At 38.4% G+C, this 144179-nt stretch overlaps 2 protein-coding genes across 6 annotated transcripts in view; both read left to right on the forward strand.

Annotated features, from left to right (window-relative positions):
* Window positions 1-21180: 21180 nt before the first annotated feature.
* Window positions 21181-98546, forward strand: SCIN (scinderin). The gene is made up of 16 exons (XM_036085205.2): window positions 21181-21482; window positions 27843-27997; window positions 33804-33965; window positions 47396-47545; window positions 67868-67960; window positions 71950-72082; window positions 72496-72584; window positions 73402-73617; window positions 75647-75768; window positions 81473-81563; window positions 84522-84692; window positions 90636-90813; window positions 91091-91212; window positions 94122-94199; window positions 96375-96435; window positions 97697-98546. Exons 1-16 carry the CDS (start codon window positions 21284-21286, stop codon window positions 97822-97824), a joined length of 2148 nt encoding a protein of 715 aa, XP_035941098.2. The 5' UTR covers window positions 21181-21283; the 3' UTR covers window positions 97825-98546.
* Window positions 98547-143837: 45291 nt separating this feature from the next.
* ARL4A (ARF like GTPase 4A) overlaps window positions 143838-144179 on the forward strand; it is a 2573-nt gene continuing 2231 nt past the window's right edge. For 4 of the 5 annotated variants that reach the window (XM_078059317.1, XM_078059318.1, XM_036085202.2 and 1 more), the window contains exon 1: window positions 143839-144179. This exon is cut by the window's right edge. The gene's annotated coding sequence lies outside the window, so the exon portion shown is untranslated. The other variant, XM_036085203.2, reaches the window with a different exon arrangement.

Consider the following 144179-nt stretch of genomic DNA (forward strand, 5'->3'; position numbering starts at 1 on the left):
TCAGACAACAAAAAGAAATAAAAGGCATCCAAATCGGCAAAGAAGAAATCAAACTCTCACTCTTTGCAGATGATATACTTTATGTGGAACACCCAAAAGACTCCACCCCAAAACTGCTAGAACTCATACAGGAATTCAGTAAAGTGGCAGGATATAAAATCAATGCACAGAAATCAGTGGCATTCCTATACACCAACAACAAGACAGAAGAAAGAGAAATGAAGGAGTCGATCCCATTTACAATTGCACCCAAAACCATAAGATACCGAGGAATAAATCTAACCAAAGAAGCAAAGGATCTGTACTCAGAAAACTATAAAATACTCATGAAAGAAATTGAGGAAGACACAAAGAAAAGGAAAAACGTTCCATGCTCATGGATTGGAAGAACAAATATTGTGAAGATGTCAATGCTACCTAGAGCAATCTACACATTCAATGCAATCCCCATCAAAATACCATCCACTTTTTTCAAAGAAATGGAACAAAGATTCCTAAAATTTGTATGGAACCAGAAAAGATGCCGAATAGCCAGACGAATGTTGAAAAAGAAAAGCAAAGCTGGCGGCATCACAATTCCAGACTTCAAGCTCTATAACAAAGCTGTCATCATCAAGACAGTATGGTAGTGGCACAAAAACAGACACATAGATCAATGGAACAGAATAGAGAGCCCAGAAATGGACCCTCAACTCTATGGTCAACTAATCTTTGACAAAGCAGGAAAGAATGTCCAATGGAAAAAAGACAGTCTCTTCAACAAATGGTGTTGGGAAAACTGGACAGCCACATGCAGAAGAATGAAACTGGACCATTTCCTTACACCACACACAACAATAGACTCCAAATGGTTGAAAGACCTAAATGTGAGACAGGAGTCCATCAAAATTCTAAAGGAGAACACAGGCAGCAACCTCTTCGACCTCAGCCACAGCAACTTCTTCCTAGAAACATTGCCAAAGGCAAGGGAAGCAAGGGCAAAAATGAAGTATTGGGACTTCATCAAGATAAAAAGATTTTGCACAGCAAAAGAAACAGTCAATAAAACCAAAAGACAACCGACAGAATGGGAGAAGATATTTGCAAATGACATATCAGATAAAGGGCTAGTATCCAAAATCTATAAAGAACTCATCAAACTCAACACCAAAAGAACAAAGAATCCAATCAAGAAATGGGCAGAAGACATGAACAGACATTTTTCCAAAGAAGACATCCAAATGGCCAACAGACACATGAAAAAGTGTTCAATATCGCTTGGCATTGGGGAAATCCAAATCAAAACCTCAATGAGATACCACCTCACACCAGTCAGAATGGCTAAAATTAACAAGTCAGGAAATGACAGATGTTGGTGAGGATGTGGAGAAAGGGGAACCCTCCTCCACTGTTGGTGGGAATGCAAGCTGGTGTAACCACTCTGGAAAACAGTATGGAGGTTCCTCAGAAAGTTGAAAATAGAGCTACCCTACGACCCAGCAATTGCACTACTGGGTATTTACCCCAAAGATACAAATGTAGGGATCCGAAGGGGTACATGCACCCCGAAGTTTATAGCAGCAATGTCCACAATAGCTAAACTGTGGAAAGAGCCAAGATGTCCATAGACAGATGAATGGATAAAGAAGATGTGGCGTGTATATACAATGGAATATTATGCAGCCATCAAAAGGAATGAGATCTTGCCATTTGCAACGACGTGGATAGAACTGGAGGGTGTTATGCTGAGTGAAATAAGTCAATCAGGGAAAGACATGTATCATATGACCTCACTGATATGAGGAATTCTTAATCTCAGGAAACAAACTGAGGGTTGCTGGAGTGGGGGGTGGGGTGGGAGGGATGGGGTGGCTGGGTGATAGACATTGGGGTGGGTATGTGCTATGGTGAGTGCTGTGAATTGTGCAAGACTGTTGAATCACAGATCTGTACCTCTGAAACAAATAATGCAATATATGTTAAGAAAAAAAAAAAGAAGAAGAAGATAGCAGGAGGCAAAGAATGAAGGGGGGGAAATCGGAGGTGGAGACGAACCATGAGAGACGATGGACTCTGAGAAACAAACTGAGGGTTCTAGAGGGGAGGGGGGTGGGAAGATGGGTTAGCCTGGTGATGGGTATTAAAGAGGGCACATTCTGCATGGAGCACTGGGTGTTACGCACAAACAATGAATCATGGAACACTACATCAAAAACTAATGATGTATGGTGATTAACATAACAATAAATTTAAAAAAAAATCTTGTAATAAGATTCCCAGGTTATTTACAAAACTGCTTGCTGTCCTTCAGGGCAATAAAGTCATAACCAGAGAGAAATCATTTGCACTCCTACTGCAACTAAATCTACCAGTTACCATGTACCTTTACAGAGTCCAGGCCTTAGTTAATTATAAATAGTGAATCACACAAAGCTATATTCTCTAGATCAGCACCATCCAATAGAAATAAAATGCCAGCCACATAAGTAATTCAAAAATTTCCAGTAAACACATTGAAAAAAAAGAAAAAAGTAAAAGATATTTTTAATAATAAACTTTATGTAACCTATTATATGAAAACTATTATCAGTTTTACACATAATATAACAAATTATTAATGGGATATTTTACATTCTTTTTTTCTCACTACGTCTTCAAATCTGGTGTCCATTTTATACCTCTAGTACATCTCAGTGCTGACTAGCCATATTGCAAGTTCTCAGTGGCTGCTTATGGCAGGTGGTCACCATATTAGACAGTGTAGTTTTAGATGATTAAATAATCATTGGATGGACTTGTTAAACAGTGCCTCAGGATGATGTTGAAATGTTGTGCTGTACTTCTTTTGCCTTATTTCCAAGTTTTGAGTCGCTATACATAACATTTCCAACCAGGAATTGTAGTCTTTGGCTCCTAGGACATTAAATGATAGCAAATAGAATTTTTCTACAGCATTACCTTATTTAGGATACTAAATGTGTTTTTAAAAGTTATTTGAAAGGCATTTTTATTTATCATATATATCATGATGTTTAAGCTTTTAGCTAAAGATTCTTTACTTTAAATTATAATTGAATTATTCTAACAAAATCTATCACAGCACAGGTAACTAAGATGCATAGAGGGTTACTGGGAGCCAGCTACCCTAAATCTCTTTATATTAGTTACCTAGTTTAATTCTTACAAAAATTCTTTAAGGTATTATTACCATTTTAGAGATGTGGAGGCTAAGAGCATTTACGTAACTTGCTAAAGGCCACACAGCTTCTAAGGAGGAAATGGAAATAAAATCCAGGCTTCTTAACTGCAAAGCCTGAACTATTAACCACTATGTTATACACAGGGATGACTTCAAAATTAATTCATTCTACCCATATCAATTAAATGGCTAAACATTTGTTAAGCAAATTAAAATTAAGGATACGTCATTCTTTCTTTAGACAAGAAAAATGTTTTTCCTGTTTTCCAGGATGAGTAGGAAAAAATCTATACCAAAAAAAAAAAAAGTTTTTGTAATTATAGGAAAATACTATTTCTTTAACCTTTACAAAATCAATTATGTTGTACCCCTGAAATTAATAACACTGTGTTAATTATATGTCAATAAAAATAAATTAAAAATTAAGGGAAAAAAGTTCATATTAAACTTTCTGTAGTGGAATAAAATTCAATGCTTTTGTTCGCTTTCATTCCTACTTCATAGGTTTGGTTTGTAAATTGCTCTTATTTCATAGGAAGAAAGCATAGGGGATTAATTCTGATTGTCATTATCACAGAATACAGTTTGGAAGACATTTTAAATTGAAATGGAAATAGAAAATTGAAATGGAAATAGAAAATTGAAATGGAAATAGAAAATTGAAATAGAAATGGAATTAGGAAAAATGTCCTTGCTTAATGGTTTTTCAAGGCAAAAATCTTCTTGAGGAAATGCAGCCAATGGAAATAAAATGTGGCCTCATAACAGTAGCTTGGCATTTTTTTCTCTTTTCTTATTTTTTCATTCAACTTGTATAAACTAGAAATTAGCACTGTTCTTTGAATACGTGGTAAGAATTACCTGTAAATTCTTACTTGTCGTGTGCTTTCTAAGACAGAAAGCTCCCAACTAGTAATAAAATATATTTAGTGGCCATTGGTTTATTCAAGTCGCTTTTCCATCTTTTACTAATTTTGTCACTTTACATTTTTATTTTATTTGTCCATTTAATTTGGTTTTCTAATGCACTGTTAAATTGTTACTTATAGCATAAGTTGATAAGTTTCAATATGTCTTTTGTACCTTTAGTTATTTCACCTACTTCATTTGTGTTTGGTTTGTTCCCATTTCCCAGATCAATTTTTGTAAACGTATTTCTGGCTAACTGATATTTAGAAAAAAAGGAAAAACAGCTTTGAGTTTGGTAAATCATGTCTTTGTCTCCCAATTCATTTAATGGCATTCTCTTTATTATTCCTTTGTTCCATATTTAATTATTTGTTCATTCTGTTAATCTTTTTCTATGTTCTTTATTTTAAGGCTTATATAATTTATATGTATATATATATATATTTTTTCTAAATAGTGTTTCAAAACCATATATTTATCTCTATTCATTGCTGTATTAGCTCTGAATTATCTCCAAGGATAAGAAGTACACATTCTATAACAGTTCATTATGTTTTCTTAGCTCCTCTTCCTGCATTGGTCTGGTATTTACTTTTTTCAAATACTTGTCCCCTTAAATTTTATATATAGGTAATTCATTTCATTCCAGATTCCTCCTACTGAAGCAAAATACTGTGCTTCTTTTCTAGAGCTGTGACCTACTTTGACTATTTGGTTATTATACTTACTTAGATTTCTCAAAGAGTGAGAAACAAAATATAAAAGTTAAGAACTGAGAAAAGTCTTAAAAATTAAAATCATGTGAAAGGGATACATTCTCCCAGTGGGCAATTGAAGATTATAAATTGACCTACCACCAGTCTCCCCAGATTTTAATGTTAAATCTCATAATTTTCAACTACTTTTTCAAATAATAAAAGGAAATTTTAAAAAGAAAAATCATGTTCAATATGATACTAATTCTGTTAAAAAATCACATATGTATCCATATAAAGATTAAAAAATATAAAAATATTTGAAGTGATGATGTCAGAATGGAATTTTTCTTTATATTTTTATGTAGTTTCTAAATTCCCTTCAATTTATATGCATTATTTTAGCAAGTAGAAAAGAAACAATAAAGGCCAATTAGGTAATGCTAATTAAAACCAATTTAAAAACCATTCCTCTCAAAACAAGCTTGTATCACAGATTATCCCTTGAAGATTATGGTCAAGTGTGTGTGTGTATATATATATATATATATATATATATATATATATATATATGAATTTTAGGAATCAAATTGTGTGTTTTTCTACCTGAGCCTGGCCTGCAAAACTGAGCATCTTTGTGTCTGATAGACATTTATAGATGGAATATTAAACTTTCTCATTTTCAGAAGAAGGGTTGAGCCAGACCAAAAGCTGAAGAAATTCTCTCAGAGCTTTGGAAAAAAAAAAAAAAAATATATATATATATATATATATATATATATATATATATATATATATATATTTTAAAAGAAAAGGGGTGCAAAAATCCTATCTGCCTGAAATAATGCTGTAAAACCTATGATTTCAGGGAAGGGCAAAAATATCTAGAAGAGGAAGCTTAACATGGAAATAGTACCAGCCAAATTGCTTAATACAGATCCATGTGGCAGGAAGTGTCATGGCAAGAAATGGTCTAGCCAGCTGATGCAATTTCTGACCAACCATCAAGCTTTAACAGTCACATCAAATTGCCCTAAGCTGGGATCAGCTATTTGGTTTTCTTTTGGGGGCACTTAGTCATCCGAATAGCAAGATGGGACTGTGGACCAAATAATGTTTAAAGTCTTATCCATCTCTCAGTTTCTAGCTCTGACTTCATTCGAATTTCACTATGAGGAAATTGGCTACCCAATTTACATAAAGCTGCATTTTTGCAACCACCTTATGCCAAAATATTTTATATGTAGATTAAATATCTGAAGAGTAAAAGCAAAGCTATAAAATGGTTAGAAGACAATATGAGAGAATATTCTAAGTTTGGAAAGGCCCACTTAAAAAAAATCTAGACATTTTATCCCCACCAATAGCTGAGGACAACATATTTGTAACACATAAAAGAGAAAATGAATTAATACTCCTAATATATACAATGATTAAAGAAATATAAGAAAAAGAAACCACACAAAAGATACGTAAATAATACGAAAATAAAAGTTCTGGAATACCTATAGGCAGCCAAAAAATATTTTTAAAATGTGCTGAACTTCACTGTTAGCCGGGAAATGCAAATTAAAACCAAATGCAATACAATTTCATACTCATTGGATTTGCAATAATTAAACTGATAGCACTAAGTGCTGACTAGGGCCTGTGAAAATGAATAGTCTTATACGGTTTTTAGAAGAATAAAATGGGCATGATATACTTGGAAAATACTTTAGATCTATCAGATTTTAAAATAGAAATATAATTTGATCCATTAGTTTCACTTTTACAAATCCATTCTTCAGAAAGAGTGGTATTCATATGTATAAAATCCTGTAGGTTTAAAAATTATTTGTAAAGCAAAAAGCCCAGAAAGGTACACCAACATAAGATCAGTACATCAATATAATGTGCCAGAAGACAGCGCTTTTTAAATGAGATAAATCTTTATGTACTTCCCTAAAAAAAGTAGTGCATGGTAAGTAAAAATTGCAAGGTAAAACCAAAAGGCATACCATTTTGGTTCATATATGCATATTTATATGTATGTGTATAGATGTATATTTATTTGTGTGCTTCTGATAATGATGATGATTCTGTTGATATTGTTGATGATATAGCTAATACATACTGGCTGTTACCTTGTGCTAAGCCCTATCCTAAGCACTCTACATGGATTGACTCAACTAATCCTCAAAACTACCCTACCAGCTAGGGATTAGTTTTCTCCCTTTTTGAAAGACCACAAACAATTATACCTGAGACACAGAGTAGGTGACAGAACTAGAATTGATTTCAACAGTTTGTCTCCAGAATCTGCTTCTCTTAAACCTTTCACTGAAATGCTGTGAACAGGTCCAGCCTGAAACAGGACAGTGGACCACACAGCCTGGTTAGTGTTGTCAAGCTCTCAGAGTCCCACAGATGCTAGATTCTCCACTGAGCCAGCCAGGAACATTTGGAGAGCTCTTGTGGTTTTTTAAAGGCCTGGGCTCCTTTTCTTCTCCAACAATAAGCAGTTGGATTCTATCTTTGATGTTTCAGTTAATATCTCTAGGGAATAAAATGATGGAAAGTTAATGAATATAATATACTAAGGTCCTATTAGATAAAGAATAGTTTTGGGGGAAAATATTGGCACCTGTTGGGTGAGAAGCTTTTAATTGGAGCCACACTAATATCGATTTGAGAATATTAATAATTAAGAACTGAAAGCAGTGAGGAGAAATGGTCTATATTTGTGTACCGTTATGCAACAATGGTGAGCCGGAGATGAGCCTGTTCACATTCTTACAGTCAGACAATTACATTAACAATCAATAAAGGCCCGGGTGCATAACTGGCTGCTTATATTTCTCTTTGTGAAAGTTTTGAGCAATCAAGAGACTATCAAAAAAAAAAAAACAAAACACATTAAATGGCATTTTTGTCAGGATCATGTGGAGATTATCAAGCACTTTTTTTTAGGAAAAAAGGGCAGTGATTTCCAAGGCTAACTCAAACCAGATGCAGTCTGAAAGTCAAAGTATTTTCCAGTGAGAAAACTGTCTTTTTTAGGGAATTTCAGGGCAATTCAGAATCATTCAACTGTGCAGATACATGCTGCATTTTTGTCTCATTCTGTACAACAAATGTGTTTTTTAAACTTCTTTTCAAAGCAGTTATTTTGACAGTCATACATATCTATTGCTATGTGTTTTAAATTAAATGTAAATGCTATCCCAGAGCCAATAATAATTAATATTTACTGGGCACATTCTATAAATGTGCTAGTTACTTGTTATGTACCTTTTATGTACAATTTAATTTAACCTGTACAACAGTGTGCACATGTTTTTATATGTATGTGCCCAGTATATATTCATCATCACTATTTTACAGATGGAGATGTTGAGGAGGTTACTAATTTGCCAAAGGCCACACTGCTTATAAATGGAACATCTGGAAATAAAATCTAAGTAGCTCTGTTTCTCCAGATTCCTAACTATTATACTCAGTGCCTCTAAGAGCTATAACCATGCAGGGGGCAGGAAACAGACTTCAAGTATCTTTTCATCTCTAATTTTATCACTGGAAAACCGACTGCTAAACTGTATCTCCTAAACTACAAAGTATTTGACATATTTGTTTGTCTATAAAATTTGACACACACACAAAAACGGCTTTTTATTTTTCTCTGAAGTTTGAGGAATGTCTTTTCCACATTGTCTAGGATGGGAGATACAACATCAAGCCAAGATAACTGTCATTATTTTTTAATGACTGTTGAGGAACATTCCATTTTTTCATTGGTTGAAATACAAGGCAAAAATACTCAAACGTCAAACTATTTTCCTTTTAGCAAAGTAGAACTTTAAACTTTTGAATTCCAATTTCATCATAAAACTTTTCAACTTCTCTTAGCAGATGGACAGAGCACGTTCTGCAGAAAAGATTCACTTTTACAGTCTCATAATCCCAAGAGGGAAAGTTGAAAGCTAGAAAAATTGAAAACCTGTCCTGGTCATCCAAATGACACAAGAAAGTCAACCGCCTGATGACCTTTTGAAAGATGTGACCCTTTTCTAAAGAATGAGTTTGGTTTACTTGACATGACAAGTGGAGGAAGCCAGCTGGTTCCATTATCCTATTGGAAAGCCTACTCTGCACAGACCTCCAGAGCGGTCCTCATCATCTTCCCCCAGATTTTAGTACTCATAGCTTGAAATGTTTAAATCGTCACAAACCTTAAAAATACATGCTACTAATTTCCAACTAGTATTTTATTTTATTATTCTATATCCTAATGGTCTTAATTGCTATCCTCTTCCATAAATGGCCTTTATTATGTGACTGCAATATTTATTTAAACAATGGCAAAAATGCAATGTATTATTCCTTAAAGACAAAGGTAAAAACGGTAAAAACATCCCATTCTCATTTAGAGATAAAGTAAAATATTTATGAATAAAAATGACACAATGTCACTTTATTTATTTTTTTAAGATCTTATTTATTTATTTGAGAGACACAGAGAGAGAGAGAGAATGTAAGCGGAGAGAGGGAGAAGCAGACTTGCCACTGGGCAGGGAGCTGGACGCTGGGCTCAATCCCAGGACCCTGAGATCAGGGCCCGAGCCCAAGGCAGAAGCTCAACTGACTGAGCCATGCGGGCACCCCAACACAATGTCACTTTAAATTCCTCCAGGAAAGAAGTTGGGGAGAGAGAGATAAAAATGAAATTGGTAAAGTGATAATAGTTGTTGATATTGTGTGATGGGCATATAGGGGTTCACTATTCTCTTAGGCCAACTTTTGTGTAAGATTACAATTCTCCATTATAAAACATTTTTGTTAAAAAGATAATAAACTTGGGCCTTGTGTGGTTTTCAAAATGATTTTGCTATAAATGCCTTCTGAAATATTTATGAGATGAATAAATCTCCTAGAGCTGCATGGCGGGATACATTTGGAAGAGTTTACGATGCCACCAAAAGACCAGCCACATTTAGGATGAGTATGGCCTGACATGTCTCTCATTTCCAAAACACCTGGCAGGGGTGGGCTGCCTTTTCTTATGTGTGGTAATCCTTGGTGAGTTTTCTTCCTCTCTGAGTGTGTGGGGGCAGTTCCTGTCTACAGACCTTGCTTTCCCTCTCATTGAGCAATTTCCAAATTAAACCGGGAAGTAATGAATATTTATTATAATCAAGTAACCTTGTAAAGGAAGAGAAAGGATTTTTTTTGTTTGTTTGGTTTGGTTTGGTTTGGGTTTGTTTGTTTATTTGTTTGCAATTTGCCAAACACGCTGCAGAAAGCAATTGCCCAAAAAGAGATTGGTGAGGGAAATTGTTAAATGTTATTGGTGCAGTTTAAACAAAGTCATTTGTTTTAAGGAGGATTTTCTATGTTAAAATACTAGTTGGGGCGCCTGGGTGTGGCTGTCATTAGGCATCTGCCTTCGGCTCAGGTCATGCTCCCAAGGTCCTGGGATTGAGCCCCACATGGGGCTCCCTGCTCAGCGGGAAGCCTGCTTCTCCCTCTCCCACTCCCCCTGCTTGTGTTCCCTCTCTCGCTGTCTCTCTCTGTCAAATAAATAAATAAATCCTAAAAAAAAAAAAAAGACCATTAGAATATAGCTGAAAGAGAAGAAATATTTTCCTCCTTTTTTTTTTTTTTTTTTTGCCTTTTCTTACTCTAAGTACTCACTAAGCTTCTTCCTCTTTGCTGTTTCCTTGATTCAATAAATAAATACATTTTGGGGTCATTGTAAGTTTTGGAACTAGACCACAAGAAAGGCCAATATATGCAACATAAGGCATTTTTTTCCTTAGCCATCATTGAATGTAATGATAGTTTGTAAGGCTGCAAGATTTCCGGTCACAGAAACAAGTATTTTTCTATGCATTCTTAAGCCAGATAGCAATAAAATAGTAAATTAGTAACCCAGGTTTTACAATCCATGTGAAACACTTCCTGAGTTAAAGGTTTTCCTTTTTGTCACACAGCTAAAAGAATATACAGGGATAAAAGGGATTAGAACCACTATATTCATCTCCAATAATTCTCTCTGTGCTATTCTATAGGTCTCCTTAATTTCTTTAAATCCCTACATAATTTTTTATTATCATAGGTCTAAGTTCTATGTAACTTTATGTACTGATATGCCAACATTAAAAAAATATATATATCAGATAGATAGATTTTAAAATTTTGTTGCTATTTCTATTTTATTTATTTATTTTATTTGCCTTGGGATTTTTGGATCTCAGGTGCACAGAATTGAACTCCTTGGGTCATGGCAAATTTTTATTGTCAACCAGTGTTTTATTTCGTGATTCTTCCCATTCATTCCTCCATCATCAATCCCCTTCCCACACCCACCTGACACCTACTCACATGCAGTTAATTTGCACTCTTCCATGCAACAATCCACATAGTTTGTGGTCATTTGTAAGTATGTGCATCCTTGAAATTTCTTTCTTTCTTTCTTTCTTTCTTTCTTTCTTTCTTTCTTTCTTTCTTTCTTTCTTTCTTTCTTTCTTTTTCTTTCTTCTTTCTTTCTTTCTCTCTTTCTTCTTTTTATTTCAGAGAGAGAGAGGGCACAAGCTGGAGGGGCAAAGGGAGAGAGAGAATCTCAAGCAGATTCTGCACTGAGTACACAGCCCCACGAGGGGCTCGATCTCATGACAATGAGATCATGACCTGAGACGAAACAAGAGTCAGTCACTCAATCAAATGCACCACACAAGCGCTCCTGAAATTTATTTCTAACATAGGTATGCTTTTAATGGCATAAATGGTGTCACATTCTGTTTCTTACTATTTTATTCGATTGTATAGTTTTGAAATGTGGTTACACAGCTATTTCTTCCATGTTGCTCATTGGCTCTGACACTGTAAGTATTCCTCTTATGCATATCCATATACCACACTTTACGTATACAGATGCCTATTTTAGAACTCCTGGGTTGCCTTTCTACCACAATATGCCTTGGGGGGCATCGTTTTACATGTCCTCTGGTGCACCTGTGAAGAGCGTCTCTGGGGGGCAGACCCAAGAGTGAGAGTTTGGGGCACAGAGTATGTGCCTACGATTTTCACTATTGCCAGATTGTTTTATAAATGGCTACATTGTGTTGGAGCTGTGCCTCTCAATACTATATGAGATTTCTCATTTCCCCACACCTCCAGCAGCCTTTGATGTTATATCCCAAATTTTTAGCAAGCTGATGACTCTACATTGTGTAACAGCCTCAGCAAGAGTCACGGTGGTTGTAGAGATGAGGTGCGTGAACTCAGAGCCATCCTGGTTGGATTCAGATTCTAGCTCTTACCATTGAATACTTGTATAATGTATACTTGTGTAACGTTCTGTTCCTGATTCCTGATCTGTAAAATGAGATCATAATAATATCTAGTTCATAGAGTTGTAAGAATCGGGGCACTTATATTTTAAAAGCACTTAAAATAGTGCCTGGCCAGAGTAAGCACTCAAATATGGGCTGTTTCCGCAGTTCCTCCAGTGAAGGTAAGGCCCAATTCAATGAGCGCTCTTCATATATTTAGTGGCCATTCAAATTACTCCACAGCTTTAAATTACCTTTCTCTAAGGTTCTTTGACATGATTCTTGCTGAGTCTTTTTTCCTTGTATACATTCTAAATCCTTAGTTTTTTATGGAAATTGAAAGATTTTTCACACAGTCTACTGCTGATGATTTAACTTTGTATTTGTCATCCTATTTTGAGGGCACATCTTTAGTTCAATGTAGTAAAGCTATCAATTTTCCCCTTTATATTTCATGCAATTTTTAGTATTGTTTAAAAAGTCTCTATTCTGAAATCACAGACACATCCAATTCTATTATTTATAAAATTTATAAAAATACTTATAAAAATTAATTAGAATAATTACATTATTTTATTTCTTTTGAATTTATATTTCATTTTATATCAATCACATTCTTTTTTTAAAATAGATTTTATTTATTTATTTGACAGAGAGCAAGAGAGCACAAGCAGGGGGAGCAGCAGAGGGAGAGGGAGAAGCAGGTTCTCCACTGAGCAGGGAGCCCAATGTGGGGTTCTATTAGTTTGTCAGTAGATTCTTTTAGACTCTTGATTTTCAGATTATCATCAGCAAGTAATAAGTTTTAATTCTTCCTAGCAATTCCTAATACCTTTTATATCTTTTTTTGGTCTTCTCATATTGTCTAAGACTTTCTGTGTCTTGTTGAAGAGTAGTGAAATATTTGGTTTCTTATTTTTTTAATCTTAAATGAAATCCTTCTAAAATTTTTCCATTTGATATGTTATTGCTATACTTCATTATTTTGTCATTAAAGTAAGAAAATCCCTTTTCTACCTAGTTTTTTCTTTTTAAGATTTTATTTATTTGACAGTGAGAGACACAGTGAGAGAGTGAACATAAGCAGGGGGAGTGGGAGAGGGAGAAGCAGGCTTCCCACTGAGCAGGGAGCCCAATGAGGGGCTCAATCCCAGGACCCCGGGATCATGACCTGAGCTGAAGGCAGATGCATAACGACTGAGCCACCCAGATGCCCCTCTACCTAGTTTTTTAAGAATGTTGTACATGTGGGGGTTTTATTTCTTTTTAATCTATTGAAATTATTATTATTTTAAAGAAAACACATTTTTTATTTGGTTGGATAAAATTTTATTTATAATATTAATGTTGATGTTCATAAATGAAACTGAACCATTAATTTTATTTTCTTGAACTGTCTTTATTGGTATTTGTATGCTATAATAGCCTCATTAAAATAATATTATTTATTGAGATCAAGCTCCAGGATGGGTTCCATGATTGGCATGGTCTGCTTGAGATTCTCTCCCTTTCCCTCCGCCACTGTTTCCCCCCACCCCGTGCACTCTCTTTCTTGCTCTCTCTCTCTTAAATAAATAAATAAATAAATAAATAAATAAATATCAACAAATAACATAAAAGCAAGCCACATATGAATGTGCTCTCCATTTAGGTTGAAATGTGTGTAATTATGCACGTATGTATTTGTATGTGAATAATAAAATGCGTTTAGTGAGAATTTTACTCTCTGGTAAGAATTCTTTCAAGCACTTTATCTGTATGAACTCATTTAATTGACACAACAGTTCTATCCTATCAAATGTCTCCCCCGAGAGACAAGAAAACTGAGCAGCCAAGGAACCTGCCACAGGCCACACAGCTAGAACTGGCAGAGCAGGACACTGAACCCAGGACAGCTGGCTCCAAAGCCTGTGCTCTTAAGCACCAACACAGAGACAGGTGGGTGGATGGATGACCAGAGATAGATAGATGGAAAGACAGAAAGGTGATGCATGAATATGTCTGTAGCAACTCAAACATTTGAAAAGGATATGCACTGAATTGTTACAATGTTGCAACCTCTAAGAGGTAGAATTTCATGGGCCAAAGATAGGCATTCACTTCTTTTTTTTTTTTTTTTTTTTTTTTTAATGAGAGAGAGAGAGCACATGAGAGGGAGGAGGGTCAGAAGGAGAAGCAGACTCCCTGCTGAGCAGGGAGCCCGATGTAGGACTCGATCCCGGGACTCCAGGATCATGACCTGAGCCGAAGGCAGTCGCTTAACCAACTGAGCCACCCAGGCGCCCAGGCATTCACTTCTTAATTAATAAAATGTTTGTCAAAATGGGGAGCAAGAAAGATACCGTTATGTGTAAGTGTAATTCCCTTATCTTTTTTCAAATAAAAATAAAAGTTAAAATTATGGCATACTTTCCAAGACTCTAAAACGACCTGGGATTTGTTCATGCCTAACAAATCAGGGTTTCCCAGAGGGGAGGATGAGATTTTTGGAAATTCTACATGTTTTCAGCCCCCACCCCACCCCCCGCAAGTGAAAAGACCTATGTACTATAGGGGATAAAACAAATTACAAATCAAAAGGTAAAGTTTCATGTCATGATCTTAATTTGGTTTAAAAATGTTATCAGAACTTACCTGTGGGTTGTGTGATTAGAGCTAATTTGAACCTTATTCATAGTTGGTACTTTAAAAATCATCTTCAGTAAACATAACCATTGTGATCAGAAAAATTCACAATAAATATTAAAATAAAAAATTAGTGGGAAAAAATAAAAAAGATTCTTGCCTTTCAAAAGTCTCCCAAGTATCTTAGTGTCCCACAATTTCTTTGGTGAAACAAACTGCCTTCCATTTTCTCCTCAGTGGGCCTCAGTTGGAAAAATGAGCACCAAGTGTCTCGGGAATCATTATTGAATGGCTTACTTTTAATTTTTGTCACTTCAGGAGACGGACTGAGTAGATCTGGAAGTGATGAGGCTCCCTTTGCCAGGTTCAGAGCAGTGTTCTCTGAAACACATAAAAGACAAAACAAAACAGAACTCTTCAAAAATCCTTTCAATCAATTTGGATAGTCTGTAAAGCCTGTGATTTTAGGGAAACCTCAAAATATTGAGGTAAGAGGAAGCTAAGAGTAAAAGGAATAACCAACTGCTTAATTTAAACTCATATTGAGACACTGAGTCAAGAAGAGAATTTGCTAAAGGAAGTGATTTTTGGTAAGTGAGAAGCAGGTCTTCATGCCTTAACTCTTTTAAACAACCTGCCATTTTGTTTAGGTGAAGTAATTAACCTTATTTTTGTAAGTCCGTGCACACAAAATGATGATCTGATCATGTTTCATTTCCATCATTCTCTATGGTCATACAGTTCTGACATTCAAATATTCTAAGTAGTTGTGGACAGAGTCCATGAAAATCTGAAGTTATTTCTCACAGGCTGGTAAAGTCAGGGCTACACACAAAACTGAATGAAATGTTAATTGTGATAATTAGTAAATAGATATATTTAGAAAAATCAGGCAAAGAAAAGCTGCTATAGTCTCAAGCATGTTAGCCTCAATTTTATCATATTTTAAAACCAGAATTATCTTTAGATCTCTATCTGCATAAACACAAACTTAAAGCAAAAATTATCATAAATCAGAAATCTCCATGGGACTTCAGATCCTCAACCTTTCCTTTTGTCATAAGCATTCCCTAATATGTGAACTCCTAAAATAATGATGGTGTTTTCTCCCAATAGTCTTGCAGGGGTTAGCTATTTCCTACATAATAAAAATAATAAATGACTTTTCATATATAATGAAAATAGTAAAAAAAAAAGTTGCTGAATCAACCTGCTGTAAGTAGGTTTACAAGAAATGAATTATTTATCAAAACAGCAGACATTCACGACCAATAAAATCGTGACCATAGTACTGAGTCATGACAATGTTTTCATAGTGTTATGTATAATTTATTTAAAATTATAATTAATTAATGAAAAGGAAAATCATAGATTCTGACTGAAGCTGGAAAAAAAAGGTGAATTTTTTTTTTTTAAAGTTCTAGTTTGTCTAGTATGGCCAGGAACAATTTAATTACGACTTCCCTAGAGTGTATTTTCCCTTCTAATAATCACACAACTTTGATATGTACTGGGGCTAAGGGCCCTTGCTAATTATTAACTGTGTTTATTGACTGTGTTCTCACAGCTTTGGCATACATTATCACTTTTAATCCTCACAACACTCAACTCTTCTGACTCTAGGTTCCATACTTAAACTCTCAAATCATTTGGTAAATCAAACAAAAGTGATTGCTATTTAACAAGACTACCAATAAAACAAATGTATTTTTAATTACATTATTTCATTATTCATAGACAAAAGAAAATAAATAAATGTCAACCTTGAAGTATTTCCCTCTCCTGGAAAAAAAAATATACACTTCCTGTCTTCTGTATGTATTTAATTTCAACAATTCTGTGGTCACAATTCAGTAATGGAAATAAAATAAAATTGTCTGAGCTCTAAGATTCTGCAACTTGAGGAATGAAGATCACTTGGAAACGAATTTATTTTTGTTTGTATGTTTTTATTTTTGTTTTATCAACTCATCCCAATTAATAGCACAATGAATCAATTATATTCTTTAATTTTGTTATTTATTTCAAGGATTAAACTGTGCAACATTTCCCCTTGAGCATTAGCCTTCTAGAAGAACACCAGTCTTGAATTTAAACACAGTCCTCACACCTCAAACCTCTTGATTCTTAGTAAAAGACTTAATTACCTTGCCTGTTTAGACCTGGACTAAGAGAGTATTGGTAAATTGATTAAAAAAAAAAAAAAGGTAATGTAATCCAAAATCAACTATTCAACCACACCGATTCAGTGTGTATTACCATAAGGCCAGAGAAGAAAATGATGAGACACAAGTCACTGAGCGAGCCTACAATCTTATGAGAGAAAACACACTTTCCAGTGTGGTAACTGCATACCAACAGCACTGGGAGCATGCAGGATGCTGAAATTCAGTAGAGCCAGGGTAATAATGATGTTGAGTCTGTGTATCTTTACTTAAACCTTAAAGAATTGGTAAGATAGATATGGAAGAAGGACTATAACACAAAGGAGAGAAAAGAATCCACTTTTAAGAATCTAGGATATAAGAGAGAGAAAATATAGGCACGGACAGGAATTTGTTATCTGGTTTTAGGAAACTTTTTTGTGTGGAAAATGGGCAGTCCTTATTTCAGTTAGACTTAGAGACATTATTCTTATAGGAGTGCATTTAGAGAGGTGGATTAGCCACTAGCCACTATTCTAGGTTTGTATTTATTTATCCATTAATATTCATGACAATCCTATGAGGTATTTTTTTTTTTTATTGGTATTCCCATTCCACAGGTGAGAAAAATGAGACACAGTAATGGTAGGTAACTTGTCCAAGCTCAATCAGTTGAAAAGTACAGGAGCCATTACTCAGCTCCGTCAAGGCCCTACTATACACTAGGGCACTCACTTCGAGGCATGCCTCTCCTGAAGGTGGGACTCAGAGTCATAGCAAGAAAGTGGGCAGCTGGGATGGACTGAGAAACATTTCGGTTACCCTAGTTGATTAAATGTGGAGATAAAATGAGAATGCTGAGTCAAAATTACATCATGTTAATGAAATTAAGAAGAGGAGAAGCATGTTTGGAGGGAATGATGAGATTGTTTTGAACATGCTGAACTTGAACTTGGCAGGATCAGTTTAGGGAGGTCTGTCTAGCAGGAAGCTGCAAATTTAAGTCTGAAGGCTGCTTAGCCAGGACAGAATGGTATGATAGAAGTGAGTTACTTGCCTCAGGCACAAAATTTAAGGGGAATGGAAAAAAAGTAATCAAGATCAATAATACTTCAATGTGATACTTGTAAAAATATCAAAATCAATGCAAAAAAAATGACAACCCAAATATCAAAATTTTAAGAAAAATCAGTATTTTTCCTTTCCCTTAGTCTCCAATATGGCCCCAGATAGCATTATTAACAATTCTACCTTTATTTGAAAATTTTTAATTTTTATCATGATTTTTGCATCAATTTTGATTTGTTAAAATACTGCCTTAAAAGAGAATTGGTCTTGGGGCGCCTGGGTGTCTTAGTCAGTTAAGCATCTGACTGTTGATTTCAGCTCAGGTCATGATCTCGGGGTTGTGATATTGAGCCCTATAGTCAGGCTCCATGCTGGGCAGGGAGTCTGCTTAAGATTCTCTCTCTCTCCCTCTCCCTCTCCTCTCTCTCTCTCTCTCTCTCCAGAAAGAGACTGGTAAAGTCAGGGCTAAAAAGAGAGAGAGAGGGAGAGAATTGATCTTGATTACCGAGCTTTTTTGTTGCATGCCGAAATTTTGCATCCCAGGCAGATGCTTCATTTGTCTTACCTTAGTCCTGGCCGAAGAAAGAGGAAATTCCACTTATGTGTACCAAAGTTCTTTTTTATTTCTTCACTAAAAAGAAATTATTTCCTTTTATTTTTTATTTCTTCATTAAAAGGAATTCCTTCACTAGCAGGAAAGAAATTATTACTAAAACTGAAACTGAATTTAAGTGATGACTCTGGTTTTTAAGTTACCTTGTGTCCATATCACCAGTTCTCATAATTTTTCACAAGAAGAAGGAAGAGAACAAACAATTTCTCCTTTACAGATAAGGAAACCAAGACATATAGTGACTCAGTGACAAAGTTAAAACTAAACTTCTTGGTGTTGCATGGGACATGCTAGATCAGAAGCTTCCCTGGGGATAAATTGGAAGAAAAAAGAATATGAAGTATATTTATGTGAGCAAATCTTAGCTAAATAATTGGATTGAAAGAATGAATTTTGGTAAATAGCCTTGAATTCCCCCTCAGCCATTTACAGCTGGGCAACCTTTGACAAGTTCCAAAGCCTTACTTAGTTTTCTCATCTATAAAATGAGCCTCATTATACCTACCTTTTATTGTTTTGGTTGGGTGGGGGGAGGAGACTATAGCTAATGATATTTATCAATCAGCATCTCAACCTATAAGCACATGATACTCACAAAATAGGAAAATCTCAGAAGTTTTTTGTTTTTTGTTTTTTGTTTTGTTTTGTTTTAGTAGGCTATATATAGAAGTAGAAGGACAGAAAAACCAAGAAGGATAATGCACCTGGTTGCTGGAAACCAAAGAGAGAGAAAAAGCGACATAGAGTTACAGTGACTTGGTAGAAGGGACCACGTAAATAAATATTCTGACCTCACCCTTCTTTCTTCCTTTGATTTCCAACCAAACCCTAAGCTAGAGGTTATCAGAGACCAGTTGCTTTATTCCATGCAAGTCAGCCCTAAGGGAAGACTGTAGGATGCAGAAGGGTGGAGAAAGCACCTAGAGGAGCAAAAGAAAGCTGACTTCCACAACAATAATAGCTCATGATTAGCGAGCATTTTCTATGTAACAGACACAGATGCTTTACTGTGTCATTTCATTTCATCCAAATAATGTTCTTTATGGTGAATACTACTATTTTCCCATTTTATAGATGAGGAGCCTGAGATTTACTACAATTTGCTAACTTGCCGAAAGCCTCAGAACTAAGAGGTGTAGGCAGGAATTGATGTGCCATAGCCCATCACTGCAGAACAATAAATTGTAGTGTTTCATAATTATCATCACCACCCTCAAAACCATTTAATTCCAACCCCTCCAGCAATTATATTTCTAGGAATTTAACTCAGTTATAATAATGCATGTGCATAAAGAAGTATGTTCAGAAATGTTGTTTACAACACTGTATTAGCAAAAGATAAAAAATGTAAATGTCTATGAACTTGGACAGATTAAAGAAGCTACCGTACATTTATAAGATGATATTTCTATTTACCACATAGTAAAAAAGGCAGCTCTAGGAGCACTGTGTATTAATATATATTGATAATATTGTTTAAGAACAGTGTGTATAATACCGTTTCTATTAGAAAATAGAAATATTATCTATATTCTAGTAGCTAAAAGAGTGTTTTTGGAAAAATACATAAGAAACTGGTAACTTAGTTGCCTCTGGGGAAAGCAATTGGGTGGCAGGTGAAATGAAGTTAATTTTTTTATTTCACAACTTTGTACTTTTGAAATTTTTCCCATAGTCATGTAATACCTACATAAAAAACATAAATTAATTAAGGGAAAATTGAATTGTACATGATTAGGGACCTTCTGAGGACTCTTGTAATTTGGGAAACAGTGAAAGAAAATGCACATGAATAAAAATCAGTTTTCTTAATCTTCAGATCCTGAGCAATTTGCTTTTCCAATAACAAAATCCTTTGCCATACCAGCTGTGGTTAAAAGAATGCAAAATAAAGAGTAAACTTCCACATGTATGACACAGGGCTGCAAAAGCAAGAACTGTAGGGTAAACGATGAGAAATCGGGCCCTTGAAGCCAGGTACCAGGTACGTCACAAGGCAAACTGCGCATAATACCGCAAACACAACGCAGCGTGAGAACACCCCAGGAGGACGGCTATTTTTTTCAGCAACTTTCCTGGCCAAATGAAGCCGGTGGCAAAAACACAGCTCCTGAACCCCAGGGGATTTACAAGAGCTCGGTCCTCTGCATAGGACTGGCATCAGCCTTCCAGGTTTTCATCCCCTCCAAGAAAGCTGACATTTTTGTTTGTCACAGCATTTTCAAATTGGAAAGATCAAGACAGAAATTTCGGCTATCAGGAATGGAGAGACTGGCCAGTGAAATGAAGGAGTTGGTGACGAAGATGACTGTTGCCTGGACAGCCATTTTTTTTTTTTTTTTTTTAAAGAAGGATGCGCCCACCAGAGTTTAAATTGTTGATCTCCTCCATGTGTTACCAGAAAGAAATGTCCTTCCTTAGACTAGGAGGCAGTTTCAGGAATTTCTGTAAATTCCCTCCGGATCTCAGGATTTCTGAGATTCTGATCCTCCTGCTAACTCGGAGTAGGGCGTAGAAGTTTGGTGCTAGGCGCAGCTATGAGAATGGAAAGGGATGCCCTACTCCCGGAGCGACTGGGGCTCGGGCACTTGGCCCCTCCCGCTTCCGAGCCCCGCCCCCCGCAGGGCGAGTCCTATAAAGTCGCGGCGAGCCGGGTCCCTCCGGCCGGTCTCGGATTAGTCCCACTTCGGGATCGACTTGATCGCGCGTCCCTTTCCGGAGCAGTGCCTGTCGGAGCCATGTCCCAGGGCCTGTACCACGAGGAGTTCGCCCGAGCGGGCAAGCAGGCGGGGCTGCAGGTCTGGCGGGTCGAGAAGCTCGAGCTCGTGCCGGTGCCCCAGAGCGCTTACGGCGACTTTTACGTCGGGGATGCCTACCTGGTGCTGCACACCGCCAAGGCGAGCCGGGGCTTCACCTACCGCCTGCACTTCTGGCTGGGTAAGGGGGTGCAGGCAGCGGGACCCCGACGCGCCCAGGTCGCGGAGGGGCGAGGCCGCGGGAGGCTGAGATTGGCAGGCTGGAGGTGGGGGTGGGGTGGGGGGAGAGGGGAACCGCACACGGGAAGGGCCTGGGACCCGTCGCGCCTGTCGCGTCCCCTCCGGGCGGCCCCCTTTGGGCTGGCCGCCTTCTCCACGCCAGAGTCCGCTCTTGAGAACGCGGCTGCAAACGCGGGGCACAGAGTGGTCGGAAGCAGTCTTACCCCACGGGCTTTGACCTCTGTCAGGCCGGTCTCCCGGGCTTGGAGGCTGGTTCCTCTCGCTTCTCCCCCTTGCATCTTCCAGTTTGGAAACCGCGCTCCCGCGCAGGGCCGCTGCTTAGCGCACCCTGGCTCTGACCAAGCCCCGCTCACCTTCCGACAAGTTCAGTCCTGGTTTCCCTGTCAGGGAGGAGATGAAGTCAAACAAGTTTGTAGGAATCCGCCGCAGCTGTGGAGAGGTACCCCCCCACACACACCCCCGCCTCCCTTTTCTCTAGTTAATTTAATTTTTTGCCCTTGGGCCCCAGCTTATATTTCTCCACACATTTTGGCAGTTAATGCTCTGGGCGACTTTAAATCAGAATCCACTTGCTCCACACTGCTCACACGGTCGGCTAACAGAAATTCCTGCTGATCAGGATGTTGGCGACCCTGGGTGGAAAAGAGAAAAAAATACAGATCTTGTCAATATAAATAAATAGCTTTATATGGCACATGTATTATTTAAATGAGTTGCTTTATTATAATAGTTATTTGTATTATTGTTATTTATCTATTTGAACAAGGACACAATGTGAAACAAAACAGCTCCTTCAGCAATAGTAATTATTTTGGGCGGCACTTGCGCCAGGTTGTCAGAATACTGGGCCTTGTGTGTTCTACTTTTTCCACCTTCTACTTTTACTCGTAAACATCCTGAACGTCCAACCTCTCCCTGTAGGATCCTGTGCCAGTGGACACACCCCGTCTAACAACGTGCCGATTATCTGAGACTTAGGGCCTTCTTTTAAAATTAGCTTGCCTCCCCTGGACTTCTCGTTCTTTATTTTTAGCTTTATTCCTGAGCCTGTGGGGAGACCACACAAAACCACACACACACGCATTTTGAAGTCCTTGAAAAGCCATCATTTTTATTTCTAACATCTGAAGAACTTAAGAAATAACATGGCAGAAACGATTAAGAAGTGATGTTCTCAATGGTAGTGAACCCCTGAAACAGACACTCCAAGTGAGAAATACAAAGAGGGAGAAGGATTGTTTTTATTATAGCGTTTGATGTTAAAATTTTGTGCTTGCTTGACGAAGCTCAAGCTGAGTTCCAAACACTTTTTGGTTTCCCAGTGCAGTGTCACTATTCCTACGATAAATAGACAATGATCTACTTATATTTTATACCAGAAATCACTGAAACGTTAATATAAAACCATGTTCATGAATGAATGATGCCAGATAGAATAGTAATGTCCTCATCTTGGTCTTTCTATTCAGAACTTGGATCTAGAATGAATAAAAGCGTCTGAAATGCCACATTTGTAATTTTGGTGAATTAAGATATGAAGGGACCTCATATCTTGCTGTAGACAACAGTTTGTCAGAAGACTGCAAGAGGCTTTGAACACAGTTTGTGGGGGTTTTTGGGGGGTAGTGGTGGTTATTCTATGGGTTCTTTCTTATCCAAAGAAGCTCGCTCATTAAACAAATTGTTTTTTAGGGTTTACAGATTCACATTAACTCAATCATTCATTTAGTGCTCACCAATTTTGAAAACTGTAATAGAAAATGCTTTGGGCAAAAACACTTCATGATTGTCAAGATCTACTAAAACTGAAGTTAATAGTGTGTTAATTAATAAGTTAATTCATTCAATAATTATTCAATGTGCCCAGCATTGTGTAAGGCATTTCTGCATGTGACTGATTTACGAACCTTCTCCGAAAGTTTATAATCTCAAAGATACAATAAGACAAAAAGTGATATAACACAGGCAGAACGGCTAAACGCTGTGAAAGAGACAGTGTCTATAGTTATGGGGAAGCAGGGAAGGAGAGAAGCTGTGACAGAAAAAAGGAAAATGAGGGTGATTGGAAGGGATCTTGTCCAAGAGAGAATCCTGGGGAACGTGGAAAAGTTTAGAGTAAAATGGTCCACTGGGCCTTTCGATGGAATTGTTCGGCAGCTCTTCCTACTTTAGTTCCCGGAAGCAAGCTGGATTTCATCCAAAATCTTCTACCCTAAGACCTAAATTTGGGTGAATTCATGAGGATTAATCAGAGAGACAGATTGAGGAAACGTTCCAAGAGGGAGAGCTGAAAGTTCAGGGGGAAAGGAAGTTTAACTAAAGGAAATCACTAAACTAGAACTAAACTCAGAAACTAAAGAGTCCTCTTTCCTGCCTTGTCTCTCAGAGGCTTTCCATGATACCCTCACGTATCTCAGATTATTTCCTTTTATTATTTTCTCTTTTACTTACTTTACTAAGTAAGAATTTGTTGCATATAACTTAAAAGTTGTTGCACTGGTCCTTCCATAAAAACCATTTCAGCTTTGTACCTAGCCGTTTAAATGCATCTACCTTCTGCTTCTCGTTACTTAGAGCATCATGTCTATGAGCACAGCTGGATGATAAAGCTACTCAGTCACATCCTGGACCTACGCTACAAACACCCACCCTCATCATTTCTCTTTTCCAGTTTTAAACTTTACATAAATGTATTTGAGAGCAGTAAACATTTGTAGTATATCTGGTCTGTGCTAGCTTCTATGCAAGGCACAGGGAATCCAAAGAATTAGATTACAATATACAGTGTATAATTCAAGGAACTTATAATATATAAGGGCTGGTGAGGGTGCTGAGAAACCAGATTTTTATACATTGCTTGGGGGGGGAATATAAAATGGTACAGCCATTATGAAGAAGAGTTTGACAGTTTCTTACAAAACTAAACTTGCAACTACCATATGACCCAGCAATTGCATTCATGGGCGTTTATTCCAGAGAAATGAAAATTTATATTCATGTAAAAACCTACACATGTCCATAGCAGCCTTATTTGAATAGACAAAAACTTGATTCAGTCCAGATATCCTTCCACGAGTGACTGATTAATCAAATTGTGGCATATCTATAACAGAGAATATTACTCAGCAAGAAAAAGGAACAAACTATTGATACATACAATTCAGATGAATCCCCAGTAAATTATTCTGAGTGAAAAAAACCAATGCCAAAAGGTTCCATACTGTGTGATTCCATTTATATAACATATTTGAAATAACAAGTTTAGATTTGTTGTTATCAGAGGTTAGGGATGGGGTGGGGAGGGGGTGATACAGGTGGGAGATGGGGTAGTTATAAAAGGGCAACTTAAGGGATTTTTTGGTGATATAACTATATAGTATCTTGACTGGGATGATGAATACATGAATTTACAGGTGATTTAGAGAACTAAACACACATAGAAGAGTACAGGTAAAACTGGGGAAATATGAGAAAGATAAGTGGATTGTATCAGCCTCAATATCCTGATTTTTGCATTCTGTACTATACTGTGCTTATATGCTTGTGGTTTAGTATATTGTGGTATACGAGACTATACTCTAGTTTGAAAAATGTTACCAATGGGGGGAGTTTGGTCTGTCGATCTATGTCTCTCCTCCTACCAATACCACACTGTCTTAATTATTGTACCTGTATAGTAAACCTTAATATCAGATAGAGTTATTCCTCTTATTTTTCTTTGTCAAGATATTTTAACTCTTTCAGGGCCTGTGCCTTTTCATATAAATTTTACAGTAAACTTATATAATCCAAATGAACCTTCCTATGATTTTTATAGGAATCGTGTTAAACTTGTAGATCAACTTGGGGAAAATTAACATCTTTATTATATTGGGTCTTACAGTCCATGAACACTATGTCTTTTTTTTTTTTTTTGAACACTATGTCTTTATATTTATTAAGGTCTTTGATTTTTTTCATTAACATTGTATAATTTTTAGCATATAGATCATGTACCTGTCATCACATCCCCAAAACAATTTTAGGAAGTTTGCCGCATATGTACAAATATAATGTAAGGCAACAGAATATAAAATAACATAACACAAAAGAACATATCATAACTTGAAAGACATTGGTAAAAGACATCAGAAAAGGGAAAATAAATGAGGTCATAAGCAAAATTCATAGAGCAAGTTCATATGTTCCTGAACATTGCTAAAACTGCATCATGATATCACTGAATTGGATTCTAGTTTTCACATTCGAAGGCTGGTATTGGCTTCTTTAGGATCTTTCAACTTCTTTAGAGCAAGGATTCTAGTTTATTCATACTGATATGCCTTGGCCCAGCACAGTACACAAGCATCAAAAAAATGATAGCATAATTTAATTAACTTACTTTCAGTTCATTCATTAATTGCATGCCTGTCCATTTATATCCGTGTAAAGAAATTTGCGTTTCAACTTGTGCTCAAGTAAGAATGTTTATGTCAAACACATTATCCTTAACACTTTCGATATTAATCTTGATTTAAACTTCCCTCTTAAAACATCTCTGTGCAAATCTACATCTATGTCTTTATTAGTATTCTCATTTATGGATGGGAAAGTGGGCAGAATGGCACTAATGTTCTTTCTGACTGCAAAGTCGCATATGTGTTTTTTTTCCTGTGACCACAAGTTTATAAAATTGTTACCATGTCAAATACTCTTACAGCTAGTGGATTCTTTTCCTGAGAAGATAAGTTGCTACACAGGTTCCCTTTGAGAGTAAGGGAGGAATGTAAAGAAATACAGTTCTTCCATTAATATAGCTGTTTCCCTTTCAGCTCTGGTGAATACTCTCAATTGGGGTTTCCTGTGAACCGTAGTATTGTTACGGCTTCTAAACTTTTCTACATCAGTTATCTGCGGAGGAAAATAGCATAACCCAGTCACCACAAAATGTTACTGCTAATGAAATTCTGAGTGTAAAAAACTATCAATTGCTATTGTAGTTTCTAAGAGCCTGTGCTTCAGAATCACAGAAACCTGCCTCTGTGTCATGTTCTACCAGAGGTCAACTTTATGATGTTACTTGGCCTCTCGAAGCCTTTACTGGGTCTGTTGTACGTAGTGGAAAATATTTTTGCTGCATGTGTTAGCTTGAAGATTAAATGAGATCATCCATGTAAACCACTAGCACAGTATCTGGCCCATATCAAGGATAGTATAAATGTATAAATGTTGGCTATTATTATTTCTAGAATCATTGATGATTTTTACACAGCTCCTATGTAGTAAGGGTTTTGAATTTGAGTTTCCCTCAGGACTGGCTCGGATCCTTGGGCACATAGAAGATGCCGGTGCTGAAGAATTGGTGTTTTGACCTCAGCGAGGTTGCCTGGATGGGATTTATACTAGAACTGTGAAAATTAAATGTGTGTTGTGTGTTAAATTCTTGGGTTAATAACACCTGTGACCACATTCACATTCAATAGATGTGAATCTTATTAAGATTAATAAGATGTGAATCTTATTAATCTCTTATTCTCCCTTTCCACGTAGAGAATATGATCTTACACCAATAAAATAATGAAGTGGGGGCACTAGGACTTAAAAATAGGGATAAGGTCAAGTGATATTCATTTTCCCATTCTAAAAACCACTTGCTTTTCTAAAGCTATTTATCTATGGCCTATGATGTTCATATTCCTTACAAATATTAACATATTGGCATATTGATGCTAATAAAAGCTAAAACAATTGGAAAACATTCTCATAGTCTGATCTGATTAGCAAATGAATCTGAATCCTACTAGAGTATAGTGCTATATCTTCTTGAGCATATACAGATAGCAGTGTTATGTGTTGTTTTTTTTAAGATTAACTTATTTATTTTAGAGAGAGAGAGAGGGAGGGAGAGAGAGCATGAACGGGAGGGGCAGAGGGTGAGGGAGAGAGAGGGTCCCAAGCAGACTCTGCAAGGAGCACGGAGCCCAACATGGGGCTCCATTCCACGACCCTGAGATCATGACCTGAGCCAAAACCAAGAGTAGGACAGTTAACCGACTGTCCCACCCAGGTGCCCCCAGCAGTGCTTCTTTTAAACAGTTTTTAAAAAGAATTGAAAAGCAAGAACAAAACAATTCTTGTAGCTATTAACAAAATAATATTTTTATATTACAACATTTCTGTCAAAAGATTGTTCTGCTGAAGACGGTTTATTGTATTGATGTATATATAATTCAAAGAAAATTTCTGAGCCTTTCATATCAAAAATTCTGCCTTAGTCATTTTCCTGGCTTGAGAAATGCAGTGCTGTCCTTTGCTGTTTCAGGAAAGGAGTGTACTCAGGATGAAAGCACAGCGGCTGCCATCTTTACTGTTCAGATGGATGACTATTTGGGAGGCAAGCCAGTGCAGAGTAGAGAACTTCAAGGCTATGAATCTACTGATTTTGTTGGCTACTTCAAAGGAGGTCTGAAATACAAGGTAAGCCGCTTCCTTGAACTCTTTCCATTATGACCCCCTTTCTCTTCCTATGCATCCACACCTCATGTCTTCAGAGAGTGGAAGTTCATTGAGGGCAGGGTTTTTTTGTTTTGTTTTTGTTTCAATCTGTTTTGTTTACTGATATATACTAGTACCTGCTGGATACATAGTAGGTACTCAATAAATGTTTGTGGAACATGAGTGTAATATGTGAAATGTTCTGGATTGATTTCATTTAATAGGTTAATTTTTAATAAAGTTAAGAGCTTTCAGTAATGTTGTCACAAGAAAGCCCTTTAAAATTTTGTGGAGTTACTTCGATAATTAAATATTAGCAACTTGGGTATTCACAATTTCTGTTAATGCCATTCTAGAGAACCTCTGAAGTTGCTGCAAATGACCCAAGACTTGGGAATCTCAGTTGTTCTGGAATGTCTTAATGCAATATTTATAACAATTATAATTCCAGCTACTTCTATAGAAAGAACTATACACACATTTCTCAAATAGTGTGGTTTGATCTTGGAAATGATACAAATGAAACAAACCATTGAGTTAAATATATGTGTGGTTCAGCCTCACAAAGTCAAATATACCCACACTGCTACACACACATGCACACAATTTATGTGTTTTGGCCTGAAACACTGATCATCAACCAGCTTTTCTTCTGGGGGAAAAAGAAAAAAAACAAGTTAAGTAGTTGTATTCTTTTAAGGCAACCTTCAGTGAAAGACAGCCTTTTTTTTTTTTGGGAATTCCCTCCATGACCCTTGTGGACTGGCCACTCTTCACAATGTCCCCTACCCCCAAGAGTGTTCAGTTACAGTGTGAGAAATACCTCCCTAGACAAACATTTCAGAAGCAATCCTTTTCAAAATCAGACATGCTCCAGCAGGTCTTCTGCAGACCCCACCGCCTCACCCTTTAAGCCTGTTAGCTTACTAAAGACTTAAAACCTCAGAGCTAAACTAGAATTCTGAATATGTATTGAATTTATCTACTACAATGCCAGGGTTTATTTCTACTTTTGCCTGATCAGAGCCTCAGTGAATATTTTGTGATGCTATTGAGGTGAGGATAAACACATATAAATTCTCTTCTCTCTTGAAATGATGTTTTTCACTCTAGGTTATGAACAACCCTAGATATGAAACAATGTATGTATGACTTCTCATTTCATTTAATTCACATGAGTTCCTACAGTTTATGTCAAATGATCCTGAAACTTCCTTTATGTCAATGAAACCAACATTTTGAATAAGCTGGGTCATGTAGTTACTAAAAGCATGTAATGTGACAACATCTTGGTTATGACCCATTTCTGCTACATATGACTTGTTTACTTCAGGGCAAGTAAGCTTTCTGTGCTGTTTCCTCAAATATATAATGGGTATAACAACAGCTTCCTCATACAGGTGTTGTAAGGATTAGGGATCAAATTAAATAATAACGTGCATATACAGTCAGTAGGAAATTGTGATATTATTAATCCTTCTGGCTGTTAGCAGGACCTCTGAAATCAAACTCCTGGATATATATTTAAAGGTGGACATGAAAAAGCAATTTTACAGTTATAAGGTAATTATCTTCTACATTAAAATCACTTACAAATCAGCATTTTTTAGAAAGATGGTATTTGCTAATGGAGGTCAAATTTATCAGCAAATAGATCAGTTCACTATCTTATCATTAGTGACATTGAGCAGATGACAATGTGTGCAGTTGCAAAGTACTTGATAAGAAATTTGGAAGCAAGGATAATTTGCCACCCAGAATAGCAAAGACTGTTTTTTTAAAGATCTTATTTATTTTGAGAGAGAAGGAGAGAGAGAGGATACAAGCAGGGGAAGGGGCAGAGGCAGAAGGAGAGAGGGAGAGAATCTCAACCAAACTCCATGCTGAGCTCAGAGCCTAACACGGGGCTCAATCTCATGACCCTGAGATCATGATCTGAGCTGAAATCAAGAGTCAGATGCTTAACCAACTAAGCCACCCAGGTATCCCAGAATAGCAAAGACCACTATGTTGTACTTAATTTCATACTTACAAGAATGTGCTAAGCACTTCATGTCTATTATCTCATTTCATCCAAATAACACCCCCTAGGTGCAGTTTCTATCATTGTCACCCTATTAAGATAAGTAAACAAAAGCTTTGAGAAACTATGTAACTTAACAAGGTCTAACAGTGGATATGTGACTGGGTGACCATCTGACTTCAGTGCCTAAGCTAGTAATCACTATACTATGATGCTCTCAATATAAATAAATGGCTCAAATATCAGGATGAATTTTTTTATTTAAGATTACTCTGTGAAACAGGGTATTGTGTCTGTTTGGAATGGACACAGTTTGGCCAAGCCTACCATTACCAAGCCAGCAGCTGCCATATTTAGTTGCCGTGTATAAGGGAAAGATTCAGCGAGGCAACATTAAGACCATCTTATCAGGTCATTTAATTCACCTGAGGTTTCTTTTTATGAGGCTTTTTAGGCTGGGGGAGTTCTAGAGGAGTAATATTTACCACTACTTCCTTTTTTTTTTTTCCTTTTTTAAAGATCGTATTTATTTATTTGTCAGAGAGAGAGAGCACGAGCACACAAGCAGTGGAAGCGGCAGGCAGAGGGAGAAGCAGACTCCCCGCTGAGCAGGGAGCCCGACCTGGGAGACTCGATCCCAGGACCCTGGGACCGTGACCTGAGCCAAAGGCAGACCCTTAACCGACTGAGGCACCCAGGCCTCCCTTACCACTGCTTCTTTATATGAAATCTCTTTCCCAAGCTCAACAAGACCCGGCTCTTAGCCATGATTGTAAATAGTGACCATCAAACATCCATCAGCCAGCAAAACTGTGTTTATGGTGTCACTGATTTAGACGATCATCCACCTTGCTTTCATTCTGCTGTGTGAAGGTAGAAAGAGACTGGGAGCTTCTAGGGTTAATTCAAACACTATTCCAGAAATACTTACTATCAAATACCAACATATATGAAACTTACAGTTTTTCTTTTGTGCCTTTTTCACATCAAATTTTATTAAGACAAAATTAATTTTTAAAGTACTGTTAAATGTTCACAGACTATATATCACTCTGATGGTTCACTATATGACAGTAGCTTAAATGTTATGTAGGTATCCTCAGTCTGTTTTATATTTTATAACTTTTTTCAGATCACAGCGTTCTTACACTGTTTATCAGATCACAGTGTACTTATTTTTTTGAAAAGTGAAGTGGCCAAGAACAGTAGTATATAGATGAAAACTTGTGTTTATTTTTATTGTATAATAGTTTGTTCATTTATGGCAATCTTGATAACATTATGGACTGAGAAATTATTATATAGTTCATAAAATTTGTGGTTATAATTGTCCTGAAGTCAACTTTTAGCCTATTGTAATAAAACCTTTCTATTCATGAGGGTCTTTTCTCTTTTCCTGGAAAATGGTGGTAATTTAAAGTCAGTGGAAATTTCGTGGCACCTGGGTGGCTCAGTTGGTTAAATGTCTGCCATTAGCTCAGGTCATGATGCCAGGGTCCTGGGATGATTCCCACCTCAGGCTCCTTGCTCAGCGGGAAGCCTGCTTCTCCGTCTGCAGCTCCCCCTGCTTGTGCTCTCTCTCTCTCTTTGACAAATAAATAAATATGTAATCTTAAAAAAAAAAATAAAGTCAGTGGAAATTTCAGGAATGTGCTAATGATTACATAGGCAGCTTAACTTCTTTCTCTGGATTTACTATATATGTTTATGAATAAATTTTTAAAAAATATTTTGTTTATTTATTTGAGAGAGAGAGAGCACACACAGGGAGAGGAGCAGAGGGAGAGGGACAAGCAGACCCCGCACTGAACATGGAGCCCGATGTGGGGCTCGATTTCATGACCCTGAGACCATGACCTGAGCTAAAAAATCAAGAGTCCGATGCTTAACCAGCTGAGCCACTCAGGCATCCCTATGAATAAATTTTGAAAATTGGATCATTTTATAGGTTTCCTATACTGCTAATTTTCTTACCATATTATTGCAGGAGGCCTTTGAGCAATAAAAGTGATTTGCTTACACCGCATCTTTATTATGCACATTACCTCATAATTAATTGTGGGAATAAATAAAGATTATCATTTCTAACATTTAATTAAAGGGAAAAGTAAAAAGGTAAAAGCTGATTTCAAATAAGACAAGAAGATGTAGTTGATATAGTTCATTGTTTTCCTTAGCATTTTATTTATTTATTTATTTATTTATTTATTTATTTTTAAAGATTTTATTTATTTATTTGACAGAGAGAGACACAGCGAGAGAGGGAACACAAGCAGGGGGAGTGGGAGAGGGAGAAGCAGGCTTCCCGCCGAGCAGGGAGCCCGATGTGGGGCTCGATCCCAGGACACCGGGATCATGACCTGAGCCGAAGGCAGAGGCTTAACGACTGAGCCACCCAGGCGCCCCTCCTTAGCATTTTTTAATTGAATATAGTTTTCTTTTGGGATGTACAACCAAATTTAGGGTAGTGGAAAGAATGTAAACTAAGAATAGAAAACCGCAGGGCACCCTGGCATTTAAAGAAAAAAAGAGAGAGAGAGAAAGAGAAAGAAGAAAGAAAGAAAGAAAAAGAAAGAAAGAAAGAAAGAAAGAGAAAGAGAGAAATAAAGAAAGAAAAAGAGAGAGGGAGAGAAAGAAATAAAGTAAAAAGGGAGAGAAAGAAAGAATGAATGAATGAAAAAAGAAAGAAGGAAGGAAAAACAGTTTTTATGGGTGGCTGGGTGATAGACATTGGGGAGGGTATGTGCTATGGTGAGCGCTGTGAATTGTGTAAGACTGTTGAATCACAGACCTGTACCTCTGAAACAAATAATACGTTATATGTTAAAAAAAAAAAAGAAGAAGAAGAAGATAGCAGGAAGGGAAAAATGAAGGGGGGGAAATCGGAGGGGGAGACGAACCATGAGAGACTATGGACTCTGAGAAACAAACTGAGGGTTCTAGAGGGGAGGGGGGTCGGGGGATGGGTTAGCCTGGTGATGGATATTAAAGAGGGTACGTACTGCATGGAGCACTGGGTGTTATATGCAAACAATGAATCATGGAACACTACATCAAAAACTAACGATGTAGGGGCACCTGGGTGGTTCAGTCGTTAAGCGTCTGCCTTCAGCTCAGGTCATGATACCAGGGTCCTGGGATCGAGCCCCACATCGGGCTCCCTGCTCAACGGGAAGCCTGCTTCTCCCTCTCCCACTCCCCCTGCTTGTGTCCCCTCTCTATATATTTAAAAATTTTTTTTAAATATATAATGTTAAAACAAAGATCATAAATAGGATCCACCCACATCTGGCCAGGACTCAACTCCCCTTCTGTGTCCTAACACTGTGTGGGGCATGGGAATTTTGGGGTGGCTAGTTCTCTCCTCACTTGCTGTTGTTACCTCTGACTCTCCTCTATCCTCCTGTCTTCTTCCCTGAAATCTTGTCTGCCTCTCACTTAATGGTTTTAGAATCATTCGTTCCCAAAGGACACGAGCTACTGCTTCTTTTCATTTATGTCACAGGTTTTATCCACTGAAGGTTCTTAGTAAATACCTGCAATGTTAAGTTGAATGATTAAAACAGGAAGGACAAAAGGCCTTAAAAGAAAAAAAAAAATGGGTTGATTTGCCAAGGCATTCTCTTCTGCATACTTACTGCTTCACGTGCTCTGAGGTGGCTATTTTGTCTTTGGCACGTACACCTGTGGTTTTATGTGTTTTTGTGTCTAGTTAGAAGCCTCATCTCTTTTTGTTTTGTTTTCTCTCTTCCTCCCACTGATCAGGCCGGAGGTGTGGCATCTGGACTAAATCATGTTCTCACAAATGACTTGACCGCTAAGAGGCTCCTGCATGTGAAGGGTCGGAGAGTGGTCAGGGCCACGGAAGTTCCCCTTAGCTGGGACAGTTTCAACAAGGGCGACTGCTTCATCATTGACCTTGGCACTGTAAGTATTACACACACATGCAGACGTCTAACGGAGAGTGAATTGTGTTCAGATCAAATCAGATGTACGTGCCGTGGAGGATAATCACATTTTCGACACACAGGGAACAGGTCATGTTTATGTGAGAGGCAATCATATCATAGGATGAATTGGCAAGTATTTAAATCACACAAAGTGAGACTTCAAAGTTTTTATTTTCTTTGATAGGTTTAGCATGGAGTAATGATTTAGTTCTTCCTACCATAGAACACACATAGAATAATTTTTAATATATTTACCCTCTGTCTGAATGGAGCTTCCGCTAATTATTTTTGTCCTTAATTGGGTGTGGGAAAACATTATTTGAGGGGCAAATGGAATTTCCTCCAGAAAGCAAAGTTTCTAGGATTTCAAATGGACATAGGATGAGTCTAAACAGCTTGCCTGAGGAGATTTTAGGGGATATTTTGGGATATATATCACACATTTACTACACCATACTATTTCATACTTTTTAATTATTTTAGGGTATTAAGAGAAAAGGCACAAGTATAGATATTAAGTATCATCTTAATGGGATGGGCAATATCTGACTTATGTTTTTTTCCAAGAAAAGAGGCCCCTCTGAGTTCACGTATACTTACTAATAATTATTTTTTTAAAGATTTTATTTATTTATTTTGAGAGAGAGAGGGAGAGAGCACAAACGAGGGGGAGGGGCAAAGGGAGAGGGAGAAGCAGGCTCCCCGCTGAGCAGGGAGCCAGATGCGGGGCTCGATCCCAGGACCCTGGGATCATGACCTGAGCTGAAGGCAGAAGCTTAACCGACTGAGCCACCCAGGCGCCGCAAATCATTATTATCGGTATTATTGCAAAGTCTTGTGCTAGACTCTAGATGGTGGGATTTAAGTTGGGTCTTTTAACCTTTGTAAGGTAGAAATAAAATAAAGTTAGAATAAAAGGCATTCTCTACCATTGAAAACCCATGGGCGAAGCAGAGAAGGCAGGAGAGCACAGAGCCTTTATGATGCCCTTTTCCTTCTCCTCATGGTCATCCTTCTCATTACACCACGTATATCAGCATCCTGCTCGTCGTCAGGAACATTTCTGTGCTCAGCATTGTACAGAGACTTGCTCTGACTAGTGCTGCTTCAGTTAGCCTGAGGCTTGCACCGGCTGTGGAATTTCCTCCCAGGGCACAGCCAGTGAATGGTGAAGCCAGGATTCCACCCTGGGGATGTCTGATTCCCACCTGAGCATTTTATTTTATTGCCTCTCCATGGGCAGTATTTTGGGGAAAAGCATCAGACAAAAGCCAAAAGAGTTTATTTTCCACGTGCACAGAGAAGGGACACTAAGGGTTTTGAAAACGGAGCCCCGCAGTCAAGGTTCTGTTAAGGCAATATTAACTTAGCAACAGCACAGAGATTAAGTGTGCTAAGGTTATAAATCATTTGGAAAATGGCTCCAAGCTATAAACTTCGTGGGTTTCTCTCAGTTAGGATACACCTATAGTTTTATTACTGCTAATGTAATTCGGCTATCTTGGATCACACCAGCTTGTGTGCACAGTTGCGATCATCATATTAATAACGCCCAAAGTACAGTTCTCAGTGTCACACTTAGACATCTGCACCCAAAATGGCAGTACCACTGCCCTGAACCTCACGGTGAGTTTCTTGGAAAAGCCCTTTTCAACTTCAAATGCTAACCCGTTCTCCTAACCGGCTTCTCCTAACATTTTTATAGCCCTTTATCCCTTGATAATTTATGAAGTGTTTTAACATAGAAGATAGTGTTTTTCATAGAAAAAAGAGACCTCAGTTTTCCTCCAAGCTGACTTTAATCTTAGATTCTCATCTATAAAAGTCGATTAGATGATCTCTGGGGCCCCTACACAGAAGAGACACTTTCCGTTGATAATGTAATTCATCACTGCCGTTATGTGAACACACTTCTTTCTTAAAATAGCTTTTCATGTGTAATGGAATTGCTCCACACATGCAATAATCTCTTTAATTACCATGAATGGCTTCCAGTTCAGCTTTCTACCTGCTCTTTAATCTTGAGCAAGTTATTAACCTCTCCAGAGCCTTAACTTCCTCATTTATTGTTTTCATCTTGACTCCGATTTCTGATGGTGCTTCCAACCTTAGCTGACTATGATTCACTCTCCCCTGACACAGAGTCACATCTGGAAATGACAGTTGTCATCGTGGTTTCACAAGAGAAAAAAAGCCGTAGAGGGTGGGAGCAAGTCACTTGCATTAATACAGGTTGAGGGGAACCTGTGGTTTTCTATTCTTAGTTTACATTCTTTCCACTACCCTAAGCTAACTTGGTGGGATATAAGATGGCATGGCTCTATAACAGAGTATGTTGCGATAGTTTCTGAATCTGCTCAATTCAGAATTATGTCTAATCTAGCTTAAAATCTTCTAAAAGTAGTATTGTTAATGAAATCATTATTTTGTTGAGCAAGTATTGTGCTTCCACAGTGGATTAGATGGTTGGGTGCTGTGGTAGGCAGATGGTGGTTCCAGTGCCATATTCTGTCTTCCCGTGGGTAATGTCTGCCATGGGAGTATGACCAATAAGTACAGCCTCCTATAATACGGACAGAGCCTCTATTGTGAGATTCAAGGACATTTATCTGTTTAAGAGTAAATTATCTTTATTTTATAGAGTTAATTACCTTTAATGACTTTCAAGTTGTTTCCTGCTCTCATGCCTGGTTAGAGAGACATATGGAATGATTTTGTTGCAGAGATAGCTGATTATCTCTTATGTTGTAGAAGTATACTATACCCCAGAGGGATACCCTGGTAGGAATCAAGCAGTACTTCATACACTCTAGTCGTTTATTCACATGATCTCTTTTTATGTAATAACCTTTAACCAGTTGGTATGTTGCCAACAATCTCTGAATGGTGATAAGATCTTGCAATTACCTTGGAGACTTTATTTTTGGGGTGTGTCACAGTAAACAAAGAAGGACATGGGACCAAAATTTTCTCTACTATAAAATCTTAATGAGTTCACGATTTCAAAATTACCTTCTGCATTAGAGAGTACAAAAAGAAGCCAGTGCAATTTCTTCAAGTTTGTTTTATTATCCGGGTATGAAAAAAGTAGGTTGGACCTCCAAAGTTCTCATCCAACTAGAGCCAGCTGGCCAAAACTAAGGTTATGGACATAACCTAAATCCTATATTTTGATTTTGTTTGGGGAAGTCAACTTTTTTGATGAACAATCACTAGTATTAATATGATATGCCATATACCTTTGAAACATATGCTGTTACAGGATTTGAGACTACAGAAAATATTTCCTGATATGACCATGTAACCACCTCGATCAAAAGCATGAGATTATAAAATTACCTGTTTAATCCCTTTGAACTTTAAGAAATCATCAACATTTTAGAGGATGATTTGGATAAGCTATCTTGTATTTAGTGTATTCTCAGAAAATAATATGGAACATGGCTAGATCTTAGCAATTTGGAATTTATTGAATCTTTGGAGAAGTGCTTTTGAACTGTGTATTTTAACGTTGGTGAATTTATCAATCATCAGTTTTAAAGCTATGAGGTAGTTGAGGTAGTTGTAGAAATGACTCACAAAATCACATCTAAATATATTGCAACAAAGCCATCAGTAACTACAGAATGTGAATGATAATGGAAAGAGTCTATAATTTCAAAGTTTGGGATCTGGAGCTAACGTTTTTGGAAATATGTGTCAGAGCCAGCCAGTAGTGGAGAGTCAGATTTCACAGGCGGAGGAATTTCTGTGGTGAGTTACTAATTGTGCTGTTGGGCATGTTCCGTTTCCTTGTTAACTTGTTTGGTCAGTTTGCCCCACTCGCCTTGCTATTTATAACCTATTGCCCCTCTCTCATTGTTCCCTCCTGCTGCTTTGAAACAGCAGTCTACACTTCCTCATTTACCAGTTGGTCCGCAACCCACGTTTCCTGACTTTTGCTCCCACCATTTCTTTGAATCTGTTCATCCTACGGCAGCAATGGCTTCTGCTAAATCCAGTGGACACTTTGTTCATTATCCACTCCATCCCTGTGCTGCAACTGACACTGTTGATTACTCCCTTTTATCTCAGCCTCACTCCTGCTCTGGCTTCCTGCTTTTCCTCCCTTTCAAGCCATTCTTTCTCATTCTTCTTTGCATGGTCTGCCCACCCCGTCAAGTTTTTTTTGTTTTGTTTTGTTTTTTTTAAGGATTCCACTTTTGATCATTGTCTTTTTATACATTCTTCCTGAGCAAACTTACCCTCACCCAAAGCTTCAACTACTCACCCACTGGTAAATCTCAGTTTTATAGTCTCGCTCAGAACTCTTACGGGAGATCTATGTCAGCATTTCAGACTGCCTCCCAGATATTTCTTGTATCATAAGAACCTCAAACTCAACAAGTCTAAAAATGGAACTCATCAACTTCACCCTCTCATTCCAAAATGATTTCTCCTCTTATTGTTCTTATAATGTTGAATGGAGCTACCCGTCATTCAGACCTCAAACTCCAAATCTAGAAATCATCCAGATGGCTTCTCCCAGAGGCTTTATGTTCAACTGGTCACCGGGCCTACTCTCTTCTACCTCCTGAGTGTCTCCTGAATCCTTCCCATGCTCTTTATCACCATGATACTGTCTCATTGTCCTGCACATGACACTTTCCCTCGAGTCACCATGCTTTTGCTTTGTATACATTGTTTCCTTTGCCTACAATCCACTCTTGCTCTCTATCACTTTTCTTTGGAAAGCATCCAATATCATCTCATCTTTAAATATTCAACTCCAATGTTGCTTTTTTTATGATGTGTTCCTTGGTCTCTTCCTCCGTCCTTCCCCAGTCCCACCTCGCACCCCTGTAGAATTAGGCAAGCCTTTATCTCATATTTCCTATCACCTTGCAGACTTGCCTTGAGCATTTCCCACATTGCCTGTCCATTCATTTATCAACCTCACTCACTCACTTTGTCCTTATTAGAAGACCCAGAATTTACAGTCACTCAACAAATGTACACCTGTCCAACACAAAGCATACAGTCTCATGCAGTCATGTGGATAGAGATATAATTTTCTTTTTTTCACCTGTAGCTCAACCTGTGTTCATAGCCAAGCTTCTATTTCCACAGAAGGGTTAAAAATAAAATAATCTTGGGCGCCTTGGTGGCTCAGTTGGTTAAGCGACTGCCTTCGGCTCAGGTCATGATCCTGGAGTCCCAGGATCGAGTCCCACATCGGGCTCCCTGCTCAGCAGGGAGTCTGCTTCTCCCTCTGACCCTCCTCCCTCTCATGCTCTCTGTCTCTCATTGTCTCTCTCGCAAATAAATAAAATCTTAAAAAAAAAAAATTAAAAAAAAAAAAAAATAAAATAATCTTGCCCTATTAAGGTGAACCTTGTTTATCATGAAAGCAAATCAAACTTATCACACCCATCCCCTTTTCCATCCCTCAGGTATAGGGGATGTGTGTATGTGATATTATGGCCTGAGGATGGGGGACCGGGTTGAGAATGGAAGTGAGTCTGGTTTGCATAGTTTAGCCCTCACTCCTCTCTAACATTCACTGAGGCCTTGCCGTTTCATTAATTCTTGAGCTTTGAGCTTTGAACTTTGGCCTCTGTCCCAAGACTTTTGCTGGAAAATATTCATGGCCTTACTTTGGTCTTTTGATATGCCCACCCTTTCTGGTTCTGTCAGCCATTATAGTAGCCTCTCTGGAATTCTGCCTTATTTTTCCCGTACCACATGCTGTTGTGGGGACACTGTACCCACATTGTACCAGTGCCCATCGGTCCGACTGCATGGACACTGCCCACTGTTGTTTCTAACTAATGTTCAGGGTCATGGATGAATATATGACAAATGTGTTGGAGGGGAATGTACTGAGCTCTTCTCAGAGATTCATTGCATCTGATCGAGTTTCCTAGTTCTCTTGTAATCCCCATACTTTTCTCTTCCTGGACCTGACCAACCAGTCTTATACCATTTCACAGTGTTGCCTACTGTGTGGTTCCTGCAATACACTTTAGTCCCTAAAGCCGAGACTCTTGATTCTTGATATGTAAAACCAATTTTCTGTAAATTGCTGCATTCTCACTCCTTCCCTCAGAAAACTTTACTCTCACAAAATCAAGGTTCTTTTAAATTAAACCTATGTTGGCTTTTGGAATTTTGTCTCTGCTATGACTTAAACTGTTTATTTTAGAACAAAAAACTAGGGGCACCTGGGTGGCTCAGTCGTTGGGCATCTGCCTTCAGCTCGGGTCATGGTCCTAGGGTCCTGGGATTGAGCCCCAGATCGGGCTCCCTGCTCGGCCAGGAGTCTGCTTCTCCTTCTCCCACTCCCCCTGCTTGTGTTCCCTCTCTCGCTGTGTCTCTCTCTGTCAAATAAATGAAATCTTTAAAAAAAAAAAAAAAGAACAAAAAACTGAGCAAAGTCTTCTTTGTTCTGGCTAAATTTGTCCTTATCTGAAAGTAATCCATTCCACTAGTTTTATAAGGAGAAAGCCTTGAGGCAACAAGAAAAGATAATGGGAAAAATAAACCTAATGTTAAATCTCTAAAATTTACCCTTCAACAAAAGTAGGGATGAATGGTATTTATTGTGCACTTGGTGTGTGCTGGGTGCTGGAGTATAAAGATGGAAACCAAATAGTCTTTGACCTCCAGGTGCTGTCAGATGGTGAGAGGCACAGACAGCTACACAGCTGGGAGTATGACGAGGTAGAAGGTAGGAAGGGCTGGAATGGAGACACAGACACATTACAATTAGAGAATAGATGAGGGACTAGGAAAGACAACTCCCAAGGTATTAGGATTTATGTTTTCATTCTCACAGTTTCACATTAGAATCATTAGGAAGAAGTTTTTAAAATATTGATGCATGTGTGATATGACCCCTGAAGATTCTGATTTTAAAGTTTTGGGATGGGACTTCGGGGTAAGTACTTTTTAGGCCCTACCCCAGGTCATTTTATTATACAGTTAACACTGAGAACCATTTCAATATGGGAAATGTCTAAAGGTGCAGGAAAATTCAGGGTTACATATCTGAAAAGAATAGTAGATCAGTTAAAAATAGTTGAGTCACCAACTTATGTGGCTGACAGAAATTATTTTTGATGAAATGTGACTATAAAACTTCTTTGATTTGCCAAATACTCTGAAGAGTATAGAGAACATAATTTTACCAACTCTCATTATTGCTATGTGATATATAGCAATCCAAAAGCTGTCACCTGGTCCCAGTAAGTGACATCACTACCAGCAGCCAAGCTAAAGGGGTCCAAGTCATTTCCACTTCTCCTTGTCCTCCAGTTTACATCCAAAGGACATTGTTGACCAATCCTGGAGGCTTTAACCTTCTAGCTATCCCTTGATTCCTCTCTTTTCCATAGCCACTGCTCTGCCCTAGTTCACATGCAATCCCTTCCTTTCTGGTCACCGAGCCTTCAGTGGCCATGCATACCCATTCCATTCATCTCCCATTCCTCAATCAGAGGTGTTTTTAAAAATACATGTATGTGTCATTGAATGGTATTGAGTTGGCTTGGCTTTGGACAACAACAAGATAGGATGTAAATAAACACCCATTCATCCAAAAACTAAAAAAAAAAGTCATGGTTTAAAGTTTAAAAATAGAAAAAGTTAGATTCCTGGAGGTATCTCACAAGTCAGTATGGTGTTTAAGTTATGCTTAGACTAGAGCCTCAGGCAGAGAGGATATCTGAATGAACTTTTATATTTTGTTAACTAGATCTAAGGGAAAAGTAAGCGCAGTAAAAATAAAGCCAGTAGAGACAAGGGAGAGCAAGGGGTCTGGCCACCCTTCTCCTTTTATAAAATTGTAGATGTATTTAGAATAAATAACTTAGCAAAGGACAAAAGAGTAACAAGGCTATGCTGAATTCTTTGCACATGTTATGAGTCAACATCACATGGGCTGGTCTGGGCGCTCCTTTAAACTCAGCTTCTGAAATCTTGCTTCCCTTCAAGGGCATCGTTGAGCATTGTTTTATTTCTCCTCTTATTTCCTGCCCCCAAATGAGGTTTGGCTGCACTTTGATGTTTTTACTTGTTAACTCTGACCACATGGTTTAAAGGAAATTTTAGAAACCTCTAGTCTATCCCCAGTACGGTTGTTTCCATGAATATCACTCACTCACTATTATTTCTTGTTATTGGTGGTCCAAACAAATTGCCCATAACAGATTTGTCTTTACTCCCTTATTTACTTTTCCAGCTATCCAGAGTAATTTTGTTTTCCTTTAATAGTTTGTATATTGAGAGTTAATTATAATTTGACACACTCCAGCACAGGGTGTTCATGGGCAATATGTATATCAACAGATTTTGGCCAAAATTTAAGTGCATTTCAGTCTGAATTGAATGGATCCTTTCATATTGACAGGGGGCTTTATGTCCCTTCCCCCAAAGAAGTATAACACTTAGTGTTGAATTGTTAAATTCTTTAGAATCTTAGACGGTAAATAGTTGCCTCGGAAACCATGTTTGCTTTATCATTTTCAGTGTCTCATCTGCTTAAATCACCTTTACAAAAGAATTTTTATCTAAATCCCATCAAAGTATTATAAATAAAACAATTTAAATTATGAAAACTTTTTGTTGTAATAATAGTATGAACCTGTTACATCAATTTGGGCATTTTTTTAGCTCTGTGTAGCATTCTTGGGTTTTTTTAGCTCACTCTCTCCAAAAAACAGGGTAAGTTGAATTATAGGAACGTTTTTCAAGCACGGGGCCAATTGAGCACAGAGTTTCCTTGTGCACAGAGCAGAGAAGTGGTCTTGCCCAACTACCTCTGAATAGAGTAAGTGTTGGTAGTGCAGCTTATTAATAGTACTATACACATTTATTTAGCACAGTAGAGCTTTGTTAAAATGAGATGTCCTAACCACATCATCCATCCATGATAGAATTTAAATTGCTCAAATTTAATGAATTGCTAAAATTCTGTTTAAAATCTAAACAAATTTTCTGTTTAAAATCTAAAGCATGTTTTAACTGTGTTGCTGCCGTGATTGAATGAAATATATTTGCAGAAAAACTTAAGTCGCATTGAAAGAAAAGGGTTTTTTAAATAGAACTCCTTAAACAATTCTGGCTTTTGGCAATTTATAATTAAAGTCCATATTTTATTGTATTTCTTGTCTGAATTCACCACTAAAAATTAAGTCTAGGAAATAAGATGATATGTCACTTTTATAGAAATAGTAGCACAAAATTAAGTGAAAATAATAAAAGAGTAAGCATAACACAAAGCATTCATTTTCATGCCCAATAAGAAATTTTCTGTAACACTTTCTTTAGTGATTGGGTCATCTTTGAGTTAAAAAGGAAAATTTTACTTTTAACAGTTTTATTGTTTTCATGAGCATTTCCTGGATATGTTTTTTGCTATTTTAAAATTTTTTTATTGAAGTGTTGCTGACATACCATGTTATATTAGTCTCAGGTGTACAACATAGTGATTTGACAACTCTGTACACTACACAGCGTTCACCACGATAAGTGTAGGTACCCTCTGTCACCATACAATGTTACTGCAATATTATTGACTATATTCCCTATGCTGTGCTTTTCATTCCTGTGATTTATTTATAACTGGAAGTTTGTACCTCTGAATTCCCTTCACCTATTTCACCCATCCCTCTGCCCTCTGGCAACCACTAATTTGTTCTCTGTATTTATGGTAATATTTCTGGGTTTTGTGTGTTTTATTTTTTAGATTCCACATTTAAGTGAAATCTTATGATATTTGCCTTTTCATTTTGTTGATAGTTTCCTTTGCTGTGCAGAAGCTTTTTAGTTTGATGTAGTCCCAATTGTTCATTTTTGCTTTTTTTTCCCCTTGCCTGAAGAGACATATCCAGAAAAATGTTGCTAAGGCTGATGTCCAAGAGATTACCGCCTGTGATTTCCTTTAGGAATATAATGGTTTCAGGTCTTACATATAGGTCTTTGATCTATTTTGAGTGCAGTTTTGTGTATGGCGTAAGAAAGTAGTCCAGTTTTACTCTTTCGCATGCAGCTGTCCAGTTTTCCCAACACGTTGAAGAGACTGTCTTTTCCCCAATGCATATTCTTGCCCTTTTGTCATAGACTAATAGACTGTGTAAGCATGGGTTTATTTCTGGGCTCTCTGTTCTGTTCTATGTGTCTATTTTTGCACCTGCACCATGCTATTTTGATTACTGTAGCTTTGTAGTAAATCTTGAAATCATGGATTATGATACCTCCAGCTTTGTTCTTTTTGCTATTTTAAAAGTATAAACTGAGGTCTGTCAGTAATGGTGAAGAATATTTTCTACAACTGAATTTACCTGTGAGCTGATACTGCACATAAAAACTCCCAACCCAAGGTAATGTCATAGAAAATATTTGGGGATCCATGGAATACTGTAAAATTCTACATTAAATAATAATTATGTTAGTCAAATTATTATCTACATTTCTCTTCTAAACACATTTTACCAAGCTTCCATAATGCTCTACAGAAGCTAATAAAATTTAGTGTGATTTTATATAATCTCTTTGAAGTCGATGAGAGGTCACTTATATGGAGAACATAAACATCTGTTGGACAATTATATAAATGCTGAGGAAGTCAGTAGTGAAAGTTGCTAACAAGTAAGAAATCTAGAGATCTAATCTTCTGATCTGCTTCCTATATTTCGCTGTAATGTAAATATTAGAAGTTTGCTTTCTCAGACCCACTGAGAAAAGAATCAGTGGCAAAATCTCATGGAATAAGATAGGGAAGAAATCAGAGCCGAGAGCCCACGTGTATTTAGCAGAGTAGCGTGTTTTGCTGCACTGGGTAATTAGATGTTGCAGATTCTCTGCAAATGCCTGCCAGTTGCACTGTGCTCAAGACCACCAGCAGGGATTCTCAGTTGAATGCTAGAATCATCTGGGGAGTGTTCAAAAAACAGGGCTGCCCAGAACATACCTGAGAGTCCCTAAGGGTAGTGCTCAGTTTTCTGTATTTTTAAAAATCACCTTCCTACGCCACCACCTGATCTTAATGCATGGTGATAGGCATTGACTAATCGTTGGGGACCATTCGTTTTCACTCTTTGTAATTGCTGACCTGGGCATAGTATTCAAATTGATTCCAAATGTGAGTCTCATATTCAGATGCCCAGATGTCGAAAAGAAATGAGAAACAACAGCGGTGCACCATTCTTTTAAAAACAGAAAAGAAATGCCCCTTGATAGATTCTAGAGTGAAAGGAGTTGCAAGGCATAGTCTTTTTTTATTTTACTTCTTATAAAGACTCGAATTGCAAAAATGTGTATTTTATTCTCGAAGAGGAATATGGAATAAGTGCATCAGGAACCTGGGGGTGGGGTGAGGGGTCAGAGAATCTCCCCCAGGTCTGTGTGATTCAAATTTGGGCCCCCAGGTCCTGGAAGAGAGCCCATTTTAGGCAATCGGTAAGCTATTTGTGAATAAAGAAATGACTCTGGGCTGGAAATGTTTTATCATCAGAGAAAAGAGCCATTCTGTCTGTGGATGCCTGGGTGCTCTTTTATTTTGCTGTTGTTAATTGATGTGCTCTTTTAAACATTGCAGACACAAGGTCCTATAGCTGGTAAGTTGCAGCCTGGGTCTGTCTCCTTCACACTTAACCACTGCGCTAACCACCTCTCCAAGACGGACTGCACACAGTTTGTGTGGAACTTGTTTTGAAAGCAAGTGTAGTGCAAATACATTATTAGCATTGGTTGTCTACATGTCAATCTCTCCTTGCTAGCTTTCTCTTATTCTTCTCTCTATCCCCAACGTCTAGCTCATCATAGGCACCTAATATATGTGACATTAAAAAAAAAAAAAGAAAAAAGCTATTAGATAAAAATTGAAGGCTCTCTTTCTACATATACATGCCTCTCTCCATCTGTTAAAACTGTATATCTTTAAAAATCTTTCTTTGCAAACACAGAAACAGCGCTTATGTTTCTGCTTCCACTTAAATGGAACTATACTATTCGTGGCTTTATTTTATTCTTGATGGTATACCTTGAATGATTTTCTGTGTTGGCATTTAAACACTTTTCTCAGGTTTTAGGCATTAAAGAACAGTCTGCAGTCTCCATATAACAACATTTACACAGCCATCGCCCTACTGATGGACATTTGTGGGGTTTTTGTTTTGTTTCTTTGTTTTTGTAAACCACGTTTGAATACCTCTGTAGCATAGAGTCCTAGAAATTGAATTTCCTGATCCTAAAAGCACATGTAATTTTTTGATACGATACCAAACTTCCCTCAGAAAAGGACTGTGTATCAGTTTATACAACCCAAATAGAATGTGATAATGCCCATTCCTACTCCCCCACCAAGACTAGGCACCATTAAATTTTTCTTTCTTTCATTAAAACCACATTTAATGGAGAAAATGATATTTTATTATTTAAATTTTATCTATATCTTCTGAACACTGTACCCAAGTCTAAAATATACAATATTTTAATCTAAATGGCAGCTAATATAATCTACTGATTTTAGAATATATCGAACTGTCATTCTATTTTTATTTTTATAAATCTCTATGTTAAAATACAACTTTGCTATTAAGTATCTGTTTTTTCTCGGTATTATAAATATATATAACTATTATCCTATTATAGAACATTTAATGTCTTCCCAATGCCTCACTAATATAATTATATAGCAATAAAAACCCTTGTACATATGGTTTCTTCCTAATCTTTATGAATAATTTATTAAAATGAATTCCAGGGACGCTTGGGTGGCTCAGTCGGTTAAGCGCCTGCCTTCGGCTCAGGTCATGATCCCGGGTTCCTGGGATCGAGCCCCACGTCCGGCTCCCTGCTCAGCGGAGAGCCTGCTTCTCCCTCTCCCTCTGCCTACTTGTGCTCTCTCTCTGTCAAATAAATAAATAAAATCTTTAAAAAAAAAAAATGAATTCCAGATAGTATTATTACTGGGTCATATGTCTTAATTCTTTTTATGGCTTTTGATAAGATTCATTAAATTGCTTTACAAAAGCATTAGATCAATTTTTATAATCATCAAGAGCACATTACTGTAACAGATTCTTTATTACCTTTCCGAAATATGGTAAAATTATTATTTTAAATTTAGGTAACATACAAGTTTACTTTCGTAAATTGTAATTAGTGGATATACCCAAAGAATGGTGAGATACATACTTATATTTTCCATGTTTAAAAAATGTTTACTTTATGATGCTAACTGAAAACAACAGGATACAGAATGAGGTATAAGTATGTAAAATTATATATACCTCAACAATAGATAACTTTCATTTTTTTTTTAAATATCTTTTTGTTTTTTCCTAATACTAACAGTGAGTATTACAACAGGGCTAAATGCCCTCCATGTATTTCAGGGTCAAAAGATCTGTCCTTTTCTTTTAGGAAATTTACCAATGGTGTGGTTCCTCGTGCAACAAATACGAGCGTCTGAAGGCAAGCCAGGTTGCCATTGGCATTCGGGACAACGAAAGAAAAGGAAGATCTCAACTAATTGTGGTGGAAGAAGGAAGTGAGCCATCAGAGCTCAGAAGGGTATTGTGACTTGTGTTGTTTTTTAAAGGTTTATCACTGTAAGTGGGGTGTGTGTGTGTGTGTGTGTGTGTGTGTGTCTGTTAGTTTTAACAAATTCTCTAATACTGGGCCTAGGCTAAGATTCGGTAAGAGGAAACATCAAGGTTATCTATGTCATGATATAGAGAAAATAGAAGGTCATGACTCTTTTCTTTCACCACTGGTATGACTCTGACTTCATCTTCTGTCGTATAGGCGGACAGATGGGTAACACTTCGACATTGAATATAAGAATATATTTTGGAAGGCAAATAATAGTTTATTCATGTGGGATTCTGAATATATATTTTTTTAATGCCATGATATTCTTCAATTTTAGCATTCATTACTTTATTAAAAGGATGAAATAAAATCTTATTCCATGAGAACAAATATACCAATATTTTAAATATTTCAATCATTTTAAACTAAGAATTCTTGGTAAGACCCTTACGATTTTAGTATAGTTGTTAAATTAATTTGAAAATTATCTCCATGTCTCTTTATACCTTTGTTATTTACTTAACAATGATACCAGCCTTGGACATTTAGTTGTGACCAGTTTTTCCCCTTTAAGAAAACTGCAGCGAGTGCCTCAGTGTATATATTTTATATTTTCCCTTAAGATTATGAGTCAAGGGTGTAATCATATTCAGGTGTCTTGATACATGTGGGTACATTGACTCCCGTATGTTCATTCCACAAAATTTATTGAACTCCTATGGTATATCAGGCCCTAAATGTTTGTACCAATGTTTATTCCCTCATGACTTCGCAGAACCCTGTCAAAATTTACTGCTGTAATAATACCATTCTGAATCTTCCTGCATTTAATAGTAGCAGGTGGTGTCTCTGTGAGTTTTCATTTCTTGGGATAGTACACATTTTCCTCAATGACTTTCGCTATCTGCACTCAAGTTTTTCTAACGACTGTCTCTTATAAACGTGTTTTTAATAATTTTGATTTAGAGTGATTTCATGCATTAGAGTTACTTGATGTAGTGATAGCCTCAATAGCCCAGTGATCAAAAATTATATGGGATAATTTTATTGTCATAATGTCTTTAAACTTTATTTTTTTTGATAACCACCAAACACAGACTTTCATGTTAGTGATGTTTTAGAAATGACTTTTATTCAGTGGGAAAATGTTCATGGTCAAATGCTAAGAGAAAAGGCAGGATATAAAATTTTATATACAATAATATCTTAATATATAAGTTTATATGTAGGAATATAGGTATATATTTGTATATACATATATATCTGGGAGGAAATAGGCTGAAATATTACAATATTACCAATATTGTCTTTGACTCTTGGGATATGGCTCCTTGTTATTTTTTTCTTTATTTGTCCTTGCATTTTCAAAATTTATTATAATAGATGTATATTCTTTTTATTATTATTTTTTATTTTTTCATGTGTTTTCCTTTTATAATCAGGAAAAAAAGGCCAACTAAAAAAAACGAAGTAAAATTAGGGATTAACTCAGTTTCCAATAGTCATAATAACATCACTAATAAATTACACTTTGAAAACTATTCAAAACAATTTCTTGAACTTTTAATATTCTTTCAAGGCCTCTGTTCTAGAGATATAATCACTGTTTAAGTCTTGCAGATTTCATATTTGGAAGTAAAAATCTGTAAATAAGATGTATTTCTAATTGATTGTATGTCTTGTTTCAATAACTATGCTTTGCTAAGAGTGGACCCAGGACTCGTCCTGGTGGAGTAGTGAAGGGGGTGCTCTGTTAACTATCAGACTAGCTTCTCCTCTGTCATCTTGGGTCCCAAATAAGTCCCTTAACCTCTGTTGTCTCTGGTTCCTCATTTGTAAAGTGCAGGGTTAGACAGAGTGGCTTCTATGGTCCCTTTAGTTTCCAATGATCTGTGATCCCACCTTGTCTCTTAAGCAGTTTCTGTGTTTAATTACCAAATCGTCTGAACTCTGTACCAGGAAGTGAAGCCACAGGCTGAGGGCCTAAACTGTGTGTGTATACGTTTGCTTGCTTATTGGATTTCATTTAGAGTTTTGAGGGGAAAAAAGGTTAAGCAGTAAATTAATACATTAATTAATACATTACACTGTGAAAGTTAAAAAGAAAATGCAAACCTGAGTAAAAATATAACTTCAATTTTAAAATATTAGTGATAGGGATAAGGGACATAATCCTTAATGTAAAATGTGATGTTTATGTGTTAGGGGATTTTCATTTTTTGTTTTTTAAAACATTCTAGAAAACACCTACCGTGCTTTCTTTTCAGTGCATTCAATGTATACTGTATTATATTTGACAGCTCTCATTTACACAATGAATTTTCATTTTTCTTTCTTTTAAAAAGCATTTGTTGGGCTCTTTGTTTTCACAAATGTTGTTTTGTAGCCTGATTAAATAATTGTTTAAATAGTTGTTTGATGAATTAATTATGCACCTATAATAAACTAGTTTGACTTTCTAGGCTTAGTATTGTACCCATAGTGATAAAATTCAAAGAGGTCATGAACTTGTTTGGGAAAAAATTACTTTATTTTCACTAACCTCTTAATTAAAATTTTCTCCAGTTGTGAATATATTTGACAAACCAGTAGCATGAGCAGCATCTGTGACTTTTCAGATCACATTATAGTTATTGTAGATAACTTTAAAATATTATTTGTGTTCATCACTTCTTGGTAATTATGATAGCTATTAGACCTGCTGTTCAATAATATTTTATAATGAGTAAATGAAGAAGCTCATATATTACTTTATCACATTTAGAAAATACATTTTGATAGCTATATTCCAATATAATAGGTTTCCATTATAATACTTTGTATCTTATTTTATGCATTTAGAAAGTATTTTTCTTAGAAGGGGCCCATAGGCTTCCGAAGTTATCCCAAGTGGTTAATATTACACGCACACAAAAGGTTTCTTTGTTGAAGACAATGGAATGTCATTTCTTTTTCTGAGACTCTAATGGAACTATTGATATTGCTAGAGAAGGATTCCAAAAATCTAAAACTCTCTCAAAATATCTTTTAAAACTGTCCTTTTAAGTGATTCATTTTTAATAAGACTCTTTTAAAGTTATTTATCTTCAAAAACTTTGAAAGTTTCTATATGAAGGTAAGTAATAACTTAAAATCAAGGACTTGCTGTAACTAAATTGATGTAACTAACTAATAGCTTAAAATATTAACTAATAACTTAGTTGATGTAACTAATAGCTTAAAATCAAGGACTTCATGTAACTAAACCAGGTACATGATGCTATTATCATTACTCCATATTTGCTGCGGAATATTCAGAGTGTGTCTTTCTAACACATCAAAGTGCTCAACACTATAAATAGTGAAAAGTACTTTTTCTGAGACTTTTTTTTTTTAAGAATTCATCTTTATTTCTAGGTATTTCAGCTATCTGTTCATGCTATTATAGTCATACCATTTTAACATGGCTTATCTCTAGGATGATCATAAATTTATCCTTCAAACCAAAGCACTTTGGAGAGTAATAGGGGGGCACTAACCAGACAGGATTAGGAGACAACATGTATTAACAAGACTATCTGGGGAAATAGGGTGTATGTTCAGCCTCTTACCTGTATCGTGAGCACTTTTAAAAACTCATATGCCTAAATATGAAAATTATCCTGTACATGGAACTAACTAAGGCCTGTAACCAAAGTCACATTTTACCCTGTGCGTGTTTTTTCTTCACTGTAAACGTATTTACCAGGAAAAGCTGCACATAAATTATGTAAAGCTTTTTTCTTACTCTTTCTTCTTTTCTTATTTAAAATAAATAATCTGTGAATGTGAAGGAACCTTAAATATGTCACTAACCCTAAGGTTCCAGACTTTCTTCATTGGTCCTATTCATCCTCTAAACATTAGGAGGGAAGCTAAAAAAGTGCCCTGAGGAAAAATTGCTAAAGTCAATAATTTATCTGTTTTATAGACTTCCAGTTTTTTAAAAAGAACATCTGGAGGATATCAACAAGAGAATGCAGAAGGGGCAAGTTTTTTGAAATGATACCAAAAATCAAGTAATTTTTCTAATCCAGAAAGACTCTTTTCAATATAATTTAATGAACTTATGAAGTCTAAAATAATTGTAAATGCTAGTGGCGGAATACTGGCAGTAAAAATATAGGGAGATTGTAAGCAACTGCTATATTGCTGAATTGTTAGCCTTTCTCACTTTTATAAAAATACGAAGGCCCCCTGGAAAGTCATGCACAATCATTGTTTTGGATTCTGGACAAAAAGAAAGGAAATTGGAAGGAAAGTTGGAATATCATGTTACATCTCAGTTAATAAGTGTTTATTGAGCACTGGGTTCGTTCCCAACGAAGCTCAGAAACTGCTTATTTTATCATCTGATTGAGATAAGCAGACACTAGATCAAGACAGAGTCAGAAAGTGGGAGCAGATGGTGAGGATCCGCAAACACCAGAAAGCATAGCTGGGTACCACCATTATTGAAAGGTTTCTCACGATAAAATTCATGTATTTTAGACTGTATGATAATAGCATATAGGCTAGATAAGCCCCCAAAGGATCTCTCAATATAGGATTTGTATTCATCTTATTATAAGTCATAATTGACAGCTTGAAAATAAAATAATCCTTTCAGTCATTCTCTTGGCAAGTTGATTGGATATGTACGACGTGCCCATCTGGATATCTTGTAAGTAAAATCTAGAGTTGAATAGTGCAGATATTTTTTAAATTATTCTTTGAGATGTCTATTTAGGCTACGAGTAAAATTTTAGTCATATTTTCCCAAAGTATTTTGCCAAATAAAATTTATATGTTGGAGCACCTGGGTGGCTCAGTGGGTTAAACGTCTGCCTTCAGCTCAGGTCGTGATCCCAGGGTTCTGGGATGGAGCCCATATCAGGCTCCCTGCTAAGCGGGGGAGCCTGCTTCTCCTTCTCCCTCTGCCCCTCGCCCTGCTTGTGCTCTCTTTTTCTCTCTCTCCCTCAAATAAATAATAAATAAAAATCCTTAATAAAAAAATAAATAAAATAAAATTTATATGTTATCATTGCCGTGCTAAGTTCCTTGAGGGAAGGAAGTAGAAGTACACTGCCTTTATGTCTATGTCACCTTTACAGCTCTCATTGCTCATTCATATTTGGATAATTGATGCAATTAACTGTGAACTATAGGGTACCAGAAACCCATTATATTTGTTTTTCTGTTTTCTAGAGGATAGTAGGACCTCGTAAAAAATCTTTACTATTTTTTAGATAATAGTGTTGGTGAAGATTTAAAAAAAAGCCACACTATTGATGGTTTTAAAATCAACTGTATTTATATAAGAGCAGTTGGTATTTAGATAAGGACAATTCATATATTTTGCTAGTCTTCTGTCTGCAGGCAGATAGTTACAACTAACCTTTTGGAAAGTCGTAACTGAATCTTGGGCTTGTTTATATTTACTGCAATGCTTTCCCACGGATTAGGCTGCATGTACTTCAGGTGAAAGCATGCAGCACAGTAAGAAATAAGTAACTGGGTCTAAAACTTTTCATTCTGTGATAAAATGCATGTTCCTCGGAGCTGTAGTTGGATAGTCTTATCTGTAGAATCCTTCCTCCCAGGTCAGGTAACCTCCCCATTTCGTGTCCAGCAACCACAAAAACCCACTTCTCTCACTGCTTAGCACACAACACTGCTGTCCACTGACCTTGACCATTTTGCTTGGCTGTTCCCCACAGCCCTGGTGCTGCCCCTTCTCATCACTAGATTAAAAGTGAACATGCCCTGTGAACTCCAGGGAACTACACAAGTATAGAGCTTTATTTTTGAAATCACCTAATATATTTGTCTTACTCTTCCCCCAACATCAAAAGGCTGTGCACATTACTAATGCTTCCCAAATTCTAATACAATTTAAATTTACAGAAAAGTCAAACCAGAAGTGATTTTGAACATTAAATAACCTAAGCATTGGAATATTCATACCTCAACATGTAAAGTAAGATTAAGAAAGAAAAAAATTGGAATTTGGAAATTTAGAATTCTGTCAACATTCCTTAAAGTTTCTTTCTGGAAATGTTTGTTTAATAGCATAATCTTGGGTATTTGGATTTACATGAGATTGCATTTTAATCTTTTAACTTAAATATTATTGTATACCTAAATCAAGCATGATCATTTTGAACATGATTCTATAGAGAGTGGGAGAAACTATTTTCTGGGGATGATCTTTGATTAGATAAATCAATCCCCATTTATCTTTGTAGAATATCAAATGAATCTTGGAAGTTCCAAAAATAGAAATGGGGAGCTGTTTTGAAAATCCCCCTCATGACCATTTTGGAACAATGAGTATACAGTATTTTTTTAAAGGGTCTAAAAATTTATGGAAAAGTAATACAAGAATAAAAATCACATTGCCTTTTAGCATCTGGGAACAAACATGGGTATTTTGAGCTCCTTATACATAAGACCTAAGGTTGTTTTGTAGGTTTGTAATAGCCACACACACACACACATACAAATCACTCAGTAAACTATTTTCTGTTGCCTTCTTATTGATTTCATTGTTAGTCACAACTCTGTACTTTGTAAGGGCAGAAATTTGAGTAGCTTGAGATATTAATTTGGTCAATAGACACAGTAAACACTTTGACACTAAGAGACAAAGATTTTGTTGGAGAAAACACTTCTCCTGTGTGCTGTCCAAGCAGCTTTAGCTTCCTTGTTTATCCCTCCTTTATGTTCCAGGGTCTTTTTGTAAATTCTTGGGAAATTGAACAATGTCTTAAATATTTTGTAATTTCCCATTCTTGGAGCATGGTGTCTGGTACATAGGTGCTCATTAGTATTTGTTGTCTGAAATAACATTATTATGAGAGCCATGTAGAAAGAGGAGGTCCATTTATGGGCTTACCCATTCAAAGATTTTTAAGTTAAAAGGTTTCAAAATATTTGCCACTCTCTCTACTTTAGTCCTGCCTAGAGAGAAAGTATCAGAGGACCAGAAAATAGAAATCTTTCCTTTTCTTCTATTGCATTATAATTAAATCATTTTCTCCATTTTGCTTTACAGCCATGATACTTAGCACATACTGAAAATCCAAAAAATTATAGTGACAAGTAGCACATGCTGCAGGGTTATAATGCTTTCAAGAACACTGTGGTTGCTATAGCTCTCTCGCTCTCTCTCTCTTTTTTTTTTTAGTATAGCTAATTTTATCTACCATTTACTGATAGTTCACTATGTCCCAGGCACTATTCAAGGCACCATTCATTGTTGTCATTTATTTTAATGAATCTTTTATTTGGATTTCTAGTATTTAATTCAGGTACTCATTTTGTTCCTTGCCAGTTCATCCAGCAGGGAAAGTTGAAATATTCTCTTTTTTTAAGATTTATTTATTTATTTGAGCGAGAGAGAGAGAGAGAGAGAGAGCCCTCACGCATGCGTGCATGAGTTGGGGAGGGGCAGAGGGAGAATCTCAAGCTAACTCCTCACTGAGCGTGGAGCCTGATACCAGGACCCTGAGATCGGGACCCGAGCCAAAACCCAATAATTGGATGCTCAACTGTCTGAGCCACCCAGGCGCCCCAGGAAGTTGAAATATTCTGAACAAAGATAAGAAAGATAGTAACAGTATAGTTAACCATATGCTGCAATATAATATTTCAAATAATTTACCACTTTATCACACCAAAGTTCAATTTGAAGACTTGCGACCTTACTGATCAGGTGTCACTTTTATTTAATGAACCCAAATTGATACCACTTGGCAGTCATTTCTAAATGAGGCAATTTTTCCTTTAGTTTGTGGCTCAAGTGAGGGAATAGTGTGATAAGACCTGTAAATAAGATAGTACAATTCTAGGACAGATGGACTATATAGAAGAATAGATCTTTGTCCCCACAAGGTCCATATTGGAATTAACTAAATCAATTATTAAGCTAGAATACTAGATATTAACTATTTAATATTTATAAATTTAATTTAAATATTAAACTAGAATGGCAGGTTTCATTTTAATTTTATATTATTCCTCATGTTTGTTATAATATTAGTGATACTATGTAATAAAAAAATTAACAGTAAGAGTATATTTTCTTTCAGCAATTTTAGGACAATTTCATCTTATCCCAATATATGTATGTGCATATGTATACACATATATGTAATCTGTCTAAATATGCATATACATATTTATCCATAAAAAGGGATTTTAAAGTGACTTTGTCAGGAAAGCATGGTTTGTTCAGGTAAATACAGTATATTTTCAGGGGAAAGCAAGAGGCAATCCTCAGTTCTGGGTATAACACTCTACTAATCAGGAAAAAAGTACTAACATACTGTTAAAAAATATTAAAATATTTTAAGTACCTGCACGCAAACAAACAAGAGCCATGCAAATATACAGGGAAATGAAGTCCTCTGCCATGCCTAGTGGATAAATTAAATATCAATGCTCAATTTCAATGAATGCTGGCACCTAAAAAGCAAACCCAAACTGAATATAGATTTTAATGAAGTCTGACAGAGTGCATGTGGACAAGACTAATAGGTTAATCAAAAACCATCTCAAAGCAAGCAGCAGATGCACTATAGTTAAGTGTCAGTTGCTGTGGTATTTATTCCCTGTCGTGGAGCTCCGTTGCTATGTGATGACTTAATTTCTCTCATCTTGCTGTTCTGCAGGGGTAAAGGCAAGTGGCTCGCTGGCAGGCTGAATTTTCTGTGTGTTCCTTAATCTCTCTAGTTGCGCTTTCCTTATATCATACAAGTACTTCTTATCATTAACCCAGAAATTCCATCATCTAAGAAAAAATCTGTGATAGTTTTTTTTTTTTTTTTTTTTTTGCTGTAGAGGAGATAACAACAGCCACCATCATGGCAAACATCCAGTGCCTGCCGTGTGACTGGCATTCTTCTATGGGCTTTACAAGAATGAGCTCATTTTGTTCTTACCACAACCCCAGGAAGTGGATACGTCTGTTATCCCCTGTCTTGGTTTGTGTTCCTCCAAAAGCCAACTCTATGCAAAGACTTGGGGGCAGGCGGTTATTTGGAAGATGGTCCTGGAAGCAGCAAGTAGGAGTAAAGTGAGGCAATACTTTATAAATAAGTAGTTTACAGCTATGGGGCACTGGGGTTTAGTCCCAGAGGAACCCTATGAAAACTGTATGGAACACCCTTCAGAGTCAGCCCACAAGTGGTTGAGGTTGCTACAGGATTTAGCCAATAATTTCCCATCCTTCATTAGTTGAAGGTTGCTCCTTGGGTGTTAACTCCCCAGAATTCCAGCCTTCCTTGTGTGTGGATACAGTACAGCTCGGTGGCCAGATAATGCCATCAGACAAAGAGCAAGAGGCTTTGACCTTTAAGAAATTATCTATAGATGACCTCTCAGGTAGACCAGGGTGGGATGGGCAGAGCACCAAATGGGATCTCTATACCCTTACTTTATGGTTAAAGAAGTAAGACATGGAGAGCCTGCCTAACTTGCCCAAGGGAGAGTGGGAATGGGAGAGTGGCAACTCACCAGGCAGTCTTCATTACAGAGCAACCATCTTGAACATACAGAGAGATGGGAATCCCATCTGCTGGGAAGTTATTTTAGAACTTCCAAAATCATGCCACATGCTTCTGACAATCATACCTATTTTATGTATTCCATATCGTAATACCTTTAGTAGTATATGTTTGTACTCAGTAGCTTGGCTTGTCCCTTTGTTTCATATCTCTTAGTGTCAGCATAAAATCTTTCGTCCTTACTATGGAAGGTAATACAGGGTAATTGGGGCAGACATTTTCTTGGAAGGAAAATACATTTTTTAATGTGAGTATAAAAAGTATGGAAATATTTTTCAAGCACCTCAGAGTATATGAAAGCCTTTTTGAGTTTGCTTGGTTAAATTTTGGTATGGGGAAATTTTCTGAATTATGTCGATGGAGAGGAAGTTTTCACAACTCTCTTACCATAAACCTTGGCTTAATCCAGTTAAAGGGAATATATAAATCAGGTTTATTTACCTCTCTCTAAAGGGATAGAAGGAGATAAAATGAAATAAATTTGTGTAAATATGTGCATATGTGTATGTGGTGATAAGGGACAATGAGAAAATACTCCTAGAGGTTTGTTTAGCTCATGTTCTCACAGTAGGGGTGCTCTGTGTAGGTCTTTGTCTTCTTGTTGCCTCAGAAGAAGAATCTGTAGAAGAAAGCCAGTTTCTTCTTCTCCATTCCTCCCCTCACCCAACCAATAGTAGTTTTCCCTCTGGTAATCTCCAAAGTTGGTGAAAATAGGCAGTAAGTGATGAGGGGAGAAGCCTAAAGGCATTATGATAGAGAGCCAACCTTGAGAGAAGGGTGATCCTCTCTGGATAAGATACACTCTTTATACATCTCTGAATTTGAGAATCCCTGCAGGCTATTTTCATGTATTTAGGATTGAAAACAAATGGAATGTGTCCTTCCACTTCTATCGCTTGTCCATGAGTGTAATAGCTGGTGGATCATGTCAGACTTCCTCACTAAATTTGGAAGCAACCTCAGAATCTTTCCCTGTAGGCTGCTCTAGCAACCTCCAGCATTTAGCAAGGATAGGCAAAACCTATTTAGCATCCCTGCACTGAAAGTCAGCTCACTGAGGACAGGGGCCACGGCTAACTTATTAATCATTATAGCCCCAGGTCTTTCCTATGGTGCTGATATAGCACAGGCACTCCATATGTCAACCTTACTGATAAATAAACTGTAACTGATGTGTGCTGACTCACCAAGATAAGGTCATGTGTACAGGACTAAATGGGGAGATATGATTGAAACACATGGGAAGACCAGAGAATCTGCTTTATAACCAAGGACTAATGTCATCCTACATACCTCAATTGTGGAGAAACTTCAAAGAAGAGAAGAGAGTACTTCCTTTTCAGCATTATTATGCCCTTGCTGATACACAGGAGACTATTCTTCAGGTTTTGCTTGAAGAGGGATATTTAGATCTGTCTTCAACTTGTAGTTTTAAATCTAAAATATAAGACCTTAAGGGTACATGGTCAAGACATAGAGACTACTTAGTGGCATCATTAGATCGAGATGTAAACAAGTAATAAGTGAATAAGTAAATATAAGTCCACAGGGAGGTGTGTGGCAAGAAGTTCAGTGGTAAAATCATCATGCAAAGAATCAGAGTGGTGACTGGCAAGGTCATACCAAAGAGAGAGAATGACCCTTTGAGCAAGGCATGTTTCATTCAGTGTATATAAGGGTGGAAAAAGGATGAGACCTGACTTTTGTGGAGTTCTCACGATGTGCCAGGGATAGTGACAGTCACTTCACATACATTATTTCACTTAATCATCCTGATGATTGTGAATGGCATTAATTATTAGACCATTTTAAGTGTGGAAACAAAGTCACAGAGTCACCCAGTAGTGGGTCCATCCAGCTCAGAGTGCCAGATTCTACCAAATGAGGATTGTCAAGAAGAAAGGTGTGATGGTCATTGTGAAACATACTAATTAGAAACTCCAGAGGCAAACAATGGGAGTGACTATTCAAGCACTAATCAGGTAGAAATGTCCAAACGAGTTTGCGGTCTTACCAAAAAAAAAAAAAAAAAAAAAATGATTTCCAGAAAGAGCAGATGGGCTAAAGTCTTTACCTGAGATTTGCTGTGGGGTAGCCTCCAGACTGCCAGGCCATGACCATTTGTCCAGGGAAGGGTTCCCTGAGAAGCTATTTGAACATCAGAAATGCTTGGCAGACCTGTCTTGATGGTTGAGATGGATGAACCAGGTTAACAAAGTTGATGCCACTAAAAACTTGAATATATCACAGAACCAGGCCCAGAGGGCTTTGAAAATACACCGTACCAGGGCTTCAATCAGAATTTTGGGCTCACATTCAGACTTTAGTAGTCATTATCATAACTCCCCAGATGGTTCTAATATGTAGCCAGTTAAGATAACTGCTCTGATTTAGTAAGTTGGCATTCTGGCTTATGTATTTTAATAATTTGTGAGTTAGCTTTTTCCATGTTATAGTATCTTGTAAGTTAGCTTTCCATTGTATAGTAACTTGTCAATTTGCTCTCCATATTATAATCACTTAGGAGTTGACTTTCTTGTGAGTTGGACCCTCTAAATCTAATCTCTAATATGGTGATGTTACTGTCACACTGAGGATCAGACCTGCATCATGGTGAGTTTTCCAAGGTCACGGCATTCCCTGAGTCCTCTAGAGCTACACTGTCAAATACAGCATTGTCAGACACAGATGGGTATTTAAATTAATTAAAATTAAAAATCCAGTTACCTGGTTACACTAGCCACGTTTCAGGTGCTCAGTACTTGGAGGTAGCTAATGACTACCATGTTGGACAGGACAGGTATGAAATATTTTATTTACAGAAGATTCTATTGGACAGTCCTAGCCCAGATTATTAAATAACCAAACCTCTCTTGCAGGCTCGTCATTCACTTTATCCTTTTATCCAAACATGTACTTCACATGCTTTCTCTCAGTCTAGAATGACTTTACCCGCTATTTGATATATTAAATTACCCTTTTTATTTGATCCATCAGTAACAGGATAGAGGCATTTCAGAGGCAGGAGAGCACACACTGAGATCAGGAGAGCAAATGTTGGAAGATTAGGTGGAGCTAGCTAAACGGGGTCACAGCTTTTCTCAGAATTGCCTGTAATTTTATATCTCTGTATGTCTTTCCTGTTATCAAATATTTGTCTGACCTAAGCCATAAAATTCCTGGAAGCAAGAAAATATACCATAACAAGGCTATATTTTGCCTTTATAATTTTTATCTATTCACCATATGTTAACGATGGACTGATTTTTTTTTTTTCCAGTTAGGGAAAGGAAATAAGACAGGTGAATTTCTAGGTAATTAAAGTGTTAGCTCTGAGGACCCGAGAGCTTCCTTTGCTTTTTTAGTGAGACCAGAGACAGCCATGCATACTAACGTGATGACGTAAGAAGACTGTGAGGTCTCCCTTGCTGTGGGGAGCACTGCAGTAGGAGCTGGGAAGCCTGGGGTTTGCGTCCTTGCGCTTACTCTTTAAAGGACTTGGACCTCTGGCACAACTCCTAACTTCTCTCATCATCAATTTCCTGATCTGTCAAGGTGAAATCACAGTTGAGAAACATATAAGACCCTCTATGTTAAATCCTCTGGGGACTTGTCACCAGCTTGGAACATTTTCATCCAGAGTGATCTGGAGTCTTGAGTTACGTATTGTCCTTCCTCCAGAGCACATATTATCCTTTCTTTTCCTACTCTTCACTCCAAATTCTTACTGCAAATTGTCCAAACATCCTAACTTTTCTGTAGAAAGTTAAAATAGAGAAAGTGTGTCTTGAGGGAGCAAATCATAAATGTTGGAATTTCATATTCCAAATAGGTGGGGCTGGCTAAAAGATTCAACATAAATAAATAAAGGCTGGTGCAAATGTAAAAATTAAGTAAAGATTGTGAAGAGAGAGTAACTTTTTTCTTAACTTCCTGGTCCTTCTTTCTAAAACAAATTTACACATAGGCCCATTTATGTTTTAAAAGAAAAAGTCACAATGGGTCATTGAGAGAAAACACAGGACGCTAAGGATAGTCTTGACCCATGTCATGAGGACCCAGAAAATCTGAAGCTGGGGGACTGTGAATCTAAAGCAAGTTGGTGTATTTGCTGTAATGATTTAATATAAATATCTTCTGAATTATTTTGAATTGAACGCCCGTTGAAGGCAAAGAGTGAACAGCACAACAGAAGGTCTACTTTGGCATAGAACAAAATTTTATTTCCACAAATTTCCAGCCTCTCTAATGTACTTAGAATAGTGTCTTAAGTTGTTAAACATTTCCATTATGTTACTGACAGAGAGAAGATAGAGATACTCCCATTTTTCTACTCAGATCACATCTATAACAAAATAGTACCTGTGACCTTTGGAATCACTTAATTTCTAGCTGAAATATTAAGGCCCCTTTGTCACTGGTAGCCAGTTCTAGGTCTTTACATTAACAAAAGTTTCTCTGATCAAAATGCCTAGAGCATTTAGGAATCCATCAAGAATAGTTACTATGCTTTGATGAACTGAATGAGGAAGGCTGAGGGAGAAGCTTAAGGTAGATTATAAATTAAAAGGGAATTATAATTATTCCATTTGAGGTAATGAAATGGCAACTGTTTTTTCCACTGGGGAGAGAAAATAAATACAAAAACAAGAGGTCAGTATTTTTTTTTTGTTTGTTTAATAAAAGCTTTTACAATTTTATTTATTAAAGGACAAATACCTGTTTGTTTGTTTTAAAGATTTTATGTATTTGACAGAGAGAGAGACAGAGAGGGAACACAAGCAGGGGGAGCGGGAGAGGGAGAAGCAGGCTCCCCACTGAGCAAGGAGCCTGATGTGGGGCTCGACCCTGGGATCATGACCCGAGCCGAAGACAGATGCCTAACGACTGAGCCACCCAGGTGCCCCCAAATACCTGCTTGTTATTGAAATTTTAAAAAATATATATAGTCACAATAGAGAAAAAATATATCTCCAAGTCCCACCTTTGAGGAAAAAAATAACTAAATCCTTCCTAATCTTTGTTTTCATGTACGTATCTCTGTGCTTTCACAAGAAAGAGTTCATACTGTAGATAATGTCTTGCAAACTAAATTTATACTTGAGATATTACGAACATATTCCTGACCATCGCATAATTTTTATAATACTTTAATGTCTGTATAGTTTTCTATTCTATCGATACAGCCTAATTTATTCAATGAATCCCTTTCATGTTGGGCATTTACGTGGTTTGTGTCTTTTAATATTGTAAAATGCTGTGATGTATTTATTAGGTTGATCCTTTGCTCGTATTTTAATTACTTCCTTGGAATGAACCGTTAGAATAGAATTATTGGGTTAAATAATTGGACCGTTTCTTGCATTTCTGTTACCTATTTCTCACCAGAGAGTGCTTAGTAGAATACAGAATCTTTCCCAACATCGGGTGTTGTCAGTTGTCTCCTAACTTGTAACAATTTTATGGGTAAAGAAGTATTATTGCTTTATTTTACATTCCTTGGTAGTGCACTCAGGTTGGTTGGACACTCTCGTATCTTGTCTGAAGCGCTGTTTGTTCGCACGACACCCTGATGTGATGGAAGACCTTCCCTCTGTCAGCCTTTGAGGCCCCCAGCATAGGCAGAGCCGCCAGGAAGGGGAGCGGAGAGAGGGTTTGGGGAGCGATGAGGACAGCTGTGGAGGGAGGAGGGCGGAACACCGTCACAGTATCGACCAGCGTGCGTGCTGCGCGGTAGACGTGCCAGAATTGCTCTCTTCAGAAAGAGAGAACTAAGAGTGTCCCCTCTACAGTCTCTGCTGCGAAACACTTTCTGCTTTATCTCCAGAGGCAAGGCCTGAGCAATTAAGTGTGAAGACCTTTCTGAAGCTCCCACAGAGGCAGCGCGCCGTGCGAGTTACGGCCCCCCACTCTGGAGCCAGAGTTCAAATCCTGACTGTCATTTGTTGTAAGATGCATGACAGTGGGCAAGTCACTTAGTCTGTTTCTTGAGGCATAAAATGGGTTAATAAGAGTGCCCAGTTGATGTGACGATGAAATGACTTAATAAATCTAACGTTCTTAGACTGGTGTCTAGTAAGTAGGGCTATGTAAGCATCTTTTATTTTTTTATTTATTTTAATTTTTATTTTTTGAGAGAGAGAGAGAGAAAGCACGCAAGAGTGGGGAGGGGGGAGAGGGAGAGAGAGAATCCAAAGCAGGCTCCACACTCAGGGTGGAGGCTGATGTGGGGCTCGATCTCACGACCCTGAGATCATGACCCGAGCTGAAAGCAAGAGTCAGATGCTTACCGACTGAGCCACCCAGGCGCCCCTGGAAGCATCTTTTAAAATTTATGAAGTCTCAGGCATGGCACACAGTAGCGCTTGAGAAGTGTTAGCTGAAGACATGTAATACACAATAAAAGGCAATAAATATGTAAACAGATTTCAATACATGTGGTTCAGACGAGGGGTACTAGGTGTTAAAAGGTAGTTGCAAACAAATAAAATCATGAGTCTCATACAAATATAAAATAACCCATATCAAAAATTTTTATTTAAGTAATTAAGCCTAGGTGGCTCAGGTCATGATCCCAGGGTCCTGGAATCAAGCCCCGCATCGGGCTCCCTGCTCAGCGGGGAGCCTGCTTCTCCCTCTCCTTCTGCTCCTCTTCCCTGCTCGTGCTCTCTTTCTCTCTCTCTCAAATAAATAAGTAAAATCTTTAAAAAAAAAAAATAAGAGAACTAGTAAGATATTGTAATTAGTTCAAAGAAGAATCTAAAGAACAGACAAGTGAATGGGTGGTCAGTGTTAAGATGAATTTGCTGACAAATGCAAAGCTGGCCTCTTCCACAGGGGAGAAATTAGTCTCATCTCCACCAGAAAAAATTCCTGTGCATCTCTGTGGACGAAATCATTTGCTGCTATCAATCTTCTACTGAATTAGAAAATAAAGAAAAGGAAAGAAAATAAACTTTATGGTATCAGATCACCAGAAGGAGCCCCTAGACACCATCCTTGGAAAGAATCTTTTTGTCTGTTTCCAAGACTTTCCTAGTTTCCCTTGATTTAGGGAAATATGCAACTAATTATTCTGAAAATGACTGAAGGGCGCCTGGGTGGCTCAGTCGGTTAGGTGTCCAACTCTTGATTTCAGCTCAGATCATGATCTCGAGGGCATGAGAATGAGTCCAGGGTTAGGCTCTATGCTGGGTGTGGAGCCTGCTTAAGATTCTCTTTCTCCCTTTACCCCTTCCCCCCAACCCCGTTCTCTCTCTCTCTAAAAAAATAAAAAATTAAAATTAAAAATAGAAAAATTTAAAAAATCATTAAAGTTACGGCATTGAAGGAATCTGTGATGGAATTTAAGCCTCAATACTTAGCAGTTCTGTGGAACATTCACTTCTCTTTGAGCATCGGTGAGCTTTTCTGTAAAATGAGGATAACAGTATCTAGCTCATGGGATCTCTTATAAAGATGAAACAATATGCGTCCAAAGCTCCTGACAGTGCGTGACTCATAGTAGACACTCAATAAGCAGTAACTATTCCTGGGCCAATTATAATTAGCTGAACCAACCAAAGAATAATTGCTCAGTTTTGCTTCTACCACACCCAGTCAACCTGGGTAGAAGTTACATACAGCATTCCAGAGAGCCTTGGGGAAGGAAAGTGTGTGGCTCCCACAAGGGACACTGAAAACATCAGCTTGATGAGAGAAGGGAGGTGGTAGAGAATGCTGAGAAATAATGCAGTGTCGGTAACATCCAGCCTCTGAAGGGGCTTTGGAATCCAGACAGAAGTTTTGGCTCTGTCAGTAAGCAGCCAATTCAGCATCATCTGGAATGCAGTTCCCTGGGCCTCACCCCAGACCTGACGACTTAATAGCTGGCTGTTGAGATTGTTTATTTTATCAGGTTACCCAGATGTTGCTTGAGCACATTGAACTTTTTAAGAGTCACTGGTGCAGATAGAGGATATAAGCCTTTTTTTCTGGAGTCATATTCTTGAAACTTAGGAGTAAAGTGAAATGAGGGGCCTTCCAGCCAGTGTACAGGATAACTTTCTGGATGAAAAAATGAGGTGAGCCTGAAGGCAGGAGGGAACCGAAAGGAGTAGGTGTAACCCATCGCTCAGGTGATGAGGGACTTCACTGAGGTGGGAATTAAGGTGACTCCAAACATTATAAAGAAGCAGAATTTAATGACTAAGTGAGTAGGAGATTCAATATGGAGGACAGGCAGTATTCAGAACTGACCTCCTGATTTTAAGTCCAGGTGAACAGAATAGAGATGCACTGACACAAATGGAGAATTGAGAATGGCCAGTTTTGTGGAAAGCTAAGTTCACTTTGGAGCATGTTAAAGGATGATGATACTTTTAAGTGGAAATTTACAGAAAATAATTGAAGGAAGGGGAGGGGTGGGGAGACTCCAAGCTTGAGTGACAGGTCTTGGCTGGAACAATAGATGAAATTTTTAAGAAACATCATCAGATAAGGCTTCTCTGTTTCCCTTCCTCTTTAAAGTTTATCTAATTTTTGTTAAGATTTTATTTATTTAAGAGAAAGAGAGCACAAGCAGGGGGAGGGGCAGAGGGAGAAGGAGGCTTCCTGCGGAGCAGGGGGCTTAATCCCAGGACCCCCGGGATCATGACCTGAGCCGAAGGCAGACGCTTTACCAACTGAGCCACCCAGGTGCCCCTCCCTTCCTCTTTAAATTGTCAAAATATATGTTTTTTTTTCACACACCAAGGATTACATGAGTTAAATGGTAATCACTTGACAAACCTAAAATGACTGTTTAAAATTTAGGCATTATCCTACCTGTAAAAAAAAAAAAAAAAAAAAAAAAAAAGCTGTATTTACAGTCTATTTCAAAGATCATAATGTATGGCATAGTTGATAAAGAGAATATGTTTAGTTATTTTCCTCTTTCTATACAAGATGTAAAGTCCTTAAGGTTTGAGAAGATGGTTAGAAACTAATTTGTATACCCCAATGAGGTTTTTGGTAAATGCTTAGTTGTTGTACTGAATTTTAAAATGATTCTTGGACAATGTACAGCATCCCCATACCCCTGCAGTTAAGCTTGTTTCTGGTAAATCCCGTGGGTTCAATTCCCAACTGTGCTACAATCCTTTGAGAGGCTAATTAAGAACCTTGGTTCATATGGGAATTATTGTCTGAAAATTAAAAGTTAGAGTGTGCCCCAAATCTCAGACTCACTTGGCCCACTGGGAAACTTCCAAGTACTAGATATGTCCTCAACCCAAATTGTTGATTCCAAACTACTGTCTTGGTTAGAGTAGAATCACAAAAGGGTATATAAGGAGGCTTTTCCTGCTCTTAGAAGATATACATACTTCTAGCACAGTAAAGGTGTTTTAAAAAAGCACCTTTGATTCCAAGTGTTTTGTGTCTTGATCCTACTTTTAGCAAAAAAAAAAAAAACTGTATTATAACCATTTAGTATGTACAATAATTAAAATGTTTTATTGATCACTGTGTCAACAAAAAGATGAGCATATTCCCAGAGAAAATAACTTCTTTTTTTTTTTAAGATTTATTTATTTGAGAGAGAGAGAATGAGAGAGAGAGCACATGAGCGGGGGGAGGGTTAGAGGGAGAAGCAGGCTCCTCACCGAGCAGGGAGCCCGATGCGGGACTCGATCCAGGGACTCCAGGATCATGACCTGAGCTGAAGGCAGTCGCTTAACCAACTGAGCCACCCAGGCTCCTGAAAATAACTTCTTTAATGTGTTTTGAAACTCCAGGCAGTGCCCATACTTGAACAAGGATTAGAATTTATACACATTTTTATTGTTGCCTGGTATTTGGCAGTATATATTTTCATACAACGTATTATAGTGAACATAAAACACATTATGCAAGGGATTTCATTGTATATGAAATATTTATTGAGTTTAAATGAATACCTTCTTTGCATGTTCTAAATTTGAATTTATGCTTATGTTGTTATAAAAGGCACATTGTTTAGATTGTTTATATTTTTTTTCTGTCCTTAACATTCTATATTTGTGTCAATTAATTTAATAATTAAGTTGCTTTATATACCTTTTTTGTGATTATAGTATGTAGAAAATCAAAGCTGATTTAAATGTACTTTCTACTAATGCTTTATGTACTTAAACTTTTGGATTGTATCGTATATGCAGAAAATACATAAATACATTCATTTATTCATTTGACTATTACTTAATGAGCATCTCTTATGTTCCAGACACTGTTCTAAGTGCCAAATATACAGCAGGAAATACATCATCACGTAGTTAAGAATTTGCTCTTTATCTGATGATAATGGTACTCTACCCTCAATAATTTGATCCAAGATTTTTTTGTAATTAAACCTATAGATTGCTTCTAGAAGCAGAGGTCACAAGAAGTGACCTTCTTTGCTCTGTAACAGAAGTGAATTTAGAACTCATATTTTAATTGATTCCTGCTAGTCTTCAATAATATGAATACCTATGCTTTCAAGTGTAGGATTTTACTTTCTTGGAAGTTAGTATCATGAGCAAACTCAGTGTTTGTTGACTGAATGCAATTCATTCATTTGATCCATGAGCAAAGGCCAATGCAGTATGATTGGTGAGAAATGTTTGAGCCTGGTCATTTTAATTGCAAATATTTTATAATCTATGTCTTTAGAAATATAAGATAGTTTACTTTTTTTTTTTAACTCTGCATTCTTTAATGAGCGGTCTTTATCTTTTATCTGTTCACTTTTTTCCAGGTTTTAGGGACAAAGCCGGAGCTTAGGGATGGAGACGATGATGACGACACCGTAGCAGACATAACCAACAGGAAAATGGCTAAACTCTACATGGTGAGTTCACTGTTAGTGAGTTCTATTGTTTTTACTAGACTGGATACAGCCAGGAGACCTGTTCTGGAAGGGACTCTGCTGTAGCTGATAATTCTCATTGCTCTCAAAGAGAAGTGTGTAGGTAGAATCCATTCTATGCTCTAGTATGTTTATTAAAATTCTTCTTTTTATTACTTTTTGTTATTTTTTTTTTAATGTCAAATAATCAGTGAAATTACTGCTACAACTTAAATAGAATTATATAGTGTTGTCGTGCTAGTTTGCAACAATATGTTTTGATACATGACGTTCAATAAAATGTTTCCTTCATGGAATAAAAATACTCAGTAAGGTTTTTCTTACAAAATTTTGATAAACTATAAAAGCTTCACGTTATTTTAAATATCTTATTCAGCCATAATAAAGGCTTTTTTTGTTACAGGAGGGCAAAGCTATCAAATCAAACAGCTGGGAGGAAACAGGGTAAAAACAACCCTGTCCTGGCCATTGGACTCCTAGTTCTATGTCACTGCTGTAGTGATGACCCCTGGATGACCTTGGGCAAGATATGACCATGCTGGGTCTCAGTTTTCTTATCTGAAAAAAAGAAAGACAGATTCCATTAGAAGATTATTCAGGTTCCTTACAACTCCAGAATTTTATGATTTTATTGCTGGTGAAGGTAACAGAAGTCACAGATACACCGGTATCTGAGACTGCTCAAATGGGATCCTTCAGGAGTTCCCTCCCCTTGTAACTTTCCAAGAGCATGATTTGGAGCAGACCACTAATCTCCCTGCAGAACTAGGTAGTCATCAGTCATCACAGGAAGGAGTTATATTTGCTATTCTTGAAGGGAACTTCTAACTCGGTTGCTGGAGTGGTGGGGGGTGGGAGGGATGGGGTGGCTGGGTGATAGACATTGGGGAGGGTATGTGCTATGGTGAGTGCTGTGAATTGTGCAAGACTGTTGAATCACAGATCTGTACCTCTGAAACAATACAATATATGTTAAAAAAGAAGAAGAAGAAGAAGAAGAAGATAGCAGGAGGGGAAGAATGAAGGGGGGGAAATTGGAGGGGGAGAAGAACCATGAGAGACGATGGACTCTGAGAAACAAACTGAGGGTTCTAGAGGGCAGGGGGGTGGGAAGATGGGTTAGCCTGGTGATGGTATTAAAGAGGGCACGTTCTGCATGGAGCACTGGGTGTTATACGCAAACAATGAATCATGGAGCACTACATCAAAAACTAATGATGTAATGTATGGTGATTAACATAACAATAAAAAAGAAACTGATTTTGAATGAAGATCAAGTTACTAACTTGTGTCTAATAACTTGCGTTTTGTAAAGGGGAAGTGAATTATTTTCTTCCTAGATGGCAAAGGAAAATGTGGTCATGACTGCTGCTAAATACTCATGATTTTAATATAAGCCACACAGAAATTGTTATTCTAAAGAATTCGAGGGGGCGCCTCGGTGGCACAGTTAGTTAAGTGTGGGACTCTTGGTTTCGGCTCAGGTGGTGATCTCGCAGTCGAGGGATCGGCATCCCACCCCCCTCCCCAGACTGTGAGCTCAGTGTAGAGTCTGCTTGGGATTTTCTCTTCCCTTTCCCTCGGCCCCTCCCCCCGTGTGTATGCGCACTCTCTCTTTCTCTCTCTCTCTCAAATAAATAAAAATTTAAAAATTAAGACTTCATGGCACGTCTTTTTCGTTACTGCTTCTAAAACCCATTTTCAACAGCTTAACAAATACCTTTTATGCCGCCTCATCAAATAAAACGATTCTCCCTCTTGGGCAGCATTAGGAACTGATGAAGAAATGTTTTAAAATGTGAAGATGTCAATCCTGAATCATTCCTCCCTCTAGTGGATGTATAATGTATTGGATATATGTAAAATACAAAGTCTGTTTGAAAATACTTTAATTTGGGATGGCAGAACAAAGCTGGGAAGCAGGGTCACCTAGGCAATTTCTAAAAAAACAGAATTCAAGCCCCACCACAATGCTGCAAAACTCCACCACTGGGAGGGCCCTGGAATCTGCATATTTATCAAGTGCCCAGGTGATTACCTTGCAGCCTATAAGCTGGCCTTTGAAAAACGGAATTCTAACCTAGGCATTAATATCACTTTCAATTTTGCAAGACCACCTTTAACTTTAAAAAATTGTTCTTTTTAAATTTTTTTTTTTTAGATTTATTTATTTGAGACAGAGAGAGAGAGCATGCGTGCACAAGGAGGGGCAGAGGGAGAGGGAGAAGCAGACTCCCCGCTGAGCAAGAAGCCCCATGCAGGGCTCAATCCCAGGACGCTGAGATCATGACCTGAGCCGAAGGCAAATGCTTAACCGACTGAGCCACCCAGGCGCCCCTAAAAGAAATGTTGTGTGGTTATTTCCAAACTTCAAGAGTCTAAGTAAATAACTATTTGTGACAGAGGAAATTTACTTTGACAATTTGCAGGACCTAATTTGAAAACAGTCTATAAGCATAGACTGTAATGTGCCAGTGCTTCTTAGCATAGTGCTTGGCATATGGTAGGCACTCAGTAAATGTTAAATGAATGAATGTTTAAGCTTTAGCTTTTGTGTGTGTGCAATGAGTATAAGACTATTACCTAGTTGAAAAAATTGCTATAAAAATTAGTAAATAATCATGTAAAGTTCATCACTTGGTGCCTATTATATAGAAATCTCAACAAACCTTAGCCATTACTATTATCATTATTATTTTCTCATGCTTTAGGTCCAGTGTTGAAACTTCACTTTTTATTAATGGTTCTTTTACTCCAAAAGACTTTATTTTAATTCCATATAGTTAGCATATAGTGTTATCTTAGTTTCAGATGTACAATATAGTGATTCAACAGTTCTGTACATTACTCAGTGCTCATCGTCATAAGTGTACTCTTAACCCCTTCACAGATTTCACCCATCCCCCACCCACCTCCCCTCTGGTAACCATCAGTTTGTTCTCTATAGTTAAGAGCCTATTTCTTGGTATCTTTCTCTCTCTCTTTTTCCTTTGTTCATTTGTTTTGTTTCTTAAATTCCACATATGAGTGACATCATATGGTATTTGTCTTTCTCTGACTTATTTCACTTAGCATTATCCTTTCTAGATCTATCCATGTTGCTGCAGATGGCAAAACTTCATTCTTTTGTGTGGCTGAGTAATATTCCATTGTTTATATACATGCCATATTTTCTTTACACATTCATCAGTCAATGGACACTTGGGCTGTTTCCATAATTTGGCTGCTATAAACATAGGGGTGGGTGCATACATCTTTTTGAATTAGTGTTTTAGTATTCTTGGTTAAATATCCAGTAGTGGAATTACTGGATCATATGGTAGTTCTATTTTTAATTTTTTGAAGAACCTCCATAATGTTTTCACAGTGGCTGCACCAGTTTGCATTGCCCCCAACAGTGCATGAGGGTTTCTTTTTCTCCTCATTCTTGCCAATACTTGTTGTTTCTTGTGTTTTTGATTTTAGCCAATCTGACAGGTTTAAGTGATATCACATTATGGTTTTGATTTTTATTTCCCTGATGTTAAGTGATGATGAGCATCTTTTCATATGTCTGTTGTCCATCTGTATGTCTTCTTTGGAGGAATGTCTGTTCATGTCTTTTGCCCATTTTTACTTGGACTATTGGGGGTTTTTTGGTGTTGAGTTATGTAAGTTCTTTATATATTTAGGATACTAACCCTTTATCAGATATGTCATTCAAAAATATCTTCTCCCATTCCGTAGATTGTCTTTTAGTTTTGTTGATTGTCCAAAGGACTTTGAAGAAGCCTTTTAGGGTATAATTTGGCTCATGGATTTTTGTTTTTTTTTTTTTTTAATAGCTTTGTTGAGATATAATTTACATACCATACCCATTTAAAGTATACAATTCAATGGTTGTTACATTTACAGAGTTGTACAGCCATCACCATAATGTAATTTTAGGACATTTTTATTATCTGCAAACAAGCTCATGGTTTTTATATTAGGTTTCAGATGCCAGTGGATCCATGAGAGTGACTGTGGTTGCAGAAGAGAACCCCTTCTCCATGGCAATGCTGCTTTCTGAAGAATGCTTTATTTTGGACCACGGTGCTGCAAAACAGATTTTCGTATGGAAAGGTAAACCATTGATGTTGTAGCTGTTCTTCAGATTTACAGCTATTTCTTTGAAGAGGTAAAGAAAACGTCTTTTCTGATTAAAAAAAAACCTATGATTTTGAGACTTGATCTGTAAATAGCTCATGTAAAACGCAGACATGAAAACCATATTTTCTTTCTACTAGTATCATTTGCCAGGAACGATGGGGTTAAAGAAAGCATTAGGGCAATATAAAACGAATCTTTTATACATATATAGCGATCATTATGATATTAATAAATATATTTAACATACCAGGACATTTTTGCCATTCTCAGTGTCATATTTAAATTAAATTATAATTATGTTTATTACTTGGTGTGCAAGTATTTCATAATCATGTAATACCTTCCCTCTCTGGGATTCTGTCTTTTTCATTTATCCTCTATTTTAGGTAAAGATGCTAATCCCCAGGAGAGAAAGGCTGCAATGAAGACAGCTGAAGAATTTCTGAAGCAAATGAATTATTCCACCAATACCCAAGTAAGTGTGCGTGAAAATGAGCTGGCTAGAAAAAAAATTTTAAATGTGGGAGCTCATCCTATCTCCACAAAACTCATGAGAGAATTTGGTTCAAAGTAACCTATGCATGGAAGTCATTCTTCCCTTATGTGTGTGCCACATTGTGCCCCATGTCCCTAGAACCATAGCTTTGTGGAGGATGGAATTTTGCAGAAACTGGAGATCAGACCTTCCATGGGGCTGCATGATAAAAAAAAAAAGACCCCATCTGTTTCTTCCATGGCATTTCAGTCAAGATGATCAACCACAGTTGAATGCACTGAGAGCACTTTTCAGTTAGTCCTGAGAGCAAGTTGTGCAGACATGGGCTAATACCCACATAATATTTGGCTTCATTGACATCAGCTTAGTCACCTGACTAGGTACTCTTCCTTTTCTGAGTCTTTCAGCCTCATCCTTTCTCTTCAGTTTTATGTCCTGGCACAAGGAACATAATGAGATCATTTCTTCCAGGTCACAGATCTCTTATAAACCTAATGCAGAAAACAAGTCATATGTGTAATGGTAACACGAAAGAACTTTGTTCTTACTTCAAACATCCAAATTCAGTGGCAATCACTTTAGTTGTGACAAAAAGTACAGTTGGATTGTTTTACCTTCATATCTGATAATCTTCCATTTTACATTCACTTATGGATCCCAGCTTCTAATTTACATCTGTCATCACAGAAACCAAGACAGTCTTTTCATTTCCTTAGTTTTTTCTCCATTCCTGGATGAATGTTTTTCCCTCTGTCTATTTTCTTTTTATAATAATTATTATTGTTTTAAATTTTAGATTCAAGTTCTTCCAGAAGGAGGGGAAACACCAATCTTCAAACAGTTCTTTAAGGACTGGAGAGAGAAAGATCAGAGTGATGGCTTTGGGAAAGTCTATGTCACCGAGAAAGTGGCTCGAATAAAACAAATTCCATTTGATGCCTCAAAACTACATACTTCTCCGCAGATGGCCGCCCAGCACAATATGGTGGATGATGGTTCCGGCAAAGTGGAGGTATTTGGCTGTTCCTGTTTGTGTTTGTTTGTTTTCATCAAGTCCATTTATGCCAGTACACCTGGAAATGTAATTTCAGAAGACTACAAACTTGTCATTTTACTTGTTAATTTTACTTATTAATAAAGGTGGACCATGACTGTATATTAAATCAGGGAGTTTAAATCTGGAAGAGATACTCTCTGACCTTCAATCCTATTTTACAGTGTGTGTATTGAGATTCCAAGAAGTTAGGTGATTTGTGCAAGATCACCTCATTATCATCTTAGAGACGTGTTGTGGAACCCAGTCATCTTGTTTCCTGGTCCAGAATTGCTTCCGCTCCTGGAACTGGGATTATCCAGTGAGGGCGAGTTGCTCTGAATGTACCAATGACCATTATTTAGACCTTTCCTTGTATGTTACAGGCATTCACAAAATCAAATTGGGCATGTGCTAAACTCATAGATATTTTTAGAGCATTCAAATTGTTTGTTGATTATTCCCATTTTTTGACAAAAAATTGCTCATAACCCCCTTATAATTCTCCCTAATTCAACTCTCTTCACCCTCTACTCTTAAGTCATCTAACTTAATGAGACCTGGGTAATGTTACGTCTTATTATAAAATATTTTAATGGCACTCCATCCTCAGCTGGGCCCGCAAGGTCTTCCAGGATTTGATCCTTGCTCTCCTTGCTGCCTCACCCTCCTCCCTCTGGCTAAAGTCTCCACTCGTCCTCCTGCCTAATTCAGTTCAGTCACAAGCTGCACCTCTTTGAGAAGCCCTCCCTCTGCCCTGGAGCAGCCTTTCTCTGTGCTCAAACCATAAGTGATATTTTTCACAGAACCATCATCTAAGGACTGCAAAACTGTTTATTTTTCTTCCTAGTGCTCTCGTTAGTTCCTGGAGGGTAGGAATTGACTATTTTATCTTTGTATTCCCAAGGCTTACTACAATGTCTGGAGCAAAGTGAATGGGAAAGAGATTTAGGAAGTAGTTTTGCCTCTTTTCAAAGACATGAAGTATGCATCTAAGCCATCGAGGGGTTGTGGGAAGTGCAAAGGGAGAAAGGCACCTCATGGCCATTGTTCCAGGGGTATCAGCTTCCGGTCTGAGCCTGTCTCCTGCTCACACGTGCTTTTCTGCAGCTCTGCACAGCCGCAGGGCCTCTTGGCAGATGTGGCTCCCCAGCACCATGTCCCAGCTGCAGTCTCCTTGTGTCGGGTCATGTTGTCTCCGAGATGTCCTCCTGAGTCGTCCCCGGACTTCGGAAGCCTGGGGGCTTTCTCTAGGCTTTTGGTCTTAGCCCGATAGTGCTGTTGTTTCTCCCCTGCTCACCAGGATGTCGTGCGTCTCTCTGAAAGCACTGCCGCTCCTTCATCTCCAGATTTCAAGGGAAGGGGTGCATCCTCCCGCTCCCCGGGAGGGTGCGCATGCGCACAGTGCCTGGCAGGTTCTCCAGTGTTACTTTCCTGGTTAATCTGCAGCTCTCATCTCTCCAACTTGGAGTGTCTTTAATCTGTGATGAGGATGAGAAACTAGAAAACAAAAACAAAAACAAAAACTGGTTCTGCCTATTTTTACCTTTTCAGTCTTATGCCTAGATGATGCCTCTTAAAAATACTCAAGTAATTGGCATCTTGATTATTTGGTCCCAATCTGCCACTCTTGCCTAAAGAAATAATAGTTTCATGCCTTACAGTGCAGGGGAAAAATGTTTTTAACAAACAAACAAGTTATCTCCTAATGGATGAAATATTTTATGCAAGTTAAGAGACATATTTCTGAGCCGAATATTTTAGTTCCTTATTCCACCAGAGTCTCGTGTTATTTTCACTAATCAATCAAACAGGAGGTATGTATTAATAGTGAACAAACGGTCAAACTGATAAAATTTCTTCCCATTGCTTAATTTGTAAGCTAGTTAGAAAAGTATTTAAAAGTTGTTTAACAATAGATCTAACCCCCCTCCCAAAATTAACTCCTGAGAAGTACTATTAGATCAAGAAAATTTTAATTTTGTTACACACATTCCATTCCTTTCAGATTTGGCGTGTAGAAAATAATGGTAGGATCGAAATTGATCAAAACTCATATGGCGAATTCTATGGTGGTGACTGCTACATTATACTCTACACTCATCCCAGAGGACAGATTATCTACACCTGGTAAGTTTTCCTCTTTCTTAAGATCTCGAGTTCCAAGGAGGACAGATTTTGCTCCAAAGTTACATTTCATCAAATTCCATGGGATATGGGGTAGAATTATCCTATAGTTACCCCAGTGAGATTTGTATAGCATGCATGTGGTATTTTCTTTCAATATGATTTTTGACTGTATTTTGTAGCCTTGTCCACAAGCAGGAAGGGTTAAATAAAAATCATCCTTTCTAGGGGCACCTGGGTGACTCCGTTGGTTAAGCCTCCAACTCTTAATTTCAGCTCAGGTCATGATCTCAGTGTCAAGATCTCAGGGTCATGAGATCAAGCCCTGGGTTGGGCTCCCTGTGCTCAGAGTGGAGTCTGCTGGAGATTCTCCCTCATCCTCTCCCTCTGCCCCTCCCCCCACGCTTGCATGCTCTCTCTCTCTCAAATAAATAAATAAATTTTTTTTTAAATCATCCTTTCTAGTCTAGGAAAAAGATTTTGGTATCTAAATGTAGTGTTCTTTTAGTGGATATATAGTTGAATATCTCACCTCCGGGGCAAACTAACTCCAGTTGGCCAGCACTCGCTACCATGTGTTCTTATTATTAAAATTCACAGAGGTCCATCCTAATTGGAGCTGCAGAGTTGCAGTGAGGCAAACCCTCTAAGGGATATATATCATTTATACTGTTTCATACTCCAGAAACCTCAAATTGATGCATTTTTTACTCTTGGTCCCCACGAAATTTGTGGCAATAAAGGAGGAAAAAATGCCAGTGTATCCACATCTTACATGGTTTTGCATAATGATTTGAGTTAATTGAAGGTTAAGATACTTAGAGTCCAGTGCCAAGGCTCTGATCAATGGGGAATGTCCAGTCAGGTATGGTAAGTATACATACCATGCTGGGCTGTTCCAAAGGGATGGGGATTCTGCAACAAATCATATAGTGTGGGACTCTCAAACTTTTTACTAAGTGAAATCAGGTAAAATAAAATATTTCTGAGGAGACTGGAAAAAAGAAAAAAAATTTCCAAAAAGATCTTAAAACTGAGAGGTGTGGGTGGAAGGTGCAGGGGTGAAGCAGGATCCTACTTTTGCCTACATGGTGATGGCAACCTTCAGTGGGTGGGAGTGTCATGGACATGGGTCTCTGCTGATATGGTGACATTTCTCTATGGTGAGGGTCCTACCAGATGACAGAGTCACCTCTATCCTGACAGTGTGACCACTTATCACTTACACTGACCAGTGTCTTGAGCCCAACCAAGTTCAGGAGATGGGATGATTATGTTTATCCTATAGGGTCTTGGTACCCAAAGGGTGGTCCGGGAACCAGAAACATCAGCATCCCCTGGGAGCTGGTTAGAAATGTAGATTTCCAGTACCCACCTTTGGCCCACTAAAGCAAAACATGCATTTTAACAAGATCCCCAGATGATTCACATGCACTTTCACGACTAAGGCACTGCACTGCCTTAGGCAATGGTTCCTATCATATCCTGTCAGAGATTAATGTATTTAGCTACTTAACTCTGTGTTTATGATGTCATCTTCATAGCATCCATTTTTTTGGGCAGCATGTTTGTGCCAGCAAAGTGCTAGATGTTTCCATTTGTTATGTTTCTTCCTCACAACCAGGTTATTTTCGAAAGACAAAAAGGGAGGGGAGAAGCAGACAGATTAAGTAACTTAACCCAAATTCACAACTATCGTAACTAGTGAAGCAACATTTCACACCCTGATCTACAGCTCTCTTTAAGTCTAAAGCTGAGTGCAGCTATACCCTGGTATAAGCTATGTCTTTCTTTTGCAATTTCCTCTCCCAAAATTTTAATTCGGAAAAGTGTTTGTGCAAAGCATGGCATTTATAGGGATAAATCAGTTGTTCTCAGTCAGCTTTTCTTTTACATTCTGTTTCTTGGTCTTCCTCTTAACTCTGATTTGTATATAAAAAATATAATTGATTGTGGCACTTAGATCAAACAAGAAAGACTAAATAAGCAATTCAAGAGAATATTTTGAAAAATTAACAATTTGCAATCTATGTAAATAACTATGTAGCTGTAACTAAAACAGACTAAATCAGATGATAAATGTTAAATGTAGTTACTATTTCTCGAATCATTTGAAAGTATTCACCGAGCACTTTCTATGTGCCAAGCACTGTGCTAGATAGATACTAAAGATACAATGGTTAAAAAAAAATGAGCTGTGTCCCAAGATTTTATACTTTAAAAAGAAGCAGGTGATTTCAATGAGGGCACTGAACAGGCATTTCAATGAAGTATGAAGGATTTAAAAAATAAAACCAAGTTGATCTTTGGGGAATTCTAGGCAAGACACCAAGCCCACTCCTAGGGCTCCTAGAAGTGACATCTAAGTGGGAGCAGAAGTAGCAGCTAGGCAAGGGAGCAAATAGAGATGTTGTTCTAAGCAATGCAGGGAAAGTGTGCTCTAACTTACCAGTAATGACATATGGCTGGAGCAAAGTTAGGGAGCAAAAGATAAAATCAGAGAAATCAGAAGGAGCCAACCTGTGAATGGCCTTGTAACCGTCTTGGGGATAGATGAACTTTATTTTTCAGGGCATTGGGAATCAGTCAAAGAATTTGCTCGGGGGAATGGTATGATTGGCCTTCCTCTTAGAGAAATTATTCTGGTTGACCTCTACGAGAATGGGCTGGTGGGAGAAGATCGGTGGCAGGGAAGCCATTGGGAATGTGTTGCAGTAATCCAGCTGAAGGATAATGTGGCCAGAACTTAGTGTTAGAGCAACAGGGAGGGAAAGGATAAGTTGAGTTTGTAGTATTAAGGTGTTGGCATCTGAAAGACTGGCTATGGGAAACAGGGAAGATGGCCAAATCAAGGGTGACCCCAGATTTCTGGTCCATACACACACGTGGGTAGTGTTTCATTCTTATCACTGAGATAAGAAACGTAGAAGGAGGGCAGGTTTGGCCCTCACTGTGAAAAATTCAAAGGGAAGAAAGGTGAGAATATGCCACACTCTTAATAGTTACTCTCTTTGGGATGGGACTGGGATGGAGGGAGAGGTCATTTAATTTGTTCTTTCCAATTTTATGTGTTCAAGTTTTCTATGATAATTTATCATTTTTTTGAGATATCAAGAAGATAAGTTAGATACTTGAGAGTCCTTTGAGAGTCTTTGCCATTTAATATCATGGATGTTAAATATGTAAGTTTGTTAACATTGCATGGTTTGCAGGACTTCAAAAGCTTCTATAAAGGCAGTGAAGAGACATTTAGAAAATAAGTAGATCTCTTGAAGATTAGCTTTCAGACTAAACAACTTGCCAGGCTATGTGATAATTTTGATGCAGGGGTATAAATGGTTAAGTCCAGAGGCACATTAAGTCCAGGGGAAGGACTAGAATTAAATCAACAGCTGAATACACATATTTGTTGTGGCTTATTTTAAATTTCTGAAACCACTTATATTCTAAAATGGTAGGAGAAAAATAATTTCAGCAGTGATCTTTTCTCTGGAATGTCAGGTAATTGAAATTGAACAAACATTGAACAATGGCAGTGGTGAATCTCTGAAAGCAGTAAATTCTATTTTCCTGCAGCATTTATTTTAAATGAGTAACAAGTGCCAAAGGTTTATAAAGAAGAAATCATGTCAAAGTAGATTGCACTCCACCCCCGCCAACCTCCGCCCCTAAGCATAGGTTTTCAAAACTAGAGGCAAAGAGCGACTTTATTATGTCTTAGTTGTAGTGGAGTATTTGACCCCCTGGGTCACAGATCCATAAAGCAAATTACTCTGAATCTGTGTGGATGGGAGCAAGGGTCACGTTGACATGAAATGGCAGAGGGGCTGGAGGTAAGTAGTAAAAAATTTATTGCGAGTGTCAGAAGGCGGGAGTTTGGTGAGGCTTTCCAGGTTTGCTGGTTGAAATACTTCAGGGGATAAAAACCAGAAATTGGGACAAAAGTTTGTTGATACTGTCTATAGTCAGTTGAATGTTTTCCTACAGAAAAAAAAAAAAAAAAAGGAAATGGAGAAATAGGCAGGGAACTGCAGATGTGACAGAGAAAAGACAGGTGGTCACAGACCCAGCTGTCATTCTCAGCTCTCTGTTACTCCCCACTCTGCTCCCGTGGCTCACAGAAGTGTTTGATGACATTATAGCCTCCTGGAAAATTTAGGCTATTGGCATTAAAAGACTATATTTTTATGAGTGTCTTTATTAGGGAAAACATTTTTTATTTTCTTTTAAATGTGTGCCTCACATGAGCATGTCCTTTTTTTTTTTTTTTTTGCCCCCCTTTGTAGAACATTTTTATATCATTTGACTCTGTTGATGCAATGAAATATTCTGAAATAAACAAAACGTGTTTCCTGTACCCAGTGTTTGGGGTATGTGTATGTGTATGTGTGTATTGCCCAGGATGGGAGGTTATTGCTAATCTGTTCTGGGTATTGGACAAGTAGGTCATCTTAAGGTTTCAGAAGAAAAGATATGGTTAACTTCTTTTTTTAAGATTTATTTATTTATTTTAGAGAGAGAGAGGGAGGGAGCGGGCGTGTGTGAGTTGGGGGGAAGGTCAGAGGGAGAGGGGGAGGGAGAGAGAGAAACTCCAGCAGCCTCCCCGCTGAGCAGAGAGACCAATGAGATCATGACTTGAGCCAAAATCAAGAGTCGGACACCTAACTGACTGAGCCACCCAGACATCCTGATAGGGTAAACTTCTGAAATCCGATTCCAGGATTAGTATTTTTCCTGCTAACCCCTAGTCAGACAGAGATGGGAGAATTGGCTAGAAACAAACCATGCTCAGTGCTTTGGCTTTTCCTCCCACAAACTCATCAAACAAGCAGATCTCCCAAAGGTTCCTATACAGGTTAAGCTAGTGACTGGAGTTATAGCCACAAGCTACCTTAGAAAGAGAAATTGCAAATGAACTGGATGAACTGATTTATTGACCCCTATCTGGGTCTCTGGTAGTTGAGCCACTCCTACGGTTTTATTACTAACTCCTTTAAAGAATTGCTAGAATGACAAAATGGGGCCACTCCATCACCTACTTCTGATGATTCTTTCCTTGATTTTTTTGGGTCCAGACATTTGTTACTATGGTCACCAAATGTTCAGGTAAAGATAGGATGCTTCTAAAATCCAGCCTAATAGATGAGGCTCATATTCTACTCAAATGGATTATTTTTACTGTGGAGATGGTTTCCCAAAATAGGCAGCTCCAACTTGAAATAAGACAGACCTGATTACTTAGCTAAGTTATGTAAGGAGCTAAGCCTCAATTTCTTTTCCTATAAAATGAAGATAAAAATATAATTATCATGTGTAGTTCTAGGCAATACACAGGGTAATTCATGGCTCAATGTTAGTACTTTAAAAAAAAACGCTAAGGGCGCCTGGGTGGCTCAGTCGGTTGAGCGTCTGCCTTTGCCTCAGGTCGTGATCCTGGGGTCCCGGGATTGAGCCCCGCATCAGGCTCCCTGCTTGGTGGGGAGTCTGCTTCTCACTCTGCCCCCCACCCTGCTCTCGTGCTCTCTCACTGTCTCTCAAATAGTTAAATAAAATCTTTGGAAAAAAAAAACCTGATAGCTTCTGTGGCCATATCATGTCAAACGGTTTCATCTTGAACTTTCCTAATGACTTAAGTCTCTGAAATGCCTACACTAGAAAGTCTTAAAACTTAAATACAAGCTAATTTACTTTACTTTGGTTCCTCCAGGCAAGGAGCAAATGCCACGAGAGATGAGCTGACAACATCCGCATTTCTGACTGTTCAGTTGGATCGGTCCCTTGGAGGCCAGGCTGTGCAGGTCGGGATAGTTTTACTCCCAGAACTCATCCACGTTAAAGTTTTGCTAGCTCAATGACTAGTTAAAGCCTTCCTCCCAAGTTGGGATGGGAATTTGACATTTTCTAAATATATTTTTTTCATTTTGCAACTTAAGTGTTCCTAATCTCATGCCATACTAGTTCTCTCAGATTCTGGAAAAGAGGGAGCAAACAAAATTGAAAAACAAAAGCAAAAACAAAGAACTATTAACAGATCTAAGGAACCAAAAGAATCGACAGTTATTTGACATAAAACCGTTCTACACAAGTTATTACCTCCAGCTGATCACTTTCCAGTTTTCAGATCTTTGTAAATGTGCAATTACTTCTTAAAAGATAATAATTAAACAGAGAGGTAAGTCAGATACTTTAGTACATGAAATCTAAGATGTGGACGCCAACTTTGGTCTTCTAGCTGGTTTCTTTCCCGTCTTGGTACTTCTTAGTCGATATATAAAGCAAGTTAGATCTAAATTTAAAGGTTCATATTAACTTTTTTATTTTTTTACAAATTAGCAAGGTGACTGAATTCTTTAAATGCACTGAACTCTACTTTCCCCTGAACTATTATATTCACTTCTTGAATGAAATCTTTCTAGATAAGAACTGACATGAGTGTCATTTAATTGATCTTTAAAGTGTTCCTTACCAAATTATGCAAAAACTTTGAAGACATGCATTGTGACTTATAAGTTCTGTATTTTGTAATAAAATATTTGATATACCCATGAATGAATTTCCATTGTTAGCCTATCACATCCTAAATTCACAATGAAATGGTATGTTTAGTTTAATCACTAGGTGGCAGTAGTTTACAATAATGTATAAACAACTCCAGTCCCTGGTAGAGTATGTTAACAGTAGTGAAAAATGTTCAACTTACGCTTTATCTCTTTTATTTTAATTTAACAGTGGAAAATGAGTCTTAATCATTGGCCCTCTTTTTTTTTTTTTTTTTATGTTGGCGATTGAGGTTTTCCCAATGTTATGGGAAATTCCAAGCCAGCAACAGTTTTAGGTAATCCTAGCTAACCTCACCCCAACAGCTTTGGGATTGTGATTTAAAAGACATTTCTGTAAGTTGCTACTTGCTTATTCCACTGCTAATTGGAAGATACCTGTGGGGGATGCCTGGCAGGCTCAGTCAGTAAAGCATGCGACTCTTTTTTTTTTCCCCACTTTTTTTTTTAAATTATGTTAATCACCATACATTACATCATTAGTTTTTGATGTAGTGTTCCATGATTCATTGTTTGCATATAACACCCAATGCTCCATGCAGAACGTGCCCTCTTTAATACCCATCACCAGGCTAACCCATCCTCCCACCCCCCTGCCCTCTAGAACCCTCAGTTTGTTTCTCAGAGTCCATAGTCTCTCATGGTTCGTCTCCCCCTCCGATTTCCCCCCCTTCATTCTTCCCCTCCTGCTATCTTCTTCTTCTTCTTCTTCTTCTTTTTTTTTTTTTTTTAACATATAATGTATTATTTGTTTCAGAGGTACAGGTCTGTGATTCAACAGTCTTACACAATTCACAGTGCTCACCATAGCACATACCCTCCCCAATGTCTATCACCCAGCCACCCCATCCCTCCCACCCCCCACCACTCCAGCAACCCTCAGTTTGTTTTCTGAGATTAAGAATTCCTCATATCAGTGAGGTCATATGATACATGTCTTTCTCTGATTGACTTATTTCACTCAGCATGATATCCTCCAGTTCCATCCACGTCATTGCAAATGGCAAGATTTCATTCCTTTTGATGGCTGCCTAATATTCCATTGTATATATATACCACATCTTCTTTATCCATTCATCTGTCGATGGACATCTTGGCTCTTTCCACAGTTTGGCTATTGTGGACATTAAGCATGCGACTCTTGATCTTGAGTTTGTGAGTTCAAGCCTCATGTTGTGCATAGAACTTCCTCAAAAATTTTTTTTAAATAAAATGAAAAAGATATCTGTGAAGTTAATTATTTTCAGTGCTCCCTAGGCCTCCCTGCTATGGTATGTGCATCTGCATTCCCATTTATTTGGCTTTTAGAAAAAGATACACCAGGGTGCATAAGACAGTTCAATTTTAGCATAGGGCAAAATAATTGAAAAAAAAAGTAGAGAGCTGACACAAAAGTTGAACTCTTTATGTAAAAAATTGCATCAATAATTTATGTAAGAAATAAGAAACTCATTTCTAACCCAATATCTGGTATTAAACTAATAGGTGAAATTAAATAATTAACCATTTACTTTCTTCAATTTCCTTATCCTGAAAAGTCCTTAAATTACATACTTTTAAATGCTTATATTAAGCAAATCTATTACCATTTCTATGAATAAAAAGTAGAAAATATATTCTATTTATTTTTGCCAGATTTTGATGCTTGGAGGCCAGATTGTCATAATTTTTTCATTTCATAGTTACAGAGATGTAGAAATAATGAGTACGCTTTGGTGTCCTCTTATTTTTGGAAGCATTTAAATGCACATCTCTTTACCTTCTGAACAAGATCCAAAACATTTCAGAAACAAGTGTGTCACTACACAGCTATCAAGTGTTGGTGCTCTTGAAAAAAGTCATTTTCACAAACGATGGCGTACATCCGCACTTTGTTGGTTTGTCTCTTATGGAGACGTACGTGAACACACTTACAGCTTTATACTTTCTGGAAGCAGGAAGTGGTGCCATACGGTGATGTTTCCCCCCAGAAGAAACGGCTCAGCGTGCTGTGTCTGGAGTCTGAGACTCTTAAGTCAGCCAGAAAACTGTGCTTGATTAGCATTAACCTGTATTGTCTGTTAATTGTCATGCCTCCTGCTCTTGATTTCTTATTTATTTTTTGTTTTGTTTTCAAAAAGGAAAATAACACATGTGGAAATACAACCCTCCTTCATTGCACCCTTCATTACATTTCTTTTATCCCGCCCCCCCCCCCAGATCCGAGTCTCCCAAGGCAAAGAGCCTGCTCACCTGCTGAGTTTGTTCAAAGACAAACCGCTCATTATTTACAAGAATGGAACATCAAAGAAAGGAGGTCAGGCGCCTGCTCCCCCTACACGCCTCTTTCAAGTCCGGAGAAACCTGGCATTTATCACCAGAATCATGGAGGTAATGTCGTGCATTCAATAAAATGTGCCCTGTTTATGGACTTCCCAGTGGACCTGAGCCATCAACAAATATTAGTCTTCAAAAAATTGGCAAGCAAATTCCCTCTATTTCGATAATTAATCCATTGTTCACAAAAAAAACCAAAACAAAACCAAAAAAAAAAAACAACCCAAAAGCAGGAGAACCAAGTTAAAAGTTAACTCTGGATACCAGGCCTCTCACACTTTTCAACTGCATTGTACCAAAAAAAAAAAAAAAAAGAAGAAGAAGAATTTTAAGAGTAATGTAACAAATCAAATGGTCAAAGGCCCGAAGCTTTATCTTCGAAAGGCCTAGGAGAAGATGGATGGCAGGTGATGGTCAGGTGGTCACACGGGAAATTCGAGAGGGAAAGCCCTTGTGTGTACAAGTGTAACAAATGTGGAAAGCCAGCTTCACCGTATCGGGCCGGAACCATAATTCAACTGGCCAAATAAGCCGTCTCTGACAGCAGCTGAGAAAGAAATCAAACCCCATGTCACAGGTCAGAAGACAAGAAGACCTCTAGGTATGGACAAGCCAGCAGGCCCAGGTGTTTAAATGGCTGAGTGTTTTGCCTCTAGGACCATCCATCACATTTCATAATCTAGACATCTCTCTCACTATTGAAATCCAAGTCTCTCCCGTCACCCCTAAACTGCCCAACGCATTCTATAAATCCCCACACCTGGACCCACCTGCTAAGCCTTCCCCTTTGCACAAGCCGTTTGGCCGAGCCCTTGGAACCAGCTGGGTCATGGCATACCCTCCACTTGCAATCTCTTCTTTAAACCAGCCTCCCAATTAACCTTCTTGTTCTATGGCTATCCTCTGAGGATACAGATTCCCATACGACCCTCACGAGGGGAAGTTGTTTTTCCTCAGTACCCTGTTACCAGGTATGGGTGTGGGTGGGCTACCCTACTTGCTCACTCTTGCCTCCTTGACTTTTATCAGTCTCTCCCTCCCTCGGCGTCATTGTGCCATCATCCATGGAGCTGCCCGTCCTTCCCCTCTTATTCTTTGGTGGCTTTGGCCATTGTCTCACTAACTCCATCCCTCTGGCTTGTCCTTGACCCCTTTCATCTCACACTCATGTGGTCCCGTACTAAACCTTACTATAATTTTAGCACCTCGGGAAATCTGTTTCTGACACCTAATCTCTGACAACCCTCTCCTGTCGTTTGGCCCCTTTGCTCTAGGATGCACATCCCAGCAATTTCCAGTCTCAAACCTGAATCCATGCACACTCTCCATCCATCACACCTTTCGCGTCTTCTCTCTCCAAACCTCCAAAATGCCTGCTCTCCACTGAGCACTGAGTCAGAGTTCTCAGAGAACATAAATGTAATCACACAAGAGTCACCTTATCTACCCCCCACCGGTGTCACCAACGTGCCCCTGTCTGTACATATATATTCTCCTTCCTGCCTGTTTCATGAAATAAATATAATTTATTTATATTTAACAATTTATAAGTATTTTATAATAGTTACTTACATATAAATACTAAATTATTTTAAAAATTAATATCAACATGCTCTTATCCATAAATTAATATTACAAAGTAATGTTTGTAAAAAGTAATATATTACATAAACAAATAAAATGTGACTCCCATCCTAAGGCGAAATTCCTACCACCACAACCCCCAACTTCCGTCCAGAACCGCCCCCCGCCCTCTTGACTTCCTACTTTCCTGAATTTCCCTCTGTCCCATGTTCTTACCTCACGTCCAGTTCATCATTATGGCGGGCAGTAATCTTTCTCTTCTCTAGCATTAGTGTATTCTTCTCTTCCGGATCATTTACTTCAGAATACAAGCATGCCTTCAAAACACTCCCGTTTTCCATTAAAAACTATCTCTTAACCCCGATCCTCCCAGCTGCCATGTCCTTTCTCCGACCTCCTTAAAAGCACAGATCCTCAAAAGCATTGGCCTCACTCACTCCCTGTCCCTACATGGTTAAGCCTCTTCTCTGTAAAGCCACTCTCCTTGGGCATCATTCCAACCACTCCTAGCCTGTTACCTAGTGCCCGTCTTTCAAGAGGTCAGAAGTATCTTTTCTGACCCCTTTCCTTAGCCTTCCACTGGCTTTTTCCACAGTTGCCCTTCCCTAGCTTCTTGAAACACTTTTTTTCACTAGGACTCTGGAGCAACCACGCTCACCAGGATTTCTTCCAAGTTTCCGAAGAGTGTTTTCACTCCACTTATGCCAATTGGGTTTCTGCTTCTCCTCCTCTGCCCGTCCTCCAAACCCCCAAGGCTCAGTCTGGGCCCTCTCCATGGCGATCTCATTCAGTCATATCATTTAAATGACATCACATGTATTGACTTCATCTAGAACATTCTGTACATGGATTCTCATGTGTTCGATTATGACTATTTTTTTTTTAAATCTATCAAGTTAACCATGAATAGCTCTCCTCCGCAGGCACTCTCAGCTGACTTCAGATGGAAGAGTCGAGAATCCTTGCATTCCTAATCTCTTCCCAGCAGGCATATCTTCATGAGACATGCGAGCTGTTTGTGATATGGTTCCTCTGTTTGCTTGCAGCCTGTCAAACTGGCCTTCACATTCCCAGCCTCTCTGAAATGTGCTCATCAAAGTCATTGTTTGTAAGGCTTTCTGGGAGGCTAAAGCTTTATAATGTTCTATTTTGGAACTACTTCCCTGATGCCACACTAGTCTGTGTGTGGGTCTATTGTCCCCTGTCTGTCTGTCATCCACACTCTTCCCTCTGTACCTATAAGGAGACATTTGGATGAGAAATTGGCAGTCCCGGTTCTTATCAGTCTCCATCATCACATCAGGTAGATTCCTTTAAATCTTGGTCCAAGAGGCCTTGCTCCTACTGCAAAAGGACGATGCCCATCCCTGAATGTTAGCAACCCCTAGAACACATCTAACATTTCCAACAGATTGTGTTTCAACTATACTTTAAAAATAAATAAATAAATAAAAAATAAAAGTTCCAACAACCATTCCTTCCTCCTCTAGTGCTCTCTCTGGAGACAGTGTCCTGGTAAACCTGGTGAAATTCAGCTCTCCACATAGTTGATGGCAGCTCGACCCAGTTGGCCAAACACCATCATTTGGCAGTTGAGCATCTCCTCCCTCTTGAAACACCCTCTGCGCTTGGCCTCCAGAACACCACCCTTGTATTTCCTTCCTCTCTCACGGCTGCTCCATCTCAGACTTGCCCGCTGGTTCTTCTTCATCACATTGAGTCCCACGGACATACTGTCCTAGTCACGTAGCCATGTGGTCAGACAGAGGTTCTCACAGAGTCTGACTAGTCATAGAATCCCAAGATCATAGACATGAAGGCAGAAGCCCGTCATAGGACCCTCGGGCTCAATCCCAGGGCTGAGACTGCACATGCTTGTCCTGCCCTGACGGTCCGTCTTCAGCCTCCCCCTCAGGTCAGAGTCTGGGCCCAGGTGGGTCCTCCTCATTCCTCTGTGGCCACAGGGAGCACAACTGTGCTCACCTGGCCGATCCCAGACAGTGGCCACAGCTTCTTGGTTGAAAGGAGGGGGTATGTCAGTGCTGTGTTACTAATCCGCTACAGTCTTTTACAGTTTGAGTTATAATTTATCTGAGCCTGGAGACCCCTTTAGTGAATTTGCATTGTTATCTCTTTGCCAAAATTGGACTCCAGTCCCTGTTTTATGATTTTTGGTGTCCCTTTGTGGGTTTTTTTTTTTAATTTCAGTATAGTTAATATACAGTGTTATATTAGTTTCAGGTGTACAATATAGTGATTCAACACTTCCATATATTACTCAGTGCTCATCAAGAGAAGTGTACTCTTAATCCCCATCACCTATTTCACCCATCCCCCCACCCACCTCCCCTCTGGTAACCCTGTTTGTTCTCTATAGTTAAGGTCTGTTTTTTGGGTTGTCTCTTTTTTTTTTTCCTTTGTTTGTTTGTTTTGTTTCTTAAATTCCACATATGAGTGAAAGTATATGGTATTTGTCTTTCTCTGACTGACTTATTTCACTTACCATTATACTCCATAGATCCATCTATGTTGTTACAAATGGCAAGATCTCATTGCTTTTTACGGCTGAATAATATATATATACCCCTTCTTCTTTATCCATTCATTTATCAGTGGACACTTGGGCTGCTTCCATAATTTGGCTATTGTAAATAATGCTTCAATAAACATAGGTGTGCATATCCTTTCAAATTTGTGTTCTCAGATTCTTTGGTTAATACCCAGTAGTGCCTTTACTGAATCATAGGATTGTTCTATTTTTAGCTTTCTGAAGAACCTCCATACTGTTTTCCAGGGTGGCTGCACCAGTTTGCATGCCTACCACCAGGGCACGAGAGTTCCTTTTTCTCCACATCCTCGCCGACATTTGTTTTGTGTTTTTGATTTTAGCCATTCTGACAGGTGTAAGATGATACCTCATTGTGGTTTTGATTTGCGGTTTTTCTGATGAGTAGTGATGTTGAGCATATTTTCATGTGTTTTTTGGCCATCTGGATGTCTTCTTTGGAGAAATGTCTATTCATGTCTTCTGCCCACTTTTAATTGGATTATTTGTTCTTTTGGTGTTGAGTTACTTAAGTTCTTTATATATTTTGGATACTAACCCTTTATCAGGTATGTCACTTGCAAATATCTTCTCCCATTCAGTAGGGTGTCTTTTAGTTTTGTTGGTTGTTTCCTTTGGTGTGCAAAAGTTTTTTTTTTAATTTTGATGTAGTACCAATAGTTTATTTTTGCTTTTGTTTCGCTTGCCTCAGGAGACATATCTAGAAAGATGTTGCTACGGCCAATGTCAGACAAATGACTGCCTATGCTCTCTTCTAGGATTTTTGTAGTTCCAGGTCTCACATTTAGGTCCTTCATCCATTTTGAGTTAATTTTTGTGTATTGTGTAAGAATGTGGTCCAGTTTCTTTTTTTAATATATTTTTTTAAAGATTTTATTTATTAATGAGAGACAGAGAGAGAGAGAGAGGCAGAAGGAGAAGCAGGTTCCCCATGGAGCAAGGAGCCTGATGTGGGACTTGATCCCAGGACCCCAGGATCATGACCTGAGCCGAAGGCAGACGCTTAACCAACTGAGCCATCCAGGCGCCCAAAAGTAGTCCAGTTTCATTCTTTTGCATGTAGCTGTCCAGTTTTCCTAACACCATGTGTTAGATAAAGAGACTGTCTTTTTCCCATTGCATATTTCTGCCTTCTTTGTCAAAGATTAATTGACCATATAAGCATGGCTGTATTTCTGGGTTTTCTATTCTGTCCACTGATCTGTGTGCTATTTTTGTGCCAGTACCATACTGTTGTGATCACTACGGCTTTGTAATATACCTTGGGAGTCTGGAATTGTGATGCCTCTAGTCTTGTTTGTATTTTTCCAAGATTGCTTTGACTATTCAGGGTCTTTTGTGGTTCTCTACAAATTTTAGGATTGTTCGTTCTAGCTCTATGGAAAAATGCCGTTGGTATTTTCACAAGGATTGCATTAAATCTGTAGACTGCTTTGGGTAGGTATCCCTCTAATTATTTGGAAAACCTCTTTAGCGGGGGAGAGAGAAACTGAACATCTTTGCTTTACGTGTGTCGTTTGTGTCTATCACACCCGCTTCCCAAACATCAGTTATAGCCCATACTTGTTCTTACGGCTCCTTTGAATATTATATTTGTTACTTCTCACTTAAGTTTGGCTAATTTTATCCTTAGAGCCCTGTGCTGCTGTCTGTGGGCAGTTGAGCATTAAAGTGATACAGAGCAAAGAGCTACTAAGGTTTCTAATGCCAGAGTGGTGTCCTAGTGCCACCTTGGGATCAGGATGGAAGGCGACGGGTGGTTTGTCCCTGTCACAGCTTCTCAGACATGTTTACTGAGGGAGTAGCAATGAATCTGAATCACGGTGTTGTTTTCCTTTATACCCTAGGTAGATGTCGGTGCACATTCTTTGAATTCCAATGATGTTTTTGTCTTGAAACTGCGACAAAACAGTGGCTTCATCTGGATAGGAAAAGGCGCTAGCCAGGAGGAGGAGAAAGGAGCAGAGTATGTGGCAAGTGTCCTCAAATGCAAAACCACAAAGATTCAGGAGGGCCAGGAACCAGGTGTGTACTGTGGGGTCAAGGACACGAGCCAGGACTTACATTTGGTATAATTGCTAATCATGTAATTTATTTATTTTTTCATAAATAGGACCTTTGTAACAGTTATAGGGCATTACAGATCCTTCCATTAGTTGCAAAATTGGGCGACGGTACCCGCTATATTTAAATAATTTCCTAACATTGAAATCAAGGTGAAATCATATCATTCGTTAATGTAAGGCAAGACCAGCCCTGTGCTCCTGGAAATGCACTGGATAACTCATTGTGTTTTTCACAGAGGAGTTTTGGAATTCCCTTGGAGGGAAAAAACACTACCAGACCTCTCCACTGCTAGAAACCCAGGCTGAAGACCATCCGCCTCGGCTTTACGGCTGCTCTAACAAAACTGGACGATTCATCGTGAGTGTCTTGCAAAACACTGGGGTGAAACCGAACAACATTGGGAGGGGTGGTTCTGGCACTTTTCAGCCATGTCGGTGCTCTGGCTCTCAGTTTTAGCTTGCTTATCTGCAAACCAGACATGATAGTCTTAGCTCTCTACGCAGGCTTGTTTTAAGAGTCAATGACATAATGGATGTGAAAGCATAGGAATGCTGTAAAGTACTATATAAATCAAGCCGCTCTTAAAAATATCAACTACTTTGCACTTGTGTCAGCATGAGGTTGTTGCTATATGAATATGCATATGGTTGGATTTCCTAATTTAATAATTTGACACTTTCTGTGGGAAACCATGGTGGGTTCTGATCAAACTGTGTCAGTTTTACACTTCAATTTCCCAGGGAATAAAAAGTTTCACCATGTTGACTGACTAGAGATATTATGAAAATATTATGATCATTGGGCAGAATCATAAAAAGCTACATATGCACCTGCAAATTGAATGAAATCAGCAAGAAGGTTTTATTTTATAGTCATTCACAGGTTTTAAATTTCAGACTGATTTTATACTGGGCTCCAAAATATCCTGGAGTGCAGCCCCTCATCTCAGTTTAAGCATAAAAATTCTCTTTTCTCTGTTTGACATGTAGGTTTTTGAGTAAATTTTTTGTTTAAAGGACAAACTTCTTTCCTATGTAAAATTTGATCTAAAGATTTGGTCACCATGTCCTGGTGAATACAAGCTTTATTTTTCAACACACACATGAAAATCGTCTAAGTCTTTTCCCAGCTACATTGTTTGCTAGAAATAAAATGCTTTGAGGAAGAAACTGCTCATATTCAAACCACACTTGAAGATGATAAGTGATTTGACCTGAAAATTGAAGGTTCAAATTAAAGATTCGAATTGTGATAAATATTCGTTGTTGGGCACCACAGTTGCTCACCTATTTTCTAGGAAATCCTTGTATTTTAGAAACTTGTCAGAAAAAATCTGTTATTTTACTCTTTTGACTGTTAATTTGATATGGCATCCAACCAACTTCTTTTTCAACTAATGCTTCTATAATTTCTTATTAGTATTATTTGCTAATATTGTTGTAAATAACCTGCTTGTCTCCAATGAAGATGTATTTTACAAAAATAATACCTAGGCTTTGTTCTCCGTCAGGTTTAAAAAAATCTGTTAGTCTTTGGATCTCACTGATATGAGGAATTCTTAATCTCAGGAAATAAACTGAGGGTTGCTGGAGTGGTGGGGGGTGGGAGGGATGGGGTGGACTTTTCCTCTACACCAACTGATTTTCTTGTTTGGTATTTGGAACTCTGACTATTCCCTTCACAATTTAAGGAAAGAAATGTCACTGAAAAGTATTTGATCTAGTTATCATAATCAAAAAGCAGGCTTTAGACATATAGATTCACATAAGACAGCAGAGCCTATGGGTTAATAGCACAGGTTTTGGAACCAGTCTGCCTGTGCAATATGGCTTACTTGGTGATGTTACTTACTAGCTGTGTGACCTTAGGCTGGTTACTTACCCTCTCTGTGCTGTAGTAGTCTCATCTGTAAAATGGGGATAATCCTAGTACCCACTTCATAGAGTTGTGTGAATATTAAATTAGTTGTTCATATAAAGGATTTAGAACAGTGCCTGACATGGAGTGATATTTAAAGTTTTTGCTTTTTTAAATCGTTATGTGATTGGTAAATATTCTGTAAAAAAGATAATATAAACTAAGTTTTTGCCTTCTGTAAGTAGTTTTTGTCTGTTTTTGTATAACAGTCTCAAACTTTCATCAGGTTATAATAAATATGTGTTATGCTCAGAAGGCTGCAGGTTGCCTGGGACCAAGTTAACCTAGGTCCAGCCCAGCTGGGTGGTTCTCCTTTGGGCTGCAGGCTGGATTCATGCCTGTTTTTCCCACGACTGAGCCCAGGAATGCAAGAGGGCCCCTGATGAGTCACATTTGCTAATATGACGTGGCCAAGGCCAAAGCCACCTCCACTTACTCGACTGTACTATAACAAAGTCACACAGCAGAGGGAAGGAGTGAAGAATTAAGAACCACAACCCTATCTACCACACCTTCCTAAGGGTCAGGGGGTTCATTATCCAGAATCTTTTAAAAATTTGGAACTTTGGATTAATACCTGCCCACTGGTAGTGGGTGTGTTAAACTAAACCTCCCTAGCAAACTTTAAAGTTAACTACAGAGAACATGATTTAACACATTTAAGATAATAATAAGAAGAAAACTTTGCATATGAAATATTATATCATCTTGTCAAAAATTGTTGATTTAGAAAATGACCAGACCTATTGATTTTATTAAAATAATCTTGACCTACACAATAAAAAACAATTGAATACTTAGACCATAAACTCAAATGTCTTTAGGGACGAGGAAGGCAATGGAAATCTGTGAAGCAGCTTGTCACAAGGGACCGGAAGTGGAACTGGGGTCCGACTGCCTGTAGCCTCCCTGAGGCATTCAGGGGCCACGTTCGTAGTCAGCACTGTGCTTCCCAGATAAGATTCCATCAGCTTGTGATAGACGATGAAACACATAAACAATTTTCTAAATCTTTTTCTTTAAGATTTTATTTATTTGAGAGAGAAAGAGAGAGAGAGAGGACGAGAGCAGGGTGAGGAGCAGACTCCCCACTGAGCAGGGAGCCTGACGTGTGGCTCGATCCTGGGACTCCGGGATCATGACCTGAGCCGAAGGCAGCTGCTTAACTGACTGAGCCACGCAGGCGCCCAACAATTATCTAAATCTTTATTACCCAGAAAGAACAAAAAAAGATGACTAACAAACTTTATTTTTGTGGTGCTTTAAAATAATACAATGCATTGGTATCCTATATATTAGAAAAATTATTGCTTTACTCTTTGATCCTAAGGCTTTTTCATACGTTTCAGATTGAAGAGGTTCCGGGAGAGTTCACCCAGGATGATTTAGCGGAAGATGATGTCATGTTACTAGATGCTTGGGAACAGGTAAAACTGTATTTGGTGTGCTTGTACTTGGGAGCTGGCAAAACCTGCTTTGAAAAATGGCAAGTCTAATAATAAATGGACCTATGGATTTAGGCTGTATTTTAAAAAGACTCAACACAGTTTGGCAAAAAATAAAACTGATACATGTAGCAAATTGATTTCTTAAAATGGAAAAAATTCCATGGCTACCGTCTGTGGCTGTATAGTTTTAGGTGAAAAACTTCTATTTTTCATTTATTTTTAAAATTGATTCACTCCTAATTTCTTCATGCATTCATCCATTCATTTAACTAGTAAATGCATTAGTGGATACAATGCCACGGGGGAACAGGGCCATGGGGACGTCAAAGATTCAGAATTTTTCTTGAAATCTGATGAGAAGTCATCATAGGGGGCCTTACCCCTGAGGAAGAAACAGACATAGGATAGTTTTGAATCTACACAGAAAATATGTTGCTGTTATGTATATCTTTATTTGGGAGAAAATGAATGGGGATTTGGCATGCCATATCTGATAGTTGGGTTTTTTGTTGTTGTTGTTGTTGTTTTTTACCCTTTGTGTAAACTGATAATAGTGGAAGGGAAAAATAAATATATTAGGAACTAAAATGTATAGAACAATTATGAAACCCGTATCTGAATTAGGCCCACTCTTAGAGTCAACCCTAGTAATTGTTACTTCTAGGTCTGTTCTTAATTGCTAAAGTCATTTGGTTATATTACCCCTTAGCTTCTTGGTATAGAATTGCCATATTTGAATTTGGAATCTAGTCACAGATTCTCCCCAGGTGAATGGATCACATATTTATAGATATGAAATTTAAAATGTCATGTCAATAAAACACCTTTGTATATTAAGAATTACAAAATAAGAATGGCATTTCCTTATTCAAAACAATTATGTCCATTTGTAGTCAGTTCTGCAGTCATGGATACTTGAGAATATTTCCCTTACTACGTTTTATTTTTTTTTTTTTTTTTTTTTTTTTTTTTTTTTTTAAAGATTTTTTTTTATTTATTTACCTGAGAGAGAGAGAATGAGACAGAGCACATGAGAGGGGGGGAGGGTCAGAGGGAGAAGCAGACTCCCTGCCGAGCAGGGAGCCTGATGCGGGACTCGATCCAGGGACTCCAGGATCATGACCTGAGCCGAAGGCAGTCGCTTAACCAACTGAGCCACCCAGGCGCCCACTACGTTTTATTTTTTAAATCATTTTTTTCATTTACATGACCAAGCTGTCGTTGTTTGTTCTATGCCCTGCAAGCAAATATTTCAGTACTTTCAGTATGAATTAGAATACAATCAAAACTAATTTGGCCAAAATTTCTCTGCCAACAAGTTATTTTAAAGTGATTTAAATATAAGGTAATTCGGGGCACCTGGGTGGCTCAGTTGTTAGGTAAGCGTCTGCCTTCGGCTCAGGTCATGATCCCAGGGTCCTGGGATCGAGCCCCCCATTGGGCTTGCTGCTCAGCGGGGAGCCTGCTTCTGGCCCTCCCCCAGCTCGTGTGCGCCCTCGCTCTGGCTCTCGCATGTGTGTGCTTCCCCCCACCCCCCTCTGTCTCAAATAAATAAATAAATAAAATCTTTTAAAGTAAATAAATATAAGGTAATTCAAGAGAATGTTTCAGCATTGAAGTTCACAGCCTATACATTTGACAAGAAGGATACATACAGAATATGTAATTACATCAGTTTAAAAAAAAACTCAATATTTAAATACTAAACATTGTAGCACTTTTACCAAAGCGTTAGAAGATACAGTTTTAGATGTACACTACAGGCTTACGGCAGAGGCTTTGCAAGGGAGGCTGAGGTCCCCCCAGGATAATAATATGGGGATAATGACTGCCTTCCATACCCTAAATGGGTGGCTGCAGAAAATAGCCAATATGTTGTTTTGAGAAAGTGTATAAACTAGAAAATACTATATAAACCTGAAATATCAGAATGTGGATTCTGGAGTCAAACTGGCTGGGTATCAATCTAGAGTATCTCTTAATAAGTGCAAACATTGGGAAAGTGATGGGCCTTCTCTGCACCTCCTTCTCCACATCCCTAACTTGGGGGCTCGCTGTGAAGGTGAAAGGAGCGATGTGTGAGAAGCACCTGGTACAGGGCTTGCACTGAGCCTTTACTCCCCAAACCGTACATATTATTGTTTCACTTTTCAGATTTTTATTTGGGTCGGCAAAGATGCCAATGAAGTTGAGAGAACAGAATCTCTGAAGTCTGGTAAGCGAGATCCCATGGACAATGAATGGCATTTATCCTGAGTGCTTATTACAAAGCTCCTGACTGCTCTTTTCACCACATTCTTCAAAACCACATATTAAAACTGAGCAGAATCTAATAAGCTTTTGCTTTCAGAACTTAAGTGTAATGGAATTTTTTTGAACTGAAGAATTTCAGAATAAGAATAAGAAAAATGTTTTATTACCTAATTTAGAACATGATTACATCAGTTTATTCTGAAAACTTTAAATTCACTTAAACAATATTGTATTATAGAAATAGTAAAACCTCTATAACTATGATAACCTAGATTTTTTAAAGTTTTTTGAGTAATGCTGTTCTTTCTGCACAATTTTTTTTTTATTTTTGAAAAGTACAGGAATAATTATGCCATAAGGATAATTCTATAAAGTTTGAAATTTTTTTAGGCAACCATTAGACTCTCATGTGCAATCCATGGCAGATGAGAGAAATCAATAAGGAATTGTTCATATGGAATGGTATTTGGCTACTTCAGGGCAATGAAAATTTGATTCATTATTTTTATTGGGAGACGTTTCATTTCTTAGTTATTTTAGTTTAATCAAAACTAACTGACCCTACGACCCAGGAATTGCACTACTAGGTATTTATCCAAAGGATACAAACATAGTGATTTGAAGGGGCACATGCACCCCAATGTTTATAGCAGCAATGTCCACAATAGCCAAACTATGGAAAGAGCCCAGATGAATGGATAAAGAAGATGTGTGTGTGTGTGTGTGTGTGTGTGTGTATACACACACATATACAATGGAATATTACTCAGCCATCAAAAAGAATGAAATCTTGCCATTTGCAATGACATGGATGGAACTAGAGGGTATTATGCTCAGTGAAATAAGTCAGTCAGAGAAAAACAAATACCATATAATTTCACTCATATGTGGAATTTAAGAAACAAAACAGATGAACATAGGGGAAGGGAAGGAAAAATAAAATAAGAGGACAACAGAGAGGGAGACAAACCATAAGAGACTCTTAACTATAGGCAACAAACTGAGGGTTGCTGGAGGGTTGGTGGGTGGGGGATGGGGTAACTGGGTGACGGGCATTAAGAGGGAACTTGAAGTAATGGCACCGGGTGTTGTATGCAATTGAGGAATCACCAAATTCTACCTCCAAAACTAATAATACAATATATGTTAATTAAATTGAATTTAAATAAATTTTTTTTTAAAAAACAACTAACTGAATGTGTTTGTCTTTCAATTCTTTATAGCCAAAATGTATCTTGAGACAGATCCTTCTGGAAGAGACAAGAGGACACCAATTGTCATCGTAAAGCAGGGCCATGAGCCGGCCACATTCACAGGCTGGTTCCTGGGCTGGGATTCCAGAAGGTGGTAAACTGGTTTTTGTAGGAAAAAAACAAACAAATATTTTGGAGCCACTGTCCCATTGCTGTTTTGAGGGGAAGAAAGGTTTTTTGGTTTGTTTGGTTTTAGAAAATTAACCGGCCCTATGACTATTTTTTAATGCCTACTATTGGTTTGAAATTCTTTTTAAACTAGAATTTTCTTATGTTAGTATTTTAAAATAACCTAAAGGAAATTTTTGTTATGGACCAATGTTAACTCTGCTGGAAACTGACTTATATCTTTTTATATGACCTTTTAAAAGTGAGAAGCTGCACATAATCTAGGGGAGTTCATCAGGGAATTTTATAATTCAGGAAACTTTAGCCAAACTTGTTCTTTAATATGCCAGAGAAGTAAGCCATAATGCCTTTGAGGTTATTCTCCTTTCCATGTGCTGTGTTCAAAAGAATTGTATATTTGCAGTGAGGTTTATGTTAAGATGGTTTAAAAGTTTGTTGTTATTTTCCTTCTTCAGCCAATGTGACTCTGATACCATTCACTCCTAAGTATCTTTTTCTGAGTAATTTTACCATTTTTGCCTTTTAAAAAGCCTTTGAAATCACAGCTTTTTCATGACAAAATAATTACAGTCTTATCCGGTTGTATGTATGTATGTATGTATTTGACATGTTTAATACCACAAAGGTTATGTATGAAAAAATTCACTAATGCTGTCTATCATCATTAAAATGCATCTCTTTTGGAAAGGTTTTTTGTTGTGACATTTTATTTAAATATGACATGTGAGTTAATTACACAGTTTTAAGGTTAAATACTTTTATGCATAAATAAATATGAATTTAATATTTCTTAATTCATCCTCATTAAGTAGTCAAACTTAAACAACTTTTCCAAGGTTACATAATTATGAAAGATTTTGAAGATCAGTACCTATGACATCTGGGCCCTGTTAAAGGATAAACTGAGGCGTATCACACATTTCAAGAGTTTATTTGAGCAAAAATCAATTTGGATTTGGCAGTGCCAAACTACCAGCAGGAGCGCAGGGAAAGACTTTTCTAAAGAAAAAGTAAAGCAAAGTAAGGAAATTCTTTTTTTCTTTTTTTAAGATTTTACTTATTTATTTGTCGAGAGAGAAAGAGCGAGCGAGCACAAGCAGGGGGAGCAGCAGAGAGAGAGAAGCAGGCCCCCCACTGAGCAGGGAGCCCGATGCGGGAACTGGATCCCAGGACCCCAGGATCATGACCTGAGCCGATGGCAGACGTTTAACCGACTGAGCCACCCAGGCGCCCCAAGTAGGGAATTCTTGATTGGCTAGGCTGAAAGCCCACTTGACTGTGCTTGGTTGTCCTCAGGTTTTGACTTTGTAACCTGGAGGCATTTATAGCTTAGATTTTGGTTTGCTTACATAGGTCTCCACAGCATTAGAACCACATGAGTCTAATGGCCTCCTCGTTTAACTGATTTAACAGGCCCCAGAAAACAGGAGTCGGGGCAGAAGGTGGGATGCCAGTAAAGCAGAAACCAACTTTGGCAGCAGGCTAAGAGGTGGCCCATAGAGGAGCAGGAACCACTTTTCCGTGGAAAGGGGACTCAGAGCCAAGGAATGATCTGAGGAATTCTCACACTGCCTTGGGGGGAAATGAATGGTGGATGTGTTTCAGACTGGGTCCTGGCATGGGTCCTGGCATGGCGAATCGAGCCCAGGACCATTATGGTGGAAAAGTGAATGGTCTTGTGGGGACCTGCAGCTTGTGTAAGTGGTGAGGAAGCAGTGAGAAGCTGCACTTCCAGAGACTGTTCATTCAGTCAGGAAATATTTTTATTAGGCATCTACTGGATGTGGGGCACTATTCTAAGCCCTTTGGAGCCAACATGAATGAAACAGACAAAATCCAAACTGTCATGGAGTTTATATTCCAGGGAAGAAGCTAACAAAAACAAAGCCAGTAAGTAGATACAGTCATCCCCACTTACCCTCAGTCTTGCTTTCCATGGTTTCAGTTAACCATGGTCAGCTGTGGCCTGGAAGCAGCCGATCCTCCTTCTGACGTATATTCAGAAGGCCAATAGTCGCCTAACACTACGACACAACGGCTATGCCATTCACTTAATTGCGTCACACAGGCATTTTATTATCTCACATCACCACCAGAAGTAGGGTGAGTACTGTGCAATAAGACATTTTGAGAGAGAGAAAGCCCACATTCACATAACTTTTATTACAGTATATTATAATTGTTCTATTTTTTTTAAAGATTTTATTTCTTTATTTACAGAGAGACACACAGTGAGAGAGGGAACACAAGCAGGGGGAGTGGGAGAGGGAGAAACGGGCCTCCTGCCGAGCAGGGAGCCCGATGTGGGGCTCGATCCCAGGACCCCGGGATCATGGCCCGAGCTGAAGGCAGACGCCTAACGACTGAGATTTCGTAAGAGCTAATTTATAAATTAAACCTCAACAAGAGCTATGTATGTATAGGAAAAAAAATAGCATATATAGGGTTCTGTACTAACCTTAGTTTCAGGCATCTACTGGGGATCTTGGAATGTATCCCCTGTGGATAAGTGGGGACTACTGTATATTATAAAATGTACTAAAATATAAGTTCTATGGAGGAAAGATATGTAGGGAATGAGGACAGGAAATATTAGGTGAAAGCCTTAAAACTCAAAATATATGTAAGCCCTCATAGACATTAGTTTTCTGGATTTAAAATGCAGTTTCATGCAACCTAACTTTTTAAGTTTCATAACTTTCTATTTTTCTTGGAGCTATTGCTTATTAATTTTTAATATGAACTTTAGATTTCTTTCTTCTCTTCGATCTTCCTCAAAGATTTTTAGGATGAAAAACCAAAACAAATACAGTTGTTTCTCAGTGACTAGTGCTTTTGCAGACCTTTCCTTGCTTCAAATAATATAGTACACTCTTTTGTATGAAATGTGTGACTAGAAAGCAAACAAAATTTAGCACGGGAAAACCAAGTGCTAACCAGAAATAAGTATTCTAGTTAGAAGTAGCACATCTCAGGAATTTTATCTTTTTAAGATTTTATTTATCTATTTGAGAGAAAGAGAGAACACGAGCAGCGGCCGGGGTGGGGGGGGGCAGAGGGAGAGGGAGCCCCTGACGCGGGGCTCAATCCCAGGACCCCGATATCATGACTTGAGCTGAAGGCAGACGCTTAACCAACTGAGCCACCCAGGCACCCCAATATCAGGAATTTTAAATAAGAAATCAGATTGTGACATTAACTTTGAGCAAAAGACCAGGAAACAAGGAACCTATGTAAAATAATTTATCAATTTGTTTGTTTTATTTTGCAAGACCACTACAGAATTGGCTTCAAAGTAACTTCTACATTGGACAGGTTATTCAGAGGGATGGAATTCTAGTCAAAATAAAGAAAAGAATAATAGTATTCATTTTATGTATACAGGATGCATATGTTGTAGTTCAAAAATGTGTCATCGAAACTTTTTTCTTGCTGTCTTATTTTTTCTCCGCTATGATTTCTTCCCTTTTAGTTTTAAAGACTACATTAGATATTTGTAAAGTATGCTATGTATTTTACAAATTATCTAAAATAATTTTCTCTCAAATACCATCTTACCATACTACCTAAAATATTAATGATGAGCTACTTCGGTGGTGGGAGAAGAAACAGAAAAGGTTGGATCCACATTTTCATGTATGTGCCGAGATAAAGTTCATATGGTTCAAAAAGTTAAACTGAAAAGGAAACTATGAAAAAAACAGAAGACACAGAATTACATCTCAATAGGGAAATCATCTCTCAATAGCTAGTAGAGTGAGAAGAAAATCAGTCAGGACCTAGAGGTCTCAAACAACTTTCTCAACCAGCTTAACCGGATTGATATGTACTGAACACTCCACCAGTAATAGCAGCACGCATATTTGCTTTGTAAGGGCATTTAAAGATTTTTTTTTTTTTTTTTATTTGACAGAGAGAGAGAAAGCAAGAGAGGGAACACAGGCAGGGGGAGTGGGAGAGGGAGAAGCAGGCTTCCCGCTGAGCAGGGAGCCCGATGCGGGGCTCGATCCCAGGACCCCGAGATCATGACCTGAGCCGAAGGCAGTCGCTTAACCGACTGAGCCACCCAGGCGCCCCTGTAAGGGCATTTAGAATGTTCACCAAGAGAGAAAATAATACTCTGAGCCATAAAACAAATTTCAACAAATTTAAGGTATTGAAAAATCATACAATGGTATCTAACCACAGTGGAATTAAACTAAATATGAATGACAGGGAGATATCTGGCTAATCTCCAAATCTTTGGATGAAAGGAGAAATCCCAAGGGAAATGAGAAAATATTTTTATTTCAGTGAAAATTGGAATACAACCTATCAAAAGTAAGGCTAACTCAGTATTCAAAAGGAAATTTATAACCTTAAATGTTAACATAAGATAAATGGAAAGGCCTTAAGTCAATGATGGAAGCTTCCGCCTTAAGAAACTGAAAGAAGAGCAAACTAAACCCAAAGAAAGCAGGGAGACCCAGGAACGACTAATACGGACTCCTCCAGAAAAAGGGAAGAAATAGGAATTACTAATATTGGGAAAAAAGAGTCCATAAAACCTATGGTCACTAAAAAAATAAGAAACATAATTTTATGCTTATAAATTTGACATTGATGAACAGGCAAATTCCTTGGGAGACAGACTAGTAAGGCTGACTCAGAGGAGTACAGCCACCTTGGGAGCAAAACATGTGCATCCTAAAGAAAATGAATTCGTAGTTACACCTCCTAGGAGAGAAAAGCCTAGGCTCAATTGGACTTCACTGGTGACTTCTATCAAACCTTTAAGAAAGCAATAAAACCAGTTCTATACAAACTCTTCCACATACTAGAAGATGTTGGTAAAAAGAAAAAGGAGAGAACATTTCCTGGTTTATTGATGAGGCCAGTATTACCCTGATGTCAAAAAGAAGCAGATTATAAGAAAGAAAAACTACATACCAGCATTTCTCAAAACATAGATACCAAAACCTTGAAAACACATCAAATTGAATCCAACAATATGTAAAAATTGAAGAAGTTTATCATGGAACCCATCCTAACATTTAAGAATGTGTCAAGAATTCTCCATATTAACAGACTAAAAAGGAAAAACCATGTGAACATCTGAATAGATGTAGCAAAGCATTTAATAAAATCCAATAAACATTCATAATAAAAACTCTCAACAAAGGAATAGAATGGAAGTTCCTCGATTTTGAAAGGGATATCTGCCAAAAAAAAAAAAAAAAAAAAGTGTATCCTATTTGAGAAAGGAAAACAAATGTTTCCCAGTAAGATCTGGAGCAAAATACAGTTGTTTGTTCTCATCTTTCCTATTCCATATTTTACTGGAGGTTATAAGCAGTCTAATAAGGCAGGGCTTTTAAACCTTGGCACTATTGGGCGCCTGGGTGGCTCAGCCGTCAAGCGTCTGCCTTCGGCTCAGGTCATGATCCCAGCATCCTGGGATCAAGCCCCACATCGGGCTCCCTGCTCCGCAGGAAGCCTGCTTCTCCCTCTCCCACTCCCCCTGCTTGTGTTCTCTCTCGCTGTGTCTCTCTCTTTGTCAAATAAATTTTAAAAATCTTTAAAAAACAAAAAGCAAACAAACAAAAAAACCTGGGCACTATTGACATTTTAATAATTCTTTGTTTTAAGTAGGTGGTGCTGTGCTGTGCATTGCAGGATGATTAGTAGCATCTCTGGCCTCTGCTCCCTGGATACCTGTGGCACTCTTCTCCTCTACCAATGGTGTACCAACTGAAAATGCCTCCAGACTTTTCCAAATGTCCTTGGGGAGACAGAGAAGCACAATGGCCCCTCTGTGGAGAACCACTTTAATAAGAGAAAGAGCTGAAGGCTCAAAGATTGAAAAAGAAGAAGTATTCTTGGTGAAAGTGATCTGGGTGTTAATAGTTTTTAAATGCTCCCAGGTGATTATAATATGCAGCAAGGACAGAGCCTTCTGCAAATCAAATACAGCTCTCTCCAGCTCTAGAGCCCTCTTCATTAACCAGGGAGCATACTTATATTATTTTCATATGCAGGAACAGCAAAAACGATAATTATTTATCTTTCAAACACAGTATTTGATAACTGCCAAACATCCCTTTGACTTAAAACTTCTTTCTGTGTCCTACTCTAGCCTCGAAACAAATTTGAGGCAGTGAATACTCCGTTACAAGAAATCTACACGCCAACAGCATAAGATTTATTCTCCGTTTACTCTAGAAATAGATTTTTATTTTAAAGCAATAAGAATGGAAGTTATCTATTTGTAACTCTCTTCAAATTCATTGAAATGGTGTTCTGCCTGATTAAACCAAAAATTAAGACATTTTTTTAAAACCTTCAGAACTGTGTACGTCTAAACAGCACAGTAGAGGGCACTCTTTCTCCATGTTAATAAAGACAGACCTCATAGTTGGTCAAAACACTGAGAAATACAGTCATTTATTTTATTTTAGATTGAAAAAGAATAGTGCTTCTAGGCAGGTCAAATGTGGCTGTGTTCTCACTCTAAAAATATGTTATACTATCTTCTAAATTTGAGGTTCAACAGAGTGAAATCATGTATTGATTTTTATAATATATTTGCTCATGCCAAGATAGCCTGGCATGTATATCCTAGCATATCTCTATCTATCTATCTATCTGATATATATATATGATATCATATGATATATGATATATATGATATCTGATATGATATATATATGATATATGATATATATAGATATCATATATATCTATATATCTATATTGATATATGTCTATATCTGTAATATCTATTATATCTATATTATATAGATATAGATCGATTGATCGATCGATCCTGGTATATATCCTTGAACTGGTGATACAGTAGAGAGCAGATAGTTAAGGATGCCCTGTCCTCAATGGAGCTACAATTGAGTGGATAGAGACAGAAAAGAAGCAAATACTCAAATATGTATTCTGCTGTATAGCAATAAGTGTTATTAAAAAAAATAAGGCCAGAGAGGATAGCATTTGTGGGATGAGGGATTCCATTTCAGATGGAGTGAACAGGAAAGGCCTTTCTAAGGTGACATTTGATCAGAGACCTAAAGGAAGTGAGGGGATGAGTCTGTGATCATTAACTTTGTGTCATCTTGACCAGGTCATGAGATGCCCAGATATCTGGTTAAACATTGTTTCTGGGTGTGTCTGTGGTGTTTCTTCTTTTTTTTTTTTTTTTTTAAGATTTTGTCTATTTGTTTGAGAGAGACAGAGACCGAGTGAGTAAGCACAAGCAGAGCAAATGGCAGAGGAAGAGGGAGAAGCAGACTCCTTGCTGAGCAGGGAGCCCGACACGGGGCTCCGCCTGAGATCATCACCTGAGCTGAAGGCAGACACTTAACTGACTAAGCCACCCAGGCATCCCTGTGGAGGTGTTTCTCAAAGGGATTAACATTTGAACTGGTAGACTGAGTAAAGCAGATGGCCTTCCCCAGTATGGGTGGGCATCTTCCAATCTGTGGAGGGCCCGAATAGAACAAAAATGTGGCAGCAGGTTGAATTGGCTCTCTCTGTCTAACTGCTTGAATTGAAATATCAGTTTTCTGCCCTAGGACTATGATTTACACCATGAGCTCTCTTGGTTCTCAGGGCTTGGTACTCAGATGGGAATTTACACCACCGTTTCTCCTGGGTCCCCAGCTCATAGACAGCATACCGTGGGACTTCTCAGCCTTCATAATCACGTGAGCAAATTTCTTAAAAATAATTCTCAATTATACACACACACACACACACACCTCCTACTGGATTTGTTTCTCTGGAGAATCATGACTAATGACTAATACCCTGGACATATCTCTGGGCAGATCCAGCAGAGTCTTTCATGCAGAGGGGAAAGAAGCTGCTTGGCTTGTTCAAGGCATTGTGAGGAGGCCAGTGTCGCTGGAGAGGATTGAGACAGATGGAGAAGTACGGGAGATGAGGCAGAAAGGCAGTAGAAGCATAGATCACCTAGAAATTATGATATTTCCTTTTTCCCTCTGGGTGAGATACGGTGGAGTGACATGATTTGTCTCACATTTTAAGAGGATGGTTTTGGCTGCTGAGTCAAGAAGAGACTGCGAATGGCAAGCCTAGGAGAGGCCAGGAAAGAGCTTTGATTATAAACCAGGCCAGAGCTGATGGTGGTAATGGCAAGGAGGGACTGGATTCTGATATGTTTGGAATATGAAGCCAATAAGAGGATAATGGATTTGATAATGGGTGTGAGAAAATGAGAGAAATTGACTCTCAGAGGAATTGCCATTTACTGAGCTGGGAAATGCTGTGGGAGGAGGGGTTTGACTGGGAAACAGGAGTTGAGCATGTTCCTATTTTAAATGCCTATCCTACTGGACTGTCAATGGAAGTTGTCAGGTAGGCTATTCAAGTTCAATAGAGAATTCATGGCCAGGGACATATATTTGCTATGAGTCAGCGCATGGATACATTTAAAGATATGAGAGCAGATGTGATGACATAGGGTGTGAGTGTAGATAAAGAAGGCATCTGACAGGATAACTGAGTCCCAGGATGTTTCACTATGGAGAGATGCGAGAGGTGGGGAGGAGCAGCAAAGAGGATGGTGAGGCAAGAAATCCAAGGGCATCCATGATGGTTGAGGCTGTCGGCCTCCTTTAGTCATACAACAACCCATGCCTTTCTGATAATATTCCCACAATATAATCATATTCTTGTGAATGTTGTAGTGGATGCTTATGGGGCATTTATCGCCAAATTGTGCATTACCTAAAGCAGTGACTTTCAACCAGAGCTAATTTTGCTCCCCAGGAGTCACTTGGCAATGTCTGGTGACATTTTTGGTTGTCACACGAGGGAACATCACGTGCTACTGGCATCTCGTGGGTGGAACCCAGGGATGCTGCTCCACATCCTACAGGACGGGAGAGCCCTCGTGACGAGGATTATTTAGTCCAACACGTCAGCATCGCCGAGGCCAAGAATCCCAAACCTAGAGGAACTACATTTCAAATGGAAAAAAAAGTAGGGAGTTACCACAGAGAAATTTTAAGGAAAGAAGCTAAAATGAGACGTTAGCAAATGATAGGACAGCTGCGTTCTTTTTTTAACATGATATTTCACATAAAGGACAAATAAGGTCTTCAAATTAACTAACTGAATTTGCCATATTCTCATCATCATGAAATAGAGATCCTACACCTGACTTAGTTATTTAGCAGATGTTAAAATATATGGACACAAATGTGTGTGTAGAGCCTTTTATTCAGTTTTAAACACTACAATTTTGAGATGCTATATTTAAAATTGATGTTGAATCATGGTATATTCATTTCCTATTGCTGCGTTACAAATTATCCCAAATTCAGTGGCTTTAAAACAACACAAATATATTGTCTTCCAGTTCTGGAGCTCAGAATTATAAAATGGATCATCAATGTTGTGATCCTTTTGGGGGTCCTGGGGGGAGAATCCCTCTCCTTGCCTTTTCCAGCTCTCAGAGGCCTCCTGCATTCCTTGGCCTGTGGCCACTTCTTCCATATTTAAAGTTAACAGTGTAGCATCTTCAAAAATCTTTCTCTCTCTCCCTATCTGACCTCTGCTATGTGACCATCAGTAACGTCTCCTTCTCTGGCTGACTTTCCTACCTTCACTCCTTCCTTCAGTTGTAAGGACCGCTCTAATTATGTTGGGTCCTCTTGAGTAATCTCCCCATTTTAAGATCCTTAATTTAATCACTTCTATACAGTCCTTTTGCCATGTAAGGTAATATATCCCCAGGTCCCAGGCAAGTTGTGGTCATCTTTGAGGGTCTGTTATTCTACCTGCCACACTGGGTAGAAAGGTGTGCAATGAAATCAGTATTCTAGTCGTTGGCATACTGGGGGAAAGCTGAGAAACTGATAGATTTTCCAACTCTCTTCCATCTATTCCTCCTTCAGCCTTAGACCTTCATTTCCGAAATAGAAAATAAATATAATTGTAGCTAGGGGGACATCTAGTCAGCATTTCAGCTCTTTCCTAATTCTTGCCAAGTTGCTGTTCTTGCTCCAACCTGAGAATCTTATAAGGAGGCAGAAAGAAATCCCTCATCCTGGGCTTACGTAAGGCAATTGCTGTCTGTACGATTATAGTAACACTACTTGAAAAGGCAAAAGTAAATATGGGACAGTTATGGGGACAAGGGAGTAGGTACAATATTTCATGGGGCTTTAGCCAAAAACAAAATATTTTGAACAAGTAAGGATCCAGTTCAATAAGAGATTTTTGCGCTTTGGTTTTTGAGAGTGGCATTTTTCTATTCTCAGGCACAACATATCTGTGAATGCCCTGTGTTTGAAGATACAGTAGAGACATTGCTAGAATGATAATAGTCTCAGCAGGTCATCAGTGAGGTTAGCCAACAGGCTTCTAATGGTACCTAATATTCAGCCTGGGTTTGAATGAGAAGAATCATTATTTGAAATTTTGACTTCTGAATATAAGAGTATTTCAAAAAAGGTCATATTTTTGTTAGGTCAAGTATTATTTTACATGAACCTTTATGAGGGCACTACAGATAACATCTGGTTTTACAATCCTTGAATCAGCTGCTCATTTAAGTCTGTATTTTATACTTTCCTTTGTAATGTTTTAGGCCCCAAGAGGTCATCAGTCACTCAAAGCGGAAAATTGGTACAATGCCTAACCGTTCCTACAGAATCCACACAACCCTCTGCTTCATGTTCCCATGATGATATTCCTTAGGAAAAGAGGCTGCTGCCAAACACCATATATTTCTCAAGGAATTTTATAAAAGACACATGGGAGCAAATCATTTCATGTTCTAGTACCAAAACTGCCGTAAGCTCAAAAGAATGTGTAGGCAAAAATAGCCACAGAATAATGAGTCCACAGCTTTTAATGAAACAACATTAATAGCAAAGTTATTATGTTCTATTTCCTGGTAAGGATTAGAGGTACTCTGTAGTTAGTTAAAATATTCTATGATCCTGAAATTTCTAGCTCTATGGGTTTTTATTTTTTAATGTATTTAGTACTTGTGGACTTTTAGGGTGATCATTACATGAGACCAAAAAGGAAAGGGTGTAATTTCATTCCAGGCATGGTTTTTCCCACAGAAAGGAAACTACTCAGTCTCAGCAGAACCAGATGCCCTCCTGGGCATCCCTATGATGACACCTAATATAAATATAATGGAAAGATTACTGATCTGTTGGACTTCCTTTGTTTTGTCAGAAAGCAGCGTAGTTGGTTATGGTACCAACGCCACACTAAAGAACACTGCAGGGTGTCTTCATAGGTCCTTTAACTAAAAGAGACCTTGGGAAGAACCCTGGCTCTATCATTACTAGTTGGCACGGGGATATTAGGTAAATTGCTTAATTACTCTGTAACCTCAGGTTCTCTAATGGGTAAGCATACATTTGCTTGCCTACTCACCTTACAATCCACATATAAGATAGCCTTCACTGGTGAGTGTGGATGCTGGGAAAAACACCGGAAGTCAGAGGAGGTCATTGGGCTGCCACCCCAGGCTAAGCCAAATGACAAGAGAAGGAGACAATGAACAAGAGCATGGCCAGTCTCTGATGGACAGAATATGGAGAAGACAAGATAAACTGTGTGAACAAAGCCAAAATTAACAGACGCGTCAAAAAGTGGATTTGCTGAGGAATGGAGTAATAAACTTAATTAATTATTCACTACTCATAGAAAGCTTGGCAAGAAAAGGAGGGGGTGTTGGGAGAAGCTCAAGGATTGAGTAGAATAAATAAAACAATAATGGTGGTGAGGGTGGGGCGATGTTGAAGAAAACTGAGTGCCAGAAACTCTCTTACTGCTTTGAAGTGCTCGATGAGATTTGTTATATAAGCAAAGGTGAGAAGTAAAAAATTAAATAAACAACACCTATATAGAAGGTAGGGAAAATTCCTTCATTTACGGAAGAAATTTTTGGGGAAGGAATTTTTTGGGAGAAAAATATCCACCTCATATAGGAATGTTATTAACCATTTTATATATCCACTCACTTTTTGCATTTACCAGATAGAGTCTTCTACCATCAAGCACATCAGTAAGACATTGCAATTATATTGAACATTCAGAAAGTAGAAGGTAGAAGTTTAGAGAGGTATTCTCTCTAGCTCTGGAAAAAAAAAAAACAAAACTGAGTGTAACTTAAAGGACAAAGAACAATAAAAAAGCAGAATGTATTGCAAATAAATAATATTTTTATCGATAGTGACTTGGTGCTGATAAACAGTCTGAATATTCAAAAGATATGAAATACAGATTGAAAAGATGTAATTTTGTATGTAACTTGGGAGCTAAAAATACTGTTTCTAAATACATGATGTCAAAGTGATGTCAAAAACACAAGCAAGGCAGGAACAAGACATATTAATGTTGTATCTGTATCTGCTAATCAGTCTGTATCATGCATTCTTGCCTTTTTCCTTTCAGTGATAGAAACCCACCTCCATGCCTTCGTAGTTCATATTCTTCTCATTCCCAGAAGCAAGGTGTGGTCGTCTGACTACATTCCAGCCAACGACATATGAGCGGAAGTTCTTTGAGTTATAAGGGCAGGTTTCTAGTCAATTCCTTAAAAAGGAAGTTCTCTGTCCTCCACTTTTCTTTATTCCCTTTCCCACTCGCCGGAAAGTGACGAGAGCTTGAATGGCTCCCTTGGGCCCAGAGACAGAAGCCACACGTAGTAGATGGCAGACCTTCTCTACTATGACTTGGATCTGCTTATTTTAAGATTGATAAATAAAAAGAAAGAACATTCTGTCGTATTTGAGCCACTGTATTGTGGAGTCTCTTCAGACCAGTTTAGCCTATACCCTCATTAATATAAAAACTGATATCAGAAGTAGAGTTTTTCATAAAAATGTTCTAATATATGGCATCCCGCCTTAATGACAGACTTGCTAAGAGTGAGTAAATAGATATTTTAGGCTGAGCTGCTCGTAATCCTTTATATGGTAAAACTATTAAATAAAACTGTTACCAGTGGTAACTAAGAAGGCAGATCAGATTCAGGCTAAGGTTGAGAAAATGCAGAGTGGTAATGTGTGTTGGCTGTTCCTTGCAGCTTTTTGCAATGTGCTCTCAGAGAGAGATGAAGTCAGGCAAGAATTAATCAGTTTAAAGCAGAGATGAAAGGGGATCTAAGTCTGCTCTCTTCTCAGCAGGTGGCCTTTAATCTAAATTGACTCAGGGATTAGTAACTTGGAAAAGCCAACTGTTTCTATAAACAAAATAACAGTAGATAAAGTTGTCACTCAGGACCTTATTCAAGAGCCTTCCTTTAAGTGTTCTCAACCAGGAATGTGAGCCAATCCAAAATCAGATTAAGGGTGTTTTCCCACTCAATGTAGCTGCTCTTAATTTAAGGGAGAGAGGGATGATTCGTACCGTGATAACCAGATGAAGCCTCTGATTGTGGTTTCTCTCATATACAGCTACCTGGAACCAAGCAGACAAGGAATCAGTTCTGGTTTTGAGCCAATTATACTACTAAAGAACTTACAAGTCTAGTCTACAAACATTTGCAATTATTTAACCATAAAGCACCTCCTGAGATCCTCTCAGCAGAGAGCTGAGAAACTTGTGCTACATTCTGCTCAAAACCTAGAACTCCTTGTCTATCATCCCATCTAGAATGGAAAAGAGGGTATGCTCTCCAACGCGCATAGTAGCTGTGTCCCGGGGGATTATGGCCAGAGGAGAGTTTGCAAAGAACAAAGCCTGGAGACCAAAAGGACACGGGACTTTTTCAGAGAGCAAAGAAGAATTTCATTAAGGAACTTTCTCCACCACTATGAGGTAGTCTTCACACTTTCTGCCCAGCAAGATCTCAGCACTGCTCTAAACAAGTGATTCTGTAGGTTTCCCATTCTTTGCATGTCCAAGTAGGAATTTTCCTTACAGTTTTCCTAGTTCTATTTCATCGCTGTTTGTCAGGGTATTTGCACTTGTGTGGGGGGGGCTGGAGGCATGGCAGTGAAAGTATCTACTAGTTTATAGGTCACAGGAATCAGACAAAGCCTCATCAGGGTTCATGGAAGTAATTTGCCTCACCTAGATAATGGAGGATAGTTGGAAGAAAGGCAGGCAGGGGCAAGGGGCCCCATCCTAAGAGGAAACTACCCTTCAAAGGAAAAAGACCCCATCTTATTCTACACACCACCCTGGAAGGAGCCCTCCACCCTTTCCCACGTGAACAACTACCTGATAGGTAGATGACCACGTGGACAAAAACCTGACTGGGTGACAGGTGCAGGGAGGGTTAATCAGACTAAAACAGCCCATCAACAAGCCCGTAAATACCCCTGGCCTTAGAAATGCCAAGGCAACCCTCTCGGGTCCCCTCCCTCTTCAGGAGCTTTGTACTGTCACTCAATAAGCTATGCTTTGCTGCCCACCACTCTTCACCTGATCTACCTCTTCATTCTTCCCAGTGGCATGACCAAGAACCATGGGCATTAAAGGAAAAGAAATCCTGTAATGCAGACTTTCTAGATTTTGAGCTAAACTGGATTGGACTCTACATTGTTCACTCTTGGAAAAGACGTGTGTGGGATGAAAGGGACAGGAGATAACTGAGTTACCATGCAAATAGGTCATGGTAGAAGCTACTTAGTGTCCCCTAGTATTCAGTATCCCTTAATTCCTTCTAATCATAGAACCAACCAAAATTTTAGCAAATACATGGCTGACCAGGTAGAACTGAAATTTCTCAGCCTTATTTGGAGCCCATTGTGACCACATGACTCAGTACTGATGTTTACCTAATAGACATTTACCTAAAAAGTAATCTTCTTGCTACAGAGGTTTAACCTGTATACTAATGAAGATGGCACTTGAACATTCGACAAAAATGGTATCGGAAGGCATTTAACTATTTCTAGGAATAATAACAGAATGAAAAATAATAAAAATATATTTGTAAGTATCAGGCAAGCTTAATATTATACTTGTTTAAGGCTGATGAGAAGGAAATAGCACTTTTTCACAAAGTTAATAAAGAGCAAGATTAGTGACTCAGTGTAAATTGTATTTCACGATGGTTCTGTAGTTTAGTGGTTTTTTTCTTATCTCTGATTTCTAGGCATATAGAAGGATCTCAGTTAATATCTATTGAATGGCAATCTCAGATGGGATAGGTGGCAAGATGATTATGTTGCGAAAGCCTAAAATGATTATTCAGTTTTGTTGCGGAGTTGTAACTTGCCCAAAATAAGGAGAAGAGAAGAAAGCAGAGCTATATGATTTCTGAATGCATCACAGCAAAAGCATATGCTCTCAGAAGGCATAAAAGAAAAAAATATGATACATTTTCCTACAAGAAAATACAGCCCGTCAGAAGTGCCATTTAGAGATTGTCTGTACTTACTCCAGCATAATTCTTGATATTCATATCTTCTATCTCAGTAGCTTATCGAATTCGTCTTCACACCACCTACTTCTAACAGTCCTGGTAAAGAGAACGGCCTCCATATTGTATTTTTAGCAACGTTTGGCCTCCAGTAATGGTGAGAAGCCCACTATAGATTCAAACATTAAGCATCTGTCCACCAGCCTCATCATTCGGCCACACAGCCGCTCTGCCGACCATTTCCCAAAGCTCCACGCTTCGAACGACGATACTGTTGTATAGAGCAACCAACCCTTCGACTAAATATAGTAAGTTGAAACTTACTTTGAATTAGAAGGAAAAAAACCCTAACATTTATTTTAAGACTAATGCATTTGAACAGGGTTTTCGTTCAGAGGCCGGCCTATGCCCAGCATATGTGGAATGACCATTCATTCCGGTTAGCTGTTGTCCCCTGAGTAAGACAAACAACCTGGGGGTGGGGCGAGAGGCTTATAAATGCACTTCACCAAAAACAATATGAAGGAAGCCATTACACCTATAAAAAGCGCTTCAACTTCAGTATTCATTAGGGAATGGCTAAAATCAAATATTTTACTTGGCAATACCAAGGAAGAATACTAGTGAGGATGTGGTGCATCTGGAACTCTCATCTACTGCTGGTTCAAGTTTCAACTGATACGTTCGTTTTGAAAAACTTTCACTTTTGATTAAAATGAACATATCCATACGTACCCCAGGACCCAGAAATTTCACTCCATGATATATACCCATCAGATATGCACACAGAAGTACACCAAAAGATATAACTGAATATTTAAGTGATAAATTTATTTTTTTTGCGTTGGCAAAGAAACAAAGATACTGATTGGCAATTTCCTTATATAACGCAATCAGTGGAAGGCAAATCAGAGATATTATTTGCTTTGTGCTTTGCAACTTGTGTTGTGTTTTTCTCTTTCACACTGACGTGAATGGCAGCTGACTTATTTGACAACACCAGGCCAGTATTAAGATGTCATTTTCAGCACAGAATGGACTATGATATTTGCATGTATTTCATTCGGTCTCCATCTCTTCGGAATGATTATTTCCAATACATTTTCCTCCTAATGCCAGAATGAAAATTCAGTAGTCATAATGTTTTCTAGAACCTCTGAAAAAACAGGTCTTTTGATGTAGTTACTATGACAAAGTCCATTTTCTTTAGAGGGATTATGTTTAAGGTTATTATGATAAAAATGACACCTTTATTAAAAATGTTTGATCATAAAATGTGTTTCCATACTGATTACAAACAGTACTGAATTAAAATATTATTCCTGCAGGGGCGCCTGGGTGGCTCAGTTGGTTAAGCGACTGCCTTCGGCTCAGGTCATGATCCTGGAGTCCCTGGATCGAGTCCCGCATCGGGCTCCCTGCTCGGCAGGGAGCCTGCTTCTCCCTCTGACCCTCCCCCCTCTCATGTGCTCTCTCTCTCTCATTCTCTCTCTCTCAAATAAATAAATAAAATCTTTAAAAAAAAAAAAAAAAATATTATTCCTGCAAATTTACTATGACACAGTCTAAGGTTTTAATAATTCATGAATTAAGATTAATGTTGATGTTATCCAAATTATTCTGGCTAATGTCACCTCCCAAGTAAACAAATAAACAAGAATGAGATCATTTCAATTTTCCTAATTATCTGACATTGACATTAGCGTGTGCTGGGATATATTTTATAAGATCTTTCCTCCCAGGGAACCGATGATCCCTGGCTTCAATGGAGCAAGAACAACAGGGGATGGCCCTCAACTCCTTAGAATGGTCAAAGGAAGAGATGAACGGGGACATGTTTTCACTGGAACATTGACCCACCAAAGATGCTATACAGGTGGAAATCCCTCCTGACCTCTTCCTTTTCCAATGAACTGGAAATAGCAGCTGAATATGGTGTCTTCAGCAACATATCTTCTGGAAAACATTTTAGGTGTTTGTTATGCATCACGGAGCTCATGTCAGATAGAGTTCAGGGAATAAGATGAAAAAGGCAGGTAGGCAATTGAAATGGAGCTGACTGTCTCCTTCATTTTAGAAGGATCAGATGCTTGGAAAGGGGGATTGTGACGAAAGCTCATGCCAAGGCTCATTCGTGTGATCTGTCTCTAGCTTGCTGTTTTTCCCTGCCCTTTGCCTATGGAAAGAGTCCTGGAGGTATATATATATCAATCATATCATTTCTTTTAGATACAAATTACCACGGGGTATCAGTGAAGTTGGAGAGTTCATGGAATATGAGAAATAGAAATAGTAGTTGCTAGAGAGCATAACCCATTCTGGGTGGAGCTGCTGTATTTTTTAATTCAGCACCACTGCATATGGTTTTTGAGAGCACATTTGCTAATCCATTTGTCTATGGATTGAACCCACTTTTCTATGGATGGTAAACAGTAGACAAGCAAATACAGACAATCTGAGCACCACCTTTAAAAATCAGAAACCACACATCAGATAGCTAGACCTGTCCATGGAGTCAGGAGATTCCCCGAACTGGGGTTCCATGATAGCTTTGTATTAATGAAGGAGATAAAATCCAGAATAAGTGTCTCTATGGTCATTCAGGGGAAGAAAATGGTTTGAATAATCCATTTTACTACTACTTGACCTGGAGACAGATATCATGAGTAAACATAATACAAACCACTGTCCCTATTCTAAACCACATTTAATATGTTTAATACAGTGGTTGGCTAAAATGGCGTCGTGGCAAATCCGGGCCATAGGTTAACCCACGCAACGTATACAGCCCCCAACTTTGCACAGGTCACACCACACTTAGCCTTGGAATTTTTATATATGCAGCCTGCTGTGTGTAAGTATTTGGTACACACGATGGCCTCACTCACTCAGAATCAAATGGCAACTAACAAAAGCAAAGTGTTCAGAGCGGGGGTATTCTCCTGTTTGGGCCTCATCGGTACATTGACTGCTGGGACTCAGGGGTTCTATAATATTGCTATTGCTGCTGCTATTGTTGTGTTGGGGAAACACCCTGCCTGTAGATTATGGCATATTTGCAGTGCTAACGCATGCAGGCTATGGGGCCCAAGAAGGAGGAGCCTGGGGGCTATCCATAGCTGCTCTAAGCCACAGCAGATTATAACTGGATTAGTGCCACAGAGCCCAGAAGGCAGACTGGACAGGCAATTTCCATTTTTAGATAAGGGAATAATACTTTCGGGGTCAGTTTCCCAGGCAAATCATGCAGGGATAGGAGCTCTCAAGACTAGCAGAAAATATCTGTTGTCCAGTTGGAGGCATAGATCCGGCGGTGTCAGTCTGGACGGGTCAGGGTGCCCCTGGCCAGGGCAGAAGTAAAGGAATCTTTTCTTTTCCTGAACATCTGTAGCCATCTCTGAATACAAGATATCAAGAGTACCCTGGTGTTCACACACACACACACACATTTTGTTTTGGCAAGGAGAAATTACCTTTATTTTCTGGTTACAAAAATGTAACCTAATTTATGTGCCCCTCACCACCACACTAATATCAGCTAGTTATGCAACCTAAAGAGACAAAGACCCAACTCCAGGAAGCCTCTGAAGTAGTTTCACGGTTTGTTGAAGTTCTCTTGAGAAGGCAACAAAAGGGGGTTTAATATAGTAGAACATAGAGCAGGCCTTCCCCCAAATCTTCTCTTCGTAGTAGCTGCCGTATTTCCTACTTATTCTCTTCCCACCCTCCCTCTCCACACCCTCCAGCCCAATTCCTGCTCTTAACCTGACTCTCCTTTTCACCCTTCAACATGATCAAACACAAAAACAACAAACACAAACAAGCAAACAATAGCTGGCTGAGATGCTTGCCTCCTTAGAAGGGAGGGGGAGTTGGGAGGATTGCAAATCTTATAATTTAATTGTATTTATTTTATTACTCTCCCAAATTGTCTGTTTCCTAAGGCAGCCACCACAAATTACCACAAACTTGGTGGCTTAAAACAACAGAAATTTATTCTCTCACAGTTCTGGAAGCAGAAATCCAGAATTAAGGTGTCCTCTGGGTCATGTTCACTATGAAGACTCTAGGGCAGAATCCTTCCTCCTCTTTCAGATTTGGGAAGCTCCAGGTGTTCCTTGGCTCATTGCCAATCCTTCACAAGGCCTCCTTCACTGTGTCTTTTCTTCTTATAAGGACACTTGTCATTGGATTTAGGGCACACCCCATTAATGCAGGATGATCTAATTTTAAGAGCCTTAGTTACATCCGCAAGAACACTTTTTTGAAATAAGGTCACATTCACAGATACAAATGAACACTACCAACTCAAATTTCCTTGTATAATTATGCACAGAATAAAAGCCTAGATGGACATATGTCTTTCCCTGTTATCTTCCCTGAAAATGTCCAGGGTGTAGGCTAGCAAAATTGACTGATCTGTGATTTGAACAAAGAGCATATACTTTTGACCTCTCTGCCCCATCATTAGCCAATACCCATGACTGCCTAAGTGCTTCTACCTGGTAATGCCAACTCCCCACTCCCCAGCCCTACACTAGAACTTGGAGCACCTTTTCTATAGTTGAAATACAGAATATAGCTTAGAGCAGGAGTTGAAAGATGGGAGTATCTTCTTATTTCAAGATAGTTTCAATCAGCCAGGACTAAACTGGAACCACTGCCCCATCCCTGCCTTTATCGGGAGAGGAAGGGGTGTGCTTCGATACCTTGAGAAATCCTGAGCACATCAACAATGGACCATCTATATGTTTATCTCTCAGAAGTTAGAAAGACTGTGACCTTGTGACAGCTCAACATGAAAAATGTCTTTGAAACCTTCTAAGAAAGGAGACTGGACAAGGTGAGGGGTGAGTATGGCTTGGCATTCATTAACACTTTGGAGTCCATGTGTCCCCAAACACACATTTCAGGGATTCTGAGAGGCCAGGGTGTTGTTGACCAGTAATCAGCCTGGGCGAAGCAGAGCTACCACCCCATATCACTCTGACTTCTCCAAAGACAAGCCTGAGTGATGTATTCATGATGCAAGAGCATCTAAGCGGGGAAAAGGAAGGCTCTTGGGTGTTGTCAGTGGGTAGGTTTTTGTTTTTGTTTTTGTTTTTTTGATGGAGATTCAGTTATAAGAGAAGGGGTTTATTTGGACTGGAAGAAGTAAAACATTTTGGATAGTGAGAGGGAGAAAGTACCAATAGTTTGGTCTCCTATTAACAAATATGGAGCAAGGTTCTGCTAAGCTCTGCATCCTTCTTAAGACACCAGGCAATATAATAGTGTAAGGATAGGAAACTAAAGTTGAAGTTCTTCATCCCCTAATAGAAAACTGGTTGCAGCTGAGAAGCACAGCCTGGCACGGAAGTTGAGTTGGAAGTGTCATAAGCATAATTAGAGGATGAATTAAAATTAAAGCTGTAGAAAACAGGCTAAGAGAATGAGCAGAATCCAAAGCAAAGAGTTGATTAAAGAACAATGAAAGCACAAAAAATAATTCCCCTGGCAGAGTCTGGCAAGTTCTATGGGGAAGCAATGATGTGCATGGAGGTAGATGTTCCAATGGCCAGTGGAGCAAATAAGGGCTCTGAGCTTTTTGGCAGTGGCCCACTGAAATAACTTGAAAACAAAGAAAATTCAGAGGATCTAATATTTAGCATGGGGATTAGAGCTAATAATACTGTAATATATACTTGAACTTTGCTAAGAGAGTAGATCTTAAATGTTCTCACCACAAAAAAGGTGGTAATCATTTTGCAACATATAAATATATTGAATCAACATGTACATCTTGGACTTACACAATGTTAGGTGCCAATTATACCTCAATAAAGGGGGAAAATAAAATGAGAGAAAAAATGGGGAAATACTGCTTCTAGTTTTGGGAGCAAACACTTGCCCAGAAAAATCCAGGAGACCCCTCATATTACAGCATGTGAGAAATTTAGATGAAGATATATAAAATGCATAAGGAATGGTTTATTTACAAGTTGACTTTTGACTTCACTTATACCTTTAAGTTATTCTTTATTTAATTGTTTTCATCATGTGTTCCAGAACTTATGATAGCTCACTGAAAATACAAATGCTTCACCCCAGATGTCATCACTTAGTGTCTTACATTATTTATATTAGCAAAAGTTTAAAGTTAAATTGTTTATTTGATTCAAAGCTAAGGCTCGTGTTCCCAAAGCCTAGTCTCTGCTGGCTGTCCTACTTAGAATGAAGTGAGCAAATATAAACATGTCCTGAATCTTACTTTTCAGTTTATATTTTAATTTTTCTTTAATTTTCAGAAAGCATTAATTCATAAGTAATTTATCTAGATTTTGAGCCCATGTTTAGCCAAAAGAGAGGATTTCTGTGTTAAATCATCAGTACAGATCATAAGAGAGTGATTAGCAAAGAAGTACAGAATTCTGCACTGAGAAAAAGTTAGGACTAGGAAGCGTGCCTGGAGTCTTAGCTTTCTGCACGATCCAATATGCAAATCTCTAGACAAGAATTTCTAAGCTAGGTTTTATCAAACCTCCATTATTTTTCACCTAATATGAGGGAAAGGCCACTTTCCTGGTACATATTTCATCCAAAAATATTTATTTAGTGTCCGCTAAGATATTGGTAAGTGTGAGAGGATGCATAATAACATTTGAAAGTTGATGTTGATAGTTTAAAACATGAGTAAGAATTCATAAGGTGGAAACAAAGCTATTTTCTCCTAGTTAGGAAGCTTTCATTGCCCAAGTGAAAGAGAGAAATATTAGAATCTCCCTTTTGATCCATTACCTGATATATTCTTTAATCCTGATCCTTATATTAGTTGTTCATTTCTTCAAAATAACTAGCTCCTTTGAATCTCGTCGATCTGTTTTAAATATACTAACACTTGAGTATGATACCTCTGAGAAAAATAAGCAAGTAGCCCAGAGAAGGATAATTCTAGTACCATGACAGGGGGCAGAGGGATATATTACTAATTGCAAATAAAATTAATCCATCTTTTATGATTCACCCCATATTTATTTTCAAGTATATTCTAATTTTTTGGATCTCTTTATACGATGTGGAATATATATAACATATAATGTATTATGTATATATATCTTTTCAATCACTATCCTATTCGTGTTTATTTCATATCTATTCAGCAATTTATATTGAGTACATAATGTGCTACAAACATGCAGTGGTGATCGAAATAGGCACAGTCCAGTGGAAAAGTCAGAGCGTTAAAGAGAAAATTATATCACATTTTAAAAAGCCAATCATGCTGAGAGTAGTAGGGAGGCTAGTTTGGAATTTGAGGGAGAGCAGGATAGGAGAGCCTCACAGAAGATGCTCTACAAGAAGTGACATTTAAGCTAGACCTGAAGTATAAGTAGATGTTAGCCAGGCAAATAAGTGTCATGAAAAACTGTTCCGGGGAAAGAGTTACAGGGACAACAACAAAAGGACCTTTCAGAGAATGTTTCATTATTTCAGGAACTCAGAGAAAGCTTCTATGGTAAATGCTATTATTTAGTCCATATGTAATTTTTTTTAAAGATTTTATTTATTTATTTGTCAGAGAGAGAGAGAGAGGACACAAGCAGGGGGAGTGGGATAGGGAGAAGCAGACTCCCCGCTGAGCAGGGAGCCCAAAGCCGGTCTCCATCCCAGGACCCTGGCATCATGACCTCAGCTGAAGGCAGACACTTAACCGACTGAGCCACGCAGGCATCCCTAGTCCATATGTAATGTTTACTTCTTTCTTATGAACAGAACTCTGATTTTATTCAAAGGGGAAAAGCATCTAGGTTAAAAGATATAAAAACAAACACAAAAAAATACTACATGCTTTTGCTTGACTTACAGTTAAAGGCCATTTGGCAGAGTTCTGGCCAATGAGACATAAGCAGTTGTTTAGGTGATTTGAGTAAGTTTTGCTCCCCTGATATAGGTGCTATCTCTTTTTCCTTGTTGTTCCCCCCTCATCTCCTATCTGGAATATGGATGTACTTCTAAGGGGGAGCAGCCATCTTGAAACCATGAAGTAACCATAAGGAGAAAAGCCCGAGCTGGGGGTGGCAGTGTTAAAAGATATAATAAGGAGCCTACGAGGTTGATGATATCGTGGCGCCACTGTTCTAGCCCTGAACTGTCTACCCTTGAATTTCTTGATATGGTAAAAAATAATAATAATGGACCCATCCCTCCAATTTCAGTTATTTGGGTCACCATTTACATATAGCTGGATGTAATCTCATCTACTGCAGATGGCTGGTGCATTGTGTGTGAAGATTAAGGCTGAGAAGCAAGCAGAAACAAGCTCAGTGAAAAGACCTTAAAACATGTTAAAGTGTTTGGACTTTATCCTTGGAGCCTTTGGGATACCACTAAAAGATTTTTAGATAAAGAAGCCAGTAGTCACATTTGCATAATAGAAAGTTCCCTTGGCTGCAGTGTAGAGAATGTAGTGGAAGGGGCAAGAGTGGAGGCAGAACCACCAACTGAAGCTGGCAGCCATCCAGACATGAGACAGTAATGGTAAAAACTAGAGTAGTCGCTTCAAGGATGGAGAGAAGTGAATAGTTCTGAGAGATACTGAAGTAGTAAATCAATAGGAAGAACTTTGCATATGGCTGGATGCAAAGGGTGAGACAAATAGACGAGCAGAGGTGATGGCAGTTTTCTGGATTAGTCAGCTGAGCGAGTGGTGTTGTCATTTCGTGAGAGAGAGAGTGGGAAACAGGCAAGCTTTGAGGGAGGAATATGAGCTTGGGCTGAGCATTCTGAGCCTGTGATGTCCATGAGGCCATGCGAGTGTAAGCGTTGGCAACACAGATCGGGAGCTCAGGCTGTGTCTCTAGGATATAGATCTGGGAGTCATCATCATTTAGATGATATTCGGAACCATGAGAGGAAATGCGGAAGCCCTAAGAGAGTTATGTGGAGAAAGAAAACGTGAGGTCAAGGTCAAAGGCTGGGAAAGAATAACATTTTAAAAAATACAGTAGGGAAAATAAAGGCTTCCAAGGGCACTGAGAAGAAAAGGCCAAAGAAGGAGGGGAAGGAAAACAAGACTGTGATATCTGAGAAATTTGGGGGAAAGAGGTGTCTTCAGTCTCAAAAGCTGCTGAGTGATCAAGGAAGATAAGATCCAAGCACTGTCTGTCAGATGCAGCTCTAACAGTCTTCTGCTGACTTCTGGGAGAGCAGTTACCCTGGGAGCTCAGAGGCTGAGGAGGGAGTGTGAGGTGACATCATAGAAAAAGCTAGCACAGGAAATTCTTGAAAGAAGTTTGGCAGGGGTTTTGGCTGTGCAGCCCCTAAGCCAGGATCTCTGGCTCTCCCGAAGATTCAAAGAGCTATCTGACATTTTTATATGTTCCCTTTCTGCTCAACTAAGTGGAACTGATTTCATTTGTTGGCAGCTTGGAACCTCCACTGCTACATGCAGACCGAAGTGTTGGAATTGAGGGTTTCCTGAGGAAAAAAATATGATTTTCTAACGCAATCACCTTTAATTCTTCCCTCAGTGAGGGCTGTGATTCCAGAACGTCGGTGGATAATGCAGAAAGTTCTGTCCTCTCGGGAGAGTTCCCCAAAGTTGCTCTAGTAGATAATTTCGGATATCTTAAAAATCTAAGAAAGAACCAAAAGTTTCTTTCTTCCATGTGTGAAATGCTGTGTTGTCAGAGCTCCTCAGGATGGCAAACGAGAAATCTGGTGTCCCGGTCTCTTTTAGTCGCTTAAGGTTATGTACATAGAAGAGGCACAGGGGAAAACCAAGCAAATTTAAATTTCAGGGTTCTATGTATTTGATTAAATAATTTATAGTGTGTTTAGCACTAACCTCGTGAAGGAAGATAATATGTGGTGAGATCTATTGTAACAATGGTTAAAGAACATCTTGTATCTTTTTACATGTTTTTTTATAAACAGGTATCGATATGCATCTCATTTCCCCAGAGCCAAGCACAATGCTGGCAAGAAGAGCGTCTATAAACATTGTACATATGTGCAGATATACCCAGCCTTTGTACACGTGCATGTTTAATTTGTAAGACGTAAGTATCAGGCTGCAGAAAGGAATTCATATACATAACACTGTCTGTGTTTATGCCGAAGTTTTACCCGTCACATGAGTGTTCAGCTCGGTAAGGAGTCCGAATGTTCAGCCTGGATTAGAATGTATACAAACACAGCTGTCAAAACTGAGATCTGTGTCTCCATCTACTGGCACAGTGGATTGCCAAATACCTTCACTTAATCTTTGTTTAGTCCTCTTCTTTGATGTTGTAGCAGTGCAATTTTTATACTTTATTTGGAGTGAATTATCTGTGAGATGGAAACATAGTGGACACAATCCTAAACTGAATCCCCCAAAGGCATTCTGTTGTTTTGGAAAGTCTTGCATATGTAACTGAAGCTAGTTCATGTTCATTATTTCCTTGTCAGGCAATCACTCTTCAGATGACCAGACATTTTGATACCAAAACTCAAGATCTATTAAAGCCTGATAGAGTTTGCCCTTTGAAGTAAAAGAACTGTAAAGAATTCAGTCGAATGTCTGTTCTTCTGAACACACCATGAATGGTAGCATATACATCTATCCTGGAGAGCTGGAGTAGGAGTTTCTTTTATTTTTACCACTATGAATGTGCTAGATTTAGATATGCTGGTATCTGGGTGAGTGTGTAAGTCTTTTTAAAAGAAATATGATTGGGATGCCTGGGTGGCTCAGTCTGCTTTTGGCTCAGGTCATGATCCCAGGGTCCTGGGATCAAGCCCCACATCAGGCTCCTTGCTCAGCAGGGAGCCTGCTTCTCCCTCTGCCAATCCCCCTGCTTGTGCTCTCCCTCTCTGACAAATAAATAAATGAAATCTTAAACAAACAAACAAACAAACAAACATGATATACTTGCACAAACTGATTAGTTTTTGAGAGATTGCTATTACCCTCCTTTTTAAAAAAAAGAACTCAATAATTTTTGGTATATTCACAGTTATACAATCATCATCAAGATCAATTTTAGGACATTTTTATCACAGTAGAAAGAAACCCAAGACCCATTAGCCGTCACTTACCATTTTTCCTCATCCGTCTCTCTGCCCAGCCCTAGGCAACCACAAATAGGCTTTCTGTCTACAGATTTGCCCAAACTGGATATTTCATATAAATGGAATCATACAATAAGTGGTCCTTGTGACTCACGTCTCTCACCTGGCATGTTTTCAAGGTTCATCCATGTTATATAGTATGCAATAGTATTTCATTTATTCTTATTGCCAAATAATTTTCCTTTGTGTGGATACACCACATTTTGTTTATCCATTCATCCTTTGATGGACATTTGGGTTGTTTCCACTTTTTGGCTATTATGAATAATGCTGCTCTGAAGATTCATATACAAATTTTTGCATGAACGTGTTTTCCTTTCTCTTGAGAATATACCCAGGGCTGGAACTGCTGGCTTCTATGGTAATTCTGTTTAACCTTTTGAGGAACTGCCAGACAGTTTTCCAAAGCGGCTGCACTATTGTGTATTCCTAGCAGCAACTGCATATGACTTTTTAATATCCAAATATTCACATATCTTGGGAATTCATTAAAACTTTGAATTTCTGTATCTAATAATATAATAATCTTTAATAGTTGAGTAAAATCTAAACAAACAGAATGTCTTGTTTGGAAATTACAGTTTTAAATCCAAAATATTAAATGGTAGTTGATTTTTAGAAGCCTGATTTTAATATCCATTTCTTCAAAGAAGGAGACAATTTTTTTTGTTGTATTACATATAATTATGCTTTACAATTTTACAAGTTGTATATGAACTTTAGAAGATCAAATTATATTCTACTTTTCATTCCTGCATTACAAGCTAATTGAATGCCCTCCACTAACCTGACTAAATAAAGGGAAACTCCATTTACTGATAAAAAGTAGAAAATAGGGGCGCCTGGGTGGCTCAGGTGTTAAGCGTCTGCCTTCGGCTCAGGTCACAATCCCAGGGTCCTGGGATCGAGCCCCGCGTCGGGCTCTCTGCTCAGCGGAAAGCCTGCTTCTCCCTCTCCCACTACCCCTGCTTGTGTTCCCTCTCTCGCTGTGTCTCTCTCTGTCAAATAAATAAATAAAATCCTTAAAAAAAAGAAGTAGAAAATATTAACCATGTTCATCATGTATAATTTCCTTTTTAAAATAGAATGTACAAAATTATTTTCCAAATATATTTCCCATTTATATGTATGAATAAACAGAACTAAAAATAGGTATAATTTTACTCTTAGATACAAAGCATTACATTTTAAATTGATCTTCTGCTACTAATAATTTAGCATATATTGTTAGAATCAAATGTTAACATATTTTGGTGGATCATTTATACTTTCTCTGTACCTCTGTTTTAGAATGAAATAAATTTTTTTTTCTGGTCTGAGACAAAAAGGATAGGATTGGGTTCTATTTTATTCTATATTACAAGCAGGATTTCAAATTGAACACTATTTATCTTTGTAATAATTCACATACACAGCTTTCTAATATTTCAGATCTTTTGTTAAACACAACATTACCTTATTAAACTTAGTATGTAGGCATCATGGAGACAAGTTTAATTTCAGCATTATAGAAATGTTTGAGAACCTGACTTGGTACAATATTTCTATGTAATGTCTTAAGTTATAACAGAAGTGATTTCTCTATTGGGATGATTTAATTTTTAGATTTCTGACAAAGCATATTGACTCTCAGTTTAATAAGCCATCCAGCACACTTTCAATTTATATCACAGAGAGTTATTATCTAAAGAACACTTGAAGACCAGTTGGTGATCACATGTGGCATCAAGAAATGGGGCGCCTGGGTGGCTCAGTTGGTTAAACAGCTGCCTTTGGCTCAGGTCATGATCCCAGGGTTCTGGGATCAAGCCCCGCATTGGGCTCCCTGCTCAGCGGGGAGCCTGCTTCTCCCTCTCCTGCTCCCCCTGCTCGCTCTCTCTCTGTCAAAAAAAAAAAAAAAGCCCCAATTTTCTACTAAAAGGCAGGGCTATCTTTAAATAGAAGACAGCAGGACAGTCCCTCAACACCAGTTGTTTCTCTGTGAGTGTTAAGCTTTAAACTTGATTTCATTCCGCTTGATTTCATTGAACCACATCTGGATATGACTTAAGACCATACAATCCTTTTGGATTGAGAATATCATAAATTTGCTACCAACTCTCAATAGATTCCAGACTGATAGTTATTAATCCTCAAATACTATGTCTTCATGATAAATGAAGCATACTAAGAATTAATGTGCTAAAAACAGAAAGTGTACATTCAAAACAAGGACATGTTGACTTTCCTTATTTTTTTGCTGCCCTAATCTGTTATCCTGGAAACTTTCTGAAATAACTTCCCTTCCTTGCTCTCCACATCCCAGAATTAAGTCAGCAAGTGGTCACAGACAGAGCTCTTACCTGGAGTTAGCCAAGTTACAATTCCAAAACACTAGCTTAGTGGGGCACCTGGGTGGCTCAGTCAGTTAAGTGTCTGACCCTTGATTTTGGCTCCGGTCATGATCTCAGGGTCATGGGATCAAGCCCTGTTAGGATCCAGGCTCCGCAGGGAGTCTGCTTCTCTCCCTCTCTCCCTGTCCCTCTGTCCCTCCCTGCCCCCGCCCCCGCAAGCTCACTCTAAAATAAATAAATAAATCTTAAAAAAAAAAAAAAAAAAAGAAAAACACTAGTTTAGTGACCCTTGGCAAATAAATCACTTAACTGCACAGAGCCTCAAGTTCTTCATTTATAAAATTGGGACAAATCATACAGATCTTGCTTATAAGGTGGTTTGGAGGATAATTGATGAATGGGGAAAACTCCTTTTTAAATAAGTTTGTACACTGTAACTACTCTTCATATATTTATTTAACAAATTAATTTTTATAAAATGTTAATGATTTATCAGATATCAAATTTAAGAGTTTGTTCATTAAATTACAAATAGCCAACAATTTTTTTTATTAGAAGATTTTATTTATTTGACAGAAGAGACACAGAGAGAGAGGGAACACAAGAGGGGGAGTGGGAGAGGGAGAAGCAGACTCCCTGCTGAGCAGGGAGCCCAACACTGGGCTCCATCCCCGGACCCTGGGATCATGACCCCAGCGGAAGGCAGAGGCTTAACGACTGAGCCACCCAGGCGCCCAATAGCCAACAAATCTTATCTTTCTTTTCAATAGGTCAAACATGATGCTGCATCTTTGCTCTGTTTACCTGTTTTATGCCAAAAATCTCAATAGTTTAGAGTAATTTTTAAACTCTAATTACTTATAACCAAAATGCTTTTAGGAGGGGCGCCTGGGTGACTCAGTCAGTTAAGCGTCTGCCTTCGGCCCAGGTCATGATCCCAGGGTCCTGGGATGGAGCCCCGAGTCAGGCTCCCTGCTCAGCGAGAGCCTGCTTCTCCCTCTCCCTCTGCCTGCCGCTCTGCCTACTTGTGCTCTCTATCTCTCTGTCAAATAAATAAATAAATTTTTAAAAAAATAAAATGCTTTTAGGTAATAAGTTCTGTGAGCTTCAGGAACCTAAAAAATAAAAGTAATCATATATAAATAAAATACCATTTTTATGCTATGAAATCATATAAAATAAAGTACTAGTTTCTCTAGCATTGTTGGTGTTATGCATAGACTAACTTCATTCAATGCCCCCAAAACAAGCCAACGAGGAAGCAAGGCACAACAAAGACCCCGAGGCACACTTAATTTGCTTATTTATTCGCTCTCCGAATATTTTCTAAAGGCCTCCATCAGTTGACAGGTGGGGTCTCGCAGAATTTTTAAGAACGGTTGTTGGAGTCATCCTCGGCTCTGGTGCCACCTACAGAGGGCGCCCTTTCACTCCTGTCTCGGTTCTCTGCTGTAAACTGATTCTACTTCCGCGGCACAGCCTTAGTGGGCGGGGCATGCCCTGCGTTCCCTCCTAATGAAAGGAAGACTGGTGTATCAGTGTTGATTCAGTGTAGCTGACCAGTAGCAACTCCTTCCTGGGCCTCTGCCCACGCCCTCTTCCAGTTCTGCCCACAAACGTCACCACATTCATAGAGCCTGGCCTGGATCGTATGCGTAATGGAGAAGCAGTCTCCCCTGCCACAGCAAACACACCTCTTCTGACTCCCATCTCTTCTGGCACCATCTCTTCTGACCTCCTCCTGACCGTCGAACAATTGTACAAAGTAATGCAACGTTTAGATATTTCTACGAACGTGGAAACACAGCCTTTCCTCCAAGTTTCTGTCCTTCCCTTGTCTCTAGTAATCACACCTACCCGGCATTTGGCCCGGAACTGGAAATTTATTCTGTACTGACTTCTGTCCTCTACTTCAGTCAGAGGTTTCCAGCTACTTTTCGTTCTAGAAGGTTTTTTTTTTTAGACCTTAGCCTTAGTCTGATTTCGTGGCTGTGGATGGGAAAACTGTAAAATCTTTCGACCATACATTAGAGTTGTATGCCTAAGAGACCATGATTATCACAAAGTGCAGTATTAAAGCAAATGTTTAGATGAAAAATTACACAAGAGAATTAGAATCTAAAAATTTTTAGTCATATAGAAAAAAACTTTCCTACACTTTTAAAAAAAATGATAGTGAATATAGCTATAAAATAGATACAAGACCAAGCAAATCCAGCTACGACTTTACATCGAGTTGCCTAATAGTGCCCTTCCAGAACTCTTATTAGCACAGGAATCCTTACATACAACTTAGACTTTTAAAAATTATTGACCTAGGAGGCGTAAAGCCACATGAAGTGGCTGTTGCCCAAGAAAACACCTTTAATTTTAATGCCTGCTGCTGGTTTCCAATCATTATTTCCCTGCTCCTTTCTGCTCGTGGTCACATTCTCATCAAAGGCATTTTGTAGCAGTGTGAGGAAATCAAAATGCGTTACCTGCTTAATCAATCATGACATTATCTGTCATCTAAAAATTCCAACTGTCAGGGCGCCTGGGTGGCTCAGTTGGTTAAGCGACTGCCTTCGGCTCAGGTCATGATCCTGGAGTCCTGGGATCGAGTCCCGCATCGGGCTCCCTGCTCAGCGGGGGGTCTGCTTCTCCCTCTGACCCTCTTCCCTCTCGTGCTCTCTGTCTCTCATTCTCTCTCTCAAATAAATAAATAAAATCTTTAAAAAATAAAAAATAAAAAAATAAAAATTCCAACTGTCACAGAAATTTCGGCATTAAACAAACCAGCAGCCCTCACCAGGTGATTCTGATGAGAGTCTGGAAAACCGCCGCATATGCTACCCTGCCTCCTATGTGTATACCTGCCTCGCCAGCACGTCCCGCCTGCGTTCTCACTTCACACGGCTTAAATTCTCCCGGGCTGATTTCACCTTGGTGCTTCCTATTTTTTGTTAATGGTTCCAACATTTTCCTGGTTGTTCTGTCTAAATACATAAGAGCCCTGTGACCCCCTTCTCACCTCATGTATCAGTTTCTAGGACCTGTCAATCTTCTCTCCTAATTATTTAGCCCCCTTTTTTTCCCGTCAAGCCATTTTCTCTGCTGCCTTATTTAGGACTTCTGTTACCTCTAGCCAGGAGTCTTAACAAGTTGCCTGACTAGTCCTCCCCGCTCTACTCTTAACCACTTTTTTTTGCCAGAGTAGTCTTCCTAAAACACAGATCTGAAATTGGCCGTCTTCAAATGAAAAAAAAAAAAAAAATCTGTGACTATTCCTTCTGTAATTGGTGGGACCCACCTCAGAAGCTGAGGGTACAAGGAAGGTCACAGAGCTTATTTTTCAAAGTAAGACCACCTCAGAATCAAATATTTGGTGAGCAGGAAGACCACTATTTTCCTCCTGGGGCTTCTTGTCACCCGTGAATGATCCCATGAGATCTTAATTTAAAGAGCCAGCCTTACTTTTAAGTACTTTGTGATGATAGAGTCAAGGATAATATGACCGGTCTCCCATTGGCCTGTCTTTCAGCCACTTTGTTTTGGTCTGTACTGCAGTGTTGCTTGTTCCAAACAAGACCTACTATCCATAACGTGATTATTGGTCGAGATCTCTGCAAAGCCTGCGGTCATTCTGACATAAAGGAAGAGCGAGCTTGAATCCGGAGGAAGTCCACCACGCTGGGAAGGCAGAATGAGGGGGGACTTTTGCATTCATCCACAGTACGCACCAGAACTGGGCCTTTCTCCCATCTCTGTTCAAACCCTGCTGTGGAGTCCAGGTCCCAGGGCAGACCTTCCCGCCACTTCTCAGAAGTTCCCACTTGAAGCCCCTTCCTGCTAGAGACCTTGATTGAGACCATGTCAACGTGAAAAAGAAGATTCAATAAGATACAAGGTCTTTTATTCCTCTTCCACCCAAGAAAGTCCTTGACTTCAGACACCGTTTTGTAACTTTCCCTAAGTAACAATTCCATTTGGAGTGGCAATACTGTTTACAAAAAGGGGTCCTATTCTGTCTCGCTCCCTAGGCAATCTTTACCTAATTGCCTTGCATTTATTTAGCTAAAAAGGGCATTTAACCTGCTTCTTTACAACCAAAGATATGCCTCGAGGAGACTTACACTCACCCCCAGTCAGAGAGGCAACTGGCAACTTGTACATGGCAGATGTGTTTGGATTAAAAAAGTAATCAGCCTAATAAATCACCTTGCTGTGATAAATTCTGTACCAGTATTGCGCAAGGCTTTGGAGATCAAAGAGTTTCTCAGGAGAATTAGATGTGAAAACAGAATTCCAAAGCGATGGGTGCTTAAGTGGTGGTAGGTACGTGAAACCGACGTGGCCCAAAGGAAAGAGTGATTTACTCTGATTGGGAAATTGAGAAAAGCCTCACCAAGGTGCAGGCTCCAGAACTTTGCATTGCACAATAAATAGATCTCCAAGGGGATGAGGGTCAGTGCAGGGCTGGAAAGGGGATAGACACGGGACATTGTGGGCATCGTATAAAAAGGACAAAGGCATGAATTAGTGTGGTATGCCAGGGAAAACCTAGGGAAGTAATAGTTCTGTGTGAATGGAACTCAGGAATGAGGGTGGGGAGGTGGGGATGAGGGAAGGGTAGCTGATGAAGTAGAAAGGAAGCCAAAAAAAAAAAACAGTAATCAAAGCTCTACAAAGTGGAGTATTACAACTTTGGGGAAACATGGAGGTGTCTGGGGGGTATTGAAATCTATAGTGTAAACATGGTGCATTTTGCTGAAATATTAATTTTACTTTCTGATGGAAGGAGGGTAATTTATGGGGATATAATTTTTTTTTTGTCTTTACACTAAAACTTAATCTGTTTCTCTAGTAATAACTAGAGTTGTTTTATTGACACTTGATTGAATAGTTTTTTGGTTTTTTTTTTTTTCCACCTCTACTGAAACTATTCTCTGGGAGGTCCTCGGTGACCTTTTGCATGGTAAATAATTTTTGGCAAGTGACCATTGCTTCCAAAAGTTTGTTCAGCCCCAGTCCGGTATCATTCTTTTGTAACATCTTATACTTCTTTTATCTTTTTAATTCTTACTTTTAAAAAACATAAAATACATACAAAAAAGAAATCATAAGTGTGCAGCTTGGTAACCTCTAAGAAAGTGAAAACATCTTTGTAATGACTATCAAGAAATAGAACATTATCACTTACTTTTAAGGCGTTACTACTCTGGTCAGGCACTCTACTAAGTCCTGTATGTAGATTTTGGAACTAACTTGGTATAGGATGATAATACCAATGAGTCATATGGCTGAAGTCCAACTTCCTTACCAAGATATTCAAGACTCTCCACTATTAGGGTCAATTCTTTTTTTTTTTTCCTGAATCTGCCTCATGTCACAGAGCCCTATGTTCTTGTTCATTGATAAATTACTTGCTATTTCCTTGGAACACAGCCTGATTCTCTCCACTGCCTTTGCTTATGCTGTTCCTTCTTTCTTCCTGGAATGCAGCTTTTTCTCCTGGCCTGTTCCTCTGTCCTGCCTTCCTCCAGCACACGCCGGCTCAAAGCCTTCCTATGGGACTCAGCGTCAATAGCATCTTTTCAGTGAGGTGTGCCTGTTCTTCCGGATTGAAGGTTAGTCCATGTCTTCGGACATTCTCACAGCATTATGTAGACCCCTGCTAGAGCCTTTATCTTTTCTGACATTGAATTATTCTATTAATTTTATATCCATTTTTATATCATTTTATAATTTTATATTGGCTTACTATTAAAATATCATCTCAAAGGAGGAACCATGGTATTTTGTCCACATCATTTTATCAGTCGTCACTTATATATATATATTTTTAAAGATTTTATTTATTTGACAGAGAGTGAGATAGCGAAAGCAGGAACACAAGCAGGGGGAGTGGAAGAGGGAGAAGCAGGCTTCCCGCGGAGCAGGGAGCCCGATGCGGGGCTCGACGCTTAAGGACTGAGCCACCCAGGCACCCCCGTCACTTATATTTTTAACCGTAAGAAAGTTCTATATGCTCAGCAACATGAACTTCAAAGTATAATCACTGATGTCATACATTTGGTAGCACGCAAGCATTCAATACGCCGCTCAGATGTGCGCAAAGATTTTCTTGATGTAAACTGGAATGTAAAATAAAATAAGGAATAGGAATTTAAAATAAAATAAAGGGGGAGCCTAGGTGGCTCAGTCGGTTTGGTGTCTGCCTTCAGCTGGGGTCATGATCCCGGGGTCCTGGGATCGAGTCCCGCATTGGGCTCTCTGCTCAGCGAGGAGTCTGCCTCTCCCTCTGCCTGACGCTCCCCCTGCTTGTGCTCTCTCTCTCTCTGTCAAATAAATAAATAAAATCTTTAAAAAATAAAATATAGAAGACTCTTTCTATTTTGAGTTAGAATTTAATTATAAATTCTGCATCACAACAGAAAGCTCATCTAGGTTTCGTAATATTCTCCATAGGCAGCGAAAATATATTATTTATAAAGTGAGAGAGATCTGATATCCAAACACATGTGACGTATTTTGTCTTCTTTTTCTAAATTAAATAATCTTTTCTTCTCATCTGTCAAGAGCAAAGCTCCCAACAAAGGATGTTGTTTTTCACCGTTACATGAGAACCATAGGATGGAAGTGAAGATTCTACCTGACTTATAATTTTAAAATAAACCAAACTTCAAGCTGCCCTTAAATGCTAAATGTAAGGCAATGACAAAGTAGTTTATTATATTATTTACCATCATAAATTAGTTATTCCTTCCTCAGGATTAGTAAGTTATATTTAATTACTTGACTTAACCTTTGTGTTCCTTCCAGACTATAAACTGCCTCACCTGGTCAACTACTCAAATGCCATTATACACACACACACACACACACATTAGGGCAAAGATCAACTTGTGGTTTTCTAAATATCTGTTCTAGTACTAGGCTACTGCTCTACAAAAACTTTGTGAAATTTGTGTTTAAGCAAGTTAATTAACAAACACATAAAATGGGCTTAAGAGTAATGTAACAGAACTTTTCTCATTTTCCCTAGGATATTAGGCCATAGTCTTTCTAAACTGTACCAATAAAATTACTTACTAGGTTGTTTTTTGAAAAGAGAACTAATCTACTGTTTATGTATATTCATAAGACTCATTTAAAAATACCTTAAACTGTTAGGATTTCTTTAATAATGGGGACTTTTTTTTTCGACTACATACCATTTCGTTAGATGTTAGAATATTGTTTTGTTTCAATTAAAACACCAAAAATTGCTATGATATCAATTCCATTTTGGATAACATCTAATTTCCCTCATTAGCTATACAAATGTTCAGTTTATTTCTTTTTATTTTTTGTTTTTAAAGATTTTATTTTTAAGCAATTTCTACTCCTAACATGGGGCTCAAACTCACAACCCTGAGATCTGGAGTCACATGCTGCACTGACTGAGCCAGCCAGGTGCCCCTAGATGTTCAATTTAGATTAGAGAATTTGAAATGTGTTATCTAATCCCTTATTCTGTGTTTGACAAAAGAGGGAGTACTTCAATTATATATAGTGGTTCTAAACAGTCCTTTCAAGAGTGAATCTTACGTGAATTGTGCAAGACTGTTGAATCACAGATCTGTACCTCTGAAACAAATAATGCAATATATGTTAAGAAAAAAATAAAAAAAGAAGAAGATAGCAGGAGGGGAAGAATGAAGGGGGGAAATCGGAGGGGGAGATGAACCATGAGAGATTATGGACTCTGAGAAACAAACTGAGCGTTCTAGAGGGGAGGGGGGTGGGAGGATGGGTTAGCCTGGTGATGGGTATTAAAGAGGGCACGTTCTGCATGGAGCACTGGGTGTTACGCACAAACAATGAATCATGGAACACTACATCAAAAACTAAAAAAAAAAAAAAAAAAAAAGAGTGAATCTTACGTATTTTATGCCAGGCACAAATGAATCTTTGACATTATAAGTATAAGGATACATTTTGAGAAATTGAAAAGGGGAATTTCTGCCCATTCTTGACTCGTGGTAAAAATGTTTTTTACCCCTTATCTAAGAGGAACAGTTTGACAGTGTTAATCAAGTATACTCTGATAACGGTGCTCCCACCCCCACCACAGGATAACTACCACTAACAAAACAAAGAAGCAAATATTGGGTGCGAACAAAGACATGGAAACGCTGAAAACAGAAAAATCTGGCTGAAACTTAAGCTAAAATGATTGAAACATGGATGGTTTGAAGGTAGAGGAAATTCTTATTCTCAAAATGGTAATTAGTTACTGCCTCAAAAGTTGTAAAGATCTGAACACTACTTTGGGTCCCCCTGCTCTTGGGATTGAAAAAAACCACTTGAAGGGGTCCATTAGTTGTAAAAACAGTAAGTACCTGACTACTAGCCTCAGGAGTAGTAAAATAGCTGTTAAACTTAATGAAGATATTTTACACGGAGGAACTAGGCAATCTATTTTGTCATAATGGTGCATTCAAAGCTGTTTCTATAGGATCTGTTGCCTACTTAGTAATAAATAGGTACAGTTGTTTTGTTGGTTTTTTCTCTATGTAGAATTATGCCTTCAAGATTATCACTTGTTTCTATGGAGATCAGTTGGTTTCTGTTTGAGCAATTATTCTTAGGATCTGAAACATTCATTCAATAAATTCTGACCTCCTACTATGTGCCAGACACTGCAGTAGACACTGGGGATAGAGTGGCACATGACATTGACATTAGGTTTGCCTGCTAGAACTTATAATGGAAAATGAGACAGATAATGAGAGCGCACAATAAACAAATTCTAGGAAGAAGAAATAAAGCAGAGTAAGGGATAGAAAGTGGTGAGGGGGACGGGAGGTTGGTCAGGGCAGATACTTTATGTTTTTATTTTTTTTAAGTGGGCTCCATATTGGGCTTGAATTCCTAACCCTGAGATCAAGACCTGGGCTGAGATCAAGAATGTGAGGCTTTAACCGACTGAGCCACTCAGGTGCCCTAGGGCAGATACTTTAGATAAGATGTTCAGGAAGACCTCTCTCAGGAGTGACATTTGAGCCTGAGGGAACAACTTTCCCCCTTACCCCCAAAAGCAGAGAGACCACCACCCAAGAGGACCAGGGACACACTGGACATGGACTGAAGTGTGGCATGGTAAGGCCGCAGTAGGGTGGTGAGAAGTAATTTGGTTTGGATGTATGTGTCCGTGGGATGGATTAGATATGGTGTAGGAGGATGACTCCCGGGTTCTTGCTCTGAGCAAGTAGGTAGATTGGATGCTAGTCTATAGGACGGGGAATTCTTGAGTCTGAGGAGTAGGTTTAGGAATTGTTTGAGATGTTTATATTCATCTCAGTTGTGGAGTTCAGGGGATAGGTCCAGGTTGGAAACAAATTTGGGAGAGTAGAGGGTGTTTAAAGTCCTGGTGCTACAATAAAAAAAATTTTAAAAAAAAATAAAAAAATAAAGTCCTGGTGCTGGATGAGATTACCTAAAGAGAAATTATAAAGGCCTAAAGACTGAGCTTTGGAGCATTCCAACAAGAGGACATGAATGTGATGGGGAGGATTACAATGTTCATGATAGAAGATAGAAATGTAAAAAGGACACGACAGGACTGGACTGTTGAAATCAAATATAACACACAGTGCTTGTTTGCTTTTGTTTTTGTTTTTTGGATTTTATTTATTTATTTGAGCTAGAGCATGAGGGGGAGGGTGGAGACAAGCAGACTCCCCGCCGCAGGGCTCAAGTCCAGGACCTGGGGATCATGACCTGAGCTGAAGGCAGACGCATAACCAACTGAGCCACCCAGGTGTCCCAACACACAGTGCTTGTTAAAACAAGAAGAATCAGGACTCTTCTGTTCTGATGTGATAGTCTTACTGGGGTCCTGTTGGACTGGACATTCTCACTGTCGATCATGCCCGAAGAGGAGGTCCAAGGCCAGGAAATAGGAACATAGAAAGTGGACCTTGTTTGGTATGGCATGAGACCTTTCCACCAGTGTGTCTTTTGGCAGCTGGGCATGACTAAGTATCCAGAGGCCTGTGACGGCCCTCTCAGAGGAAGGGGCGAACTGTCCCATGACTTGAAACCAGGTGAGGGAAGTCCTGGAAGCTGCCCATAAAAAGAAGTTCGTGGGGAGGGTTTTGGACCTGTGGGCCTGGTGAATTCTTAGCTAGGAGTTATTCTATGTAAATTTGGGATTGTACTTGCCTTCTGACATTTTCTTTTTAAAGTCTTGTCCAATTGTACCTTGGCTTTATGCTATGCTGGATCAAAGTGAGTTAGCCTAAATGTGGACTCCCTAGAGCGCAATGAAGAAGAGACGAGACACGGTGCCAGACATAGGGGACAAATCCCAGCACCACTGCCTATTAACTGAGAAATCAGTTAGGAGGCAAATTAACTAGTTTAGGAGAGACATTATGAGAACCAGATGTAAGTACTGGAAATGGAATGTAAAGAAAGAAATGGATTAAAGAGACATTGGTGGCTAATTGTAAGTGGGACGTCGGAGAATTTTTAAAATGGCTCTGTGATTCTACTTGGGGCTATTAAATGAACTACCAACAGCCAAAGCAGGGACTAAAAGAGCAGGGCCATGTTTCAGCAAAAGTGATGAAAGAGCTTTCTGACTATAAGATTATAAAACATGAATAATTTACCATAATATGAATGATACTGATACACTTTAGAAACATAAAATGCATCCACTTTTATTCTATCATTTGGGGCTTGGGAAAATACGCTTTTGTTGGCACATCTGGTTTTTTTTCCCCAGCTTTATTGAGATGTAATTGACAGGTAACATTGTGTAAGTTTAATGTGTACAATGTGATGATTTGATATATTGTGAAATGATACTACAATAAGGTTAGTTAAAATATCCATCACACTCACACATTTGTGTGTGTGTGTGTGTGTGTGTGTGTGGTGATAACATTTCAGATCTGCTCTCTTAGCACCTTTCAAGTAACAATATGGTATTGTTAACTAGAGTCGCCATGCTGTATATTAGATCCTCAGAACTTATAACTGGAAGTTTGTACCCTTGACCAATATCTCCCTATTTTTCCTTCCTGCCAACCCTTGGCAACTATCATTCTATTCTGTTTCTATGGTTCAATTTAAGATTCACAGATAAGTGATATCATACAGTATTTTTCTTTCTCTGACTTATTTCACTTAACATATTGCCCTCCAAGTTCATTCACGTTGCAAATGGCAGAATTTCCTTCTTTTTTTATGGCTAAATAATATTCAATTGTATACATATAACACATTTTCTTTATTCATTCATCAACCAACAGACACTTAGTATTGTGAATAATACTGCAATAAACATAGGGGTGCAGATTATTTCTCCAAGACAGTGATTTCAATTTATTGCTGGGTCATATAATAGTTCTATTTTTAATTTTTTGAGGTACCTCCTACTGTTATCCACAGTGGCTGCACCAATTTACATTCCTACCAACAGTGCCCAAAGGTTCCTTTTTCTCCACTTCCTTGCCAACTGGTTATCTCTTGTCTTCATGATGATAGCCATTCTAACAGGTGTGAAGTGATATCTCATTGTGGTTTTGATTTGCATTTCCCTGATGACTGAGCACCTTTTGGTATATCAGCTGGCCATTAATGTGTCTTTGGAAAAATGTCTATTCAGGTCCTTTGCCCATTTTAATTGGATTATGTTTATATTGTTTTATTTATTTATTTATATTTTGGCTATTGAGTTGTATGAATTCCTTATATATTTTGGGTATTAACCCCATATCTATTATCAGATAGATGGTTTGCAAATATTTTCTCTTATTCCATAGGTTATTTTTTCATTTTGTTGATTGTTTCTTTTGCTGTTCAGAAGCCTTTTATTTAATTTATTTTTTATTTTTTTTAGAGGGGGGAGGGGCAGAGGGATAGGGAGAGAGAGAATCCAAAGCAGGCTCCATACCCAGCGCGGAGCTCAACGCAGGGCCCAATCTCACAACCCCAAGCTTATGACCTGAGACAAAATCAGGAGTTGGATGCTTAACCAGCTGAGCCACCCAGGCACCCCTGTGCAGAAGCTTTTTAGCTTGGTGTAGTCCAACTCATTTACTTTTGCTTTTATTACTTGTGCTTTTGGTATCATATCCAAAAAATCATTGCCAAAACCAATGTCAAGGAGCTTCGTCCCTATATTTTCTTCTAGAATTTTCATGGTTTCAGGTCTTACATCTAAGTATTTAAAGGTAAGAGTCCAATTTCATTCTTAGTCTATGAATATCCAGTTTTCCAATTTCCTTCTGTTGAAGATGCTATCCTTTTCTTATTGAGTATTCTTGGCTCCTTTGTCATAGATCAGTTGACCATTTATGCATGGTGACTTCTGGGCTCTCAGTTCTATTCCATTGTTGTATATGTCTGTTTCTATTGCAGTGCCATACTGTTTTTATTATATAGTTTTGTAATATACTTTGAAAACAGAAAGTGTGACCCTTTGTTCTTTCTCAAGTTTGCTTTGGTTGTTTGGGGTCTTTTGTAGTTTCATATGGATTTTAGGATTATTTTTACTATTTCTGTGAAAAAATGCCGTTGGAATTTGGAGAGAGATTGCATTAAATCTATAGATTGCTTTGGTTAGTATGGACAGTTTAGCAATATTAATTCTTCAAATCCATGACACAGAATATCTTTTCATTATTTGTGTCTTCTTCAACTTCTCTCATCAGTGTTTTATAGTTTTCAGTGTACAGATCTTTTACCTTCTTAGTTGAATTTATTCCTAAATATTCTACTCTTTTTGCTGTTATTGTAAGGGGTTTGTTTTATTTTGTTCATATAGTTTTTTACTTAGTGTATAAAAACAGCTGATTTTTGTATGTTGATTTTGTATCCTGCAACTTTACTGAATTTGCTTATTAGTTGTTACAGTTTTTTGTGGAGTCTTTAATGTTTTCTATATATAAGATCATATCCATAGTGATAATTTTACTTCTTCTTTTCTGATTTAAATGCCTTTTATTTTTATTGCCTAATTATTATGGCTAGAATTTCCAGTGCTATGCTGAATAGGAATGGTGAGAGTGGGCACCTTTGTCTTGTTCCTGGCCTAAGAGGAAAAGGTTTCAACCTTTCACCATTGGGGATGATGTAGCTGTGGGCTTGTCATATATGGCCTTTATTATGCAGAGATACATTTCTTCTATACCTAATTTACTGAGAGTTTTTATCATAAAACGATGTTAAATTTTTTCAAATGCTTTTTCTGAATCTATTGAGGTGATCATATGATTTGTATCCTTCATTCTATTAATGTGGTGTATCACATTTACTGATTTGCATATTTTGAACCAACCTTGATTAATGTTGTTTATTTGACATCTTTATTTTTTCTTCATGTAGGTATTTATAGCTATAAACTTTGCTCTTAAAATTGCTTTTGCTGCATCTGATAAGTTTTGTTATGTTGTGTTACCATTTTCATTTGTCTTGTGATACTTCTTTCTTTTTATTTCTTCTTTGATCTATTGGTTGTTCAAGAATACATTATTTAATTTCCATGTATTTGCAAATTTTCCAGTTTTCCTTGTTATTGACTTCTAGTTTCATGCCATTGTAGTCAGAAAAGATACTTGAGGTATTTTCAATCTTCCTGAATTTTTTGAGACTTGTTTTGTGGTATAACGTATGATCTACTTTGAATAATGTTCCATGTGGGTTTGAGAAGAATGTATATTCTGCTGCTGTTGAATGGAATGTTCTGTATGTGTCTGTTAGGTCCATTTGGTCTATAGTGTTGTTCAAATGTTTCCTCATTGGTTTTCTGCCTGGATGATCTATTTGTGTTGAGAGTGGGTATTAAAGTCCCCCTAACACATCTTTTTTTTTTTTTTTTTTCCTATGGGAAATTATAATCTCCTCTTTTTGGATGTGTTTGAACATATCATAAACTTTATGCTTCCATGCCCTGCATACTGTGGCTTCCACCTGCAATTCTATTCCCCTACACCTTGTCTGGTGTTGAGTTCTTTTAATAGTCAGCTTTAAAATTACATCTTTTGGGCACCTCGGTGGCTCAGTTGGTTAAGCATCTGCCTTCAGCTCAGGTCATGATCCCAGGGTCCTAAGATTGAGCCCTGCATCGGGCTCCCTGCTGATGGGGAGCCTGCTTCTCCCTCTCCTCCCCACTTGTGCTCTCTCTCTCAAATAAATAAATAAAATCTTTAAAAAATAAATAAAATTACATCTTTTTCTGTTAAGCCACCTGACTGTCAGATAAAGTTTGTACAAGCATTGGACTTGATAATAACTTCTATTTTGCCACCCGGAAGTCCTACTGTATTCATAGCAATTATGTGCTGTGTGTCTATTGCCTCCACTGAGCCAATTTCTTCCACTATAGTCCATGCCTTCTGTTTAGCCAGACCTTCCAACTTGGGAAATTCCAGTAAATATCTACTGAAACAAATAAAGTGAGGTATCCTAGAAGAGAAGACAGTATATAAAAATAAGGATCGGCAAAGGTAATGAAGGACATTAGCTACAGTGTGTGCCTGCTTAATTTAGGCGTAACATAGAAAATCAGATTATGGAAGACAGGAAAAATGCTACAGGCATCACATTTGATCTGGGTCCTGGTATTCAAAAAGGAGAAACAAGGTAAATTACTCAGTTGTACTATTTAAAAGGAGAAAGCTTACCAATTTTTTAAGATCAGTATTTCTTCAAAATATCTAATCATTAATTACTGGGGATTCCTGTTGGATACAGATCACGAGCCCCTCCCCTATTGACTGTGGGTTGGCAGGTCTGTGATAGAGACCAGAAATGTGTATTTTTACAAGCACTACCAGATGCTTCTCATTATTAGCAAAGTTTGGAAAACCATAACTAAAGGCCGAGGTTCACAGAGCCTCTAGTGTCTAAATAATTTTCTCATGGTGCCTCAGGCCAGAAGAAATACCCCAATATTACATTTAAGTGGATAGATCCAGACAATAGTTACAGTTGTTAACAGAGTCCAACAGATGGCACTGTGTTTCCCTCAAAAAAGTTAGAATACCCCATAGAATCCCCATGAATTCCTGAGGCACCCAGAGTCCCTCGAGCCTATGAACCAAATATAGCTTAAAGGGAACATTTTCCTGGAATAGCATCTAAATAAAGTATCTGAACTTGCCTTCTATAGGTAGATTGTGCGAACCAAGTAGACAGTGTATTCCAGGAATTTCATCACTTTTTATATCATTTATTGCAGTTTTCATATGGTTGTTATTATAGAGCAGGAGTATCATTTTTCTATAAAGAGCAGGAGAGTAAATATTTTAGGTTTGGGGGGCCACAAATGGCATTTATTGTATATTCTTCTCTTTTGTGTTGCAGCCCTTTAAACATGTAAAAACCATTCTTATCTCCTGCACACGCACACAGGTTGTAGTTTGTCAAACGCTGTTCTAGTTATAAGCCTAAGTTATAGCATTAAGTGCAATTCAGTGAAGGGGATTCTGCAAGGGTAGAAGCTCTCAGTATTTTCCTATCTCCTCCATTTTGCTCCAGGCAAAACTGTACAAATATGCACCCTTGCAACTAATATGTGAAAGGTCTACTTGATTGTAAAGTTATTGTAAACAGAAGGTTGTTATAAACTTTTGTTTTTAATTCTTGATTTAATGACAATTTGCAGGTTTTTCCAGTTTAATAAAGAATACCTGTTAAATTTTTTTTTTTTTTAAAGATTTTATTTATTTATTTGAGAGAGAGCACATGAGGGGGGGAGGGTCAGAGGGAGAAGCAGACTCCCTGCCGAGCAGGGAGCCTGATGTGGGACTCGATCCAGGGACTCCAGGATCATGACCTGAGCCGAAGGCAGTCACTTAACCAACTGAGCCACCCAGGCACCCCTACCTGTTAAATTTCTAAGAAAAGGAGACTAGTCATTGCATCAAGCCCTTTATTACTTACTTGCTGATTACTGTAAATGGCTAATGAGGTTCTACAATTATAACTAATATGGCAAGCTTTAGCTTATACTAGATACAATAACTTGATAGAATATGCTATTTGAGACTGCTAGCTTTATTTTCAAAATTGGTGTTGCTGTCTTAAAAATATACACTGTGCTTAGTCCTAAGGTTTTGTTTGTTACTTTAAAAAACTAATAAAATAAGTACTGTTCCTGTGCTAGTCAGTAAATACCACTAGCAGTAAATATCACTAGCAATAATGGCGTTGAGAAAAAAAAAAATTTCTTGAGGAAACTTCAATCTGCATATAAAAAGTGCAGTATTTGGGGTGCCTAGGTGGCTCAGTTGGTTAAGCATCTGGCTCTTGATTTTGTCTCTGGTGGTGATCTCAGGGCCCTGATCTCAGTGTGGTGAGATAGAGGCCGTCCTCTGGCTCCCAGCTCAGCACGGAGTCCGCTTGAGACTCTTTCTCCCTCTCCCTCTGCCCCTTTCCTCTGCTCTAAAATAAATAGAATCTTAAAATAAATAAATAAATAAAAAGGGCAATGTTTTTTAAAGTGCACCATGTAAATTCTTCCAAGTTTCAATCTCTTACAGCACCCCCCCGGAAAAGGATGTATGTTGATTGACACTTTCCCAGTACCCCCCTCTTCCTATGTTGTCTTAAGTACCCTGAAATTATTACTCATTACATTAAAAATTTATTCATGTGGCAATTTGGTTACTTTCTTTTTCTCCCATGAGACCAATATTCCACAAAGCAAAGACAATGTCTGATTTGCTCACCATTCTATCCCCAAGCACATAGAATTGTGCCTACTGCCTGTTAAGTGTTCAGTAAGTATTTGTAAATTTATGGGTCAAGCACAGAACTGACATTTAGGGTCAGAATTATTCAATGGTAAGCATTAAGCATTTAATGACTAGTAGACTTTGAGTTCCGGGGCCACCACTTATTTTCCTTGGGTCAATAGAAACAGCTCTTCAATCTTCCAGTTTATTTCCTCATTTGTAGAACCGGGATATTTCTACCTCACCGGGATGTTGCTAGGATCTTGTGGGAGAGGGAATTTATTTGCTCTGCAAAAGGAAGGTGAGTTTCAGGCACTAGTCTGGCCCAGGCGCTCAGGGCAGCTACTGAGGCACGCCCACGTTACCCCGTTATATAAGGGGCCAGCCCGTCTGGTGTCTTCTGAAATCTCTGACCCTACGTCACCGGCCACCGCCCAGAGGGACACCGTATGACGCCCTGAGGTAGGCAGGGAGGGTGGGACCCGGCGGGGCCCGCCTGATGCCAGCCGCCGGCTGGAGAAAGCGTCCGAGACGTAACTGCTGCCGAGGCTGAAGCCGGAAGCCCCGCCCGACCTCGCCGGTTGCCGGTCCCCATTAGGCCAGTTCGAACGTGACCTTGTTTTGGCGTTGCTAGGAGACCCGGCTCCCGCACGCCCCCCACTGGCCAGCGCCCCAGCGAGCGAGGAAAGGGGGCGGGGCCGCGGCTGGCGCGGGGAGCGATCGGCAGAGCACCGTTAGGCTGCCTGGCGCGCGGCGCCCACCCGGCGCCCCCAGAAGCGGCGTCTCGTCTCCGGCTACCAACCGGGCCTCACTGGTGCCTTCCG

Source organism: Halichoerus grypus, chromosome 12 (assembly GCF_964656455.1).
Source record: "Halichoerus grypus chromosome 12, mHalGry1.hap1.1, whole genome shotgun sequence".
In the NCBI taxonomy this organism is placed as follows: domain Eukaryota; kingdom Metazoa; phylum Chordata; class Mammalia; order Carnivora; family Phocidae; genus Halichoerus; species Halichoerus grypus.

What these genes read in the sequence shown, in the direction of transcription:
- SCIN (XM_036085205.2), top strand. Translation starts at nt 21,284, where the DNA reads ATGTCCCAGGGCCTGTACCACGAGGAGTTCGCCCGAGCGGGCAAGCAG. An exon ending in TTGGAGGCCAGGCTGTGCAG is followed by an intron (nt 81,564 to 84,521) that starts GTCGGGATAGTT and finishes CCCCCCCCCCAG; the next exon opens with ATCCGAGTCTCCCAAGGCAA. An exon ending in ACAAAACTGGACGATTCATC is followed by an intron (nt 91,213 to 94,121) that starts GTGAGTGTCTTG and finishes CATACGTTTCAG; the next exon opens with ATTGAAGAGGTTCCGGGAGA.